Consider the following 144179-nt stretch of genomic DNA (forward strand, 5'->3'; position numbering starts at 1 on the left):
TACTTCTGGCAATCTGTATTTCCAGGGCCAGGCTTCACCCATCTCTGATGACCTACTGCACAGGCATTTTGGGGGGCCAGAAGGGGTTGGGATGGGGACACAATCTGCTTTGAAAGCCAGGGGCCTGTTAATTACTGCGTTGAAGTTCAAAGTGTCCAAGGGGTATGTGTGGCACATCCTCTGTCCTCCCTCACCCAGCTCTGTGACCTGGACCCAGACCCAGGTTTCCTATCACCTAATGCAAGGTTGATGCCACAGGGCCCCAGTGTTCTTGTTTGTTTGTTTGTTTGTTAATTTATTTTATTGATTTATTTTTGGCTGTGTTGGGTCTTCTTTGCTGCGCGTGGGCATTTTCTGGTTGCAGCGAGCGGGGGCTACTCTTTGTTGCGGTGCGCGGGCTTCTCATTGCGGTGGCTTCTCTTGTTGCGCAGCCTGGGCTGTAGGCGCTCTGGCTCAGTAGTTGTGGCACACGGGCTTAGTTGCCCCACAGCATGTGGGATCTTCCCAGACCAGGGATCGAACCTGTCTCCTGCATTGGCAGGCGGATTCTTAACCACTGAGCCACCAGGGAAGCCCCAGCCCCAGTGTTTTTCAGGAATTCTGGGTGTATTATTTTTCTATTGCTGTGTAACAAATCACCACAAATTAAGTGACTTAAAACAACACACGTTATATCTCACAGGTTCCAGGTCAGGAGCACTGGGACTGCTTAGCTGAGCCCTTTGCTTAGTCTCAGAAGGCTGCATGCTCATGTGGGGACTCAACTGGGGAAGAAAATATCTGCAAACCCACTCAGGCTTTGTGGGCAGAACTTATTTCCTTGTGACTGTCTGACTGAGGGCCTGGCTGTCACCCAGAGGCCTCCCTGAGGTTTCAGAGGCCATCTGCAGTTCCTTGAGGTTACCACAGTTCCTTGCCACGTGGGCTTCTACAACATGGCCTCTTACTTCATCAAGCCCACAAGGAGAATCTCTAGCCCCAGTCTGCTAACACAGGGTTTTACATAACGTAACATATATGTAATGGGAGTGGCAGCCCAACACCTTCACCATATTTTGTAGGTTAGAAGCAAATCACAGGTCCCACTTGAATTCAAGAGGATCACACAAAAGTGTGAATACCAGCAGGCAGGAATCACTGAGGTTCACCTTAGGGTCTGTCCACCGCACTGGGGTTACTGGAAAACCTAAGGAAAAGTATAGGAAAAGAGAGAGCTGGAGACTAGGATAGGAGAGAGTAAGAAGTCAGAATACACGATGCAGAGGGGTAGAAAGACAGCAACAATGACCTCAAGGTTCTGTAAATTTTACACATGACAAAGGCCACAGAACCATGCCCTTGGTGCCAAAGATTCTGGATTTGATGAGCCCCACCTTGGAATGAACCATATTGTGGACTTCCTCCCCTCTTGCTCTTTGGCTGTGCAACAAATCCACAAAACTGGACATACTGGTTCAAATACAGATTCCTGTCCCACCTCCACTGGATCTTCTTGCAACCCTAATTCTTGCTCCTTGTCACTTTATAGAAACCAAAACTATCCTGCTTGACTGTTAGCTACCCTCCTCTCGACCTCATAATTTCTCTCTATTTGTATCAATCCTTTCCTCTCATCTTAAAGATTCTGTCCATGGCCAACCCTCCACTCATGTCCTATCTCTCTTCCTGTTCTCTGAGACTACAAATGCATCTCAATTCTCCTCTATCAATTAAAATGCAAAACTAAACTAAAAAACCAACAACAGAAACTGCTTTCCGTGTTTGGCTACCTCCTCACTCTAGCTTCAGGTTTATCTTTTTCTCTCTCATTAGCCACTCATATTAAAAAGTAGCTACCACTTCCCTGTCAGTTAATCATTTCTTAACTTTTTACAACTTGGCCTCTGTCTACGTCACTCCCCTAAGAATTCTATCTTAAATGTTACTAGTGACCCATTTAGTGTGACATACACTACCCATTCTCACCAAAATCCACAATTCCCAGCCTCTCTTACAGAGAGGTACTGAATCCTGGCTAATGGAATGTGAGTGGAAGTGACAGACTGTCCCATAAAACTCTCAAGTGCTGATCTCCGCTCTCCTTTCCATCTGCTGGCGGAATGGAGGAGACTCTGAGAACCTAGAAGAGAGTCAAACCACATGTCTCCATTCCAAGTTTTAGGGTCCCACTTCTTCTCAATCACAGGAAAGGCTTAGTCAGACTGAATTCAACTGATGAAATTCTACAACATGCACCATATTTTTGTTTTATTTTTAGCAAATAAGGCTGGTGGCTACAAGAAGTAAGAGATTCTTTTATGACTATCATAGAAGCTCTGTGACTCTCTGACCATGTCTTGAGCCGAGAGTTTAAAGACCCAAGCTTGGGACTTCCGTGGCAGCCCAGTGGTTAAGACTTCGCCTTCCAATGCAAGGGGTGTGGGTTTGATCCCTGGTCAGGGAGCTAAGATCCCGCATGCCTCGCAGCCAAAAAAACCCGAAACATAAAACAGAAGCAATATTGTAACAAATTCAATAAAGACTTTAAAAAAATTGTCCACATCAAAAAAATCTAAAGACCCAAGCTTGTCATTTTCTTTCTGCAAGGACTCTGATGCACTCAGAAGAATTCTTCCCATACAAAGTCCCTGTAGTCATCATCACTGCCATAACAGTCAAGTGCAACAACCACTTGAGCCCCCAAGGCACTTGCTTTAGTTGGCACTTCATCACAAATAACCACAGGTGATAATTTAATTAATCATGTCGCCACGGCATGCTGTGGATTAGCAGCATCACGTTTCTCATTGACAAGCAGCTTTAGCACATTCAAACCCAATGACACAACCAGACAAGTTCCCTAATCCCACCTTTTGAGGTCTGTTTCCTAGGACCCCTCCTAGCACCAATTTCTGTCTCAGTCAGTGTCCCGCCAATGAGACAGAAACCACACCAGTCATTGGAGAAAATTTAACATAAAGAATGGTTAGAATGGTTAACTAGGTATAAAGTTGTTAACTAGACAACTGAAAGGATGAAAAGAAAACTGAGATACCATGGAGGCAGCAACAACAGGAAGCATCTATAACTCCTAGGGCTAGGAGAACAAAGGAAGGAGTTTGGAATTACTAAAACTTAGAAACTTAGAAGACGGGCCCGGGACTTCCCTGGCAGTCCAGTGGTTAAGACTCTGCTTCCACTGCAGGGATTGCAGGTTTGATTCCTGGTTGGGGAACTAAGATCCCGCATGCTGTGTGGCGCGGCCAAAAAAAAAAAGAAGAGGGGCCCTACAGAGCTGAAACTCAGACCTCTAAGTCTAGTGCTGGCGTCTGGTGTCTCTGAACTTAGAGGAGGGACCAACACTTCTGAGAAAGAGGTGCTATCCAGATGGTGCTGGTGTCTCTGACTGGGACACCATGAAGCTGGGTTTGTAGTTTCTGGAAAAAACTGCAAAGTGGATTCAGCTGTTGTTATAGGAAGGCACTGCAGCTGCTGGGGTGAAGGAGCATTGCTAGGGTGACCTCACACGAACAGGAAGCAGAAGAAAGGAGTCCTTTCTTCCTCCTGTGACCTCACTATCTCCCTCTAGTGGCCCTTATTGGCAGAGCCAAAAGTAGAGTCAGCTGACAGCAGAAAAGTGATTTGCAGAGTCCCAGCTCCACTATCCCATAGTAGAAAGTAGAAGGGTGGATTTGGAGCTGAGACAGTAACTTAATAACTAGCACAAATGTCTTTATAAAGTATTAGAAGAAAGAGGTGAAATTAGGTGAAAATTAGCTGATTTTCAAGCAGAGGTGAAAGGGAAATGGAGAAAGTCCAAAAATGATGGGCCTTTCAGGGTCAGAAAAGATGACTGCTTCTGACTACAAATTGTATAAGATCGAAAAAGGTCTTGAACAACATGAGGTGAAAGATGTGATCACCTCTAAGGCAAATATCAGGTGAAGAGTGTGGCCTTTCCACTTACTTCATATGACTTCAATATAGCCACCATTACGCTGAAAGTGAGGCAAGGGGGTGATGAGGATATAAATATATCAGCTTGAGAATTCTATCTAGGAAAGAACTTGAGTGTGATTAGTGTCACATGGATCTGACTAGAAGCAAATAGAGCAGAAATCTGTTGTGTTAATTTTGTGTGTCAACTTGGCTAGGCCATAGTACACAGATATTTGGTCAAATAATCTAGATGTTTCTGTGAAGGTTTTTCTTCAGATGAGAGTAACATTTAAAACAGTAGACTTGAGTAAAAGCAGATTATCCTCCATAAATTGAGTGGGTCTCATGCAATCAGTTGAAGGTCTTAATAGAAAAAAGACTGACTTTCCCTGAGAAAGAGGTAATTCTGCAAGTAGACCTCCTTCAGACTCAAATTATAACATCAGCTCTTCCATTGGGTCTCCAGCTGCTGGCCTACCCAGCAGATTGTGGACTTGCCAGCCTCCACAATCATATGAGCCAATTCATTAAAAATCTCTCTCCCTTTGTATGTATATAGATACATATACATATAGATACAGATACACACACACATACATCCTATTGGTTATGTTTCTCTGGAGAATTCTGACTTATATACCAAAAAATATATATATTTTTAAAGCTTGTGTCTCATTACTTCTTTTTTTTTTAAATGTAATGTTTATTTTTTATCCATTTATTTATTTGTTTTTGGCTGCATTGGGTCTTTGTTGCTGCACATGGGCTTTCTCTAGTTGCGGCGAGCGGGGGCTACTCTTTGTTGCAGTGTGTGGGCTTCTCATTGTGGTGGCTTCTCTTGTTGCGGAGCTCGGACTCTAGGTGCGTGGGCTTCAGTAGATGTGGCACGCAGGCTCAGTAGTTGTGGCTCACGGGCTCCAGAGCACAGGCTCAGTAGTTGTGGCGCATGGGCTTAGTTGCTCCGTGGCATGTGGGATCTTCCTGGTTCAGGGCTTGAATCCGTATCCCCTGCACTGGCAGGCGGATTCTTAACCACTGCACCACCAGGGAAGTCCCTAATGTTTATTTTTTATTGGAGTAAAGTTCATTTACAATGTTGTCTCTTTTTAAAAAATATTTTTATTATTTATTTATTTATTTGGTTGTGCCGGGTCTTAGTTGCAGCAGGGGAGCTCCTTAGTTGTGGCTCAAGGGTTCCTTAGTTGCAGCTTGACAGGTCCCTAGTTGCGGCATGTGGGCTCCTTAGTTGCAGCACGTGGGCTCCTTAGTTGTGGCATGCGAACTCTTAGTTGTGGCACGCCTGTGGGATCTAGTGCCCTGACCAGGGATCGAACCCGAGCCCTCTGCATTGGGAGTGCAGAGTCTGAACCACTGCTCCACCAGGCAAGTCCCTCTAAAAATATTTTTTTGTTGTTTTTTGTTTGTTTGTTTTTTTGTTTGTTTGTTTGCGGTACGCGGGCCTCTCACTGTTGTGGCCTCTCCTGTTGCGGAGCACAGGCTCCGAATGCGCAGGCTCAGCGGCCATGGCTCATGGGCCCAGCCGCTCTGCGGCATGTGGGATCTTCCCGGACCGGGGCACGAACCCGTGTCCCCTGCATCGGCAGGCGGACTCTCAACCACTGCGCCACCAGGGAAGCCCCAAAAATATTTTGAGGTAATCGTATGGCCAAAGAAATTATGAGCCCAAGATAAAAAAGAAAAAAGCTTTGACTACCTAAATTTAATATGATATCTCAAGGGACCCTGAATAGCCAAAACAGTTTTGTACAAGAAGAATCAAATTGGAGGTCTCATACCTCCTGTTTTCAAAACTTACTACAAATCTACAGTAATCAAAACAGTGTGGTACTGGCATAAAGAAAGACATATAGATCAATGGAATAGAATAGAGAGCCTAGAAATAAACCCTTGCACATACAGTCAAAAGATTCTGACAAGACCTCCAAGACCTTTCAATGGGAAAGGACAGTCTTTTCAATAAATGGTGCTGGGAAAACTGGATATTCACATGTGTAAGAATGTTAGACCTGGGCTTCCCTGGTGGCACAGTGGTTAAGAATCCACCTGCCAATGCGGGGGACATGGGTTCGAGCCCTGGTCCGGGAAGATCCCACATGCTGCAGAGCAACTAAGCCTGTGCGCCACAACTACTGAGCCTGTGTTCTAGGGCCCGCGAGCCACAACTGCTGAGCCCATGTGCCACAACTACTGAAGCCCGGGCACCTAGAGCCATGCTCCGCAACAAGAGAAGCCACCACAATGAGAAGCCCGTGCACAGCAACAAAGACCCAGTGCAGCCAAAAATAGATAAATAAAATAAATAAATTTTTAAAAATAAAAAATAAATAATAATAAAGAATGTTAGACCTTTACCTTACACCACATAGAAAATTTACCCCAAATGGATAAAGACATGAACATAAGAGCTAAAACTATAAAACTCTTGGAAGAAAACATAAGGCAAAATCTTCATGATTGGATTTGGTGATGATTTCTTGCATATGACACCGAAAGGATAGGCAACAAGAGAAAAATAGATAAATTGGACTTCAAAATTAAAAACTTTTGTGCGTTGAAGGGCACTATCAACAGAGTGAAAAGACAACACATGAAATGGGAGAAAATACCTGTAAATCATATATCTGATTAATATCCAAAATACATAAAGAACTCCAACAATTCAACAACAAACAAACAACCCAATTTAAAAATGGGCAGGGGGCTTCCCTGGTGGTGCAGTGGTTGAGAGTCTGCCTGCCAATGCAGGGGACACGGGTTCGTGCCCCAGTCCGGGAAGATCGCACATGCCGCGGAGCAGCTGGGCCCGTGAGCCATGGCCGCTGAGCCTGCGCATCTGGAGCCTGTGCCCCGCAACAGGAGAGGCCACAACAGTGAGAGGCCCGCGTACCGCAAAAAAAAAAAAATAAATAAATAAATAAATAAAATAAAAATGGGCAGGGACTTCCCTGGTGGCACAGTGGTTAAGAATCCACCTGCCAATGCAGGGGACACGGGTTCGAGCCCTGGTCTGGGAAGATCACACATGCCACAGAGCAACTAAGCCCGTGCACCACAACTACTGAGCCTGCGCCCTAGAGCCCCAGAGCCACAACTACTGAGCCCATGAGCCACAACTACTGAGCCCGCATGCCACAGTTACTGAAGCCCAAGTGCCTAGAGCCCACGCTCTGCAACAGGAGAAGCCCGCGCACCGCAGTGAAGACTAGCCCCTGCTTACCACAACTAGAGAAAGCCTGCGTGCAGCAATGAAGACCCAAAGCAGCCAAAAAAAACAAAAAGGGCAAAGGGGGACTTCCCTGGCAGTCCAGTGGTTAAGATTCTGTGCTTCCACTGCAGGGAGCGCAGGTTCATCCCCGGCCAGGGAACTAAGATCCTGCATGCCACGTGGTGCAGCCAAAATAAATAAATAAATAAAGGGCAAAGGATCTGAATAGACATTTCTCCAAGGTATACAAATGGCCAATAAGCACATAAAAAGATGCTCAACAGGGCTTCCCTGGTGGCGCAATGGTTGAGAATCTGCCTGCCAACGCGGGGGAAACGGATTCGAGCCCTGGTCTGGGGGGATCCCACATGCTGCGGAGCGGCTGGGCCCGTGAGCCACAGCTGCTGAGCCTGCGCGTCTGGAGCCTGTGCTCCACAACGGGAGAGGCCACAACAGTGAGAGGCCCGTGCAATAAAAAAAAAAAAAAAAGATGCTCAACATCACTAATCATTAGGGAAATGCAAATCAAAACCACAGTGAGATACAACTTCACACCCACTAGGATGGCTAGTATTTTAAAAAAGAGAAGAAGGAAAAAAAAAGGAAAATAAGTGTTGGTGAGGATGTAGAGAAATTTGGATCCTTGTGCATTGCTACTGGGAATACAAAATGATGCAAATGCTGTGGAAAACAATATAGCAGTTCCTAAAAAACAACAACAACATAGAATTAACATATGATGCAACAATATATACTTCTGGGTATATACCCCCAAAGAATTGAAAACAGGGACTTGAACAGGTATTTGTACACCAATGTTCATAGCAGCATTATTCGCAATAGCCAGAAGGTGGAGCTATCCAAGTATATCCCTCAACAGATGAATGGATAAACAAACTGTGGTATATACATACAATGGAATATTATTCAGCCTTAGAAAGAAAGGCAATTAAACAAAAATTTTTTTAATTGAAGTATAGTTGATTTACAATGTTGTGCACAGCAGATAATATTTGTTTCTGGTTTTTTAATGACAACGACGATAACAATGATGACGATGATGATGATAAGAAATAGCTACCATTCATTAAGTTCTTACTATGTGCTACGTGCTATGCTAGTGCTTTATCTCATTTAATCTTCATAACTACTGTGTGGTAAGTGATGTCACCCCCATTTTAGAGATGAGAAAACAGGTTTAGAGAAGTTGAGTCACTTCCCCAAGGTTTTACAGGCCCTCCTTCTCTCTCTACATTTTTTTCTTTTTGACAATCTCATCCAATATCGTGGCTGCTATAATTATCATGTCTGTGTGGATGGCTCCCTGACCCCTCTCCTTGTCTCCTGGTCCACATTTCCTGGCATATGAATGTGCTGATGGCATTGTAAACTCAACATGTCCAAAACGCAGCTATTCTTTTGTTAGTACTGTTCTAAACATTTTTCATTTAACTCACATAACTGAGATAGATAATATTATTATTCATATCTATAAGGTAGGTAGTATTATCCATGTTTTACAGATGAGTAAACAGAGGCCTAGAGATTCAGCGTGTGGCTCACCTTCACACAGCTAGTACACAGTGGAGCTGGGCTTGGGGCTGACTTCAAATGCTTAGACCACAATAATGACAATACCTCAGTTCCACTCAAACTGAGCTCTCCCTGTCCTGTTCTGTTTCCTGCTTCCTATATTCATTCTCTGCCCTTAACTTCAAATCCTACTGTCCTTCAAAGTCCAACTCAAAGGCCATTCCCTACAAAGTCTTTTCAAGTATTCCAAGCTGGGAGGGATCTCCATCTTGTGTGAATTTACAGAGAACTTACTCTGTACCACACTTACCTTTTCCCAAGCATACAAGTAAAATTTTAACTCGTCCTCACCATTGAAAGTTCAAGTAGAGAATATTGAGCAAGAAGTTTAAGTATCTCTTCATTCCCCAGAATTTATTAGGTTTTTCCTTGATTAATGTTCCTGTGTTTCTGCTAGAAACTCTATCAGGCAGCTATTTGAGGACAGGAGGCAGGGTGAGTCTTCTTTACTCCCCTAAAACAGGCAATAATAAACATTGCTGAAAGAATCAATCAGTTGCAAATCCCATGAGCCTGCACACAATACATTTTTTGGATGAGGGTGAGAGGGTCTGTTCAAGAAAAGTGATGTTTTTTTTCAGGGGGACTGGTAAAGCCATGTCAAACGCTCCCTCTCCTCCCACCTTCATTAAAGAACAAAAAAAGCATCTACTTCTAGGTACATAAAGCGTCTGGTTTCTGTTTTAGCTGGGTCTCAGAAGGAAATGACTTTTCTCTGAAATTGTAGACGCCCAACCCAGCTGCAGCATTGTTAGACCTCAGGGTAAACAGGAAGCTTCCCGCCTTGAGCCCTTCATATCCCTCTCGCAGGCTATTAAAGACTGTTAATAGGATAGTAAAAGGACAGCTGCTGGCCATAAAATCAGCCCATTCCTTAGATCCTTAGAGAACTAGATCCCTCCAAGGTCAGAGAGAAAACTGTGTCCATCTCCAGGTCACACCAGGTACGTCCACCTAGCTGGGGTCCTCACTTAACTCCTCTATGATCGGCTGTAACCAGAATGGTCTTTGCAAAATACCAGAGTGATTTAGTTCCTTGGTATTAGTTGAGAAATGAGAGGTTCGCATTTATAGGGTTTCTGGTCCTTGAAATCACTTGTTTCTGGGGGTGACGAGGTCTAGTGTGAACGTTAAGCTGAGACTGCCAAAGCAGTGAAATCACCCCCTACCCTGCGGAGTTTGAGTCACCTCTTCCAGTAGGGAAACAATCATTTCTGATTATCCCCCCAAGAGAGGCAAAGAGGTCAATCCATGCAAGCAAACAATCTAGTACTCCTACCTCTGCAATAAAGAGCTGAATCAGGCCCTCAACTCTTCCTGCACACAGGGTGGAAGTCCCCAGATTTGCAGCTGTGGGTGAGGAGGGAGGGAACAGTTTCTGCCAGCTGGAGGGACACTAGGGCAGGGGTGATCATCTTTTGCCAAGAAGGGCACTCGGGTGTCTTGGCAGAAGGCAGAGGGCTGTCCCGATCTGTGTGTACATTTTCAGAAGCATTTGACTCTGGACCAAATTCTCTCAGCTGTGCTAAAGCTGGGGCGATGGATGGGAAATGCTTACTGGCCAGGCTGACTAGGAGCTCCAACAGAGGGTGCTGGGGCTCAGCCAGGAGCTTCCCTTCAGCTGGCAAGTTTAGCTTTCAGTCATGGTCAGAGGGAGCGTGTCAATCCATCTATTTCGAAGTTTCTGCTTGTTGGAATTTTTGGCTCAAACAGGGAAAGAGTGGTGATGATGCAGAGCCTCTGCAGGGGTCAAGATTTTACTACAATTATAGAATCAAGCCCATTACCAAATGGGGGCCAGGAAGATACCATTTCATTCAACCCTGGACTTACCTACAATTTATCAATTCCTGCTGCTGTGTTGGCTCATCTGACCCTTACCTACCAGTCAGGAAAGCACAGGCACTCGGGCAGGGCAGGAAAACCAGTCGCTGCTCACACATTGAACATTTAGTTGCCCCTGGGCAGGCTTACTTACACAGGACAGGGAGCCTTATTTGCCAAGTGTCACTGCTCTCCCTCCTTCAAAGGAAACATCACTGAAATTACTCCTCAGAGTGCTGAGAAGAGAACTGGATATTTTTTCCAGTAGGATAATGTAATTTTCCCCTAGTTTCAGAAGAGGTAACTAAGGCTCTGAAAACTCTCCCAAAGTCACACAGTTTGTAAGTGGGGCTTTACTGAGAGGACCAGAATCCAGGGCTCCTGGCTCCTCATGCAATGTTCTTCTTACCATGACTTTTTTCCCCCAAGTAACTTGTATTAATTTTTTTTGCATCAACTGACCTTTAATATCCAAATGAAGTGTGGATGCAGAGTATGTGGCAGGGTCTCAGCCCTTAATTTGTATTATTTTTTTAAAAAGGTAATTTATGGGAATTCACTGGTGGTCCAGCTCGGTGCTTTCACTGCTGTGGACTGGGTTTTAATCCCTGGTCAGGGAACTAAGCTCCCGCAAGCCGCGCAGCCAATAAAATAAAATAAAATAATTAAAAAAATAAAAAGGTAATTAATTGCAGATATAATCAAAAGTTGTTTAATTTGCGTATCTTTGTATGGTTTTTCATATAAATAAGTGAACAAATCATGAAAAAAAATCATCAGAAACAATGTCCCATTTAGAAAAGATGGTCCCATTTTACTTAGGCTACACTGTCCAGGCCTCCACCATCACTGTGTGGACTATGACCAGCTTGTCAGCTAGAGCCTTTGATGAAATTCACATTTAAATAATTTACATTTAAATTTACGTGTGGGTAGGAGGTAAGTTTAAGACTATCTCTGCTATGGTTGATTGACAAGACAGATCCAGGTATGCTTCAGACCTGGAATAAGATTTCTTCATTTACAGAGAAAATAGTTACCACCCTAAAATCTGCCACAGCCAGGACCAGAGGTGCTCTCTAGAGGCTCACACTTCTCCCATTCCTAACCAACCTTCAAGGAGAGAGAGGTTCTAACGGGGAGAGTAAGGGTTCCAGGGCAGCACAGGCAGCCCCAGCATGTATTTGTACTTTCAGACCCTGGTTAAGTCTGCTTCAAGCCTGTCCCCTAAAAGTCTCCAGGTCATGTCCAAGGTAGAAAGTTGCAATGCAGGAGTAGTCCCAGGAGCCAGTAAGTCAGGAAGTAGCCTAGAATGCATCGTGTGACCAGAGAACAAGTTTTCCAGTTGTACAAGAGTCCCATGATAGAGTTTCTGGGGACCTTTTGTCCTGGTGGGGAGTCCCCTGAAAGAGGCTTCCAAGGCACAGTCTCTAGGGACCTCAGCAGCGGTTCTTGATCCTGAAGCAAGTGAGCTGAGAACCAGTACACAATAGGAGTGGAGGAGCATAACAGCCTGGTGAGAACCTGGAAATCATAAGAGGGGGAAACCCACACATTTACCGGAGTGCCACTGCCTCCAACTGGATGAGCCTGGGACTTCCCTGCTGCTGGGTGAGCTATAGCTCTAAGACTAGAAATGTATTACACTGGAAAAGGTATTCATTCAGCAGAGCTTAGGATCTGCCTTATAAAGCTGTGCGTGACACCAGCCAGGTGACTGCAATGTCACAAATAAACATGGCTACACACTAATTACCACAATAATGGGCCAACTGATACTAAAAATTCTATGGGGGGGTTGGTCAGGGGACTTCCCTGGCAGTCCAGTGGTTAAGATTCCGCGCTTCCAACGCAGGGGGCGTGGATTCGATCCCTGGTTGGGGAACTAAGATCCCACGTGCCACGTGGCATGGCCAAAAAAAAAAAAAAAAAAAAGTCTGTGGGGTCCACTTTTAGCCCAGGGCCAGGACTCTGATCCCCTGCCCCCTGAAACGGTTCCCTCATCCCACGGGGATGGCAAAGCAGAGAGAAAGGGGGCAGGGGATCCTGTGGTTCAACACTGTCCCTCTAGGGAAGTTCAGAGCCAGGTCTCCAAATGGCCTCCCTCATCTATCCTTGAAACTCTAAGCTTCGCTGGCATTCACTCTAGTAGCTCATCCAGCTACAAACACAAGAGTGCTCCTTTCTATTTCCCCTGTGCCTCTTAGTCTCATAGCTCAGAGAACTTTACAAACAGCCAATGTGCGCCTCCAAGAGGCAGAAACTGCTGAGGAGTGGCCAGCATGGAGACAAAAAGACATCCTCAGGGTTTATGGTGGACCTGGAGCCACAACCAGGAACCAAAAAAAATCGAATGTATGATCAAACCCTTCCCATCCCTCTCTATCCTCCCCACCAACCGAACAGTGCACAAGATAGCTTCTCTGAAAACAGAGCGCCTGCCAGAGCTCAGAGTACCTCAGGAAGTTGACATTCAAGCAGATATTCTGGGTACAGTTGTATGTTAGGGGAAGGTCCCAGAGATACCCTCTGTGCTATTCCTATAACTCAGTCAGATCAGGTCCTTTCACAACTCTCGTTGTCTTCGCACATGCCCTTCCATTTGTCCAAAATGTTCTTCCTCTGCTTCTTAAATGGAATTTCTTCTTACTCTTCAGGACCCAGCCTAAATATGATGCCCTCCTCACCTCCTTCAGCCAGTTAGCTACTTTTTCCTCTGTGCTTCCACAATACTTTACCTCAAAAATATCTCCAATTCCATCCCACTATACTATAAGTTGTTAAATGTCCGTCTCTCCATTTTGACCACAAGACCTACTAGGGCAGCAATCTTAACTTATTTATGTTCTAACCTCAGTGATCTGACCCAGGGACTCACACTAAAAACACCCCCAAATAGTTGTTGAATGAATAAATTAGGTACAGGTCACTCAAATGGGAGAAGTTAAATGTCCTCCCTGTCCCTGACTAAGGGGTTTGGCCTGTGTTCCCACCTTTTCCCAGCCAGGAGTCCACCTCACCTGAACATGCATGCACAGACTGCCAAACAGCAGCAGCACTGCAGCATGGACGAGGTACACAAACACCCGAGGACTGAGGAATCCAGGATCAGGCTTCTCTGGGGTCTCTTTGTTCTTGCTCCTTTGCATCCCAAGTGTAAGGCAGAGCCAAGGATGGGTGGTCACATATGTCCAAGTTGCCCAGGCAACCAGTATAGTCACTGGTGCAGCCAGTAGAAAATTGGGCACCTGCTTGAGTTCATAGTATCTCAAAAAGCCAACATTCCAATAGATATCCTGGATGTAGCTGTATATTAGGGGAAGTTCCCAGGAGCACCAAGGTGGCTCATTTCCCTGTACGATTCGGTAGCCCTTGTCCACAGCTAACTGCAGCAAGGGCTTAGGAATGGGGTAGGCTGAGCCTGGCAGACAGAACTGGGTATAGGCGTAATATTGAAAGAGGGCAAAGGGAAGGCTAAGTGTGAGCACTGACAGGAACACAGAGCCCATCAGCTTCAAAAGCTGTCTCAGAGGATTCCGCACCATGAGAGAAGAGAAAAAGCCTCGGCACTGAGAATGCACGAGGAAGCCAACGTTGACCAGCCCGTTGGAGCGCACACCAGTGGCAAGGGCAAAGAGGAGTCCACTAGTCCAGCTTCGGCCCCTTTCCAGCTTCCCCAGGGCGCTGAATGTCAGGAGGGCAAACAAAGCTTCTGAGTAGCCAGCCGCCAGGAAGACATTGGCGGGGCTGAGGCAGAAGAGCAGCGCTCCATAAAAAGCCTGGCGGGGACAGCGCAAAACCAGACAGCCCAGGTCATGAAGCGCAAGTGCGGCCAGCACGGAGAACAAGGAATTGAGCAATGCCACTGAGATTAGCAGGCAACTCCGTAGGCTCAGTAACCCCCACAGGGGTCTCAGCAATTCAGTCCCCACCAACAGGACCAGGGGGAAACCAGGGAAGAAGGCGAAGTTGTGCTCATACAGGTAGCCATGCTCAGCAATGAACAGGAAGTGTTCAGCATCCCAGTGAGATAGGCCGCCCAGGAGACTTTCCACAAGTCGGTCCACAGAGCCGGAGGGGGCGAGGCGAGGAGGAGAGAAGGCTTCTGCGTGATGGTCTGGGATGATGGCATTGAAGAGAGCCTGTGGGATGAAGGAGAACTAGGATTTTGGTTGAGCCAGTGGAAGAATTACCATTTAATAAAATGAGGAGGAACAGACATGTTGGGGAAGAATCACAAGTTAAGTGTGAGATGGACATTCCAGTGCAGAGGTCAACGAGACAGTGAGATATATTGAGTCTGAGGGCCAGGAGAGCAATCAGGGCTAGAGATATAAATTTGGGAGTCATAAGTGTATGGATGATATTAAAAGGTGTGAGACTGAATGAGATCACCCAGGGAAGAAGTGCAGATAGAGAGAAGAAGAGATCTGAGGACTGGGCCTCAGACATGTCAACATTTAGAGGCTCGAAAGAGAGTGAAGATCTAGCAATAAAGGTAAAGAAGGAAGGTCCGTGAGGTAGGGAGGAAACCAGGAGAGCATGGTGTCATAGAACCAAGTAAAGCAAAGGAGTGATCGGCTCTTAAATGTTGCTGATAGGTCAAGTAAGATGGGGACTGAAAACTGACCACTGGCTTTAGCAATGGGAATGTCACTGGTGACTTTGACAAGAGCTACTTCAGTGGAGTGGAGGAGAGAGAAGACTGCTTGGACTGGGTTCAGCAGATAAAGGGGAGAAGTCAGACAGCAGATACAGACAACTGTTTGGAGGAGTTTTCCTGTAAAGGGAAGCAGAGAAATGGGGTGGTAGGTGAATGACATTGTAGGGTCAAGAGAAATCTTGTTGTTTTTTTCCCAAACGTGGGAGGTAAGTATTTGTTTGCCAATGGGAATATCCAGTGGAAAGGAAACCACTGAGTATGCAGGCGAGAAAGGGAAGAATTGCTGGAGCAGGCAAAAGGGGATGGAATCTGCTATGGAGGTGGAACTGGCCTTAGAGAGGAGACAGACAGTTCATCCACCCTTCAGTAGTGAAGGCACAGAGGTGCAGATGTAGGTATGCTGATGGCTGTGGTGGAAGTATTCAGAAGGTTACTTCTTATTGCTTCTACTTTTCTGAATTTTCACTCAGGAAAACAAGCTGGGGAAAAGGTGCTAGAGACTTGAGAAAAGAGGAAAATGTGTAAAATAAGTCACCTATGACCCTAGTTCTCAAAATAGGCTGTGCACTGGAATCGCCCAAGGAGTTTCAAAAATACTGATGCCTGGGTTTCCCTCCTGCCACTACATTGATGACTTAACCAATATGGGGTACAGCCTGGGTGTTTAGATTGTTTTTAGCTCTCCCAGCTGATTCTGATGTGCAGAAAAATTTGAGAGAATGGGTGAGCGACTGGACCAGGGAAATACACTAAGATTGCCAGGTAGCACTAAGGACTCACTTGGGTTAATGATATTGCATACAAAGAGACTAGTTAACACAGTTGTATGCTTTTCTCTGGGCAGATGCATGCGTGGAGTAGGCACAGAATTGAATTTAACCAAGGCTGGGCTTTTGTCTTGTGATTAAGACATAGGGAGAAGGGAGCGAGTGAGTTGTACGTGTATGCATGGTGGGCCATGGAATCTAAGCTGGGTAAGAAGTGGAGCTGAAGCCATGAGGTAGGTGAGGGACAGTGAAACCGTGGTAGAATCAATGGATAAGTCCTGAGGGAGTGGAAGAATCGTTAGAACTGGGGTAGTGGAGGGAGTGAACTGGAAAGATAGGAGATAGTGGTTAGATGTATCAGCTTTATTAATGTTGAAATCACCAAGAAGTATACAGTAGTGCTGGAAAGAGCAACAGTGAATCAGGAGCTAAAACCTTCAAGGCATGAGGAGGAATGAGTTGTCGCTAACAGAGATGACACCAACAACAAAGGGTAACTGGGGTATAACCTGATGGCGTGAGCTTTAGAGCTGGAAGGGGGGGAGGGGAGGATAATGAAATAGCATTATTATTAAATGTCTTTTTGCCCCGTTAGATTTGGTCAGCTACTTAAGGGAAAAGAGATCGTGACTTTTTATACTCCCACCTAGCATAGTTCTTTGACCAGGGCAGGAACTTGAATAAAATTTGGTGGTTGAGCGAACAGTATAGAGGAAACATACTTGTTTCCAAATCACCATCTGAATTAGAACCCAGCTGTCCTGGTACCCTATCCCAGATGCCGAGTCGCAGTATTGCTCCCTTAGTTCTGTCAATCATTCAGCTGATGCTGGTTCAAAGTTTTCCAGCCTAGCAACAGGAGTACAACCTCATTTTTAAGGCTCTTTCCTTTTTCGGTCAGTTTCTTTATCAGGCCACTTCAAACAGTGAAAACAAGTGGGACAGGAGTGACAGTCACAGGTAACAGCCCTAGTCTCCAAGCTGAAGACACGTCTAACTAAACCTGGGACCCAGCAGAGGCTGTTATGCCTCATATAGTGGGGGAGGAGAGAAAAAAGGAGTTTTCCACAAAGGAACCACCGATGAGCCTCAGAGAGAATGTGCCTGTGATGAAAGGCACATATAATATGCTAATAGAACATCCTTAGGGTGTTGACATACATTCAACAGTAACAGATACTGAAGACCTACTAAGCACTGGGCACTGTGCTAGGCACCATACATAGTTCATATATACCTGAAATTTGATTAAAATATGTATCAAGAGCAGCCTTGGAGGGGAAAGGGAATTGCAAAATGCATTCTGGGGGTTGTGTGTGGGTGAGACAGCAAGGGGACACAGCTGGGGGAAGAGGAGGAGACACTGCTGACTAAACAAATATACACAGAGGGTCTCAGGACAGTGCCACCTCTCTCCCACTCAACTGACTGATGCAACGCTCAGTCTCCCGGTCAGGGGACCCGGGGCAACGCTTTGAGCTGTCACACCCTAAACCAGAACACACCTGCTCTGGTTACAGAACATCATGGTCTGCTGGAAAGACCACTAGCCCAAGAGTAAGGAAACCTGGGGTCTGATTCTGGTCCTTCTCTAACTTGCCTTGTGACTTTAAGGAAGCCATTTATCCTTTCTGGGCCTCAGCTACTTCATGTGTAAAATAAGAAATTAATAGGTCAAAATAAATAAATAAATAAATAAATAAATAAAAAATAAGAGATTAATAGGTCATATCTAAGAGTCCTGCCCACTTTTCAGCTATGTGGTCTAGGTCTCTACAGTTCTAACCACATGGTCGGGGGGCGCATCTGGGAAAGGGAAAGATGAGGCCTATTCTTAACGTCTAGCCCAGTCATGTGGCAATGGCATGTTCAGGACAAAAGATCAGAGACTGACCTGCAGCACCAGAGTCAGGACACGGCAGCTGACTGCAAACCCCAGGACCTCTTTCCGGGATGTGTCCAGGGGCCACATCCTCTCACCACCAGGAATTCAGGGGGGCTGCTGCCAGGGCTGAACTCCCTCAGGCTTCTAAACTCCAAAACCCAAGGAGGAAATGTCACACATGGGCAGAAAGTAAATTCTTGAAAGCATTCTTCATGAAAACATCACCCCTGCTTCAGGACTACTATGGCAAACTTAACCACCTTACTTTCCAGATGAGGGAAAAGCATCTTAAAGGCAGATGGAACCTCTTGGTGTACTCTGAAGCACTGTATTCTTGTAGGGGAAGTTCCACACCGGTAGGCATGAAGCTGGAAAGCTAAGCTCACAGAAAACCTTTAAAAGCCTGTTGAGTGCCCCCTATCCAGGAACTAAAGACCTGGGTTCAAGTCCTGACTTTGTCATTCATAAGTTCTCATTTTGTTCTTCTAAGCCTCAGTTCTCTGTGTATAAAATGAGATCGGGGGACTTTCCTGGTGCCACAGTGGTTAAGAATCCACCTGCCAAGGACACGGGTTCGAGCCCTGGTCCAGGAAGATCCCACATGCCGCAGAGCAACTAAGCCCACGCGCCCTAACTACTGAGCCTGCGCTCTAGAGCCCGTGAGCCACAGCTACTGAGCCCACGTGCCACAACTACTGAAGCCCATGAGCCTAGAGCCCGTGCTCTGCAACATGAGAAGCCACCACAATGAGAAGCCAGCGCACCGCAAAGAGTAGCCCCTGCTCACAGCAACTAAAGCCCGCGCACAGCAACTAAAGCCCGCGTGCAGCAACAAAGACCAGCGCAGCCAAAGATAAATAAATTTATAATAAATAAATAAATAAATTGTAAAAAAATGAGATCGGACTATTTTGCCTGTCTCATGAAACTGTCACAATGGTGAAATGGACTGAAGTGTGAAGAAGCAGTACCAAATCTATACTGTGGTCGCTGTTATTTAGTGTGTGCCCTTTCTCTGTTGCCCAGAATAATAAACTAGGTCCCAAACCAGAGTCCCGAAAGTGGGGCATAGAACTGAACTGGAAGACCATAATGACTACACACTCTAGTTAAGCTCTCTGATGTGTGTTCAGCTGGTCTGTTAAATTAAGTGGAGAAGGAAAAGAAAACCACCACTCAGCAGGACTTCAGCCAGCCTACATTGCTAAAACAAACTTAGGGGGACGACAGAGTCGACTACTAGGGATGGGGAAAACTGTTATTTCCCATCTCTTTGTTGGAATGGCAGCAATGTATAAACAACTGCAAAGCCATTCTGAGGGAAGGAATGCACTTTAAGGCTTTTTTTTTTTTTTTTTTTTTTAACAATTCCTTGTGCTAAAAGAAGTAGCAATGGCTCCTGTGGAACCAGTCGGAAATCAGAAGGAAGGGCAAGAGCATCAGCGGCAGCTCATCAACTTGGGGTGAAGAACTAACCCTAAAGGAAAAAATACTAGAACTGAGAAATTAACAGGGAGGCCTGGAAGACTTTTCTTTCTTCTCCAATCTGGCTAACACCTATCAAACCTTTAGGTTATCACTTGTTTCTGGAATTCTCTGACTCTCACTAGACTATGTGATATGCTCTCATTACACTCTGCCTTGTCGTCTTTATTGCTATTGCTTATTTAGGTTGTTTATGAGGGCAGGGGCTTTGTCTATCTTGCTCCCAACTATATCCCCAGGGCCTAGCACTACAAACAGGCATTTTAAGCCTGTGTTCTAATTGAGTGTAAGTAGTAAGCACTGGATATGGCTTCACCAGTTCATTGGCTCTGGATATAAAATCCCTGCTCCAAGTACTCCTCCCACCATATCTCATGTTGAGAGCAAAACGACCAAGTCACAGAAGCCACAGGAAAATACAATTTCTCCAGAAAACTGGCCATAAGCAACAGTTCTCTTTCCTCTCAGCACAAGGGGGCGCCTGTTGCTTACTCCATCACCAGGAGGCCTGGAGGAAGGGAGGGGCCACAAACGCCACACCGGTTTGCTCATCAAAATTCAGTTCAAAGGCAAGCTTTTGAAATCCCCCCAACACTGCCAACATCTGACTCGCCGAGTCGAGTGGAATCGTAGAAACAAGCACAGCCAACCTTACACGGCCGCTGGTTCTCCATCCTAGGGTGAATTCACTTTTTCCCTTCCTTCATTTCCCACCCACATGCAGAAGAGTTGGGAAAAGAAAAGCACGGAACCCACCTCTGCCTCTTCACCAGGCTTCCATTCTTCCTTTCCTCTCTCCAGAGTCAAGCTCTAGACCCAGCGATCACAGATGACTTGTAGCCTACACTTAGTTCACAGGTAAACCATGTGAAAACAAAAATAAAGCCAGTGAGCTCTCCCTCTCAGCTAATTGCGGGCTTCACTTCCCAACAACCCGTTTACGAAATCACAGACCCTCTGAACTGGCAGGACACTTACAGAGCAACTAGTTTTACTCTATTTTCCCGTAAGATGAATATGCCCCAGAGAGGTGAGTACTAAAACTCTCCAGAGTTTTTACATCAGAGATCTCATTAGACCCTGTGTAATTACCATCGCCATTTTATGGATGTGGAAACTGAGGCTCACTGGGGTCAAGTGGCACTCCCAAGGCTATATTTAAGGAGAATGTCGGGGTTTTTTTTGTCTGAAACATCAATCTTTCCACCAGCCGTCACTCCTGCCAAAGGGGATGCGCTCTTTCAGAGCCAGAATTACAACCAGGGTCTCCCAACTCCCAGCCCAGGACTTGTCCAGTAACAGCGCATGCTCTTGCTGGCTATGCTTAGGGCAGGGAGGGCCCTATCTGAGCAGATAGGAAAACCTGTTGAATCGGAGCCCAGGACTCATATCCTGGGCTGTAAGACTAACATCCTCGGGGGCGGCGGGGGATGGGTGGTGGTGTTCGGACCCAGGGTCCTCAGGACCAGAGGCCTTGCTGGCCGCCGCGGGGCAGGGGCCGCCTTCTGCCAGCCTAGCCGGGTCCGAAGCCCGTTCTAGCCCTTTCCTTTCGGACACAGTCCCAAGCGGGGATTGGGCATCTCCTCTCCCCAAAGGGGCCACGGCTCAGAGGTTACTCCCGAGGGGGCCGGCGAGGCCCAGCCCGGCCTGGGGCCGGAAGGCAGGGGAGGGCGGGAGGCTGTAACGGAAGAGGCGGCCCTGGGAGGCCGCTATGGCGGAGGGGCGGGGCTCCTCGTTTCTCGGCGGCCTCCGCCTCATTTCCCTCGGCCTCCGTTTGACAACTTCCCTCCCCCCAGAACTCCTAGGCTCCCAAGCTGGCGCCGCATCCCCAGCGCCCGCCGGTCTCTACCTCCCAGGCGGGGCCCGTACCATAGCTCCTCCATCCGGGGCCCCGAGCGGCCGCGCCTGCGTACTGGCTCCGCTGATGGCGGCCCCGCCCCGCTCCTGCCGGGACTCGGAGCTGCCCCGCCCCCGGCCGCGGCGGCCATGTTGAGTCCGGGCGAGCCGGGTATGGATGGCGTAACCCGGAGCCTCCGCGCCCCTCCGCCTTGGCACTTTCCCGCTTTGGTGACACCAGGGGTTCCTCAGCCCCTTCCCCCCGCCTTCAGTTAGTCCGCCGTGGCTGCTGTCTCCGAGTCGGTGCTCTTGCCCCAGTTGCAGCCCACAAACATCCACTGAGTTCCCGTGTGGGCCAAGGCCCTCGGAGTTGGGGGCTGCCCCGCGGCCTCTAAACGGAAGGCAGAGCCGCACTTTCCCTGCTGTCAGGCAACAACAGCTCAATACAGGGCCTGGAACACAATAGCTGTTCTCTGAAGGGAAAGAAAAGCCTGCTTGGGGTTTCTGTGGCCAGGAGCGGACCCCTGCGTCCTGGGCGTGAAGAAAGTGGGGGTTCCCCCCGACTTTCCCCTCCTCCGGCTGCTCGGGACCTTCGCTCCCGTTGCACCCCGCAGCCCCACCTCCCGTGACTGACGAGGGCGGTGAAGGAAACTTCAGAGAACGCCCCCCAGGACTCCTTTCTCCTTCCTTACTCAAGCAGTTTCTCTCGTAGAAAGTGGGCCCAAAAAAGCAGAAGAAAGAAAGAAGCTAACTCAACAGAACTGTCTGTTCGGGAGGAGCGGCCGGTTGGGAACCCTGTAACGGAAACTGTTAGAACAACTTTGCACCCTCCTTAAAGGAAATAGATAATAAATCCTTCTCCGTTGGTGGATTTCTCGTTTCTCAGGATTCCAAAGCCGCCTGTGGTTTCAGTTATCTGCCCTCCAAACGAAGCTAGGGTCTGGGTTAGCCTCTGGCCACAGCCCTGGCGGAGGGAGGGCTTTATCTTCCGCAGCAGCTACTACTGTGGGTGGGAACAAAAGAGGTGGTTGCTCTCGCTCCAGGCGAAGACAGCGAGCCCACAGCAGTTCTCTGGGGGCCAGGGTGTGTGCCTTTTGATTCTTTATAGCTCCTTTCAGGCCCTGGGACCTGAACTGCCCTCAGGTATTTGTTGTGTGTAAGGTGGATAAATCACGTTTTAGTTGTGGTGTGTTGAAGGAGAAGGGGAAAAATGGAGTTTAGAACCCCAGGGTTTTCGGTGACACACCCTTGTTCTCAGCTCCGGAGGGATGTGAGTGAATCGGCAGAGCCGTGGGGCACACTCGTGCCTGGGGCCCAAGGTTGTGGCTTGAATCTCTAGAAGTCTGTGAGGCTCCAAGCAGTACTGTGTTTGCAGAGACAAAACTGAGAAATGAACTATCCTTCCTTTGTGAATTCACAAGGGAAAAAGACATGCATTCTTTAGGTTCCCTCTGTTCACACCAAATTCCCTCAAAAATCTGTTCGTGAAAACGACAGGGGTCTCTTTTGACACATCAGAATGTTTTCTAAAAGCTCGACTGTCACCCTTTAGAGGTAGAACTTTGTCCATCTCTTGAGCTCTACTTTCTTGCAATCTCTCCTTCCTTTCCTTCTCTACTACCCACCCCCCTTCTCTTCCGCTCTGTTTCCTGTTTCATTTTCTGGCTGCTACTCCAACTGGAAAACAAGGAAGCTGAATCTTGTGCTCTCAAAGCTCTGGCTTGTCAGAATGGAAGAGGACTAGGTGGGGTGGGAGGGGTTCTGGGCCTTCAAGGCTGTGAGTAAGTAGTGGAGGAGGCAGCTCTCTCCACTCTGCTTTTAGAGTCTGCAGCTAAAATGGAGCCTGCATCTATCTACACAGGGAGCCAGCTGAGCGGCCAGCGCCGTGGGAGAGCTGCAGAGACAGGGACGTATCCCAGGGCTCCCAAAAGATTCTACACCGCCCAGCCACTTCCATAAAGAAGCAAATATGCCACACCACCAAGAAACGGTTTCGTCATACAAATCCCGGACTAAATTAAACAATGTAAGCAGTGCATCGCTGTTTCTAGACTCCTAGAATGTAAGAGACAGCGTTTCTGTTTCTGAACTTGCCTGGCTCTGCTCTTGCTGTTTCCCCTGTTTGAAATGCTTCACTGCCGACGACTCTTTGGCCAACGCACTATACTCAGGTCTCAGCTGAAATGTCACTTCCTTGGAGAAGCTTTCTCTGTCTACCCAGCCACAACTGCCACTCTGTACTATCCCACCACCCTGTTCTGCTTTCATCATAGCACTTATTATCACCTGGTTGTCCTGTCCATGAATTTTACTCATTTCATAGTCTGTTTTCCTCTTAGGGAATGTAAGCTCTATGAGAGCAGGGGCCTTGTTCACCAAAGTGTTACCAGCACTTAGAACGATGCTTTGCACATTGTGTGTACTCAGTAAGGAACTAGTGAATAAATCCGTTTGTTTAACCTGTTACCTGCATTTTATGGATGAGGGAACGAAGGCTCGGAAAGAAGTGACTGGCCTGAAGTTACACAGCTAGGGGCAGAGGTGGGATTTGAATTCAGGTCTTCAGCCTCCCTGGCTGTTTTGTTGTGTTTTGTTTTTTACCACCCCACAGTATTTGAATCTTTCTCAGGTTTACCTCTTTCCCTCTCTTCCTTTTTTTTCCACACAACTAAGAGTCTTTACGGGCTATGCCGAGAAAAGTCTTAACAGCTCCTACCTACTCTTTCCTTCATTAAATTACAGTTTTATCTTTTTGATTTCTTCAGTGAAATAGGAGTGCCTACTATGTGACGGGGATGAGGCTGTAACACTAAGCAAGACAGACACAGTCCTTGTCCTCATGGAGATGATAATATCATCTACCCTATGGATTTTATAGTGCTTGGCACAAAGCTTGATAAACATGAGCTGTTAGGGACTTCCCTGGTGGTCCAGTGGTTAAGAATCCGCCTTCCAATGCAGGGGACACGGGTTGAATCCATGATTGGGGAACTAAGATCCCACATGCCGTGGGGTAACTAAGCCCGCGCACCGCAACTAGAGAACCTGAGTGCCGCAACTACCGAGCCCACATGCTCTGGAGCACGCACGCCACAACTAGAGAGAAGCCCGTGCGCCGCAATGAAACATCCGGCGTGCCACAACTAAGACCTGATGCCGCCAAAAATAAATAAATAAATATTTTATTTTTAAAAAAGATGGGCTGTTCCAACTCCCTGAACGAGAAGGGGAGCAAGTGATTTTCCCACTGAAGCTGTGAAGGAAGTTGGGAGTTCTCATGGAGCCTCCTCTCATGGAGCTCTCACTTCCCGGGAGCCACCTGACGACTCATTTTTCTCTGCAGCTGCCTTGCTCTGCTGCCACATCTGGAGACGGCCTTGGCTATCTCTCAGTAACTCAGTTTCCAGACACCAAACTTTCCGTGGTCCTAATCTTAGGGGAATGACGGAGTAGCTGATCCTGACCTTGGCTTTGAGGCCAGGCCATTATGGGACAAACGTGAGCACACTGGCCTCTGATTCTGTCACTGCCAGCTGTTAGCAGGCAGGGCTAATGCCTGTGATGACAGGCAGCTGTACCTTACCCAAACTTTATGCTACTTCTTTTCGTGGGCATTCGTTGGCAGTTTCCAAGGATGCTGGATGACACTTAAATCCATGCTGAAACTAGGGGTGGCACCAATCAGGTCTTGGACATTTACCAGAAGCATCCTTTTTGGCTCTGGCCATACATATCACTTGAGGATGCCCATCCACCCTGGGACAAGGACCCCACCCTTCCTCCCAATTTCAGGAGCCAAATGCTGATCATTTAAAGGCCACGGATACTAGGTGTTTTTCACCCTTTCTTCAGTGTTTGCCTTTCAGTAGTTAGAAAACCTTGACCCCACCGAGAGGCCCAGTGGGAAGGGCCTTAGCCACTTGGGGGTGGTAGTGGCCGCAAGGCAAAAGAGCCAATGAGGTTGAGAGTATTGTTTAGGCTGGACTTGGCTGCTCTCCAGCCTTGAAAGAAGGTTACGGTCACTTGCGGGGCTGGGGAGGGAGGAGCCTGGGAAAAGAACTACTTACTGGCCACACCCCTGGGTTCTCTACTGGCGAGGTTCTATTTACTTCTCAAAAGCAAATTACTCACAGCTCAGTGGCTAGCAGCTCTTTCGGCCTGCGGTAACTCCAGTCAGAAACTGGACACCAGGCTAGGCTCCTCCTGCATTGCAGGAGAGCAGATGAAAAGAACCCAGGAAACCAAACTCCTAGGCAATGCTCCACACACAGCCCAGAAATGCAGTTTCTTGACTAGAAATTGGAGTTTCAGAAGCCCAGAGCAAAAATAGCCAATAGCAGTATTACTCACCAAAATATAGATATGAAAAGCTTGCCATTTAGTTTTTTCCAGAAGGGTCCTAGGAAAGCATCTTAGTTGACAAAGGTTAGCCAATTGTCTCTATTTCCCCCTCTCTCAATGGAGAAGTATGAATTATTCATTCCTGTCCCTGACCCAAATATTAACAACCACACTTAGTTTGATGAACACTTGACTGAAATTCCTGGGACAATTTTACCTCATGCTAAACACAACAAAAAACGAATCTTGCCTGCTGTGCTCCACAGCTGGGTCGTTACTCCTGGTTGTCCTCCAACCCAGGAAGGAGGTGGAGTGTGGTGTATTAGGAAGAACACGGGCCTTGGAGTCAGGGGGACCTTTGTGTGAGAGCTCAAACAAGCTGCTTTCCTCAGCTGTAAAATGGGAGCCAGAATACTGACCTCACAGGCATGGGACTGTTGTGGAATTATTTGATGTACTATGTCTGGTACACAAGTAGGTACTCAATAGAAACCTTTTGTTTTGTTTTGCTTCTAAGTGTCCACAATAATAGCATTTTCTCTGTTACTGCTTCTGGTTTCTCCATTGTCTCCCTAAGGAAGGAGATGAATGGAGAAGCTACATATTGCAACATTAGCCTTATAAATGTAACTGCATCTGGCCAACATCTACCATTTCATTCAGCAGCTACTTAGTAAGTGGCTACTATGTGCCAGGCTGTTCTGTAGGACAGGGATATAGCAATGAACCAAATAAACCCCCTGCCCTCAGAGAACTTACATTAATTACAGTGGAAGACAGTAGGTAAGTACAATATACAGTAAGCCAGATGGTAAAAAGTGCTATAAAGAAAAATCAAGCAGAGAAGGGAAATGAGGCAGGGGAACAGATTGCTATTTTATTTTATTTTTTTTGGCTGCACCACGCGGCATGCAAAGCTTCCCCAACCAGGGATCGGACCTGTGCCCCCTGCAGTGGAAGCACAGAGTCTCAACCACTGGACCACCAGGGAAGTCCCAGATTGCTATTTTAAATAAGGTGGCCAGGGAAAGATTCACTGAGCTGATGTTTGAGCAAAGACCTGAAGGAGATGAGGACTTGAGCCATGCCGTTGTCTGGTGAAAGAGTATTCTGGACAGAGGGAACAATAAGTGCAAAGGTCTCAAGGTGGAAACAGCTCTGTATGGTGGAACAAGCAATGGGGAAGAGAGAAGACCAAAGAGGTAACAGTAAGATAGATAACTGAGGGACATGTAGGTCATTACAAAGATCTGGACTTTTACTCAGAGTAAGGCTGAAGCACTGAAGGATTCTGATCTTAGGTTTTAAAGGGAGCATTCTGGTTGCTATGTTGAAAATAGGTTCAAACACCAGGAAAAGCAGAAGCAGGGAGGCCAGTTTGGAGGATATTTTGAGTTCAAGAAAGATATGATGGTGTCTTGAACTACAGTGGTAGTAGCTGGACTGAGGATTATTTTTTGAAGAGAGCTAACAGACTGGATGTGGAAATGAAAGGAGTCAAGGATGTTTTTGGCCAAGCGATGGAGTTGCCATTTCCTGAGAAAACTATGGGAGAAGCAGGTTTCTAGGGGAAGACAGGGCATCTTAGGCATATTCAAATTAAACTTTCAAGCAAAGATGTCAAGAAGGCATCTGAGGGCTACCCTGGTGGCACAGTGGCTAGGAATCCGCCTGCCAATGCAGGGGACACGAATTCGAGCCCTAGTCCGGGAAGATCCCACATGCCGTGGAGCAACTCGGCCCACACGCCACAACTACTGGGCCTGTGCTCTAGAGCCCATGAGCCATAACTACTGAAGCCTGTGCACCTACAGCCCATGCTTTGCAACAAGAGAAGTCACCGCAGTGAGAAGCCCGCGCACCACAATGAATAGTGGCCCCTGCTCGCCGCAACTAGGGAAAGCCCACGCGCAGCAACAGACCCAACGCAGCCATAAACGGATAGATAGATTAAAGATTTTTTTTAAAAGGCAGCTGAATGCTCTGATCTGGAATCAGGGAAGAGAGCTGGTCTGGCGAAATAAATGGTTAAGTTGGAGGCTGACTCCAGATAATGGTCTTTTTAAATATCTCTAAGAAAAACGGAGATCCTCCCTTTGCCAACTATTTCCAAAAGTTTTTTCCTAGAGTATCATCAATTTCTTTGGCTACTTAAACCCACTTTACTTCAAGAGGCTAACAAGCTTTTTATGCCTAGAACTTCTTCTGCAGGTAAAATCATCTCTAGAGCTTTCTTAAAGTCAGACTTAGACTGTGGAAGGTCAAGTGAATATGGTGCAGAAATGACAGGGTCCAGGATGCCACCATTTAGGGAGAGAGTATACCAAGGGGGACTCGCAAGAACAGGACTAGCTCCCCAACACTCCCAAAAGGGTCAAGATTTTAAACAGTTTAAAAATAAAAAGCTTCACAAACGTCTTACCAAGATTTAATGTACATTTATTCTTAACACGTGGAACATATAGTATAAAGATTTCATACTGAATAAATGATATTCATTAAGCCAAAAAAGGAAAAAAGGAGGAATTTACATCAAGTTTTAGCTACATTGTTTGAAATACAAATATGCAGATTTTATCACTGAAAAAATCTCAATTGTGTTTCTTCATCAGGAACTTCAACTGAACCTAGAACTTTTTCACACCTCGATTAGAAAGAAAACAAAACAAAACAAAAACCCAGAAAAAAATAAACTATAAGTTGATTGGCTGCTGAGACAGCAAGGACTTTTTACAGAGACCTGTACAGCATCGCACCAAGAGGTGCGATGTCTGGCAAGAGATTAAATAGCTGTGTCTCGCTTTGTGCAGGTCACCAACTTGTTAACTCGTCATACTATAAAGGGGTAGCTGGGAGGGGGACCAAACTGTGGGGATCCAAGGGTATGTGCAATGTACAACGTCATATATATACACACGTGGCAGCGCAGCCGCTGCAGCTAAAGGTTAAAACCAGTTCTAAGAGGTGATCTCAGGGTTATTCATACAATCAAGGAGGAGAGAAAGAGGTCAGGGTGTTGTAGGTTCACACATGATACTTTGGGGGAAAAGCCTTTTTTTTTTTTTTCTCCTCAACGTTTAACTAAAAACATTTTTAAAAACTACAGCTTGCTGCTGACCCAGCGTTTTCTCTTGTTTCCATGTGAGACATTATTATTACAGTATGTTTACAGTATCAGGTGTACAGTACAGTACATGAAAGGGTCTACACTCTACTGCACAGGCCTCTCCAGTGAACAGGGTTTGTCCACAACTGCGAACTTCTCGGTTCCTGCAAGATTGTGAATGTACAACAATAAACCATACACAGTTCAGCAGTCACCATTTTTGTCCTTCAGGGTTTTTTTTTGTTTTTTTTTTCCTTTTTTTTTTTGTTTTTTTTTTTGTTTTTTTTAACCATTAAAAACATTATGAAATGTGGCATCCCCTTGATGCAAGGACTGGGAAAGCCATTTTTATTTTATTTTTTTTCCCCAAACTCACTGTAAACGACAGTAACTTTGGTTAAAATAAAAAAAGTCTTCTATGTAGGCAGAGCTTTGTCTTTTCAAATAGGGCAGGGTCCTGAGGGGAGTAAAGTGAGGACAGGGAATAGAAAGATCGGGAGGAAGAAGGGGCGAGAAGGAAGAGGAAAGAGAAATAGGAGAGACTTTTTTTCCAAGGGAGAAGCTGGACAGCACAGGGTAAACTGGATTCTGAGGTGGTTTTGCATAAATAAAGGGCAACAGTCAGTTTCTAAGTTCTCCACACACGCACACGCACACAGGGAGGGAGGTGTCCCACGGCTGTCATGACTGGCCAATCAAAAACAGTACATCGCAAATGACTTGTGAAACCAATGAGTTCATCAACGGTGATACCGAGATGTCCAACAGCCGTGACTCATACAGCGTGAACTCCGAGTGGTTCTCGTCCACCTTGGCCAGGGCCAGCAGCGCACGGGCAGCCCGTCGCATCATGTCCACACTAGTTGGCTCAAAGGGCGGGTTCTGCATGTGGAGCAGGCTGGCCTGGCTCTGCTGGAACTGTGTGGCAGCAAGGCTATCCTCCAGGAAGCCCAGGAGGTTGCCGATGCTGCCTTTCTGCACTGCAATGGCACGGGCTGCCAGGCTGTCCCCCTGTGCCAGGTTGGCTAGCAGTACTACAGCCATCTCCCGGCACACCGGGTTCTTTCGGTCACTGAGGAAGCGCACCATGGTGCTGTACAACTTCTCCAGGCGGCTGAAGGGGGGTGTGGCCAGGATCAGGTCCACATTGTTGTCCTGGATGCTGAGTTTGCTGAGGGTTTCCAAGACCAGTCTCTGCGGGGAGAGGACGGCGTTGGGGCCCAGGGTGGAGAAGGGGTCCTGGGCTTCAGCTGAAGGGCAGACTGCCCAGTGTAGGAGTCCATCCAGGACAGGCAGGCAAATGCTTTCGGGGTATGGGGAGAGGTCCAACTGCCCCGAAATGTTGGCGAGTGTGACCAAGGTGTTTTCCCGAAGCATCTCCAAGCAGTCCCACCACCACTCCACTTTGTTGCAGCTCACCCCTTGGTCCTGCTCCTCCTCCTTCTCGTAAGTCAGTGGCGCCTGCTTCCGTTCCGGGTGCTTGTGGTGCAGAAGGATCAGCTTGCCCAGGATCAGCAGCAGCCCCGGGTGCTTGGACATCTCAAAGTCGTTGCCTGGCACAAATGACAGACTTCGGATGGTATTGGAGACACAGACGCAGCGTTTGGCAAGGGAATCCTGCCAGTCCAGAAGGGTACACAGTGGGGTCTCATCTTTACTGTGGGGTTCATCCTCTAGGATCTTGATGTTCCGATGGCTCTGTGCTGGGCTGATGCCAAATGGAAACTTGCTGCTTTCCTTGGTGGCCTCTACACTCTTAGCTCCCTCCTCGGTCAATGTGCTAGACCGGGTGGACAACATGTCATCCATAGTGGCTGTGATCCGTTTTTCTGGAGGGCCATCAGTCGGGGGGCCCTCCTGCTCTGTTGTCCCTGGTGTACCCTCTACTGCTGTGACATACTTCCGAGTGACTGGTGGGCAGGGTACATGAGGCCGGGAAGGCAGCAGCTCTGTTTTGCTCTCAAAGTGGGTCTGGATATGCTCAGTGGTGTCCCCCCCACCAATCCGCCAGTGCAGCAAGCCACTGTCAAACTCCTGCACGCGCCCAAGCTTATCTGAGCAGTCCACCACAAACGGGTCATTCTTTTGCACGATCTTTACTGGAAGCCTGTCAAACTTACTAATCAGTTTCTCCTCACTATTCTCTGAGGCGGCTTTGTCCTTGCCCGCAAAGGCCATCTCCTCATCATTTTCAATTACTTCCTCCTCTTCTTCCTCCTCTAGTTTAGGACCTAGAAGATCTTCCTCCTCCTCCCCCTCCACAGGAGCTGGACTAGACGCTTTGCTGAATCTCCCAGGGTCCAGTAGTGTTCTCTGTCCTGGGTCACCCACCTCATACTCCTTTAAAATGCCAAAGATCTCAATCAGGCAACGTCGGAAATATTCCACAAGGAGCTCTAGCAACCCTGGGAGCTAGAAGAGAAAGAAAAGGAAATAAATTAAGGGAGAAAAGTGGGCTAAGAAGAGAATCCTTGACTTGAGAGGCCTGCCAAGGTCTTCTATCTAATCTCCCCTCTTCCCTTCTAGGTCAGGTGTCTTTATCACTGGGAGAGTCAGAGTTCTCCTTTCCCAAAGGCTCTCCACAAAGCAAGTCATTTGAACTCTCCTCTGCTTAGCACAAAATTCTCCCTTCTGCCCAAACAATCTTCACACAAGCCTGCCTCAGCAGATGGATCACTGACCAGCAACTCTGCACCTCACCTACCAGTGCCACCCACCTCTCACCCTCACCTTTCTCAACTAATTTCTGCTTCTCTTCACCAGGCCCAGTTTCCTACCCGTTGGTCACTGCCATTGTCCCTCTTAGGACACTCTCTACATTCCACTGCCAAGTGGAGCCCAAGGCTAGGCGTGGTGGGATAACACCTTCCAACGCAATGCAGGGTGGACAGATGTTCATTCGCTCTCTTCCCCAAGCTCCCCAACTTTTCCAGGAGGCTGGACCTCTGTGCATCATGTAACATAATGAGTGGGATGACGCTTATATTCTCTAAACACTGTTCCAAGCTGGTGCTAGACAGACCCAGATGTCAGCTTAGATCCTGTACAGGCCATTTACTACTCCTAGCAGAAAACATTAATCTCCAGTCAGATTAATCTCTGGCTAAAAAGTATAGCAGAAAGGAAAAAAATAGGGCTTTAGACTTAAAAAAAGATCCAGGTTCGCATTCTGGCTTTTCCAGGAACTATCTGTATGATTTAAACTCTCTGAGCTGTAGCTTTCCTATCTTTCCACTGAAAATGATGCACATTCCTAAACTTTACAGGGTTGTTCTAACGTCTAAATGGAATATGTCAAGTGCCTGGCTTATGGAAATTGCTCAATCAATATTTGTTCCTTTTCCTTCTCATGGGAAGCAGGCTTTGGATTCAGAAAGACTGCTAACAGCTGTGTGAACCTGGGCAAAGATAAGACTCTGAGCCTATTTACTCATCTCTAAGAGGCCACATCTGCCTCAGAAGGCTGCAGTGAGGATGACACAAAAGAAAATATGAAGTACCTAGCACAAAGTGAGGGCACAGTAAATGGGAACTATTAATAACAATGCCCCCCTAGTCAACTCCTTAACAGATGGGCTCGTAGGTGCTGAGGATGATCAAAAGAAAGAGTAGGATAGTGCAGCAGAAAGTCTTCCCAGCTGAGAAAACTCCAGGTGCGTGTCTATGGAGAAAAGGTCTGGAAAACCACCTCTGCATTAACTGCCCCCCCCAGCCCCCGCCCAGCAGCGTGCACTTCTTTACACTTCCCATTCTACACCTTAGGAAAAATGGGATCAAGAAAGACCTCTTCTATTCGGAGTGGATGAAGAAAGAAAGGGAAAATAAAGAAATTGCTCTACTCACTGACAGAGACCACAGGTTCTTCTTGGTCTAAAAAATATGGTGTCCTCACTGACATCAACAGAATCTGCGTTTCTTACCAATACCAACAAGTTTCCCCCTTTGAAGTCAATCCTGATTGACTAAATTACACAATTATTGTTCTCAGTATTCTAGGCCCATGGCTGGTGGCAAAGTACTGGCATAGAAGGTATCAGACAGCAAGTGAGAGAAAGGAGACCATGTTGGCCAGGAATGGCTTAATTCCCTGGTCACTTAGCATCATCTACTTCAAGAAGATCCCAGGCCCTCCCAATCTTCCCCAGGCACCTGTACTCACCTGACTGAGGTTGAAAGTCATGATGCTGTTGTCATCATACAGCAGGATGTTAATGGTGTCTAATGCCCACGTGCTCTCTGCCAGCAGCCCAGACTTGAGGGACATCATTACCCGCCATGCCTCCGGTGTTCCTGAAATAAACCTCCACGTCGTCCATCCACCAAGCCCAGGTTGGCAGGAGGCGCCCCCCACCCCAGAGCTGGCTCATCAGTCAGGCTACTCTGAAGAGAACGCATGGTGAGAGGCAGTTCCAATCTAGGAGATGACACACATCTGCCCCTCACGGCTTCTAGGCTCTCTTAGGACATCACTGTGTGGCAATTCCTTTAGTAAAGCCTGACATCAGCTGATTTCTTCCTTACCCAAAGTTCTTTGGTTCTACTTTAGTCAACACGGGACCAGATTTTAATTCATCCAGAGCATCGGGATGGAGAGAGAACAATGAGCAAGATGTAAAGAGGCAGATTAAGCAACCCAATCAAGGAGGTCTCCTTACCGATGTCTTTCATCGTGAGCCGCCTCCTCTGCTTCAACACAGGCTGTGTGGCTTCAACAGAGCCAGGTGGGAAGGTGATGTCCCGCCGGATCATAGGGGGCTGCGCAGGGGCAGGTGCTATGTGTGAGGCAGGTACTGGGGGACCTGCCTTCTGCATCTTCATCCCGGAGTGCAGGAATGGAGACTTGCTAGGAGAGGTGCGGTTCTCCATTGGCCGGGGCAGGGGAGCAGGGCTGGATACCTGAGGAATGTGATTCTGCATGCTTGGTGGGGGCTGGTAGTTGGATGGAGGGGGCCTTGTCATGGGGGGCACGGGGGCAGAAGGACCATATGGGGGCTGGCGTGTGCCATGGGAAGGCCATGGGCCTTCATGGTTGGCTCTCTGATCCGTGTGCAGCATTTCATCTGTTCGGTTCACGCCATGATAGGCAGCGCCTTGCGGGGCAGAGCCCGTGCTCTGCCTGTTGGCGTAACTGTAGGTCATATCATTACGCCCCTGCCACATGGTGCCTTGCTGAGCAACCTCAGCCGATGCCTGTATGGGGCCGCCCATCATCTGCGGTGGCATGTTCTGCTGGGCACTGGAGCCAGGGGGTGCTGAGACACGGTCTCGGCCAAACTGGAATGGAAACTGGTTCTGGGGGCCGCCTGCTGGTCGGCGCTCAGTAGCAGCAGAGGCAGGATAGGCATTGCCATACTGGTTGTACACATCTTGCTGAGGGGAAGGCTGAGCAGCTTGTTGCTGGCTGGCAGGCTGGGGTTGGGCTGGGGGCAGCTGCTGCTGCTGGGGCTGCCCCTGCCCCGTGCTGTAGGGCACACTGTACATCTCCCCTTCGTGCCGCTTGGCAGGAGGGCCGTATGTGCCATCCATCGGCCGCTTGTAATTCTAAGACGGGGACAAGCAGAGGAAAGGTTAATACTCTGCCCTCAGGGACACAAGCCCCACAGCTGCCCAGATGCTACACCAGACACCTGCTGGGCTTACTTCTGCCCCTCTGGAAGGGAGGACACAGACTCCAAGGGAACAAAGGAATCACCTTTATGAGTTATCTTTTGAAGTTGTTTCTGAAAGCAAGAATCACTCTCTATTCCCTCTGGCTCTCCCTTACTCTAAGTAGAAAAATGTGGAAAAGTTCAAAAATCAAAATAAGGCCTGTTTCTAACCCTTTTGGAGAACTAGAGACGGGACTAGACTCCAAACAGGGAAGAGACTGAGGGCCTGGCTCTTCAGACAGAACCGGCCATCGGGGTGGGAGAGGAACACCAAAGAATCTAAAGTGGGCTTCACAGACTGCACGACTTAGCCTTCTAACTGGCTCTCGGGGGAACCTGTGTGTCAGCTCACCCGCTACCCTCCTCACCTGCTGCTGCTGCTGATACATCGTGGTCTGCTGGCTGGGGAAGGGGCTGCTGGAAGGGGTGCCTTGAGCGGAGAACTGATTGCCATAGGAATCATGTCTGCAGGAAGGAGAGAAACAGAGGATCAGGGTGGGAAGTGGGGAAGCCTGAGCCACCGTGGCACTGAGACCAGGCTTTACTTACCGTTGCGGCTGCGGCTGCGGTTGCGGCTGCGGCTGCGCGGGGTAACGGCTAGGAGAATACATCCCCGAGTCTGGGTTGGAAGGCATGAGATTCGGCTGTGGGGCTGCAGTGCCCATGTTTCCCTCGGGTCCTATTCCGGGCTCCGTCCTAAACAATATTGGAGAAGCAGGTTGAGTCCGTGACAGCTGTGGGGTGCTGGTGCGGGACGGCGGGTGGGAGGTGGGGCGTGCTTACCTCACTCTGTCATAAGGACCTCCATAGGGGTAGTGCTGTCGCGGTCCCATTGCCACATTTCCCAGCCCAGGGCCGGCAGCTCGACTGTAGGGGTCCCCCATCCCGCCGTTAGGGCCCTGACCTGAGGACATGAAGGGATCACTTCCCGGAGCTAAGAGCAAAAGGGAAGACGGTGAGCAAACTGGTTGGTCAGGAGGCCTAGCAGCCTACACCTTGCCTGCCCCAAAGACCCAGGCCCTCTTCAGAGCTCAGGTTTGTTCCAACTAACAGGTCTTTAACAGAGATCTAAAATGGCCCCAACCAGCAAAGAAGACATACTTATAAAGGGATGACAAGGTGAGGCCAGGGAGAGGGAGACAAGAAGGGAGGATGGCTTGACAAGAAACCTTCAATCACTCTCAAGACTATCCCCCGCCCCTGCAATTCCCCTGTCTTCAAGGACGTAAGGCCAACAGCAGTTGGTCACCTTTCCTCATGCTGCCATAAGGATCCTTATTTGGCTCGTAGGACATGCGCCCCATCATGTCAGAGGTATTCATACTGGGCTGGTACCCAGGGTTTGGAGTCATGGAATTCCGCTTTTGGAATGTGGGGTCACTTCCATCAGGAAAGGCATCCTGGATCCCGACCGAATTGCTCCTGCTCCAGAGTGAGGAAAGCCAATTAGACCCCAAATAAAGAAATTCCTCCGATAATGCAAGGCACATGGGAGTCACTGGTTGGACAGGCAGAGCAGGGACCGCCCTGGGCTGCATTGGAGCTCATGCACTTCTGTCCAGGATCCCCCAAACCACCTGTCCCTGCTCCAGGCCTTACCTCATGCCTGGCAAGGGGGGGATCTGGCTGTGTGGTGTGGATGCTGGAGTTGGTGGCTTCAGGTCTCCCCCTTCTGCCATGGAACTGCTGGTTGACTGAGGTGTCTGTGGCCCCTGCATTGACCCTGATCCCGCTGTGGACAGAGATGCAGGGTGAGCAGGAAAGTGTTTAACTCTCACAGCAACACACAAATGCCCTAGGATCTCTTTGAAGCAGATCGTTATAAGGCTAGAACTAGGATTCTTTAAGACCTAAATAACCCTTCTCAAGAGAGGATCTGCAAGGCCAGTAATAAAGAAGGAAATCTGAGAGCGCTATCGCTTTTTGCTGCTGTTCACATTTGGAGACCAGGAGTGGTGTGGCAATGCCATCAACATGCTGGTGATTCCTTGAGTCTGTCCGCTTCCCTGACTACTTTTCTTTACTTCCCCCAAGGACCCTACCTAACCTATTACACCTTGTAATGCTGGTACAGAAGCTCCCAGTAAGAGGCCCTGGAATGCTGGGTGGGGAGGTTCCATCTTGCCCCAAACCTGGAGAACACTGCAGGAGCCTAGGAACTCCTATTCTCAAGCATCTAACCAGTGTCACTGTGCAGTTTCTAATGTTCCCTTAAGCTGATGAGCACAGAACTTCCCATAATTAATGTTTCCATTAGCTACCATTCCCAGCAGCAGATATCCCACGGATTAGGCCTCCCCAGCTGATGAGTCATCTCAGGCACTCACTATACCCTCAGAGGTCAACACCAGGGCGCATGTGTTTACACCCACCTTCTAGGAGCCCTGGCCTTCGTCCCTCCCCATGCCTGTCCAGGCCCGGTCCTCCTCTCAGAAAGGAGGGTGGGCAGAGGCACTCCCAGCAGAGAGCTCCATTCATGTTCCCTCCCCACCCCCTCCTTCCCATTCATTACCATCTCAGCTCCCCAGGGAATTCAGGGCTCTAGTCTGAGCTGCATTCTAAGGCGCTGACATCAGTGAGCCAAAGCTCCCAGATGGCCCTGCCTCACTGCTAGTTGTCAGATTTCCCGACTCCTCTGGTGTCCCTCCCACTCACTAGTTTACAAACACTTGGCAAGATGCCAGGTGCACAATGAAAATTAAAACTTAGGGGCTGCTGCAAACTATCTCCCAAGGGAGTCGCCACTGCCCGCTCTTTAGTCTGCCAACCTGTTAAGCTCTGTGGTAGGACAGGGCAAAGCACATCCTTGGTGGCAGGCACTGGTGAAGAAGGAACCTGGACCCTTGAATGCTACCCTTTTATTTTTTTTCATTTTTTTTAAACATCTTTATTGGAGTATAATTGCTTTACCATGTTGTGTTAGTTGCTGCTGTATAACAAAGTGAATCAGCGATACATACACCTATATCCCCATATCTCTTCCCTCCCACCCTCCCTCTCCCACCCTCCCTCTCCCACCCCTCTAGGTACACACGAAGCACCGAGCTGATCTCCCTGTGCCGTGCGGCTGCTTCCCGCCAGCTAGCTCTTTTACGTTTGCTCGTGTATATACGTCCGTGCCACTCTCTCACTTCGTCCCGGCTTACCCTTCCCCCTCCCCGTGTCAAGTCCATTGAATGCCACCCTTGAAGGGTGAGCCTTGGTGAGGCTGCCCCCCCGATCCTTACCAGGAGAGGGAGGCTGGATCTTGGGCTGGGACTTCTTGGAATCAGCAGCTGCAAAGATGTCTGGGGGAGGGTCTTCTCCCCGTTCGATCTTGCACTCAAAGGCATAGAGACACTGGATGTACTGCTTTTTCAAGGAGCTGGCGGCACTGCTCGAGGTGCCGACATTGAGGTTGGTCGCAAGCTCCCGCCACTTTTTGTTCTTGTTGACCTGTACAACCAACCAGAGGAGTTGGGGGCATATCGTCCATCTGGTCTTCCTGCCCACCTCCCCCAGACCCCATCAGGCGACCAGGTACTCATCTTGTGATATCACAGTTCTCAGTTAACCGCAAAAGTTAACCTTGCTTGGCGGAGAGTCCACAATAAACATTAAATCCATGGCTGCCCTCTACCCTGGGCAGGTTTTATCCACACATCACTGCAACTGTCAGACAGTGCTTATTCAAAATAGGGCAAACTTTACACCACTATTAGAGAGAATGGAATTCAGAAGGTACGGGCTTTGCTTTACACAGCTGTACTGCTGAGAAATGATGTGCAAATCACCACCAGATCCAAATCATACTTTAAATGCACTGATAAAAACTAACATTTTATAAAATGAAGACGTGTGGCAATATCAACGACCACCCTGCTTGACTTTTACTTTGTCAAACTGGAGGTTTTCATATCTGATTTTTTTTTCTCAGTGTGGGGCTCCTTCCAAATTTGATATTCTACGTCACTGCTCCCTGCATCTCAATGACATATAACTACAAGCCCCTTTCCCTCAGCAGTTACTGTCTTGATTGTCCGGGAGATGCTTCAGACCCTATGACTTCTTTGCCCCTTCCCAGCAGCCGGCCTACAGTTCTGCCTCCTCTCCTCAGCCTCAGCACACACTGATCAAGACCAGTCCCCCAGTCCCTACACTTGGTCTGTCTGCTTTAGCCAGGCAGGTCTCCTTCTTCACGTATTCCTTTTTTTTGGCTGCGCTGCGTGGCACGCGGGATCTTAGTTCCCCAACCAGGGATGGATCCCATGACCCCTGCAGTGGAAGCGCAGAGTCTTAACCACTGGACCGCCAGGGAAGTCCCCTTCTTGTATTATGTTTATTCATCCACCATGTGATAAGCCTGTCTCTCAAGGCTAGAAACACTGGCTTTCCAGTCCCAATCCACAAGGAGTTCAATATGTTTTGATACCTGCTGGTCTGGTACCTGTGACACCAGAGAAGAGTGATAAGGAAGCAAAGAAAGGAACAACCTCGATGAACACTTCCTAGAGCAGGGAATATCTGAGCAGATTCTTGAAGGCTGGAGGTGGCACTGGTAGGGTATACTCCAGACTCTTTCCCATCAGCATGCCATCTGGGCCAGTCAACTGGAATGCCCGCCCCCCCCCCACCGCCCTCTACCCTAAACCCTACTAATCCTTCAGAAAAGCTCAGGACTCATCTTTTTCCTTCTTGGAGCCTTCACAAACTAACTTGTAACAGCACTCTTTCTCCTCTGAACTCTGTCTTTAGAGTTCAATCACATCACTGCATCTAAAAGGTTGGCAACCTTTTGCAAACTAGAAGACAGACCCAGGCTTTGGGATTCCCTCTATACCTCATCTTAGGTCCAGTGAGTCCCAATCAACAGTTTGCCAAACCTAACCCAATGCCCCCTTTCCCTACAGGTACAAGAGCCCTGACTACGAGAGCTCAATACCAGGGAGAATGGCAGGAATGAACCCAGGGTCACCTCAGAAGCCTGCTGTGGCTCGGCTTCCCACGCTCGTTATGTGGTGGTGTGCACGTGTCTTGTTTTATTTTGTTTTCCTTTTGTGGGGGAGGGGAACAAAGCCTGAGGGAGAAGGAATTCATAACTGACTGTTGGTTGGCTTCATTCCAATCATTTTCTTTTCTGCTGGTGACAGCTGTTTTCTCTTCTGATTTAGAAGGTTTGGAATACACCCCTCCCTACGACGCCTCCCCCTGAGCTCAGCCACACACTCAGATCCAATAGCAGGCTCCTGGTATGATGACTACAGAATATACATAGGAGGAAAGTTTGCAAGGCACAGTGGGCTGTCTGCCAGCGTTGCCTCACCTGTTTGACTCCTGGGCTGAGTGTAAAACAAAGATATAACTTATTAGGGCAGGCGCAAGGCTCAGGGTGGTGCTCAGTTCAGAGGTTTCCAGTGGAGATTAACCCAATCACTTAAGTCTCCCATACAGAGTGACTAAACACAATTTCCCACCTACTTCTTCCTTCATAAACTATTTCTATTTAATAGCTCCTGAAATCTCATCTCCATTGGGAAGCTTCCTAGAATGAAAGGATCAACAACTACTCTGGCTTTCTTTGTACCACCTTGTAGACCAATTTATGTGGCAGAAATCTTGCTGAAAGCTTTGTTTATCCCCAGCTTTCGATAGTCTTAACAGGATACACACTGTCCCTACATTACAAATGAGCAAAACGAGGGCTCAGAGTAGTTATACACCTTGATTAAGGTCACATATATCATAAGTGGCTAAGAAAGAATTCAAAACCAGACCCATCTCTGAACCTTGCCCTTGTCTACTACTCCAATGCCATGGAATCAGAATGCCCACAGACTTGCCCGATTTTTGCAACCCAGGGGGACTCTGGACACATGGTAAGTTAATGCTAATACTTTACACTACCCACGGAGGTCTCAGCCTCCTCCCTTTGCCTTATCTTCTGGAAGGCCCGAGCTCCCTGGTCTGTCAGTATGTGACTCAGAGAGCAGCAGGAGAGGGTGATGTGCCTGTGGGATGCATGGCACCAGTGATGCCACTGAGCACCTAGAGAGAGGCTTGTTGAAACCACAGGGGAAGCCAAGTGCCAGGCACTCACCTGAGTCAATCCACCAATTTCCTTCACAGACACATAGAGGCGGTACAGGTCCAGAGGTTTCCTACCCACAGCAGGCAGATTTGTCATGCCCATGGCCTTCTCCTCCGTGAAGGCCAGATAACGGTCTACCCACATCTTCCTCTCAGGCTCGCCACCCAGCTCATACAACTTGGTGATCTTCTCATTGGTTGTAGTAGAAGAACTGGATTTCTGAAAGGGGCAGGTCAAGATTCTTAGGAACTGGTCAGATTCAAAGCCTATGCTAGGGGTCTTAGAAATCCCTTTGATTAGGGCAGTGGTAAAGCTTCTCATTCTGGGGTGGTCACTAACATCTGCACTGCCTTCACAAAACACAAAAGGGAGCTAGACGTTCCTGTAAAGAAAGAAAGCTAACACTGCCTATGTGTTATGTATTGAGTGCTGTGCTAGAGGCCTTGGCACATTAAGTATCATAAATTATCCTTCTCTTAAAAGATAAGGTAGCAGGCACAAGGAGGCCATGCCTAAGATCTCACAGCTTTTAAGCAGCAGGACTGAGAGTCAAACCCTGTCCACCTGACATCAATGTCACTACTCCCATACTACTGCCCAGGAGCCTGGACACACTTTTACAGACTGTTTCAGAGAACTCAAGAAACACAAAACATGACCTTGAGACAACTGACTAAAATGAAAACCAACTCTTCCTCCTCTCAAGAAAGGAAGGGTCCTGGGCCTCCCTGGTGGCGCAGTGGTTGAGAGTCCGCCTGCCGATGCAGGGGATACGGGTTTGTGCCCCGGTCTGGGAGGATCCCATATGTCGCGGAGCGGCTGGGCCCGTGAGCCATGGCCTCTGGGCCTGCGCGTCCGGAGCCTGTGCTCCGCAACGGGAGAGGCCACAACAGTGAGAGGCCCGCATACCGCAAAAAGAAAAAAAAAAAAAAAAAAAAAAAAAAGAAAGGAAGGGTCCTGCCTGAATGGCTTTGGATATCCTATCCAAGACATGAGGATGACTAAAAGGGTCTGGAAGCCACAGGTGAACGTCCACAAGAGGTGGCAGCTATGATTTTTATTTCCCCTACTTTATAAGATAGGGAAAATGAGGTATGACAAAGGGCCGAAATATTTTAAATGACTTGAATACTGAGCAGGTCCCCAGAATGCCACACAGCCCAACCAATAGCACACTCAGGACCAAGCTAAGAGAGGCCAAGGACCCAAAACCCCACCTGCCTCGTCTCCCACTTTATAGAACGTAGGGCACCAACCATTCCTGCTGTTCTGAGTAAGGTCCAGGAAGAGAAGAACTAGTCCCCCATGGCATACACCATCTATCAATGCATAAGGACAGGGGTCACAGTTTCAGAGAGAGCAGTGCAGAGAATTCTACTCTGCAGGTCTGGCATTTCCTCCATATCAGGCAGCTGTGAGAACATGTTACTTACGTTAGGACCCCTTAGGCTAACTCAAACCCAATTCAGTGATGAACTATTATCCCGGGACCCTTCATGGTAAGAAGAGGCGACAGAACCCTTTTCCAAGATTATCTAGTTGGTGTCATAAAAGGCTGGAATCTAATCACCCTCTCTTCTTTTTCTTCCTATCACTGAAAGGATGGGACAGAAAGTTGAGGGGTCAAGATATAAATCATTACCTTGGATTTAGATTCCGTCTTGGGTGTCCCATCTGCCTTGTTGTTCATTTTGGTGGCTGGAGTTAACTTGACATCCCCAAGACCCATCATCTCTGGGCTGGCTGCCATCCCTATAAAAGAGAAAAAAGTCCAATAGGTTTGCGACATGAAGATCACTTTGGAAGAAATCCCTGGGCTGAACGATGACTAGGACTTACCTGCTGAATTGTTAGCCATGGTTCCACCCATGGGATATGGGGGTCCCTGAGGGTTGATCATGCCAGCCATACTATTAATCCCTTGCCCATAGGGAGGTCCAGTTCCCATTATGCCCCCTTGATTCATATTGGGGTAGCCTGGTGGCCTGAGAAAGAAGATGCAAAGTGTGAGACAGAGACAAGAGTTAGAGACACTAAGCTTTCAGATTGGGACTTGAGCTAAATAGGGCTGTGTGAGCCAAGATCATCTAGTTAGGCTTACAAGGAAAAAGTTTATGGCTCCTGCAAACCACAACCATGCACAGAGATATTCTTATCTTCTACCACCCACAAACGGTTCTAAGAGGGTGCAAGCTCCCAAAAGGAAATCATAGCTCAACTTTAAAGGATACACTCCTTGAAGAATGGAGTCTTACAGTGTCTCTTAAATACTGCCTCCTTTTAAGGCATCTCCAAAGTCAAGCTGTGTTTCCATTTAAGGGCCCTCACTATGGCAAAAGGCCTAGATTAAATGCTCAATTTTATTACTCTAGCATGGCACCTGGAGGGGCTTTGCATTCTTTTTATTTTATTTTATTTTTAAAATTATACCCCAAAAAACACTTATTTATTTATTTTTTGGCTGCATTGCACGGCTTGCAGGATCTCAGTTCCCTGACCAGGGACTGAACCACGGCCATGGCGGTGAAAGCCCAGAATCCTAAACACTAGGCCACCAGGGAACTCCCCTTTGCATTCTTTCTTGATGGGTCTACTGCAAACTTTGTGCTTCCCTCATTCTGAAGTACTACCAAATCCACCTCTTTATAGTCAATCACCCTATTCTACCGTGGTTCATCAACATCCCAGTAAGAGTCACTTTAAGAACTGTAGGCACCAACAATGGGGTACACAGACAGTCTTCAAAAACAGTAGAATCACAGTCACTGAAGTCAGTGGCCAAGGAAGAAGAGATGAATCTTGAAGTCATTAAACCAAATCACATGAGCCTTCTGCACTTTTGCACCAGAGTCAAATACACAGGACCACACAGTAGAGTAGGAGAAATGGCAAACCATAACCTCACCACCCTCCATTTCTTACATCGTAGATCCAAATCATGTGAATCATTAAAAATCCTTTTGGAGGGCTTCCCTGGTGGCGCAGTGGTTAAGAATCCGCCTGCCAGTGCAGGGGGCACGGGTTCGAGCCCTGATCTGGGAAGATCCCACGTGTTGCGGAGCAACTAAGCCCGTGTATCACAACTACTGAGCCTGCACTCTAGAGCCCGCAAGCCACAACTACTGAGCCCACGTGCCACAACTACTGAAGCCCGCGTGCCTAGAGCCCATGCTCTGCAACAAGAGAAGTCACTACAGTGAGAAGCCCGGGCACTGCAATGAAGAGTAGCCCCCATTTGTCACAATTAGAGAAAGCCCACGGGCAGCAACAAAGACCCAATGCAGCCAAAAATAAATAAACAAATAAATAAAATTGCATTAAAAAAAATCCTTTTGGAAACCAAGAAGCTAGACTGGCAGAAGAAATAAACTCTGAAGACTTACTTTACTAATCAAAATAATGTATACTTTATAAGTTCTTTACATATGATATCTGGTCATGTGAAATTTGATACCAATCTCAGATGCTTACAAACCAGCATTTCTGCTGTATTTTTCACTGTAAAGAAACCTGGTTTTCTAAAGAGCTCTCAATAAAATGCATATTTACCAAGATAACATGATTTAGGTCCAGAAGTATCTCAACAGCCTAAATGACTCTACAACGAGTTTCCTAGCACTGATACCCTCCCTCTTCACTTCCCAGGCCTTACCTGTTCTGGATAGAGTTGGCAGCAACGTGCATGGCGACAGCAGTTTCTTGAGTTTTCCGGTTCATGCCCCCTGGTGGGGGACACATCCCTGACCCAACCTGAGGTGGCATATTGGCCATGTTAGGGCCATAAGGCCGGTTGCCCATGGAGGCATGACTCATTCTCCCTGGAGGGAGTGTGCCATAAGGTGGGATGCCAGGCTGCCCATGCATCTGACCTCCAGCACCCATAGGGTTCATGCTTCCAGCCATGCCTGCACTGGGGTAGTTAGCATTGGGCAAGGCATTATAGTTTGGCTGCCTGGGGTAGCCTCCTGGAAGGGGAAGGAGAGAAGATGCAGAGACTTGGTTAGTGACTCACTAGCAACTCACTAATAACACTCAACTCTAAAACTCCAAAGATAACAAACAATGGGAATCGTTCAATATTTGGTCTGGAAAGAGACCAATTTCATGGTCTCTTTAAACAACAACAACAAAACTTCATGATCCATTTAAAAACAAAAAAAGTGGGGGGTGGGGGGGAGGGGCCAGGAGTATTTAAAGGCAGGCCTCAGTCGTCCCCTCATCTTAAGGACAGCACAGCACAGAGCAAGGCTGTCTGGCAGGCAAGGCTGGCTATGCTGCCATCCAGGCCCTTAAACTCCCAGAATTCTTTCCTTTCTACATACTCATCTTCCATGCTCTGTTTAAGAAATTCAGCTTTAGATCCATCTAGGGCTGATTTTGAGCAAAGATCTACTCTAGTAGGACTAATTTACTCAAAAAAGTTTAATAACCAATAATGACCATTTACTAAGTGTCTGTGCTCAGTCTTGGGCTAAATACCTTATCCCCATTTTAGAGATGAAACAGAGGCTCAGAGATATTCAAGGACTTTCCCATGATGGCAGTTCTGCCCTACTTTAGGGCCTGGCCTTGGTGGACTTAAGGCAAAGGACAGTTCTACTCTAATAACCCAGAGAGCAGCATATCAAACAAGGAACTCTTATCTCGTCTCACCTCCATGTACTCCTACGGTAGTATACTCACCCTGTGGGCCGTACTGACTTCCCTGGGGACCATAGCTCCCCATGGAGTTCTGCTGGTAGGAGCCCATGCCTGTATGCATCTGTCCTCCAGAAGGCTGACGTGGAGATAAGGCCGACCCGGGCTGGGGGGAACTGTACTGGGGCATCTGGGGGTTCCTCTGCATGTAACCTATTTGTGGGTAGTGTCCATACAGTTAGTACCTCAATACAATGGGAACAAATGCTCTCCCTTACCCTAGGACTTCACTATCTACGTTTTCTTTAGCAAATACTTGCACGGGGGCTCTTATTTGCTGTGTAATTATGTGCTCTTTTAGGCACACTCAAAAGTGACACAGCCATTAACCAGGGCATGCCAACTGTTTCTACTAAATGGAGGTTTGAAAAAACAAACAGCAATGACCCCCCTCTCCCCCCAAAAAGAGGTAGGATTTAAAGGGTAAAGATTCAATGCTGAGTTTTTAGTATTTGCTGACCAAATTAGGCACAATGTAGGGGGGAAATCCATCAAAACACATGACCAACAAAGAATGACTGTGGGGGAACATTAATTCTGGAGACACCAAGGTGGCCAAGCCCATCCTAACTTCACAACCTGCTGCTGAGATTGTCCTAAGCTTCATGGTCATATAGCTCTCCAAAAGCTGTTGCACAGATAATCAATCAAAGGTCTGCCTCTGCCCTGCTCCCCCCTCCCTTGAAGCCCAGCCTCTCACCTCGATCTTGGGCAATGCTTGATTGGTTCATAGAAGGATGCATGATGCTGTCCGACTGGCCACTGGGTGGCCGAGGTGGCATCTGGTTGCCTGCTCCAGACAGAGAAAGAAGTAAGCCAACTATGGCTAAGCCTGGAAATTCTAGCCAGAAGGTCAAGTTAGAACTGGAAATGACTTCTGAGAAGGCCAAGAACCTCCCAGTATCCCATTCACAAAAGGATCCAGCAAAGGGGCTCCCATCTCCCTTCTTCAAATGCTGAAGGGAAACTCTCTGCCAGTGGAAGGCTGGGGCTCCCTAATATTGCTGGGGGCCAGTCCTCTTTCCCTTTCCCCAAAGGTCAGCACTCAAGGGTACCTGGCACTGCAGCAGGCGAGAGTGGTCCTGAGCGAGACTGAGCAACACTGGCAGGAGAGCCAACTGGGGACGGGGAGGGGCCTCGGATGCCAGGCAGGTGAGGGGAGGTATGGGGAGAAAAAGGAGACTGAGCTGGATTACTCTGCTCCCCTTGGCTGCTTGAAATCCCTGATGTGCTCACTCCAGGGCTCAGAGCTCCTTCTGTCCCCATGGGGAGATCGTCTATTGAACCAGACAGATCCTGGAACATACACACAAGGACATGCATTAGCAGTATTAGGCAGAAAGATTCTTTTTTCAACAATCCTACTATATGATCAACATTCTTCTTAAACAACCCAAAGTAAATATACTGCACACATTTATGCAGTCGTGATACTATAGCTTACATACAGCAAACTCTCTATTAAGGGCCAGAGAGAAAATACTTTAGACTCTAAAGGCCACATAGTCTTTGTCACAACTATTCAACTCTGCCACCAGAGTGCAGAAGCAGTCACAAACAACACATAAACAAATGGATGTGACTGTGTTCTAACAAAATGTTATTTATAAAAACAAGTAACTAGGGACTTCCCTGGTGGCGCAGTGGTTAAGAATCCGCCCACCACCAATGCAGGGGACACGGGTTCGAGCCCTGGTCTGGGAAGATCCCACATGCCGCGGAGCAACTGAGCCCGTGCGCCACAACTACTGAGCCTGCGCTCTAGAGCCCGCGAGCCACAACTGCTGAGCCCGTGAGTCACAACTACTGAAGCCCACGCGCCTAGAGCCCGTGCTCCGCAACAAGAGAAGCCACCGCAGTGAGAAGCCCGCGCACCGCAACGAGAGTAGCCCCCGCTCGCCACAACTAGAGAAAGCCCACGCGCAGCAACAAAGACCCAACGCAGCCATTAATTAATTAATTTTTAAAAATAACTAGCCCACAAGCTATAGTTTGCTGACCCCTGGTCTATCTACCAGAAGCACATCTAGTATTTTCCTCTTCTTTCCCAGCCCCAACTTCTACAGTCATAAGAGAGCAGCTCTTTCAGTGAGCCTTTAGTTCTTTTCCAACGGGGAAACTTAACAAAACACTGCCAGGACAGCATCAGGAGCTATAAGAAAATGTTAACAAGTTTGGGCAACGTTCACAGATCCCCTCTCCATCAAATTATTATAACCTACATTTACCAAGAACTCACTCCAAGTTACCATACTTTAAAACATAAGGGGTAGGAGGTAAGAAAGGGATATATTGCACAGACAATTCTTTAACTGCCAAGAGGGTCTGGGACTACATTCCTAACACCTGGCCAACAACAGGGATGAACAAACGTTTGCCAACTGAACAAACCCAGTTTTTTCCCCTAGTTTTAAGTTTTTCAATAAGAATTTGCTATTTATTTGGAGGTTGTGCTTATCTTGAATTAATCGGTAAAGAGTTCACTCTAGGTCAGTAAACCCTAAGATTAGCAATCAGGAGCTCAATACGAAAAATATTTAAGAAAAGAAAAAGGGACTTCCCTGACAGTCCAGTGGTTAAGATTCCGCAGCACTTCCACTGCAGGGGGCGTGGGTTCGATCCCTGGTAGGGAACTAAGATCCCCCATGCCGCGTGGCACGGCAAAAAAATAAAAAGAAAAATATTCACCCCAGGAAATGCACCCCCAACCCACCCCCAGCCCCAAGTTCACTCTCTAGCAATATCATGGGCTCAACATCACACATTAACTTCAGGCTGGGAACTAACTGTACCTTGAAGAAAGAATGAAAGCTTTGGGTACGGGCTCAGGTCTGTGAAAACCCTAATACTCAAATAGTTAAGAAAAGAGTTCTCTTAAAGAGACACAGCTGAAGAGGAAGGAAATCCAAAATGGCCTGATTTGAGTCTATTCCTATTCCCACAACAAGCTCACCTTGGAGAGATCAGTTCGAGGTGATTCTGACCCTGGAGTTGGACAGTAACATTGGAGGTCAAAGAGCACATCTTAGGCTTTCCCCTAAGTATCCAGGTTGGTTGGACCTTTGCAAACCAGTTGGTTACTTCACTAGGCTGGGAGTATTTCTGCTGAGTTCTGTGGGAACAAAGCTTGCCTTGAAGGCAAGGCAGGTAGGTAGGTGTGCATTTGTGTCTGTCTTCAGCTCTCAGTGTTAGCTGAGAAGTCAGAAAATGCTAGCTTTCCTACAAGAAGCAGACCCAGTACACCATAGCATGCTTTCAAACTGCAACTAGAATTAGTCCCAGCATGGAAGAGAATTCAAGAAGCCCTCCTCTAGGTAACACCAAAGGGCCTCTTTCCTCTCAAAGGACTAAAGTACCTGGAGCTATGAAGAGCCCTAGGTTCATCCCAAGAGAGGAGGATTCCTTCCCCACGTTGAGGGCTAAGCTGTACCAGGAACACCTAGCTTCTGAACCAAGGAGAGTAAACTCAAAGAGGCAGCAAGATGACAAGAGGAGCCAACTGTGTAGGCCAGAAAAGGCCTTGAAAGCCACTTGTTAAAAGCCCTGGTTTATAACAGAAACCACAGCCCAGTGCTCTGTTTTAGGGACCAGTAGCTTTCCTCAGCATTCCCTCCTATTGTCTCCATTCCTCACCAAACCAGCAGCTTCTAGTAATAAGAGCTACTTGCTTAGAGGAAAAATAAATCAGCATATTTCGGAACAAAACAGGAATTGAAGGTCTATCCTTAAGACAAGAGCTCTTCAAATGGCCTTGAAAAATTAAGTGTTTTAAACATTTCTGTCTTTGATTAAACAAGTAAAACATGAACATTCTCATGGTAAAAACAGTTGAGATAGTATAGGTAAACTTAAAGTCCCCTTTGCTCTCTTTCTGCTGCCTTCAATAGAGGAACCCCTATTCCATCTGGTGTATATCCTTGGAGACCTTCTGAGGAACTGAGGAGGAAAAAAAGAGGATGTTCAACATCACTAACCATCAGGACAATGCAATTCAAAACCACAATAAGCCTCACGTCTGTTAGGATGGCTATTAACAAAAAGACGAAAAGAGACAAGTATTGGCAAGGATGTGGAAAAAAGGGAACCCTTACGCACTGCTGGTGGGAATATAAACTGGTGCGGCCACTATGGAAAACAGTATGGAGGTCCCTCAAAAAAAAAAAAAAAAAAAGGAACTACCACATGATCCAGCAATTCCACATCTGGGTATTTATCCAAAGAAAACCAAAACACTAACTCGAAAAGATACATGCACCCCCATGTTCACTGCAGCATTATTTATGATAGCCAAGGCATGAAAGCAACCTAAATGTCCACCGGCAGATGAATGGATAAACAAAATGTGGTGTACACACACACACACACACACACAGGAATAGTATTATTCAGTCATAAAAAAGAATGAAATCTTATCATTTGTGACAGCATGGATGAACCGTGAGTGCACTATGCTAAGTGAAATAAGTCAAACAGAGAAAGATAAGTACTGTGATCTCACTTACATGTGGAATCTAAAACAAAACAGAACAAAAACCAAGCTCACAGAGAAGATTGGTGGTGGCCAGAGGTGGTGGGGGAGAAATCAGAGAAGGGGGTTAAAAGGTACAAACTTCCTGTTATAAAATAAATAAGCCATGGGGGTGTAATGTACAGTATGGTGACTAAAGTTAGTAAAACTGTATAACTGAAATCTTTAAAAAGTTCTCATCACAAGAAAAAAATATTCTGTAACTATACAGGTGACGATGTTAACTAGACTCATTGTGTTACTCATTTCGCAACATATACAAATACTGAATTGTTATACTGTACACCTGAAACTAATATAATATTGTATATCAAATATATATCAAAAAAAAATAAAAAGGAAAAAACCCCACTAACCCACCAACCACTGCTATGGGGTCAGAGCAGGGCCTACAGATGCTCTTTCAGTTACACGTCTGTTAAAAACCAGGCTCTCCATAGATAAACAAGCAAATGTCCTAGCCCACCTGAGGGATCCCAGGAGCCTCAAAAAAACCACTGGCAGCCCCTGGGATTGGGCTCTCAGGACCCTGGAGGCACCGGTGGTGGCAATGTGGTGGCTTCCTTCATTCACAGAGGCATTCTGAGGAGAGCTGTCAGTTTTGGTAAAGTGCCCTGAGGGTCGTAGAGAAAAAGTACTAAGTAAACCACTGTCAACAGCAGTCCACGTGGGCTGGGATGCCTGGGCACAGAGTAACCACAGGGGAAGAATCAGCATTAATCTTCTTATCTCTCTCATTTGGTTGGTTTGAAGCCAGTCTCTCAAACTGTCATTTTCATCAGATGGCAACTGGTCAGCATGGGGGGGAGTTGATTTAAAAAAATATTAAGAACCAGAATGTTAGCATAGGAAGGAACAGATCATTTATATTAATACTAACAATAACTATCATTTGAGCATCTACAATGTGTCAGGCATTTTATGGAGTTACTTAATTTTCTACAATTCTTGGAAGTAGGTACTACCACCACTAACATGTTGAAAAGGAGCAAGCGGATGCTCAGAGACGGGGTTACATGCCCAAGCCATGTGGCAGAAATTAGACTTTGAACCCAGATCTGCTGAACCCCAAAGCCTATGTTCTTTCTCTTTCCACTATGCTGTGATACTATATAGACTGAGGAAAAAGCATCATAACCTTGAGTTAGGAGACCAAAGCCCAGCTCTTGGTACTTATCAGTTGTGACCTTGGGCAAGCTAGCAACAAGCTGGGCTTCAGTTTTCTCACTTATACGACGAAAGGACTGGACAAATCTGAGTCTGTGACAAATCTGAGTCTGGGGCATCTGCAAGAAACTCTACCGGCACCATACAGTCAGGGCCATATGGAAAATGCAATACCAGCAGCAATACCCTGAATGAGAGATACAACTACACACAGCAGTATAAGATGTAAGACATACCCATCAATCTGAGCGGCTAATCACAGTAAATGTTTTTATTGGGAAATGAGAGGGAGTGGTAAAGGCAGAAGACTCCAGAAGAAGTCTCCCTCCTCCATCTACAGGAACAGATATTGCTCTGATCTCCACGTCCTTTTATTGCACAGGACACACCTCTGCTTTCTACCCTACAGAAAGCCAGTTTTTCAGGTCTTTTGTTCCACAAAAAGCCGGATGTCTGGTTGTTGAGTCAGACTTCAATGTGCCTAACAAGTTCGGCTTTCTACACCACACATATCACACAGACAAAGTTCAATCAATCCAAGCCCCTATTCTCTCTCCCTGGTGGGGTGACCTTCAGCATTTCAGGACTCAGGTTCTCAGTTCTCCCAAAAGAGCCCACCCTAACAGGTGTCTTCTAGGAGGACTGCTGAAAGAATTGTAGCAATGCTCTGTAAGTGGAAAGATCTCTTTTCCCGGGCTTGCATTCCTCCAAGCATAATCCTGCTGAGAGATAGGAGGTGAGGATCAGCCCACTCAGTGCCCTGCCAGTTCCAAGGAAGCAGCAGGGCCAGGGAGAATTTCCTCACGTGTTTCCAACGTGTTTCATGCATTTTATTGCTCATCTACCATGCAGATCAAAAGCGCTGGAGCAGGTCCAACTATTTCACACAGAATCTCACACTCCAGGCTGGCTACAGCCCCGAAAGCCTTCGTTTCTTCACTTGAAATACTGCCCAATGTTATTTTGGGATGTGACCTGATAGAGGAAGCCCATAGGGATTCCATGACGATAACTGTTCCAGCTGTGATTGGTTGCCCAGCCCCAGCGAGTGCCAGCATGGGTCTGTCAGGCTCTGCTGACAAACAGAACTCAGCAGCTAACACCTCTTCACACCACAACAAAACCATGCCCGAAATCACACAGTCCATACCTCACTGGGGTGGGGGGTGGGGGGGGCGGGGCGTGGTGTTTGCAGTGCTCTCACAGGAAGAGCTACAAATTCTAACATGAACTGGCTGCCTGATTAAGTACATTTTCAAGCAGGAAGATACCAGATCAGGGTTACGGGGTGGGGGTGGGGGGCTTAAACAATCTTCCGACACAGAGTCACAAGGATGACATCAGCTCATTTTGCTGAACAGATTAAGCAACATCAATAAGGAAGTCTAAAGAACAAGCTCATAGCAATGCTCAGATTCAGGGTTTTCTCATAAATTTGGCTGAATCCTCGAGAAACAGAGCTTTTGTTAACCCCCAGATGGAGTCCTCATATTCTTTCAGTTGTGAAGAGCTTCTGCCAAGTTGTGCTGACTACTGGCAGGGAAACCATCCGCCCCAGGTAAATTCTACACACATACTTGCCTAGCCTAACAGACCCACGGTCCCTGTGGGAGGCTGCTCCCAGGCTGGAGAATGGGAGGAAATCCTGAAGAACACAGAAGAGGTTGGGAAACTTAACCTTTGATGAAAGGCAGATGGTAGGAAAGGAGGCAACAGTTTTAACAAACTTCAAGGAAAAAGACAAACTTAGTTACTTCAGAACTACTTAAGGCAAATACATTTTGGGGAGAGCTGATTTTTCATAAAGCCTTCTTTAAGCAACATATTTGTCAAGGGTCAGGAGAGGAAGAGCTACCTCTATCAAACACTCACAAAAAATATTCAGTACAATAATTCTCTCTTTTTTCTCCTCAGTCTTTGCTAAATGGAAAGATGGGCGATCTGACCCACCCAGGGTAGAAGGGACTCCAGAGTTACAGGACTGCTGCTCTGCTGTTCTAATAAGTGGTCTTAGTCCAAGAGACTAAATGCCATCTCTCCCTTGAGAGCAGGCTAGCGGTAGCGGTGCTGGCGGAAATGCCAAGAACGAATCAACACACAGAAGAGGCTGCCTCTTACTTCCAAGTCAGGATTTAAGCAGGTGGTAAGGAAGGGGAAAGAAAAGACACAGAGGCTGGCAACTATCCTTGCAGCTTAGGACCAAGCACCATCTCCTGCCTGGACTGTACTCACTGTGTGGAACAGAAGAAACTGCTCTGGGAAAGGCTCAGAGAACTCTTATTTCTTAACCCCCACCCCAAGTTCCCAAAAACCCCTCACCAAACTCCCACTTCTTTTTTTCTACAAGCTTTTATTTTGGCGATAATGAATCATTTCTTCTTGGTACCTTCTGGCTGCCTGGTGGGAAATGCACAGTAGAGAAAGGTCAGACTCTTCTTGTCTCCAGAATGCTTTTCAGGGGCCCACTTCCAAGACGAAATCCCCTACATATACTCAACAAATTTCATAAAGAAAGCTCTGGGAGACCAAATCTCCAAATTCAAAGGATGTTGGAAAGAGGAATAAAGCAAGTCCCTTCGTGTCTCCCTCTTTAAGGGACTCAGAACTGACACGAATATGTGACTATCATGTGTTCAACCCTAAGGTACGTGGCTGTCTCACGTTTCATTCTCACAATCTTCTGAGGTAGGTATCATCCCCATTTTAACAAAGCAGCAAGAGGCTCAGAAGTTAAATGACTTACCCAAGGAGAGAAAGCTATTAAACAGAAGAACTGGGTCTAAACCCATATTTTTGATTCCAAAGCCTGCCCTCTTTCCACCATGAGGTGGAAGTTTGCCACTATCAAAGGCTAGGCTCCATGCTCCAGACAAGGGGAGGCAACAAGAGTCTGTCGCCAGACACACCAGGTGATTAGCTACATGACTCTAAGAGGCTAACCTCACTAGGCATCACCTAGTTCTTCTGCAGAAGGAAAGAATAAAACTAGATAATCCAACTCGACCAGTCTTCAATGCTATGCGTTCCTCTCTTTCCTAGCCACTCTTCCTTATAAATCACTCTTCCTTTCTAAACTTTCTTTCATGGTTATTTCAAGTCAGCCCTGTCACCTATAACTCACTTAATTTAAACCTACTTTTTCTATACTAAAGGGTATAGTACTTTTCCTCTCCTCTGGGTCCTTAGAAGGATACTTAATGTACAGGGGTGAGGACGGAGGAGAGAGTGACTTAGAATCTAGGGAGATAAGCAGGAAGTTAAGTCCCACGAAAGTAGGTGTCTGATCTCTCTCTGCTGGTACTCCTGTGCCTTAATCCTATTACCAAGCATAAGGGTGTGGCCCACAGAGAGAAGTCAAAACGCTCCTAGCCTCATCTCGGATAATTTCACACGTTCTTCCTCACCCAGCCCTGCAGCCACCGTTGCAAACTGCAGGACAATTGGGTCTTGTTTAGGAGCCCCAGCTCCCAAACTACTCCTTTCTGGGGGCATGAGCCAAGCAAGCTTCAACCCCCTGCCCGCAGCCATGCTCCAACAATGGGGCAACAGAGCTCTCCTCTAAGGCAACAGGGTAGCCCATTTCCCAGCCATCAAAGAGAACTGGTTGGGAAGAACAGTTGCTTGAAGTTGCACTATAGGTGTAGCAACTATAGACTAAAATTGTTTTCTGCCTTGGGATCTTCAAAGATGAGAACAGCTTTGTGGGGGCAAAGCCGCCACAATCACAGTATAACTACCCTGACCCCTCACCCTCGCTCCGCTGGCAGAGCCCAGAGTCCCTTCAAGATCCTCTAGACCCAATGTTCAGGACTGATGGTACTGTGCTGAATCTGCCTTTTTCCTCATTAGCCTTAGGAGTTATATTCTCCTATGTTATTAGTGACCAGAAAAATGCCAGGCACACAAAAGACTATAAATGCTTGATAAATGTTACTCAAAGGCATCCTCTTTAGACCCAATCTCTGTTAGTCTCTTTCCTTTAATGGTCATTCCCCCACCTAACCCTGCACACCTCCACTCTAGACCTCCACAATGAAGGAGGGACTCTTGGGTGTTGTCATCAAGGGAACTGACTCTCCTGCCTAAAACTGAGAAGTGCAATCCTGAAAGGGCCTCAGCCACTTGATAAGAGCTCTTGATAGAACTGCAGTGCAGGGAAGGAACGTCCAGCAAGGAGGCTGTCGGGAGGCGGGGCTCTGTGTCACTGGAGAAATTTCAATCTAATTACAAAAAACAAGAACCTGCTGTTCTAATCCACCTCAGCAAAATCTCTTGAGGTAGGTCTGACCCTTTGGGTGGAGGCTGAGAGCGCCGCTGAGGTAAAAAGAGGGGAGAAGAAAGAGTGTTGGGCTACCGGCATTCCTGCAGTGGGCGCCCCTTCAAACAGCAGCTCGGCCACTGCAGCAGTCATTGATTTTCCAGGGGTCGATATATTCTGCTCCCACATATCTGCTCGGCTAGAGGTTTAATCACATTGAGTGCTTCTGCTCAACATCTCCCCTGCACGTCCCCCTCCCCAAGCCAATAAAACAAACACCAAAAACACAATAAGAGTTGGCAACAGATAGATGGTGTTTCCCACAGCTGGCCCCTAAACCCAGAAAAATTGTAAGCACCAGCTCAAGGGAACCAAAGCTACATGGGCAATCCACAAGGAGCTGCAGGGGCAGACCCACAGGCCCCGGAGAACCTTTTAATCCATTGCCCAAGCATCCCCATGAGACCTTTCTAATAATTCAGATGTTTTACATAAAAAAATCCAGGTTCCCAACTTGTGAAAAGAATAGATCTGAGAACTCCCAGAGGCGCTGATCGATTGAGACCTTGCTTTCTAGTTTGTCACAGACCCCACCACGTCTGTATAATACCCATGTTACCTACCTGACCAGCCTTCTGACACATACCCCTCCCCTGCCAAGGTTTCTCACTTAGGCATTTCTCATTAGAGAACGTCTCATCTAGTCAGAAACCACCTCTTGGCCAAAAGTGTACAGCGTGTTGTAAGGGTCACTAGCTGCTAAGACTCAAATCTGAAAAAAAATGAAACTAGGTCAGAGCTGGGCCTGAGTTAGAGCAGTCAAGATCAGTGCATATTTATGGAATAGGGCTATTCTAATCCCAGCAGGAAATGAGCACTGTAAAGCTAGAGAAGACAAAGAAGTTGAGAACCCCCTACTTTCTCCAAGCTTGCACTCCCTGTCAGGAAGGCCAACCACACAGACCATGTTCCATCATGATCATCAGCTTGGATCCTAGAACTTGAGTAAGGAGAATAGGAAAAAGGGCAGGGGAAAGGAACACAGAAAAGACAGCAGAATTCTAGATCTGAGAAGTGTAAGGGGGAGGGGTACTGCCTTAGGCCTCACCTCATTTGGCTGCTCCTCAGAAATACAGCAACCAGAAAGCGAGGACGTAATGTGCACAAGTAGGGAAGGTAAAGTTGGCACTGTGCTGAACACAGCGTAGACCAAGGTCTAGGGGGCTGGATGGCCTCCTTGGTTTGATATTTAAAGCCCTAAATTTATATTTGCCAGTGGTCTTCCCTACCATGACCTACGGGTCTAGATAAAATCCAAAGATTTGGGGGGAGGGGGTGGAACAAACAAATCTGAGAGTGGGGAATGGATAGAATCCTAAACCAGAAAAGACAGCCCTGAAGGCCTTTAAAACCAAAAAACAACAACAAAAAACAACTCTGTACATAGGGAAAGACATAGTCAAGTCCTAAAAGCAAAAGACAAGGAGGGAAAAAAATGAATATTCTTGATGACAGTTCCTCTGTCATCAGTGAATTTATCTGGAACTTGGTTTCTCTCCTACCCTCCCTCAAATATCAGGAAATTACCTTCACTCACCTCAGTAAACAACAGTCAGTATTCCTCCCACAACAAAGCCGGCCTTAAGGGACAGATCTGCTCTCAGTCTGAACCTTCAACCTCTAGTTCCCACCTTCAACAAGGCATGGCTTCTTGGCTCCCTTGGGAAAAGCCAAGGGGAAGCAAGCTAACAGCTTGGAGATGAGCTCCGCCTCAGAGCAATGAGATTGTCACAATACCAGCCAATTCCATGCTGACACCAGGTGGGGAAGAGAACTAGGTTCTGGCCACAGAAGTAGATGGAGCAAGAGATCAAGCACTGGCCCCCAAAGGGACAGCACTAGATCACATACCAGTTTCATCACAACTTTCAGATAGAACACCAAATATCTTAGAAATATGAGAAAAAGACAACAGAGCTGATTCCATGCTTGATTTATCAGGTATGTTAACATAGTTCACACCTATGGGCCCTCCTCTCTGGACCAAGATTCTCACTCTGGTGCAGGGGGGCCCTAGTGGTTTCTGTAAATATAGCATTTCTAGGAGGACTTCGTTCAAAAAGCCCAAGCTACCCCTCACCCACCTTCCCCGGACAGACAAGAAACCGTTTCGCAATCCCAGATCTAGGGGCTAGCTTTTGGATTTTGTTTGGTCTCCTTGCAGAAGGACAATGGCAGAACCAGGGCACTTCACCAAGGTAGTCTCCCAGACAGCTCTGCAGGTTATAAAAGCACCAACAAGAGAGGAGGAGAAGGGGGGACAGATGGAGGAAAGCTACTGTCACCTAGGCAGCTGAGTTCATTCATAGGCTGACTCAGGAAGTTCAAGAAATTCCCGTTGTATTTTATTTATTTATTTATTTTGCAGTACGCGGGCCTCTCAATGCTATGGCCTCTCCCGTTGCGGAGCACAGGCTCCGGACGCGCAGGCCCAGCGGCCATGGCTCACGGGCCCAGCCACACTGTGGCATGTGGGATCGTCCCGGACTGGGGCACGAACCCACGTCCCCTGCATCAGCAGGTGGACTCTCAACCACTGCGCCACCAGGGAAGCCCGAAATTCTAGTTTTTGAGGTTTCTTTCTTCCAGAGTAAATGCTTCCTACATCTTCCTATGGAGGAGACCCAAATCCAGAAGCTACGGTATCACTACCTTTGCCTAGAAGTCGCAACCCCACATCTCTCCATACCTCCTCCTTCCCTTTCCCCAAAGAGAAGAGAATATGGAAGACAAAGTCTGTTTTCTCTTTTTTTCTTTAATTATTTATTTATTTATTTATTATTATTATTATTTTTTTTGGCTGCGTTGGGTCTTCATTGCTGTGCGTGGGCTTTCTCTAGTTGCGGCGAGCGGGGGCTACTCTTTGTTGCGGTGTGCAGGCTTCTCATTGCAGTGGCTTCTCTTTGTTGCGGAGCACAGGCTCTAGGTACGTGGGCTGCAGTAGCTGTGGCACGCGGGCTCAGTAGTTGTGGCTCACGGGCTCTAGAGCACAGGGTCAGTAGTTGTGGCGCACGGGCTTAGTTGCTCCGCGGCATGTGGGATCTTCCCAGACCAGGGCTCGCACCCGTGCCCCTGCATTGGCAGGCAGATTCTTAACCACTGTGCCACGAGGGAAGTCCCCAAAGTCTGTTTTCTGAATATGGCACTCTTCCTTTCCTTAAAGGAGCTTTTTACTCACCCTTTATAGGAGTTTGTCCTAATTGTAAAAGCAATGGGCTTTCACTATTAGGGAAGCCCACGTTCTCATTTACTGAATGACCTTGGGCCAGTCCTTTAACCTTGTTGGGTCTTGGATTCCTCATATATGTAAAGAGTGGGGTGAGAGGGGATGGTGGTGTTTGTGTTAAGTGTGGTGAATATTCTGTGGAGTAGCTCATGCTAACTTCCTTCTACCCTTTTCCTGATTGCAGAGGTTAAAAAGCTAAAAACGACATTTCCCAGAATCCCTGCAGATAGGTTTTGGCTATAATTCAGGTTCTGCTAATTAGAATCAGACTCAAGATTAGATCAAAGTATGGCAGTGATCATACTTCTGTCTCCTTCACTTGTTTCTACAGGAGCATTTTGGTTTCATCTTCCAGTTAACTGGGTGTTGGTTCTGGTAGCAGCAGCTGCTGCTTCTTGATTCCAGCTTACTGATCCCTAGATAGCAGATTTAGACTCAATCTGATAGTGACTCAAAAGCAGGAGTTCCCTTGGTGGGTCAAATCTAGGTCTAGATCCCGATTCCTGGAGGACGAGCCTAGAGCAAGCTCCCTCAATCCTCCTAACAATTTTTAAGTCCAATTCCCTATATTAAATCCTTCTCTATTAAACATACCTAGGGTTTAGCATGGCCTAGGTTCAGTGTAGAAACCACTCTATCTGACACAGTACTGTCAGACGATCCCAAGAGAGTAGTTGTGAAGGAGAAAGAAGAGAATTATTCACAAAGCATATTCCCTGAGTCAGAGTCTTCTGGGGAAAAATGGGCAAGATGGGGAGGCCTAGAACTTTAAAATACATTTGCCCAAGACAACCTCCTTCACTTCTTCCCTTTTTACAACCTTCCTGTACTTTCTCCCTCCCACTCTAAGCTCTGAGGGGTGTTGAACTGCTCACATAAGTTGGAAGGTTGAGTCAGCACATGCTTTCCTTTCCATCCCTATATTCTCTGTAAGCTTTTACTCTGCGGAGGATAGCATTACCTGCCCAAGCCCAAAGAAGTATTCTCTGGGCTTGGGCTAGAAAGGGTACCAACTGTCTTCCTCAGCAGCAGGAAATATGTTTTACATACTCCAGGTGGTAAAGAACCAGGGCACAACAGTCCTGACAGCCCTGCACTGCTAATGACTGAAGATACATCTGGCCTACAAGATCCCAGTTTATCTTCTTATACCAATTTCTGGTTGAAGTAACGAACCACCAGCTTCCTGTAGCAGGATTGGGGACAAACTGAAAAACACGGTCAAATCCAAGTGATATGCTTGGTGGGGATGGGGCACTTCCCACCAGTCCTCAGTAACGCTGAGCCCAGGAGCCACCACACTAGACGTAAGGCTCAGTTAGTTTTCAGAATGAAGTTGTTCCGAAGAAAACAAAAGGTTCCAGCAAGAGGAATCTGTGTGAGACACACAGGCAGGAAGCAGAGCTGAGCCACCAGCAACTAGAATAGAAACAGGAAACGGGCCCAGGAACAAGCATACAGTAATCTGCTGCAAGCAGCACAGGCTCCAGCAGGCGCCAGGCAGTATCAGGGCCAAAGCAGCGTGACTAAGATGGAGAAGCAGATTGGCTAGTCCTGCCAGAGAACCGGTGTTCTAGAGAAGGGATAGCTACTCACACAGGGTACATGCTGCTCTGAGCAGTCTGGGCAGATATGTGAGAGGGGGTGGGGATTTACTTTCTGAGACTTTCTAAGAGCACCTGGATTACCATTCAAGGGGAGCAAGCATAGATACACAGTCAGATATAAAGAAAACAGGTCACCAACCTCAGAATGGCCCAGCTTCTCTGGGTACCAAAATTGCTAGTGACATTTCTGTTATCCCTTTAAAAATAAGCCATCAAAAACCTAGGCAAAAACCGTTGGTCCTGCCTCCTTTTACCACGAAATGTGATGAAAGGAAACACTAACAGTGTGAAATTAAAATCCTTCAAACATTCCAGTTTTTTAAGCCTTTAGAGAATTTCTGTCACCCCCCAGCCCCTCACCAATAAACCTAGACAACAAAAAGCTGGTCCCCAAGATCAGGTAGGTAGCAAGAACCTAGGGGCTAGTCAACAAAGGTTTACTAAGTATTTGCCTAACACAGGTATTAGACACAGGCCTGAGTACTCAAGCAGAAGTACCAGCATAATGCTACGTCAACATGAAGAAAATGGGAAGAAGTCCCAGAGAAGGTATTTCACAGCTAGGTTCTGAAGCCAAAGTAGAAGTTTGCTGGGCATTAAAAAAAAAAAAAAAAAGGTGGGGGTGGGTGGGGGGTGGGAAGCAGAGATCACACACACACCTTAAGCAAAAGGACAATGGCAGGAAGGACCACGGCTTGTGAGGAGCTTAAGGCACACGCGAGTGGCCAGAGATGAGGTTGCAGAGGTATGCTGGGAGCTGTAGATGGCCCCATAATGGCATCTGGACTGTAGGCACAGGGAGTCAGGGCCCCCAGAGCACCCACAAAACAACTGGTTTACTAGACACGGTAAAATTTATTGTATTCCAAAGTCTCTGGCATGATATTTTATTTGAAAATATTACTCTCAGCTTTCAGGGTCTAACTCCTCCTTGCTTCAGAACCATAAGACACATGAATCACCTGGAGATCTTGTTAACAGTGTTGGATTCAATAAAGTTAGTGTGGGGCCCAAGTATCTGCATTTCTTGCAAGCTCCCAGGTGATAACTGTACTGCTAGATAATAGACCACATTTTCCCCAGTACCAAGGACCTAACTGATTAAAGTTTTAGCATTTTTAGCATTAATCAGGACACTGCTTTAAAAAAAAGGCACAAGGACTTCCCTGGTGGTGCAGTGGTTAAGAATCTACCTGCCAATGCAGGGGACACGGGTTCTATCCCTATTCCGGGAAGATCCCACATGCCGTGGAGCAACTAAGCCCATGAACCACAACTACTGAGCCTGCGCTCTAGAGCCCGTGAACCACAACTACTGAGCCTGCGTGCCTCAACTACTTGAAGCCCACGTGCCTAGAGCCCGTGCTCTGCAACAAGAGAAGCCACCGCAATGAGAAGCCCACGCACCACAATGAAGAGTAGCCCCCGCTGGCCGCAGCTAGAGAAAGCCCGTGCATAGCAACGAAGACCCAACGCAGGCAAATAAATAAATAAATAAATATTTTAAAAAATAGATTAAAAAAAATTTTTTAAAGGCACAGAACAGGCTCCCACACAACACAAGGAAACCAAAGAACCACTTTTGTCAACTTTTCACTGTTTGCGGTGATTCCCTAGTTGGTCAGCTCCTCCAGCAGGCCTGACCTATAGATTTGGCCATCGTCCCTCTCCCACTCCTCCCTGTGCCTTCAGTTCCCAACTCATCTATGCCTCCATCACAGGCAGGTCTGGGCAAAAAAGGGAAATGGAGATACATTTATACTCTTCTTTTAGGGCAAATCTAGTAAATGTTAAATGACAAAGGGTTCAGGCTTTTGGCTAAACATTAAGAGAGAATCAGATTGTCCATGAATTTCCTCTGCTGGGTGGGATGCTAAAGGAAATATTTCATCTAAAATATCAGAGAAAACTGGATTCAAATCCCAATTCCGAGCCTTAGTTTCTTCTTATGTAAAATAGAAGTGATTACTCAACTTAATACATTTCAATTCCTGCCTTTCCAGGAAGATTCGTTTTGGCTGTAGATCCTTTCCTGGCTTCACTCCTGCCCTCTAAGATTCAGATTCTACAAGAGTTCCCTCCCATTTCCTCTTTCCAGATCACTATAACCCAAGCTCTCAAGATTTGAGTAGTAAAGCATGAGTGCTAATAGCTACTTTGTTATTAAGTAGAAATCTAAAGAAGGGCTTGGAAACCCAAGCGATACAATGTCTTTAGATAATTTAACAGACATTAAAAATCCTACTGCTGGGCTTCCCTGGTGGTGCAGTCGTTGAGAGTCCGCCTGCTGATGCAGGGGACACGGGTTTGTGCTCCGGTCCGGGAAGATCCCACATGCGGCTAGGCCCGTGAGCCATGGCCACTGAGCCTGTGCGTCCGGAGCCTGTGCTCTGCAACGGGAGAGGCCACAACAGTGAGAGGCCCGCGTATCGGGGTGGGGGGAAAAAATCCTACTCCTGTTCACCTCACTCCTGGCATCAACAACTTCCACTCCTATCTAACCAGAGCAAACAAATATGGTTGAGATCTTGAATGGCAGTCTCCGAGACATTTTCAGTCAAGGATATATAGTGTCCCTTTTAAGCTAACCCAGTGTCCCTGATTCCCTTCTCTCACAACTCCTGAAAGATGTGCCTGTTTATACGTTCCTAATGTTCTGCCAGCAACTTCACCGTTCTGTATCTCTCTGCTTTGTACACATGTGGGTCTTGAGATGAAGCTAAGGAATTCAGGCCGATTCAGCTGCCTCCTCCCCTTCCATGCCTTTCAAGAGGGCTCGTTACCCTTACACCTTTCCCTTGCTCATTTCCTTCCCTCCAGCCCTCAGAAATTAGGTCTTCTCCCTACCTCCGAAGGATCCCAATAACCTGCTTCATGACAAATCTAACTTTATATTCCCTGAAAATACTTTAGATGCACACCATCTTTGTCCCTTCCTTGGCTTCCAGAAACATGGAAATATGACACAATCCTGGTCCCCCTCCAATCTCTCCAGCTACGTGTTGGGTGCTTCTACTCAGTGACCGCAGGCATTGTCCAGGGCTCCATCTGGCTCCTCTCTCCATGCTGCATGGTCTGGGAGGTTTAACTATTCCATGGTTTAACTTCATTCCATGGTTTAACTATTAACCACTATGCAGACAACTCTCAAGTTCTATCCAGACTCAGCTCTTACCCAAGTTTCAGTCTCCTATCTCCAACTAGTAACTAAGCATTTGTTTTTCAATATCTCACTATATGGAACTTAACTTCTCCTCAAAAATGAGTTTTCCTATTAACCTTTCTATTTCCGTCAATGAGATCCCCCCACCCCTGCCCCAACCCAGTATACAATATTGTTAAATTTTCCAGCCAGTAGAATGCACTTATTCTCAGTTCTATAGATCCTTTCCTGTGCATCTCACAACTAAGACTAGGTGGTTACGTAAATGAGACAGAGGGGTAGAATTCCACTGAACACCAGAACTATTTCAACGGTTTAACTTATCCCCTTGCTTGCAGACTATCCCCTTTTCAAACTATACTACACACCAATGGATCATTTTTGTAAAACATTAATTTCATCATGTTATTGCCCTAATTACGTATCTGCAGGCCTATGAGATCAGATCCAAATGGCTCACTTATCCCACCAGAGCTCCAGCCCCTGTGATCTAGCTTTCCATCCTGTTTGTTACTCCCCACCCCGGCAAGCCTGATCCTGACCAGCCCTCCTAAGTGTCATCCACACTGCATCCTACCCCCGCCTAGCCTCTGCTCAGGCTGTACTTTCCTTTCCAACCACCCCAATACATCCATACCTACTGCATTCTAACTAAACTTCTGCCATGATGTCTTCCCTCTATTATTTAGACATAAATGGATCACTGAGTTCACCAAGCCCTGATAGCATTCACTGTAACATTCAGGCACACATTCTTCCATCTATTTTACTAATTAAACAGAGGAGGATCCTTGAGGGTTGCAACCATGTCATATTCAGAATCACCAACTTAAGAGTTTAGGTTACCTCAGAAGTCATCAAAGTTCAACCCTTGTCTAATGAGTATTCTGCCTCCTATATGACCACCACAGCAAACAGGGTGCCAGGTTTTACAGGTAAGACAGGGAACTTACCTACTTTTCTTTTCCTTTTTAAAATATCCTCAATCCTCCAGATCACAAAGGAACTTGTATGTCACACTTAGGCTTAAACCTACAGGCAGCAAGTACCCAGAGGTTTTAGAACAATAGTGTAACTTGCCAAGTTTGATTTTTTAAGATGATCACTCTGGTGATTATGTTGAGGACAGACTTGGAAGGAAAAGAAACAGGTCAGGACTCTGTAGCAAAACACCTGGTGAGAGATAATGGGGGCCTGAAAGAAAGGCAATGAGGAAGGACAAGGGATTTAAAAGCCATTTCTGAGGTAGACTAGGATTTGGTGAACAACTTATACAAGGGATCTAGCAATCAGTGCCACAGAGCTGAGAGCTCCCAGGCTGTGCTGGCAACGCAAGGGCTGCCCTAACCTCGGAATAAACTGCAGGGGGCACAGCTGCAGGCAGTCTGTCTCTCCCAAGGTCTCCCCTCCTTCATTTTCAACCCACAGTCTTCCCTCCAGATCATCAAGAGTCAAAGGACAGTGTAAGTCACCACTATTGTTCAAGTTGCCGCTGTGGCTTCCTAGTCTAGTCATTTTTTTCTTCCCTTTTCAAAGGACTACCAAAGCTCATTGTTATTCAAGTATGGTCTTTAGATCTACAGCACCACCTGAGAGCTTCTTAGAAATGCAAATTCTTGGGTCCTACCCCACAACTACTGAATCAGAATCTCTCTGGGTAGAGGTCAGTAATCTTGTTCTAATTGATCTCCAGATGATTCCTAATGCATGCTGAAGTTTGAGAAGCAGTGATATAGCTAACCTCTACCAGATCAAGGCTTTTAATCCTATATCCATTTTGCACCACTGAATGGAAACTCTATCCCAGGTACACTTTCAAGACTAACATGTAAATTTACAAATGCGCTGCAGTAAGAAAAATTTGGGAAGCAATCATTACTCCAAGGAAACCACATACACTTGAATGAATCACTTAAATAGAAGCTTTTCAAGATGCAACTCCAAGTCATTCTCAAAAATGACTATAATCAAAAGTCAGAAACCAATTTACAGATGACTCCCTTACAGATTTTGACCCAAAATAAAGAAAACTGAAGACTTAATGAAACACCTAGAGATTTGCTCACCCACCCCTTACAAGAACCTTCTTTCTTTCTTTCTTTCTTTCTTTTTTTTGGCTGCACTGTGTGGCATGCAGGATCTTATTTCCCCTGACCGGGGATTGAACCGTGCCCCCTGCAATGGAAGCACAGAGTCTTGACCACTGGACCGCCAGCAGGGAAGTCCCAAGAACCTTCTTAACATAAGGTGAAGTGGTAGCTATAAGATAATGACAAACCCCAACCCCACTTCTTCCTAAGGCCACTGTCAGGAAGCACAAATAAATTAATCTATCCTCTAAAATGAAATCTGGGCATTCCCATAACAGTCTGTGATAACCGCCTTGCACTAGCAGTGAAAACAACAATCTGGTAATATGGTCACGCTGTCCCCTGTCAGCCATACACTTTTTGGATGATCAGTGAATCTGCTCAGGTTTATTTGTTCAATGAGTTGGAACCTACTATATGCCAGGCACTATGATGGCATTGAGCAAGACAAAGCAAGTCTACCCTCACTAAGCTTGGAATAAGTAATTGAAATTACCCTTGAGATAAGCACTGACAAGAAGCATGGGCACTAAGATGGTCTATTACAGTAAAGGAACCTGACATAGTTTGGACTAGTGGATCTCTACAGGGGCTGTAAATCAGAATCACCCAGGACAGCTTCTAAGCATACCAAAGCCCAAGCCTCACCCCATATCAAACAAATCAGAACTCTGTGAACCCTGGCCATTGGTTTTAAAAATCATTTGCTTCCCAGGTAATTCTAACATGCAGCCAAGGTAGAAAACCACTGGTTTTGGGTATAATGCAATACGTGTTATAGGCACAGAGGTCAATAATACAATGCCTACCCTCCAGGAGCTTTCTGTCTAGTGGAAAAGACCCAACAATGTAGAAGTATCAGCAAAATACTCTAGCAAGATGGAGCAAAAAACCCTCAGATACAGGATAGTGCTTCTCTGGGCACAAGGCTAGGGAAGTGATCCCATTGGGCTATATAAGGTGCTTTTACCTGTGTCAGCAAGGTTTGGTTTCTAAAGATGGGTACTCAGGCAACTAATTATTTTTTATACCTTTTTGTATACCTTAAATATTGCAGGCTTTTAAAAAAAATAATAAAAACTACCTTTAGGGACTTCACTGGTGGCACAGTGGTTAAGACTCTGTGGTCCCAATGCAGGGGGTCCAGATTCGATCCCTGGTCAGGGAACTAGATCTCACACGCATGCTGCAACTAAGAGTTCACATGCCACAACGAAGGAGCCTGCCTGCCGCAACTAAGACCCAGCACAACCTAATTAATTAATTAATTGATTGATTTAAAAAACTGTCTTTAGTCAGTGAAGGCATCATAGAAGTTATTTAAGCTGAGTTTTGAAGCTTGATTAGGAAGGAGTTTTCTGAGGAAATGATCTTGAAGATGTAGTCTGAAATATGAATGGGAAAAGTTAGGAGGAAAAGTGTATTAGGCAAAGGGAAGACTGTGTGCAAGGGGCTGGAAGCAGAAAAGGCATGGGGCCTTACAGAAACCGAGAGAGGGCAGAGAGTAAAAAAGGATGAAGCAGAGGTTCTCAAAGTGCAATCCTTGGTCTAGCAGCATCAAGAATTTGTTAGAAATGCAAATTATGAGACCTCACTCCAGACCTACTAAATCAGAAAGGGAGGGCGGGGAGGGGGGCGGAGAATAGCCTTCGTAATAATAAGGATTTTGGATTTTATTCTAAGATTAATGAAAAATAATTGAGAGGTTTTAATAGAGGGATAACATAATCAGGATAATAGTAGCTAAATGGTTTGGCATTAATAGCTGAGCAAAAACTCCTCAGAATCTAATTTTTATAATAATCAGGATCAGAAACCATACTGAGCCTTTAAGTCAAGGGTCACAATTGTAATGCCTTTAGGGCTAAGCCGGAAAGGCGAATGGTTGAAAAGAGGGATGTGGAACACTAATGGGGCTGCCCTCCAGTCAGCACAGCATCTGCTCTGGAGCCAAACAAACACGTGCTGAGTGGAGGGATTCACAGGCGAACTTCAGGTTCCCTTAACACTCCTGCTTAAGAAAGGAGTGGGCCCCTTGCAGGGAATCCAGCCTTTTCCCTTCTTCAGATGTGACTATTTCCCCAGCCTGGCTAGGCAAATCTGGCATTAAACCAAAATTTTGAAGAGTAAACCACCTTTTGTTTCTTTGTCCAAGTAGCAGAGGGATAAAAAGCAATTCAACAAACAAGATGCCAATAACCCAGCCTGCTCACCTCTCACATGGAGCTTCTACTACAAAGCAAATGACCCATTTGTATGAATCTACAGTAGAAGCCTGAACTTGGGAATGCTCCTTGTGATAGGCTAACCCAGGAACAACCCTCTCCTGGGCCCAAGAGGCTACCAGTGTCTTCACTTCAGAAGGTCAAATCAAGCTCTTGGATTCAACAGTATAAGGCTCTCAACCCTTAAAAGACACACTACATGTTTGTATGCTAGGTTTCTCAGGACTAAAAACTATCAAATACAGGCCAATCAAAAGGTCACTAGAAACAAGCAGAAACTTTTTGATGAGGAGCAACTTACAGCACTGGTAGAAATCCACCAATTTGGATTCTTGCCACAATAGTACCTCACCCAGATTTAGCCACAGACCATAGATGATGAGGGAGTGGTTACACAGTTCTGACTGAATCAGGTTAAAAAGCACATTCCAGTGAAGTTCAGGATGCAGAAAAGGATTGCAACAGACATTAATGAGAAGGGAACAAAGAGTGATTGCCTTATTCAGACATTTCCTCCCCCAGTTCCTCAGCTGAGAAAGCCAACAGTCTCAGAAGTCCCATCTGACAATAGCTATTCATCCTGGCCTGGGAAGCCTGAATTACAGGTGCTGAGGGACTCCACAGACCTTGCCCTGCTAAGGTTATGGCTCAGAGATCTTCAGGGGAAGCCATGGAGGCTTCATGATGAAGTGAGCTCCTGCCTCCCACCTATTCCTTAAAGATCCCAAAACCATTTTCTCCAAAGTCAGAATAAATGAAGAGACAAGCTTCAAATCCAAGTAGAATCAAAATTTCAAAAGAATCTTATTTGCACCTGTGGCTGAATTTCCATTTCCTAAACTGAAGCCACATTTGTAATGAAGGGTTTGCTACCTGCAGTCTTACTAGATTTCAGAACACCCCATTTTACTCCTGTGCCCAGCCTAAGTGACTTGCCTACGTGTAGTGGCAGAGCTAAGACCAAAGGTAAATGTTCCCAGAACCAGCCTACTATTTAATAGTTGGTGTTAACTGCCTTTGAGTATCAAGTATAGTCCCTCTAAGATGATGATGATAACAGCTGACATTTATGGAGCACCTACAAGCACCAGGACTCTCTTTATATTAACTTATTTAATATTAACCTCTCCATGAAGTGGGTACTTAAGAGTTTCATTTTACAGATGCAAAAACTAAGGCATGGAGAGGTTAAGTGACTTGCTCAAGGATCCAGAGTTAGCGGCAGAGTCAAAATGCAGACCCAGGAACTCTGAGTGTAGAGCCCATGCTCTTAATCAGCAGACCACACTGTCTTTCTCAGGATACTGTCAGTCCATTCTATAAACACTAATCAAGCATCTGGGCACCAAAAACTCTACTAGACAAAAGCACCTATTCACACAAAACAACAACTAGAAAATCTGCTTTTACTCGGCCATGCTCAATGTGGCAATCCATGCTGAATGCACCCCAGATCCTACCTCCTAGCTTACCGCTCAGACAAACACCTAAAAGTTAAGCCCTCAAAAGTAAGATGAACAAACAAAAAAACTTTAAAAGTGTTTAGATCTCTAAACAGAGATCACACACATATTCCTCCCTGGGCAGGCAACCAAAACAGACATTCTATAAGGTCAGTCCATAAATTCCTATTCAGAATTTTGAGTCTGAATTCAAGGAATAGCTCATCATTCATTTAGCTCAATACCACCAAAACATCCAATCAGAAACTGGTTTTCTTTGTTTTTCTCTCTGCCCGCATCACCTTTTAGAGGATGGCAGAAATACTCACAGGCAAGCTTGAAGGTCTTGACTGAAGACTCAGGTTCATATCTTCTTGCCCTCCCTTACTGGAGGTCATTGAGGGGGCTGAGGATGCCTGAGACCCAAATGAATCTTGAGATAACTCCTAAAACAAGAAAAACAAAAGCTGTGAGAGCTTGGTATTGATAAACCAGGCAAGCTTGCTTCATGATGAAAGGCCTGAGACTCTCTTCAACAGGGGAAGCTAGGTGTGAGAGACTGCCCATCACACACAATATTATCCAAAGGCAGAAAAAAACAAGTTGTGGCTCTTAAGAATGTCAACAGTGGGGCTTCCCTGGTGGCGCAGTGGTTCAGAGGCCGCCTGCCCATGCAGAGGACACGGGTTCGTACCCCGGTCTAGGAGGATCCCACATACCGTGGGGCAGCTGGGCCCGTGAGCCATGGCCACTGAGCCTACGCATCCGGAGCCTGTGCTCTGCAATGGGAGAGGCCACAACAGTGAGAGGCCCGCGTACAGAAGAAAAAAAAAAAAAAAAGAATGTCAACAGTGGACCTAAGACTCTCTGATGGCACTCTTGACCATTTATCACCACCCACAGAAAGCTGTTACTTGGGGATAAATGCTAAAGTCTAGCTAACTACAAGTTATATCTATCAAGGAGTGAGACCACCTGATTCAAAAACACCAACAAAAAACTCATGCTAGGACCTCTGCATTAAAATGAGTACTGCTTCCTTTAAAGATATTTATTCCAACAATGCCACCAATGCACAAAATCTTTAATGGACCTGTCATCACTCAGTCATTCTCCTCTTTTTGCTCCTTAAAGAATAAAGCCCAAATTGTTATTTTTAGACTTTATCACCTACCTTGTTCATAGACATGGCTACAGATGAATTTTAGCTATTTCCCAAAATCAAATCCACTCTCAAAAAAATAAGAGATTTACTAACACTGAGACTATTCTAAAGAATGTGATGTCAGCTCTGACAGCAACTTCAAATGAAGGGCTCCAAAATATTTTGAGCAATAGCAGAATGGAATGGCAGTTGGATGAATGTACAGTACAGCCTCCCAAAGCGACTGTTTTAACAAAGACCAAACTAACTTGGATGCTCAAGTTCTGAATTCTGAGTTAAAAAAAAAAAGAAAAAAAAAATCAGTCCCATTATCTTTATTTCTTTTCTGCCTATGCAACTTTCCATTGCCCTATTTCATGAGTATGGAGAGCTACAGGTTTTTATGCAGGTATATCTTTATTAGTTTCAATTAGAGAACCAATTTTGTATGGCCAAGTTCTCATGACACCAGCCCCCAAAGTCTGCGGTCACACGTAGGGAAGGGCATGAGGAAGGGGCCTCTTACCTGTGGTGGAGGGAAGCGCTGCTGAGAATAGGCAGTTTGCTGTGACTGCTGAGACTGGGGCTGAGGGTACGCAGCCTGCTGGGAAAGCGTCGAGGATGCTGGCTGCTGAGGTGGCGGCTGCTGGTAAGGAGACTGTGCCTGCGGCTGTGAGTAGGGGGGCTGGCTCTGGGGGTGCTGCTGGGTGGTGGACTGCTGGGTGGGGTACGGGGTTGGGGACTGCTGATGGGGAGGCTGGGATGGCTGCTGGGAATACGGAGGCTGAGAGGACTGGAGCTGCGGTGGCTGAGACTGAGGCTGCTGCTGATATGAAGGCTGGGCGTGAGGGGTCTGGGATGGCGGCTGCTGGGAGTAGGGCTGCTGCTGCTGCTGGGGGTGAGGGCTTTGCTGGTTGTAATATGGAGCCTGGCCCTGCTGACCATACCCGCTGGGGCCTGGCTGTCCATAAGGTGGAATCTGTAAAAGGAAAGGATACTTTTAGCACTGACCCTTCTGGATGAAGAAAGGTGATTATGTCAGAAGCCATGCCCTGAAGATGGGTATAAAAAGCCGGCAAGCCAAGCCTCACATTTAGAAGGCCCAGGGTTTTCCTACCAACCCTGTTAAACTGAGCCAGGAAGGACAGCCAGGCTGGGTTCCTAGTTGGTTTGTTCTTAAGTGGACTACATTCATTCGCAGAAAATTTACACTATTTAATAAAAATCTGGTCAACTTACAAGAGTTCAAGAACAGCTGTTTTCACCAATGAGTCTACTCTTTTTATCATGGCCTAGACTGTTTTTATAAGTACTAGGAATCTGTATCCTAGCCACAACCAAGAGTCAAGAGCAGCCTGGCTCAGCCGACTGAAAACCTAGGGTTTAGTAATCCAGATGGTATGCCAATCACTAAACTACACTGGTTCTCTTTTTCATTTAGTCTTCATTCAAAAAGTATCTGACAGCCTACTTGCTTACTTGTACCAGGCACTACTCTAGGCACCAGGGACACATCTGGCAAAAAGGAGGGGAAAAAAAAGACCAATAATATCCTTCCCAACTCTCCTCCATCTTCTCATTGAAAAAAAAAAGTGATTTTATATAAGGGCATACTTTGCTTTCAAGTCTTAGAAGTAAAGTTACGTCTTATATTCTAACCCTCACCATTTTCAGTATGAGTATCACTCACATATAAATGGTAGAAAATGCTGTCAAAACAAAAAATGGCAATAAAAAGATGATGGTGCGGATGGTCAGATAAAAGGAGATGAGTAAAATCTTAACATGTGCAATAGCACTGTTAGCATCTTTACTGTTCAATCTTCCCTTTTCCTGCTACTCCCAGTCCCTCCTAAACATTCACTTTAAACCAGACAGCTGTATGTTGAAGGCCTTGAGAACATGAAGGGCCTCCTCTCTCCCCAGGGCACATGGTATGAGTGGTTTTTCTTGGTAGCAGTGGATTGGTGCTCAGCCACTGCCGTTTTCTTTCTTCCCACTTCCTTCAGAGATCACCATTCAGTGGGTACAAGCAGGCCAGCCAGGTCAAAGAAGACAGATACGTATAGCAGGTGGCCAGGGAGCAGTTTTCCTTCAAGCATACATGCGATGGTGACCACAACCTTGGCCTTGTACGTAGCACAGTGAAACTAACTGAGTCAGTTGGCCTATGTTCCTTTCAAGAGGTTTGGAAGCCAAAGACACATTCTGATTCTATAGCTGAAGACCAGATCTTGGACAGCAACAAGGATTAAGGTAATCGGAGTCAACATCTACCTGCTGTGCATAAGAGAGGCCGCCCATGGTACTCTGCGCTCGGCCCTGCATGGTCATCGGGTACCGCTGCGGGGTCTGGGACCCATATGGCTGCCCTGGGTACCCATGTCCTTGCTGCGGTCCTGATGGAGGTCCCTGTTGTTGCGAGTATGGGTTAGTCCCGCCATATGGCTGAGGTCTCATCTTGCCCATCTGATCCATTGGACTGGATGGCTACAAAATAAAGAGCATTTCATTAACCTGAAGCTTTGATGTCCTCTAGCCAAAATGAACACAAAACTTGGCAAACAGGTCTGTATACCACAGAGGAAAACAGTTACTATGAAATAAAGTAATGGTATAGACCCGGTAACTCTTGAGCAAGTCATTTAACCTTCCTCAGAACCTTGATTTTGTCATATGTAAAATGGAAACACCACCAGTTTGTGAAAGCATCTTCTAAGCTATATACTACTTTATAAGTGTGGTACTACTTGAGATCCAAGGAACGGGCCAGGTGTGGAGCAATGAATACACGTACTCTATGGTACAGAAAAATGAGAACAAAGGCCCTTCAGCTGGGAGGGGATGGTGCTGCTATACTCTGCCGTGATCCTGTTCAATAACACCAAAACTGATGCTTTAATACTGTGGTAGGGAATTCAAATACACAAGCATCTAGATGTTTTTATTCTTTAAATAGTGGAAACTTATTTCCTTGCACATCCAGAGCCCATTTGTGCTATGGCACGAGGACTTAAATTTATGCTTTCTTCCAACTGGGTATCATAGCTAAGTTACAATTGTTGAGGGAATTGTGACCCTGAATTTACTTAGAGCCTTGTACAACTCAACTGAAAAGTTCACCTCCTTTAATATTCAAGAGCTTGAGGGTGTAAAGCAGGTAGAGATTATGTCTCTCTAAAAAACAAGATGCAGAGGTACCAATAATGGAACCTCAAAGCTCATAGGTATTTGGCTACAAACATAACTTCCAGCTCTTTGTGGTGCAACAGGATCAGTCAACTCATTCACTTTCTGACATAATTTTATCTTATTGGAGCTACGCAGAACAGAGGCCCAGCACACTTTCCCCTCCCAGAGATGCCTACCTATATCTATTGGTGGTGAGAAGGGAAGGAGGGAGTACCTCTAAGCACTTAAATAGATACACCCAAGTTGCCGAGTAGGCCTGCACCTGACGTAAAACTTGAAAACTGAATCTTAAATTGGGGATGGGGAGTAGATATTAAGGAATTCAGTGGTTCTCAAACTTCAGAATGCATCAGAATCACCCGGAGGGCTTGTTAAAACGCACACTGCTGGGACCCATCCCCAGAGTATGATTCTGTAGGCTGAGGGGTGGGCCTAAGATATGCGTTTATAGCAGTTCCCAGGTGATATTGATGCTGCTGGTCCAGGGACCACCATACTTTAAGAACCACTGGCCTGGATTACACCTGGGGTCCCTTCTGGTTCTATTATTCTATAATTAATAAATTATTCTAACCTTAAAAAAACAACAACACAAACTCCTCCAAAATAAGGGGAGGGGAACACTCAAACAATTGGTTCTCTGTACATATATATATATATATATATATACACACACACACACACACTTTTTTTTTTTTTTTTGCAGCACACTACCTAAGTGTTTTATAATAATGAGGAAGTCGAGCTGCCATGAGGAAAATGGATAAGATAAAAAGCCACAGAGACTATTCTTCTAAATACTAACCGAAAAAAAGCAGAAACAAAGAAACAAAGTTCTCTCTTAGGCTGCAGCTGAAATCTCACCTTAAAAGGTTAACAATGAAACCTCCCAAGTTTCTAAGCTACGAGAATCATAGTAAAACCGTGTCCCAAATCACTACTACATGTCAATATTATTAAAGTGCTATTTCCAACAATCATAACAAAACAATTTTTGCCCAGACCTGCCTCTGTATCAGAAGCTCCAATAACGTTCCCGATCATAACTTAGGAGCCACGTGGATTCTTTTGGGCCTGTTTAGGAAGTTCAAATTCAACAACCGAACTAGTGAGTAAGAAATAGCATGTGGTCTTCTCCAGATACACCTGGCAATGGAGCCAAAACATCGCCATTCTCTCCTACAAAGAGCTCAGGGGCTTACACAGCCACGTCATGCCGCAAATAACAAGGAGATCCTCATCTTATCCTAGACTGCAGCTGCTGTCCATGTGGCCCCCAGGTGAAGAGACTACATTTGATGAACAGAGACCAGCCCACTCTGGGCATCTCTGTCAGTCTAGATCTCCTCAACACACAAGGGACAGTCATTACCATGGTTACTATGGAGCTTCTAGAGCAGCAGCTATTAACTACAGATCAGATGTGAGAAGCTTCACGAATGCCTGGGCCTCTCCCTAGAGATTCCAATTTAGTGGGTCTAGAAAGGCTTGGGCTCCCTCCCCCTAAATCCCTTAAGATCCTTGGATGATTGGCGGGGTGGGGGGGTGCAATGCATAGCTTGCGGGATCTTAGTTCTTAGTTCCCCAACCAGGGATTGAACCCAGGCCACGGCAGTGAAAGCGCCGAGTCCCAACCACTGGACTGCCAGGAAATTCCCTAGTTCTAATGTATATTACTAGCTGAGAACCAGTGATCTAGAGAAACACTGCCCAATAAAATTTTCTGTGTTGTGTGACTATTAAGTACTTGAAATATGCCTAGTGTGACTGAGGAACTGAATTCTTTTTATTTACTTTTAATTAAATTCAAATAACCACATGTAGCTGGTGGTTATATTGGATTGCACAGTTCTAGAGCAACACTCACAGATCATTTTCACCTCTCCCTGCTCAACAACAGCCCCAAACTTCCTACCTACTACATCATGTACAGTATCAAACAGAAAGAGCAAAGAAAGTAATAAATCGACAGACTTGGGTTCAAATCCTAACTCTTATCACTGTCTGACCTTGAGCACATCAATTCTTTAACTAAAATGCACATAACTGGGGCTTCTCAGGGGACGCAGTGGTTAAGAATCCACCTGCCAATGCAGGGGACACGGGTTCAAGCCCTGGTCCAGGAAGATCCCACATGCTGCGGAGCAACTAAGCCCGTGCGTCACAACTACTGAGCCTGTGCTCTAGAGCCCACGTGCCACAACTACTGAAGCCCGTGCGCCTAGAGCCCGTGCTCCGCAACAAGAGAAGCCCGCGCACCGCGACGAAGAGTAGCCCCCGCTCACTGCAACTAGAGAAAGCCCACGAGCACCATGAAAGACCCAACACAGCCAAAAAACAAAAACAAAAACAAAAAACATAAAATGCACATAACACACTTCACACAGTGCCTGGTACTTAAACGCCCAATGAATAGTAGCTATTATCAATAACGATAAATAATGCTTCTGCCTGGCTCTAAAGTGTGCCACAGTGCTCCGGTTCTACGCATTTTTCAGCCTCATGCCAGACTTCCCATATGTCCAGCTCTACGCAATAGTACCCTGCCCTGCCCTCCTGTCCACAATGGCTTCCACCAGCAGAAACCCAACCCTTCAACATGAAGCCACTTCCCACTTCTTTAGCACATTCTGTTCTTTCACACTTCTAAATGTCCTATTGTAAAAGCAGTCAGAATCATAGGTTTAGCACTTAGTTGTCCAGCTAACTGACTGCATCTCTCGAGACTAAGTTCTCGGAAATCGGAGATCAGGTATTTCATCTTCAAAGTCCCCCCAAAGACCCCAAGTGCAGAACTAGGGCTCAGGAACTTCACTGTGCCCGGCTGCCCTACTTTAAGAAGTGGGTAGGGGATACTATGGGAAGAAAGCCTAGATTAAACCACCTATCCAAAGGGCCAGGGACACCCCTAAACCCTAAACCAGGTTATGACTTTGAGGGCAGAAAAAAATGGGGACTGAACTGAAAAAGCAAAGGGGAGGGTAGAACAAACAGTCGCAGAAGAATGAGCACACCTCTGAGGAGACTCTTAAGTGCCATCCTCAAGTGCCTCTCTCCTATAACCAGAGAGGTCTTCAAACCACACAGGCATCCACAAACACACTGCTTAGAAACAAAAGGCTAAAGGCAAGTTATTGCCCCCTACCCGCCACCCCCGCCCCATCTCTCACATCAGGGTGCCTGCACTCCCAATTGAGGACAGCTACTAAAGGGTTCAAGTTAACTTTAGAAATTCCTTGCAGACTAAAAATAAATGCAAGTTAAAAAAATTCTTATTCTAAAAAATGAAATTAAGACATTTCCCTTTCCTGGACATCAGATTTCTGACCCCTTCCCTTCACTAAAGGGTTATAATAAACGGAATACACAGCTTAGCAAGTAAAATACATTCAGTTCAACCAGATTACTCTGGTCTCATGTCAAAGTTAAACATCTGCTCATATCAGAAGGGGAGGTAGGCAGGGACTGAACTCACACTTCTGACATTTAAAACCATTGTGAAAGATTTGTAATTTGCAGTTATAGATGAAATGTCATCTTCCAATCTTTCATAACAGAGAAGGGGCCTTAAATCTTCACTAATCAGTTTTTTGGGAAAGTAGCAATTTCAGACCAGAAAAAGCCCTACTACATACAAGATAGAAAAGCCAGTATCAGCAGTCTGCAGGCACCAAGGAAAAGGCAGAGGATGGGAAACACCAAAGAGCCAGAGATTCCACTCTGGGAAAGACAGAGAGGAAATCCCTTCAATGGGAAACCACAGGAGTAGATTACTGTGATTACACTTCAAAAGCAAAGGCTCTGCCACAAAGACACATAATTGAGAGGAAAATGCTGCCCCCTTGATCAGGGAAGTCAGGCCCCCTGCTATATACTCTCCTGCATTCATAAAAAATAAAAATAAAAAAGAGGAAAAGAGCCATAAGAAAACCCCCATCTCTATTCACCACTTATCTCTTTCCAGATCACTGGACGTGTTACAAACTGCCTGCCAAATGAAATGCATCAAAAGTTGCAGTTTCCCTAGGCATCAAAGGCAACGATGCCTAGCAGGCTGGTCCCTTTGAATATATTCAGAACAAACAGCTTACAGACTAACCACTTGCACAGAGTTTCCCTGCTCTAAGCAAATGGAATTAAAAGCCCCTCCAGATCAGAGGGCTAATGGAATCCCTTACAACTTCTTATTGCACCAAGGAAAGCCATAACGACCTAAGGGGTTGCTGAGATATAACACACTGGACTTCAAATTCTCCAACTTCTGATCACAACTGATTGAGAAGAGAGCAGAGAAGGCGGGGCCAGGGACTCCAACTTCAAAGTGAGAGATACTGTTCACCGAAATGCACCACACCACATGCAGTGGCACCAGGAAAGAGAAACTTCTTAATTTTCTTGAAATAAAAGTCCAACTGAGGAAAGTTCCAGGCTTCAGTCCCAATCCAAAGATGCAGAAAGGAAGTGACCGTGTGGCAAACCAAAGGAGCAAGATTTGGTACCCAAGGACCAGCAAGAACATGACTGGAGAGAGATGGACTGGGCTGCCAAAAATGTGTCCATCAGAAAGCAGAAGTATTGACTACCACTTGTCCTGTCACCCTAAATGCCAACTAGTTGAGGCCAGTAGAAACCTAGAATATTATTTCTTACTCATTGCGCTTTCAATTTATTCCTGGCCAGATTTGTTGTATGACTTTTAATAATAACAATAAAAAAAAGCATCCCAGGCTCTTTAACCAAAAGAACCACCTAATTGATTCCCACAGTAATTAACCTGCATTTTACCTCAGAGAGCGGTAGTTAAGGAAGTCGGCACTGCTATTTATAACTCATCTCAAATTGAGGGCAGACTGCCTAAAATCTAACACATCCCAGCTGTACTCCTGTTTGAACTGGGGCCAAGGGAATTTTTTAAAGCAATCTTGGCACCGAATGAATGACACCAACAGTATGAGAGCTCGAGCGGTTGTGTTGTGGTGACGTAGCACTGGAGGTGGAATGGGAGGGGGCCAGTGTACTGTGATCCCTCTCGTGCACGCCTGCTGCTTGCTGAGTCCCAGTACAGTAAGCAGGGAACCGCCCACTGAGAGCCAAACACAGGAAAAGGCTTTTCCTGTGGAACGCCTTGAAGTGAGAAACACATGGCTAATCTGCATAAACGCGAAGCCACACCACCCCTGCCAGGAAGGTTAGTGCTCGTAATCTCTGGCCATGAAGCTGGCTGCCTGGGAGGACTTGGACTGGCGCCTGATAACCCAGAAAGAGCCGAAAGAACAGATGGGTAAGGACCCCGGCAGAAAACAGCCCCAGGTCACGTGACTCGCCACATGGCCCCGCCAGCACAAACTATTGTCTGGCTGTGGAGCTCCCATACAAAGGCACCCAGCCTTGGCTTCCTGTGATTACAGGGACAGGCGGCAGCTGTTGATCCAGTTCCCCTATGGGACGCTCCCCTACTGAGGAGCATTCCAGGGAGGGATAAATACAAAAGTTAAGGCCTCTCCCAACCAACGTGCTCTCAGCTTTCCACAAGCTCCACGTGGCCCCACACTCAGATCTGAGGAAGGACAGAGTAGATTCCATAGAGAGAACCACCCTTTGCACCCCGATACACGTGAGCTGACCAGCATAAATCATTCTCATAGTGCCCCCCTCCCCAGCCACACAGACATCTGTATCCTCGTCCTGTTTCTTCTCACTCCTCCAGTACACTGCATGGCTTTGAAGACTGGTCCAGGGGCACAACCCCAATCAAGGAAAAACCGCCCAGAAACCTGTGTTTAGTTCTATCCCCAGACCCTGCCTCCTAAAATAAGGAGATTCCTGGGCTTCCCTGGTGGCGCAGTGGTTGAGAGTCCGCCTGCCGATGCAGGGGACACGGGTTCACGCCCAGGTCCCGGAAGATCCCACATGCCGCGGAGCGGCTGGGCCCGTAAGCCATGGCCGCTGAGCCTGCGCATCCGGAGCCTGTGCTCCGCAATGGGAGAGGCCGCAACGGTGAGAGGCCCGCGTACCCCCCCCCACCACCAAAAAAGGAGATTCCTTCCTTTCATTTTGTTTTGCATTTAAACAGTCATGTGCCCACTGTTTATGTGACCCAGAATAATAAGAGATTCTTCACTTCCTATTTGGCCTCATCAGAGAAATCACTAACGATTTCCTGAAGCTATACTGATGATAAGAAAATAAAAATCTCTCATCAGATATACCAACACCTGACCCAGGAGATCAACTCACTCAGCCTATGTTTCTTATCATTCATAACCTGAGAATCACACCCCATTTTTCTACTTCACAAGAGACTGAAAACAATTCTTTCATTTTAGTTCTAGTTCATTCCAGTTCTCAACAACCTGGTCACATGCCTATGGTGAGAGAAGAATTACCAACAACTAGTTTACAACTACCACCCGAAAGAGACAGTTTTTTAAAAAATTCTTTCAAAGTTCCGTAAGTGGAGGGCTTCCCTGGTGGCGCAGTTGTTGAGAGTCCGCCTGCCGATGCAGGGGACACGGGTTTGTGCCCCGGTCCGGGAAGACCCCACATGCCGCGGAGCAGCTGGGCCTGTGAGCCATGGCCACTGAGCCTGTGCATCTGGAGCCTGTGCTCTGCAACGGGAGAGGCCACAACAGTGAGAGGCCCGCGTACCGCAAAAAAAAAAAAAGTTCCGTAAGTGTCCAAGTTGAATATAAATAAAAAACCCAAAGTCAATTAAAAGTTCTATCTACCCCATTCTGTTTACAGAAATGATTCTTGAAGATCAGGGCACATTCCCCTTTGCAGCCTTAAGAAAGAGCCCATTTCAAAGACATGACCTGAAGCACCAAGCTGACCGAACTCCTAGGAGGGGCTGCAACCTGACAGCAGACTCAGGACCTTCCAACCCACACTGTCTCTAAAGTGATAGAGAACAAGACAAGATGCCTGGCTCTCTCCCTAGCTCAGAGATACTTAGGCTACTGTGCTCCATCCTTCCAGACCAGAAAATCAGAAAAAAACTCACTAAGGGTACAAAAAAGAGACCAAAGGGGGAAAAGTCACTGAATCTTCCACAAAACTCAAACAAATTATGAGAGCCAACCGTAATAACCACCTCGCAGCTGTCCACCCAGAAGAGGCGTGACAGAAAAACCACAACCAGGTGGCTGGCATTTCTTTATTTCTTCGTTGGGTCCTGAAAGAGCTCTTCAAATAAAGCAAGTAGAGCATTAAAGTAATAAATTCCCCAACAAATGATAAAGTTCTTCTCATCCAGAGCATTTTCATTAGCCACCTTTCAAAGAGAAAGTGCTCTTCCAAAAATGATCACTTTTTCGGAAGACCAAACTTAGCTAACCAATTTCTCCCAATTTCCAATGAATTACAAAAGCCTCTAAGAAAGACACATACCTTCCTGAGAAAGAATTCTTCAGGTACTACTTAAAACCAAGGTATATAATATATAAAACAGTAAGGCCCCAAGACAATGATTAAACAAGAATGAAATGCCATTTGATAAAATTAAACATCCCCTTGTTTACAACTTTTTAATCTCAAGAGCAAGGCAGCATTACAACACGGTGAAAAGAGTACACTAGACTGAGAGAATGCCTGAGTTTCAATCCCAGTTCTCTGACCAACTGGGGAGAGTGGGGCAGGCACTAATCAGGCTGTACCTAACCTCCTCAGCTACACACTTGAATCCCGCCCTCTAGATTCTGAATCAGCAGCTCTGGGATGGGGCCAGGAATCTCCTCAGGCAATTCTCGTGTCCAGTCTGGGAGCATTTGGGCTGCATGGCCTCCCTCCAAATCTCCTCCCATCTCCAGCACAGAATGACTCTAGAACTCAGATGCACGTTCAGCTTCCTTAGCCAACCTATGGTCTGAAGAGGGCAGTGCCTGGCCAATAGAGAAAACCCAGGAATGGACCTCAGATTCCCAAATAAGCAGCATTCTCAAAGCCAAGATTTCCCAAATTCTTATACTTAATCCCCGACTGTCTTGTTCACCTGACCACCTATTACTAACAATACTATATGCTTTACTTATTTACCTTGTTCACTGTCTGTATCCTAGACTAGAACATAAACTCCGGGAAGGTAGACATCCCAAACTTTCCTACTTTAAAAGAGGAAAAGAAAGGGGACTGTGAAAGAGAAAGTGGAATTCTAGAGGTCTTGGCAATTCCTCACCTCTTTCCTGCTGAGAGGAAATGCTTTGGTTCAACACAGTAAGTCCTAAGAGCTCTGCCTCCACAATGCCTTCAACTTCTCTGTCCCTCAGTTTCTACATCAACAGAATAGAGAGGGCAGTAGTAGCACCCTCAGGGTTGAATGAAATAAATTAATACATTAAAACGAAACATTGTTTTTCAAACCAGCTGGACATGCTCCAGCCTCAGAGTCATTGTATTCACTCATCTCTCCACCTGGAATACTCTTTCTTCTCTCAGGTGTTAGTATAGCTCTCTCACATCAAATATCACATTTTGGCCTCCCCTGGTGTACCCATTTAAGATTTCAATCCTGCACACTTCTTATAGTTGATCCCTGATTAACTTTGCTCCTGAGCACATATCACTAAGCATACTATATGCTAAACTTTACTTATTTATCTTGTTTAAAGTCTATATCCTACATTAGAATATATAAGCTACAAGGCTAGAATACAAGGTATGTGTCTGTTTGATTGCTATATCCTCCAGCACCCAAAATGTTAGCTATTATCATCCTACACAAGTCCCAAATTTCTAAGCAATAACGCTTAGAAACCAGACCCAGGTCTGGTCCCACACACTCAAGACCAGAAACCCAAAATGGTCAACTAGAAGTTAACTAACAATCAAATAAATTACTTCCCTCTCTCCATACTCAACAGGAGAAAAAGCAGAATGGAGCTGAACGCAGTTTCAAAATACCCACTTAAAAAACAAGAATACTACAGGACTTCCCTGGTGGCGCAGTGGTTAAGAATCCGCCTGCCGGGCTTCCCTGGTGGCGCAGTGGTTGAGAGTCCGCCTGCCGATGCAGGGGACACGGGTTCGTGCCCGGGAAGATCCCACATGCCATGGAGCGGCTGGGCCCGTGAGCCATGGCCGCTGAGCCTGCACGTCCGGAGCCTGTGCTCCACAACGGGAGAGGCCACAACAGTGAGAGGCCCGCGTACCGCAGGAAAAAAAAAAAAAAAAGAATCTGCCTGCCAATGCAGGGGACGTGGGTTCAAGCCCTGATCCAGGAAGATCCCACATGCCGTGGAGCAACTAAGCCTGTGTGCCACAACTACTGAGCCCATGTACCTAGAGCCTGTGCTCTGCAACAAAGAGAAGCCACCGCAATGAGAAGACCGTGCACTGCAACGAAGAGTAGCCCCCATGTACAGCAATGAAGACCCAACACAGCCAAAAATAAATAAATATTTTTTAAAAATAAGACTTAAACACACACACACACACAAGTTAGACACCAAAAGGGTTGACCAGTCCAGTTCTCAAGCTCTACCTACTTTCAGTCTATTCTCCCAAAGGAATTTGTTCAATAGCTCCTTCCAAGAATCCTGACAGTAAAGCCCAACGATTTTCAACCTTGGCAATACTAGCCCCTGAGAAGCGTTTGGAAACAAATGTACGAAAGTGCCTTTTTGGTTATCACAGCGATTCTGTGGTATTACTGGCATTTATTACCTGGGGAGCAGGATGTCAAATGTCCTGCAATGCATCTCCACACAAAGAAGAGCCTCACTGAGAAACAATGGACTCTAGCCCATTACAAGTCCAATATGAGATGGAGAATTTCCTGTAACACTTGACCCTGGAGCAGTGATGGGAAAGGGAATCAGAAGTGACTGGTACCTATCCCAAGAGCCCAACAGTACAAAGTCACCCACTAGCCAAGGTAATCATAAATAAAAATTCACTTTATGAAATAGTTGGAAAATAATTTACTGAAGGCGGTACTTCCCCAGTGCATTAATTACAATTATATAGTTATTTGTAATTATTTATTTATATCTTTCCCTACTAGAAAGTACTCCATGGCATTATGAATCCTGTTGCCTGATACATTGTAGAAGCTCATTAAGTAGCTGTTACATTACTGTAAGCAACTGCCAAATGGTAGGTAGGTACTCACAGGTTTTTCAAAAAAAGTTTTGCCACAAGACTTCTTACACTGGCAAGTCCCAACTATTGTATGCTTTAAATTAGACAATATTTCAGTAACAGGGCTGGACAATTACGTGAGCTAAAAAAAAGTTCTTATCCTGAAAATTCTTGAGAAATGGGGCAAATGATCAAAGTCCAAGAAAACCTGATGGTATACAAGGAAAATAGGCTGGTATACTGCCTTCCAGTATATGCTTAATAATTAAAAACTTAACAATATACAGACCTGACTACCCACACGAGGTGTTATGGGTTGACATCAGAAAAAAGTATTTCCTCCCACAAACCATCCTTTGGTGCTTCTACTAGGGAAAGGACCTTATTGTGGATGGACCACAGCCCAACTGAGTAGATTAAGAATGAAGCACTAAGTAGGTTTAGACATTTTCTTCCCTACCTATTTGTCATTTATCAGAAATTGATATGGTACACTTAAGGGATACATGGAGAGGCAAGGGTCACATAGCCTTTCAAACAGAGCTTTACCCAAGAGAGTATATATCAACTTTTCAGTAAAGACAACACTTCTAAATCACACCTAGTTCTTTTGACCTAGTTTCTAAAATACTACTCCCTCTTCCATATGTTAAATTGCTTTACAGATAACTGCTCAAAAATAGACAAAAAAGGCAAAGGCAAAAACTGCTTCTAGCCAAAAAACTTTAAGGCCTCCGTGCCTTCTCCTTTAAAAAGCTCTCTTTTCCCCCATTCCTTTTACTTTATCTATAACTACAAACTTGGTCCGGCATGGGTCATATAAAAAGGTTCTAAATTTCTCTAAGTGCACAGTTTTACATTCTGCCAGTTTTTCCTTCTATACTGAAAAAGGTTTCTGTGACATCACTTAGCTGAAGGAACTTGATTTACATGCAGTAGGGGAATCTGTTTGCCATCATGCTTTGATTGTAATCAATCCAATCAAGTACTATATTTTGATAAAGACACTGAGAAGCAGCAGCCATGGCACTTTCATTAATTCCTAGGGCTGCCCTGGACCACTTCCCAAAAATGCCAGCCTTTCCCTTGGTCCCCCTATGTCCACTATAACAGGCACAATAAAATAAGTTAAAGAATGGCCAAGGGCACAGCCAACCTTATTAAGATTATAGATGCTTCCAAATCCTCAGGTTTTTTTAAGGTCAGCAGTTCCCTGAATGAAAAGCCATAGAGTACTACAGATTCTCCTATCCTTTTCAGAGCTCCAAAAGTACATTGGTACCAACCTCCTCTACACCACTGTCCACACAAATGCGTACAGAAGAGCCTGGCTTCATCATTTATACCAGAAATGCATGAGACTAGACCAAAGTTACCAGCTGTCTTTCCTGCTATCTCTGGCCAGTATAATCAAATTGGGATGAATACTTGGCATGCTAAGCTACGGAAATCTAGCTAATATTTATCCGTACCCCCTCCCAGTCTGTTTTGGCTCATACACTCTTTTGAGATTGCTGTGTTCACTCACCCAGACACATTTACCAAAGGGAAATTCTGTGTGCCTTGAATAAGGCAATCTCAATCTCATTTTATTTTAACCCAAAATACCATAATGAGACCACATATTGGTCACTTGAGGTTTTATGTAGGGGTTTTAAAGAAGCCAATTCAAAGCTGCACTGGGAAAGCAGAAAATTCAAATCACAGACTAGAAAGAAAAACAAGAATGTTACAAATCTTAGACCAACAGAACCCCCAAAACAGATTAAGGAGGGCTAAGAAAGTCTCCAGACCAAAGGCAATAAGGTGAGAAAAGAGAAGAGGGAGAGATCAACTAGGAAACTTGTTTCTTAGTTTATTAGACAAAGACACGTCCTGCCTCTAGTTAGCCAGGCCATTCCAACAGAGGTAAGCAGATACCAGGAATCTTCACCGAAATGATGTTGATCTGAAAGTGGTATAAATTGCCTCTCCGGTTCTCCTAAGACATTTTATCAGCTCTGGTGTGTTAAAGTTACTGAGGTCTCCATGTGCTTTGCATTCTACTAACAGAGTGAGAAACCAAAGGAAAGACTGAAAAAGGGAAAAAAACAAGAACAGAGAGAAAATAAAGCTGAATGGCAGAGGGATGATAAAGTGAGCCTAGGACACAAAAACACACACACGGAACATATGACTACCAGAGTATTGTCTGTACATACAAATATCAAATCACAGATCAAACTGTCAGCATACTGCCTCCTGGAAGCCTCTGCCTTCATCGCAGCCAGGTCACAGTGATCACAGCTTCCCTTCTCAGGCAGGAGGGAAAAGAGGTCTGGTACAGGAAACATGTTTTTAATGGGAAGGATTCAGAAACCACATCAGGTTTTCAGAAAGCCCCCATGAACTACAACACTGGTTCTCCACTTGGTCTTTGCATTATTAATGTTTATTATCTGACCATTTCTGTAACTTCCATTTCTGTGCCAAGCACAATCCTTATTAAGTCATACAACTAGGGACAGGTTTTGGCTCAAATGTCCATTCCTCAAAGAGACCTCATCCACTTCAGAGATGGGGTAACTTGTCAGAAGTCTTCTTAGAGGGTTTATTTACTAGGACTTCACAACAAGGGACACAAGGAAAGGAATCACAGCAAAACTCAAGGTGACCACTGGGGCACTGAGGGGTGGGGGATGAGAGATAGAGGGAAGTCATTAAGAATGGTCTACTCGGAGACCACCAGATTCTCAGATCAGCTGGCCATCAACGAACAGAAAGGATATCATGGCATTTAATTAAGGTTTCAAATACTAGCCTCTGAGGAGCATTTTCAAGAACGACTTTTTGGGCAGTTTTCTCAACTGGTCATACTTGGAGGCCACCATGGGCCACCACCCTAAAATGAGCTTTTCCCCCTTCATCAAACCAGAACCATCCTCATGCTACGCCACCAAAGAGCTAAAAGAGAAGTGGAGGGCAGGGAGTCCCCAGGTCCTATAAACAAACAGAGTTTGTCATTACTGTATAGAAGATCCATCTCAAAAGTATTTTCTTTCTTCTCCCCCAACCCCTAGCACTTTTAACCTTTTCTCCAACCAATAACACACTTTCAACATCATGGGAAGGGCAGATACATCTGAAAATTAGCCTTTGGTATAATTTGGAAGAAGCCCCTCAGGTATTTCAGATATATTCTGTAGCCTAGTTGAGCATAAATCCAGTAGTTGTCAAACTTGAGTGTGCATTATAGTGGCCTGGAAGTCTTGTCAAAACATACTGCCAGAGTTTTGGATTCAGTAGGTCTGGATGAGTATTTGCATTTCTAAACAGGGCCCAGGTAAAAATGCTATGGGTCCAGGTAAAAACTATGGGATAGCTTTTAATTCAGCACAGACTAATGCTGTCTGTCTTTAACCACTCAATTCTAACCCCCTCTCAAGCAGAGGCCTCTACCAACTAGGAGCTGTGTTCAAATTTTATTGGATAACAAGTAATACTTACATATATGTTATTTAACGTTTACTACAGCTGCAAGTAGATATTTTTCCTTATCATAAAGTTGAGGATACAGATTCAGAGAAGTGACTTGCCTGAAGTCACACAGCCTAAGGGAACTTTAAACCTCGCTTTTAGAGCTGACTCTGACATGAAACTGTGTGAGGCACTTAACCTTTACGTGTTCACTTCCCTGAAGTGGAAAATTAAGACAATAATCCTCATCTCTCCAGTGAGTGCTCCAAGTTCTAGAAAGTAAAATCACTCTGCAAATATTTTCATAATGCAAGTTACTCTCATTTAGGTCAAAGTGAAGGGCTCTATCTTTGAGCCTGAATCCTACCTCTATCCCCACTCTCAAAGAGAAAAGGGCCTAAGGACCAAATCCTGCCAATTCTTACCATCGGGATCATACAGACATTCATCAAAAACCTAAATAAAATTCTAAATGGAAGAGATGGATGGGACAGAAATCTAGGCATAATGTCAAACTGTAACTAAAGGCTTTTCAGTCTTTCACCCCATTTAAGAGTTCTAGGGACTTCCTTCGTGGTCCAGTGGCTAAGAATCTGAGCTCCCAGTGCAGGGGGCCCGGGTTCCATCCCTGGTCGGGGAACTAGATCCCACATGCACGCTGCAACTAAAGATCTCGCATGCCGCAATGAAGACCTGGCACAGCCTAAATAAATAAATAGTTAAAAAAAAAAAAAAAAGAGTTCTAGATTATTGCAAAAAATAATGTCCCAACGAGGTCTAGTGCTTGAATAATTTATTCTGGAGAAGCAAACTTAGTATTTTATAGTGTTACACAGCTCTGGAGAATCAGACAAACCTTGATTCAAATCTGAACTCTACCTTTTACTAGTTTTTTGTCCTAGGGCGAATTTCTCATTCTTACTCTACTTCCCCATCTGTAAAGTGGGAGGAATAACTCTAGAACCCACCTCTCATGATTGTGAAGATTAAATAAAGAAATTCATGGACAGACCCAAGCATAGTGCTTGGCATGTAGCAAGTACTCAACTACATGGTAATTATCATTAATATTCACCCCCAACACACCATCACTTGAAAACAGGGAACTCAGTGAGGTCCTTGGCCTACCCCTGGCCCAGGACAAAGTTGTGGACAAACTACCTATAGAATTGATCCCCAAATCCTTATTAATATCTTTGGCAGCCCAGATTCCTAAACAGGTAAAAAGTTAGAAGTCTGGAAACAAAAGGCAGGTTATCCAAATCTGAATCAAGAGTTTCACACTCCTAAACTAATGCCATGAAGCTCCATCACCTTCCAACCAGAACAGAATCTTGTCCAAAAGGCAAGAGAAAAAGCCATCTGTATTCACCAGAAAAGATGTAGTAACAAAGAGCAACCAATTCCCAGCATTCTGCTCAGGTGATTTGTTCTCTAACAACAACAGAAAGCTGTAATAAGGTCTACCCGAGAGAGAGGGGAAATCACTGGGCAAGAAGAGCCCAAAGACATATCTGTTTCCTCTAAAAGGAAGCACCCAGCACGATGTAGCCTTTAATCCTCTACCACGTGGCTGAACTCACACTCTTCTTAAAGTTAAAGTACACCAGGCACCAGTCAGTTGAGAATAAACAGCTGGACCCAGATGCACTCATGCAAGTTGTGACCTCAAGGAAAACAGGAGGCAAAATAAAAACACTAAGCACACAGCAAATGGGTTTTCAAATATCACACCAATCCCTAAACTCCCCTGCTGCCGTCATGCTGGTGCTAGATCTTGAGGGGGGAGTTCCTTTTAACAGAGACGTCTATAAACAAGCAAGCTGAAAGCTAACAAGTTTAAGAGGGAAAAGCATACAAAAATCTTGGCTGCTGGTGATGAGCCACAAAAAAATCATGAACATGCCAGTGCCAAGGGAGGAGGAAGTCTAATACCTAACATTGCAGACTTAAGAACCCAGAAGCAATGAAGCCATAAGGAAGCCCAAATGCAAAAGAGAAAAAAAAAAAAAGCACATGGCACATTTCCTCTTCGTATTCAAGCAGCACTCTGGGCCTGCAGAGCACATAGCCCAGTGCCCAAAGCCCCTTAGTATTTCATACCAACATTAACTTCCTGGAGGACGACAAAAATCTGTCCTGGATTACTGAGTGATTTCTAATATGTACCATAACCAACACTAAGTCAACATTTTAGGGATCAAATTTCCTACTCTGCAGCATGTTGGAATGCATTCTTGGCATTAGACTTCTTCCCACTGCAGTCCACCCTTAGAAAATGCAGAAGCCACTGGGAAATACAGACTCAACCTGTCCCAAGACCATCTTCTAGTATGCACAAATGACTAACAAAAATAAAAGTTCACTCAGATGTCCCTTTAAATTCAATAAATACTAATGCCATCCATTTAAATAGGGGGAAGAGCAAGTTCAGGGAAGAATACTCAAGGCAGTTAAGTCAACATTCACCCCAACTTGGATCCTTAAAACCTGGACTGACTAAGGAGTTCATCTCAAGCCTCTACACACCTGCTGGTGAACCACTGTGCCCAATTCTGAGTTACTGGAAACTCACTTTCGCAAAATGCCAGAATGGCAAGGTAAAGATGGCAGAAGAGGTATTTCCAAACTATCTGTATTCAAGACTCCATATCTTTATACTGGAACAGTGTAACCCACCCTCCTCTTCCAGGTGGAAGCACTGTAGTAGCCTGGTACTGGACACTCCATGCATCTTCAGCTGTTAAGCATCCACTTACCATTTGAAAAGTGCCAGAAATCACATGTGATCCAATCACACATGGACTAGCAGGTAAAGAGAAACCAAAATCACTACATTTCAGAGGCTCCCATAAGGAATAAGCATGTGTTTGCAGCATTTATGAGCTTCTTGGCCACAGCCAACCTCATCAAAAACAATATTAAAGGCCATTTCTGTGAACAGATGGGCAAACTGCATATGTGCAGGCTTACCCACCCAACAACCCTCAATATAAGGTCTGATCCAAGCAACTCAGCTTGAGCACAGCTCCCAAACCTTCAGAAACAGCAGCAGCCTGAGTCCAGACAGGTACTTCATGGCTCCTGTTTTAAGAAAGGTCATTAACTTTGCCGAAAAAGAAAAAACTCAGACTCTCTCACCAAAGTTGAACGACTGTCACTGTAGAGCTGTCCAGGGCACACAACTCTGAAGGTGACACAAACTTCCAAACCCAAAATTACTACAAAAGAGCCTCTGAACTAGCCAAGAACTTGGCAGCTTGTACTAAAGGCCCCACATAACCACAGGAACCACTAAGACCCTGAAACCACTCTCTTTCATGGAACTGGTTACAGTCCAAATTCTCAAAGTCACCAGAATGAGACAACTACAGGTCTGGGGATGGATGTGTAATTTGAATTCTGTAAAACCCATGAAACTCAGAGTAGCATTATGAAAAAGCAAATTAATATTTTAACTTTCCCCTTCTTGGACATTTAACTTCACAAATCACTGCCTCTGGAAAGCTGTCCCAGGTTTACTCTGCCCAAATGTGATTGCTCCTTATTCTCAGATTCCTTCAGCCCATACACTTAGTTTGGTCTGTATCCATTTGTAAAACCCTGCTTTGCAAGTTTTCCAAATGTGTACACATAAGCATGCTTCCCAAGAAAACTAAATTCCTCTGAAGCAGATATTGCCTCTATCTTTTAAGTGCCTCCCTAGTATCTAGTAGGTATCTTCACAAAGAGCTACATCCGACCCCCATTTGAATCTCCAGATCCCCAAGCTAGAAATCATGCTCTCAGCAACAAGCCTGAAGTTCTAATACCCTCCCTACCACCATACTGGGGAAAGGCCTGGGCAATCAATGTCAGTGTCAACCCAAGTTTTTGTATCTTGTTTTAAAACAAGCTGATAGCCTTTGGTAAGTTAGCTGAACCTAACTAAAAATTATGGTCAGGGCCATAATTACATTCGTACTCCCTACTACTATGCTGAGTCAAAAAGGCACTTCCAGGACTGGTCTAAAAAACACTTCTTGTGAAGAACACTGGTGTCAGAGTCAGTGGATTACGTTTAAAAAGAGACTTTGAGAAAGTAAATCCGGTCATCTCACAAGGCTACCAAGGGAGAGTACGATAGGCAGACAGATAAAACACTTCTAAAATACCTCCTCCTCCATAAAAAGAATGTTTCACCAGAAGAACCAGAAACGTTTTTAATCCTAAAGTGGCAATTTTAAAAACAAAGATTGAATCTACCCACATAACCCTTCAGGCAGGACTTAGCGAGTCCGCAAACACTGTACTGACCCAGGAACCTGGGGCATTAATTTTAATATAAAAATAAGTGATGCACAGGAGTCCAGTAAAAGCTATATAAATTAAACCCAGCCCGGGCTTCCCTGGTGGCACAGTGGTTAAAAATCGCCTGCCAAGGCAGGAGGGGACACGGGTTCGAGCCCTGGTCCAGGAAGATCCCACTAAGCCCGAAGCAACTAAGCCCGTGAGCCACAACTACTGAGCCCACGTGCCACAACTACTGAAGCCCGTGCGCCTAGAGCCCGTGCTCCCTAACAAGAGAAGTCACCACAATGAGAAGCCTGCGCACCACAATGAAGAGTAGCCCCCTCTCACCACAACTAGAGAAAGCCCGCATGCAGCAACGGAGACCCAATGCAGCCAAAAATAAATAAATTAATTAATTTAAAAAAATTAAACCTGGCCCTTGGAGGAGTGGGCTTATAATCCTGAGAGCCAAAGCAGAACAGAGGCTGAGGACAGCACTGAAGTTGTAGTATTTTTTTTTTCCTTTTTGGTATTCCAAAAATGCAAACCCAACCCTAAAAACATCTCACCAAACTACAGAAACGTTCTGAAAGAACAATGCTTTAAATTTAAAACTCACAGTCTCATAAACCAAGCTTTAGGAGCACACTTACTTCACTAACTGAAACTTAGGACCTTCTCTCCAAACTTCTGTTTATTTTCACTCTGAAACTGCAACCGATTTTAAACAGGGCTCCACGTGCCCTGAACTCAGCATGAGCCAGAACCAGGGAGGTTTCTCTTCCAGGGCATCATCTTTTCACTTCAAACCTCTTTTAGATAATCTCTTCTCATCTCCATGCTCTCCACCCCCACCTCTACCCCCCAGCATTACCCTCTCTTCCCTACCCCCAAGTCTTTTTCTCCAATGCTATTTTATTCCACCACGTGAGAAGAAACGAGCATTATCTTTGCTTGAAAACTGTTTATTAATTTGCCTGTCAAACATTCTATAGAGCCGTTTACATCTTACTATAGAAACCTCCTGGGTACATATTGACAGCTCAGCAAGTATTTACACAAAGCTCTGAAACACTTGGTTCCTTCAGAGAGAAGCTGCTGCTGTGTCAAGCAAAGAATTATCAAACACCTTTCCCTCTACCTTTTTCCCTCTTTCATAAAGGGAAGCTTCCTTCTAGCACACCTCTAAGATGCCTAAATTACACTTTTTAACTACTAAACCAGGAGGAGAAAAATTGGAAATTCTGGTATACTGGAGAACAGCCGAAAGAACAGTATTTCCAGGACCAACTGCAAACCACACAACATAATTTTAAAAAAACAACAGGGGTCTGAGAAATGGCAATACACCTATGAAGTTGACCCTGAGACGCTTTGCTTTTCCTGTTCCTGTTCCAGTCTCAGGAACTTTTGCTCCTCTCTCAGCAAAACTTACAGGGCAAGTTCAGGCACTCAGATTACAACCAACTGCCCAAACCAGACCTAGACCTGCCCAAACACCAGAAGAGTCTGAAGAGCTTAATACTACCTCTCCCCGCCTTCCTATCCACCCCCCACCAAAGAAACAGTGTTAATGTTGAATTTATGAATATCCACTCCTCACCCCATCCCTAATCTACCCAAAATCCCCTCATGGAGATTCTGAAGGAACTATTTTCCAAGTCTTGCTCTAATGAAGTCTAATTTTTCAATTACTGTTTAGTGTATTAATACCACCAGCCAGGTGGAATAACTAATGACAAACAGATTAACAGTCCCAAAGCAAAACAATCTGGTAGGGCTTTTTCTGTGAAGGGCCACAGACCACAGTGGCACCCAACTATTTAGAGCTTGTTCCTGTAAATCCTCAAGAGAAAACAGCCTTGAGTTCCTTGAGCCCAGGGAAAGAAAGATGGTCTCAGGATCCCTATCAAAAAAGGTACAGGAAAAAGCTGCCCTCCTAACAAGCCAGATATGGAAGCACAGACAGATGTATAGCATCAGAGAAGGTTATGCAGTTCACCAGCTTCACTTTACCAGAGAAGAGAAAATGTAACAGAGAAGGCAAATGCCCTGCCCAAAGTCACACAGCTTAATCCAGAGCTGCACGTGGAACCAAAGCTCCTCTTCCTTCTGAGTCCTGTGCTCTTTACTGCTCACACACAACTCGGTGCACATCAGTAATGACAATGACCAATCTAAACAGGGAAAAACCCAGAAATGAAAGCCAAGGGAATCAGGACTCCATTTCAGAGACCAAGTTTATCATCCCATCTCACTGGCAGGAAAGAACTATTCAGTGCCAATTTATTTTGAATACCATATTTTAGCCATATTTGCATGCTTCAGTTGCTTCTAGAATTTTGGGATTTGAAGCCAATCAATACAAACTTTGGGGGGATGGGAATGGGAAAAGACCCTGACCATTACTTTGTTAGCTTATTTCCGCATCTTAAAAAAGGTTCACTGGAACTTCCCTGGGGCGCAGTGGTTAAGAATCCGCCTGCCGATGCAGGAGACATGGCTTCAATCCCTGGTCCAGGAAGATCCCACATGCCATGGGGCAACTATGCCTGTGAGCCAGAACTACCGAGCCTGCGCTCTAGAGCCCGCGTGATGCAACTACTGAAGCCCGAGCACCTAGAGCGTGTGCTCCACACCAAGAGAAGCCACCGAAATGAGAAGCCCACGCACCGCAAGGCAGTGTAGTCCCTGCTTGCCGCAACTAGAGAAAGCCCGCACGCAGATCAACGCAGCCATAAATACATACATACATACATACATACAATAAGGTTCGCTAACTTTGCAAAAGGGTGACTGTAGACTTCACACCCTACAGGAGTCAATCTAACATATGAATATTTAATACAATCCAAATCATCTTGTTACAGCAGGTGCCACTTGTCATGGTTACTCTGTCACACACAAGGGAAGGAACCTTAAAACGTCCCCACAGGGCCCAATACAAAGAAGCCAGCCTTGGTCCTGACTGCTTTCTCTCTTCTCTCACCATCATCCCAACCTTCATCAGCCCAGTTCTCTCATGGAAAGCAGAGAAACATGAAGCCCTCACAACTAGTGCCGTCTCAGTGTGGTTTTCCTGATCCCTCCTACTTGAGAGAGCTCCAAGAGTCCTGTGTTTCAGCCAGCCCAGAATTTCTGCCAGTAGGCATTCCCATAAGCCCAGGATTCCTGTATTTGTTTCCCAGGAGTCGGAAATATCATTTGATATTTCCATAGCAGGAACTAACAGCCAAGCTTCTACAATCAAATCCACCTTGATCCTGGACTACATATTCTATCGGATTTTTTACTTTGATGAGCGTAGTCTACCAGCTCAAGGTACTACAGCTAAAAAAAAATGCTTTACACGAGGTTCAAGAACATAGGTGACTGAAAAGTATTTCATCAGTAGCAGGATTTAACACCTTGAGATACAATACTACTTATGGAAAGGCATAAAGGAAAAGTTTGTTTGATGGGATCCAACCAGCTCCTGTGAAAAAGACAGAGCCACAATACACACACATACCTAATCTTTATTCCATAAAGATTCAGAGTCAAATGAACATTACCACCTTAGCTGTGTTAATCAAGTCCCTGCAAAAAACTTTTTTTTAACATCTTTATTAGAGTATAATTGCTTTACAATGTTGTGTTAGTTTCTGCTTTGTAACAAAGTGAATCACTTGCAAAAAACTCTTAATTCAAGACTGAGTTAGGGAAGGAAGAGGACAAACCAAGATCTTATTATTTAAGAATGCTTAAGAATAGGGCATCATGGTCTGACAAGTAGTTTATCCTTAAGTAGCAAAAAGGAATTCAAAATGAAATCCACCCACCTACAACCTTCATCTAGATGACACGCCTGAAGCAACCCACAAAACTGGAAGTTGCACTGTCTCTTCTACAAGTGAATGCTCACCAGCCCATGCTCTGGGTCTCAGGAGAACAGGCAACTGAACTGAAATCCGACAGGAATCTATGTTGTGTGAAGTGCTAGGCCTGTTAATGTTAAAAGGGAATAAGAAAATTCGCACAAAGGTAGCACAGACAAGCTTCCAAACAGGGACTGTATCTACTTTCCTACCATTTATCCAGCACAGAACATAGTGCCTAGTACATAGAAAGTGCTCAAATATTTGTTTAATGACTGAAAAACAGAAATTACTATACAGCAAAAATTGGTTTTACCAAAAAAAAAATTTGCTTGAATATCCCCAAGCTGAAAGAATTCAAATTAATTTTTGTTTTTAAATGAGCCTTGACTTACCCCAAATTATTTCATCTAATGGTTTAAGAAAAGTAAATTTCTTAGCCTCCTTTCCCCCTCACCCCCAAAAGGGAAAAAATGAGGGGAAAGAGGTAAACTATAGAATGACCCAGAGAGAAGAAGATGTTCTAAGACAAAATTTGTCCTCCAGACACTAGGAATCTAATTTAAAATTCCCCTATTTCTTGCCCAGATGTAGAACATCATGGAAGACATGGAGTCAAGGCACAGACCTCTAAACCTGCTACCTGACATAAATATTTTCAAAATTCCCAGCTCAACATAAGAGTAGAAAAGCAGTTCTAAGATGGGGAGGGAATACATCTAATTAGGCCGCCGAAGTGAACAAAATGTGAACAAAATCTCATAGGACAAAGGTACAACTGGGTACTGCTGGGAGAGGGGCAGACATGAAGGAAGACTTTTTCCTGCTTTGAAAAGACAGATTACTCCAAAGAATACCCAATATTCTTGACCAAAGCACTGACGACAGAACATGATGAAGAGGAAGAGCAAAATAAAATAGAATGCATAAAAACACACCTAAAAGTTGTAATTTCTAAGCAAGTCTTAAGTATCATTGTAGGTCATATCTTTGTTATCTTGGAAGATAGAAATAAATGGAACTTAAAATGCAAAGAAAAAAACTGGTTGACCTCTATTTCAAAGCTGTAAATGAATGATGACAAAATAGAAAACTAGGCTTTTTGATATTTCCAGGAACAAATGATAAATTTCACCAAGCCAAGCCTTTAAGAGACAGTCCCTCTCAAGATCAAAAAACATGTCCTTCCCTTTAAATTGAGCTGCTCTCCCGAAGTTCAATTAACAAAAGAAAGTGTTAACATGTAAACAAAGAATGAAGCCAGCCTTCCTTAAAACAGAACATCTAAATATGAAATTCTCTTTCAGAAAGCTTCCAGTTCTCAGAAAGTTTTTTCCTACCCCCTCTGATAAAGATCCCACATTTGCCACTCAATAAAACGGTCAGTAAAATAATTTCAATTCTGCAAAGCGAACAGGGTCAAAATACTCAAGACAAACGCATCTTCAGAGCCATCAAAGAAGTCATTTATACCATCAGGAAAGTCACAAAACCAAAACAAACAGCAAACCCATTGTAGAGAAAAACTCAGCTACTGTTCTGACAACACAGAATCTATTCCAGTCTGCATAAAACATAACAAGCAAAATAAATCCAAGGTACAAGCAAAATGCCACTGCCTCCTCTTTTGTTTCGGGCACAATGTAACAAGGGCAGCCTGTCTGGGACTCTGCTCCTGCTGATACAGTATTGCTGCTTAAACCTCCCTCCTCAAGGTCACAGCCAATTTCAGCTCTGGAATAAAAGGCAGATAGTGGCAGCGATGGTTTGGGTTATCACTGGCAGAAAAGCAGAGTGTAAAAGTTTATGAGCTCATCAGGATTGTTGTACCATTACATCAGAGGCAATTATAAATGGCCAAGAGCAGGAGATGGGGAGCCAATCAGATCACAGATAGGATGTCAACCTAAGACCAACTGTCTCCTGGCTTTGACAGAAGGATTTTACCTCCATAATTCAAATCCCAAACCAAAGCAATCTGCACTTACTACTCCAATCACTCAGCTGTTTACCAGCACTTCCAGGGAGAAGCCCAGGCCACTGGGCCGACGGAGACTAAGACAGGAGACGGCCCGGGCTGCCCTGGGTGGACCGCAGCCGGCCTCTAGCTGCTCCCAAGCAGGCCCCTGCCCTCCCTCGAGGTCCCCCCGAGCCCGAGGGGCCCCTCCTTGAAAACACAGATGGGGACCGGCCTAGAAGAAGGTGGGCGGTGGGGGGTGGAGCAGAGAGGAGCTGCAGGTGAGCAAAGAACTGTTCACTCAACTCCAGACCTCCTAGCACTGCCTATACCCCTAACCTGACCCCCCAGCACCCCGTCACCCCGGGCCGGGCCCTTTCCCGCACACTCTGCTCCGCACCCCCTGGAAGACTCCCAGAGCTGGAAGGGACCAGGGTAGAGGGAGAAGGGGAGCAGACACCTCAGGGAAAGCCCCACACAAAGGCTGAAGGAGGGAAAGAGAGGAAGGCAGACAGGCAGCCATTTTAAGAGGGAAGAGCGAGACAATGGCAGCTCCCCAGCAGTGGGGGCCCCGGACTGGGGGTAGCCCACGGCTGTGGCCTGCTCCCCGCCGCCGCCCCCCACTCCCAGGACCCCGCTCGCCCCAGCCCCCTCCCCACTCAGCCGTGTACCTGCGGGGTCCGGGCGAGCGGCTGACCCCCGCCGCCGCTGCTCCCGGGGCTCATGGGCGCGTGGTGGCTCCTTTGTTGGGCTCCTCCCGAGGCGGCCGCCGCCGCCGCAGCAGCAGCAGCAGCAGCCCCCCAGCACTGCGAGGCCATGTCCGCCGGGCCCTTGCTGGCGCCCCCGTCCTGGGGCCCGCCGCCGTAGTCGCCCCCGGGGTAGCCCTGGTAGCCCCGGGCCGAGCTGGGCGACGTGAGCAGTTGGTTGAGGGTAGGGGTGGCGGTGGGCTGGGGGGTTCCCCCTCCGGCCGCTGTGGGGCCGCCTCCCCCCATGGCCCCGAAGCGCTGCTGAGCGAAGGACGAAGACGACGAGGAGGCGGAGGCGCTGGAGGAGGGAGGCGGCTTGGAGCCGGCGGCCGCCGCCGCGCCGGACCCCGGAGTGCCACCTCTCGGGGAGCTCAGCGCGTAGGCCTGGGGGGGCGGGGGGTAGGCGCTGCGGTTGGGGTAGTAGGAGTTGTACTGGTGGTTGGGGAAGCCGTGGTCGTGCGAGTTCTGCTGGGGCCCCGCGTAGGGCTCCAGGCCCCCGCCGCCGCCGCCGCTCTGCAGCGCTGCCAGGCCAGGGCTTTGTTGTCCGCCATGTTGTTGGTGGAAGACGGCGGCCGCCGCGGCGGCGACGGCAGACGGGCTCCGGCCGTAGGGTTGCCCGAAGCCGTAGGCTGGGGGCGGCAAGGCGGCCGCGGCTGAGTGAGGAGGCGCCCCCACCCCGTCGCTGCTGCCGCCACCACCGCCGCCGGGCGGCTCCGTGAGGTTATTGTTCAGGGCGGGCCTAGGGCCCGCGTTCCCGTTCGAGTTCTTCAGGTCCGGCTCCGCGCCGGGCCCGCCACCGCCGCCGGCTCCGCCGCCGCCGCCACCCCCATTGCTCTCAGCCCCGTCCTGCAGCTCCTTTCCCAGTGGCTGCGGCGGCCCCACGGCGGGGCCCTCGCCTTCCTGCCCGGCGGCTGCCTTCATTTCCCCGCGCTCGGCCGCTACCGCCGCCGCCTCGCCCCCCGCCTCCTCCCGCTGCTGCTGCTCCGCTTTCTTCAGCTCCGAGGGCGGCGGCGGCGGGTTGCCCAGGCTGCTGGCGGCGGCGGGGGCGACCTGCGCGGCCATGATCCCCGCTGTCTCGTCCGCGGAGAGACCCGGCCCTGTCTTCGTCTTCTTTCCCCCTCCCACCCCGCCCCGGGGCCGAATCCCCCGGGCTGCCCTCCCCACTCGCCCGGGCGGGCCTCGCGGGGCTCCGCTGCTGCGCTGCGCTCGCTCGCTCCTCTCCCCCCCGCCCCGCCGGCTCAGGCTCCGGGCTGGCGGCGGCGGAGGAGGAGGAGGCGGCGGCGGCCGAGGCGCCGGCGGCTCAGCTGCTCCCGGCTCTGTAGGCTCGGGACCCGGCTCTCCCGGCTCATTCCCCCCAAGCCCTTGCCTGGGAATGAGGGGGGCGGTGGAGGCTCCGCTCCCCAGGGCCTGGCCCCGCTGTGACTCTCCGCTTTCTGCTGCCGGAGAAAGGAGGAGGGAGGGAGGGAGGGAGGCAGGCGAGGGGGAGGGGGCGGGGAGGGAGGGAGGGAGGGAACGGGGGGAGGGGGACCCGGGACGGGCGGGCTGGAGGGCGCGCGGCAGCAGCCCAGGCGCCGGGAGGTAGAGTCGGAGCGTAGGCCGGGCCGGGCGCCCTGCCTCCCCTCCCCGGCCGCGGCGCGGGCTGAGGTTGCTGCGCGGCAGCGGGCGGGCGAGCGGGCGGGCGGCCGGACTGAGCGGCTAGAGCGCCCCACTCTCCTCCGAGTCCCCCTCACTCCGACACGAGGCTCAGCACTGCCATTTTACCCAGCGCCGTCGCGGCCGCCTGGCAAACCCGGAGCGGAACGCGGAGCGGGCGCAGGCCGTGGAACGGACTCGCTCCCGTCCCTTCACAAAGGAGGAGGGGAGAGAACCAGCCGCGGCGGCGGCAGGCCCTCTGCCGCTTTCGCTCGGCAGCGCCGCCACCGAAGGCTTCGGGGAAAACCCGGCCCGGAGCTCGCGCCTCTCCGGAGCCTGCGCCGCCTCCCTCCTGGCGTTCCTATCCAGGTCGGTCCCCTCCAGGCCGCGCGTAGGGGAGCGGGCAACCGTGAAGTTTACTCGGGGCTGCAAAATTGGCCTGAGCCCGAGACCGCGGCCGCCTCGGCCCAGGCCTGACCCCCTGGCAGCGGGCCTGGTCTCTTGGCTGCTACTTAGCACCTCTACAGCACTTTTCTTCTTCAAAACCTTTTACAAACCCGCTCCAAAGAACCAGCTGAGCCTTACAGTTTATCCCCTTTGCAAGCTGCATGGAATGACAGATCATTGTTTTAGACTTTCCGTTTTCCCACTCCTCTGCCCTCATTAGCCAGTCCTCACAAGACCCTGGGGGCATGAGGTCTATTATCTCCATTTTACAGAATCAAGACAGAGTGTAGGGGACTGCCCTGTCACTTAAAGTCAGAGCAGAGGAGGGTGGCTTTAAAAAGCAGCAGACTCCCCACAGCTGCCCCTAACTACTTAGCATTAAAAATAAACAAAAAACTGTGGTCAAGGGCTTCCCTGGTGGCACAGTGGTTAAGAATCGGCCTGCCAATGCAGGGAACACAGGTTTGAGCCCTGGCCCGGGAAGATCCTACATGCCGCGGAGCAACTACGCCCGTGAGCCACAACTACTGAAGCCCGCGTGCCTAGAACCCGTGCTCCACAACAGGAGAAGCCACAGCAATGAGAAGCCCGCGCACCGCAACAAAGAGTAGCCCCCACTCACGGCAACTAGAGAAAGCCCGCGCACAGCAACGAAGACCCAATGCAGACAAAAAAATTTTAATTAATTAATTAATTAAAAAAAAAAAACAGTCGTCAAGTTGTGCCATATTCAACAATGTGATCAGAACATCAGAATGGGTTTGAGATCAAAGCTGGTCATCTCAACACTGACTTAAAATAGTCACCACTGAAGCTACTTTGAGGGCATATGACAGCCTTCTAGCGGGAGAACACAAGCCCCACCTTTGCCCACGATGACCAAGAGCCCCCCGTCTCCAAAGACAGTACCTGTAAGACTGTAAACAGATCACAGAAGAGGCTTCAGGGACTGGAGGAACCTAAGTGTTCAAAGAAACCACTGCAGAAGAGGGATGACCAAATGGAGGAAACTATTTTCTCCTTAAAGAGAGAAAAGGTGCAGTCTAACAGGTCACTTAGAAAACAGATACAACCCAAATTTGTTTTCTGTCCTACACTGTAAAGAATCATCAAAGTTTACCATTACATTCTAAGAGATGCTGATTGAGCTGGAGGCATACATAGAAAATTCTAGATCCACAGGCCCCACCAAATCCCAGAAGCAGCCTTTTCCTCCTCTGGCTGACTTGGAATGCTCTGACATGACAGGCTACAAAAGCCAGAGGGGATTCCAGCTCCTCACCAAGCCCAAGGCTGCCTTGGGAGAGGCCAAGCCAGCTAGTCACTAGACACCAGGGCCTTTTTCCCACTTAGATTCTGTAAATGGAGACTTCATGGCCACAGAGCCATTACCTTAGAACTCGCAGAATCTGCAGGCCCCTGGAGTTTTGGCCATGCCACTGGTCACTGTGAATAATTCCGAAAACCTGAACTCATTCTTACCCCCAAGGAAACCTAAGAGCATCTTACACTAAAAAAGCAAAAACTTCCTACTGGTGTTTTCTTTCCCCCCAAGCCAAGAACCAAACGGGCCTACCAGGATCTGACTGACTGGAATGGACCAGTGCCCTCCTTTCACTCACAGTCCTCAGGGGCAACAACTCGCCTGGTGCATTAGGTCCTAGAAACCAGATTATAGGCTGCCTCTTAAATGGAGCTTGGCTAGTTAATCAACTGCCTCTGAGCTGGCAAACAGTCCTGAGTCCTGCACACAAATGAGGAATTTTTTACATGCAATTACCCTGCCATTTCCCTCAGAGGTGGAGTATAATGAGAAACCTGGAGCCCAGTGAAAATCTGAAAGCCAGAATGAATTTGTCTCCAGAGGAAGCCCTCATCCCCTTTCTTCAATGGCTGTGAAATTTGGAAAGTGCCAAAATCCCTGTCCGACACGTGGGCAGGCTGTTTTGAAAACAGCCACCATTTTTGTCTAGCAATAAAGTGCGCAAAAAAATCTCTCCACCTGGATTGGAGGAGGTAGTAATGTCGGATTTCTCCTTTCCCACTTTTTTTTTTTTTTAATCTCAAATCCTTTAGGGTCCTCTTCCACCCCTACCCTTAGAGCCCCACATCACTATCCCGAGTTGACGGGAACTTTCTTAGAAACTGGCCCATCAGCTTTCCCTAGGGGTAATGGCTGCGGGAAAGGGGGGAGGGGAGGAACTGGGCACGTGGCTGGCCCGAGCTCCGAGACCCGGGTTTGGGGCTGTGGGTCCTCCCGTTGGAGTTTTCTCCCCCACGGCCCCTGCCATTTAACCCCACACCTAGGCAGCTCAGGAATCCCGGCGCCGATTGGAGAACTAGGACTAGGACAGCGCTACCCGCACGAAAAGCTCCTTTGCCACCAACAGCCTGATGGCAAATATGGACTGAATCGTTGACATGGAAACCGGACTAAAGTCTCGCTCGCTCCGTCACAAGAGAGTTCTTATCTCCGTCCCCGACCGCACGGCACTTGGCAAACGTGGACTGGATCTCCAGCCCGGAGAATCAGGCCGAGTTTTCTGCGCGCAGCATTAACTCCCGCAGCTGCCGCAGCCAAGGAAGGGGGCAGGGCTGCCAGGACAAACCGACTGAAAATGGCAGAAAATGGGCTCTCATTTTATCTGGCTACACAGTGTGCATGGATTGGGCCCGAGAGTAAGGGAACAGCCTATTAAAATCCACGCAGTCAACTGCAAAATGTGGAACCGAGGCCTGGAGGGTTTGCTAAGAGAGGGAAACGTTTGCAGGGAGGACAGCCCTTCCTCTCCGGCAATTTGCTTCCCAAGTGTCCGAAATACAAAATTCAACAAACAAACAAAAGATCGGGCCCGGCTCCTTCCTTTCCCCACTCTTTTTGAAGGAAGACGTTTAAGCCCAGGGACCCAAGTGAAGGTTTGCCTCGGTTCTGAACTAAGGCGCGGCGAGATAGGTGGAGCGCCGGCTTGTAGCCTCACACGCGTCCCCGCCGCGCCGAAGCAAGCAGATACCCATCGGAGCTCTCCCGAGTGCGAACTGGAGCTGCGAGTTTGAGCAAAAGGGCAACTATGTCAGTTGACGGAAGCCAGAAGCAGAGCTCAAAGCCTGGCGTGGATTTCCGTCTGGAGCTGTCTGTTTCTTAAAGTTTGTAACTCCGTGTTCTGAAACAGCCCCAGCGGAGGCTTTGGGAGCAGTGTGAAAGTCTAGCAGTACCATCTGACAGCGAGCTGCAAAACTTTGGACTGCATATTAAGCGAGGAAAGTGGATTGAAGCAAGAGTCAAGGCAATTCATTACATTACCGGCTTCCAGGCAGGAGCTGTAAGATACGAACTGGATCGCCACGGAGAAAAATGGAACGGAGTCCGAATGGCGCTCAACAGCCCTGGTAAAATTGCGCTTGCCCAGCACCTAGAATTCCAAAGGAGCAACCCCAGAGGTATCAAGCATGGTGGGCGCTCAACAACTCCTTGTCTAGATCCTTCTTCCATTCATCTCAGAGTTTTAAAATAAACAATTTGAAGGAATTTACATTTCAGAATAATAAGGAACACATTTTGAGAAATGTTAATTTCTGAATGAGGCTTTTTCTTTTTTTTTTCTTCACCAGAAGAGTAGCTCTGCAAAAAAACCCTTAGGTATAAGTCAACTTGCTTTTTTTGTACCAATATAAGAATTACCCTCACCATCACCTACCCCAAAACAGAAATCTAAAATAAAATTCAATAAATAAAGGTCCAGGCTAGTTTGGTTTGTGGTGGCTTTCAAACAAAGCAAGCACCCAGAGTCAATCTAACATGAGGGAAAAGGCACAAACTCTCTCACACTCTAATATATACATTTTCCTTAACCACTTATCTCATTGGTGAGCTTGTTGATTCTTTTGTAAAAGATAGAGTAAAACTATTAATAATATTTTAAAGACAAACAAACCAACCCAGACTGGAGTTTTATAAAACCACTGGGCAGATCAGGAATTTGGGCATTTCTACTGAGCCTCACTGAAGGTTTGTGTTCACCAACTGACACAAAAATAGTGCAGATATGAAAAACCTACTTACAAAGAAGCTTGAAAGCCACTTTACAGTCCATCAGAAGAGACACGACAATTTTGTGTTTGGTACTTATTACACAAAGCTGTTTTTAGATTTGGAGAGCTAAACACTAACAACACTACCAAGGAAAGATAAGGTCAGCAATCTTAATACTGAAGGTATTGCTCACAGGAACAGTAAGAGTCTGTTTTCTTTGACTTCCCATATTAAACCAATATAGGCTGCTTTTGTTCTGCTTTATTCTTTAAAACCAATCTAGAAAATTTCACACATGTAAAATGATTGTAGGGGAAATTTTTGAAAGTTGAGAGTAGGGAAGAAAATCAGAAGGAAAATCAAATATTCTAGGTGGGTATTTCTTTCAGCCCTGATTGCATAGAGCTTTCTTACACTGCCATTTTACTAAGATAGGAAAAAAAGTCAGAGAGTGGGGAAGTTTCTCATAGTAACTCTGGAATGGATCTGGAATGGAGTCTTTTGCTCCAACACAAGTCTGTAGAAGAGAGGTGGAAAGAGAAGGAAAAACCCAGTGAGCACTGACAAAATGGAGGAAGGTAGGCATGCAGTCCTGTGAAACAGGATAGGAGCCTAAAACAGCAAGTGTGCAACACAGCCACCTCAAGAGAATACTCCAGCATGATCATCCCAGGCTTTTTATGTAAGCATCAAGGAAAATCCAAAGGAACTTATTAAGCATAAGGCAGGAAGTGAATGACCCTTAAGGGAAAGCATTCTGACTAGCTTTAATAGAGTGTAAATCCGTCTATCCCTACTGAAAAACGGCTTCTTCCAAAGATAAAAGTGGACCAAATGAAAAAGTCTGCTGCGGGGTACTGTAGTAGTAGTGGTGCAATACTCCAGTGAAATGCAGAACTTACCAATGACACCAAGGGAAAGCTGCCAGGAAAAATTACAGTGGGTTTTGGCACTTTTCCAAATTATCACTTTCTGCCCTGAAATTTAACAACACTGAAACTGGATTCAGAAGCTACCAGAGTGGCTGGGGGTGGGGACCAGCAGGTTGGTTCTAATTGGCCTACCCTTCCAAAGAGACTACTGGAGGCCTGGGTATAAGTGTGTTGTTCTTCCAGTCTTACTGCGGAGGGAGAGAACAGGAGACAAAGGCGAAATAACCTAACACATTTCATCAAGCCTACCCAACAGGCCATTTAAAAACAGCACTGAAACACACACACACACACACATTCCTCTCCACCACAGTGTGTTTTCATTAATAGAGTCCATCTACAAACTATGTTCAAACAAAAGAATACACAATATCACACAACATTAGGTACTATTTTTGCCCCAAACACCAAGATCAGGATATAGAATACACATTTTTTAATGCGGTCCCTTTTGACCTCAGAACAAAGTCCAAGAGCCCATTTAAGTATTTTTTTTCCCATAGTCAGTCACGTTTACTTAAAAATATGGCACTCTGTCCAGAAAAACCTGGAGTTCATGGCTGATGTTGTTCCACTTTAGCCCAGCTAAAGTTGGAAGTCCAAAGTATCTAGAAAAGAAGGATTCTAGTTGACTCCGCACGTACTCTCTGGTTTTTTATGAACTAGCAGCCAGTGTTTCCAAGATGCAATCATAGGAGAATTGAGATACTACATAGCCTTCATAAGATATTCTCTAGGAAGATGCTTAGAGGTAAGGAGGTCGCAACCTGATTGGCTACTGAGGATTTTTAGTAATCCATTATTAGCACAATTGATAACTATTACAGAGAGTTTAGGCAGAAACTGTTTTATAAACTTAACCAAGGGTGCACAGTCTCCACGTTGAATATTCACCTTTCATGATGAAGCAACTTTATGCACCTGCCCTTCTTCAGCAATCCTTGAGCTGCATGTGCTGTTCTAACCCAAATTCCACCAAAATGAGTCTTCTACTTAGGCTCGGTACTCCTGTGAGCATGTTATTCTTTCAATTAGAAATTAATAGTATGACTATTGCCAATAAGATCAATCCAAAACCATATTTATAAACTTCATTAAGAAACTTGTTCCTTGCTCTAACTGTCAACTGGAATACTTATTAATGCTATCCTTGGCAGTAGACATTTCTAAAGTCCCACAATAAAATTCATAGGAGAGCCCTGCAGTAGAATAGTGCTAGGGGTAAATACAGGAGCAAACAGAAGCAGTCATGCTGAGCCATAACCATTCACTGACATCACCTCTTGACTGCCAGTGAGTGATTCATATCCTCAGTGTTCTGCTAATTGAAGATTAATTAAATTTAGTAAATTCTTCACCACTGCACACATTGTACTATCTAACTGTCTTTCCCTCACCTCTATCTGGTCCTCCCCCACACACACACCTCTGACATCATGTTTTGGTGTGTGATGCCAAAATATGAGAAATGCTTAACAGGAACAATACAAGAAACATTTTCTTTTTTGTATTTTTAATTTATTTATCTATTTTTGGCTGCATTGGGTCTTCGTTGCCGTGCGCGGGCTTTCTCTGGTTGCTGCGAGTGGGGACTACTCTTCGTTGCAGTGTGCGGGCTTCACATTGCAGTGGCTTCTCTTGTTGTGGAGCACGGGCTCTAGGTGTGTGGGCTTCAGTAGTTATGGCTCACGGGCTCTAGAATGCAGACTCAGTAGTTGTGGTGCATGGGCTTAGTTGCTCCACAGCATGTGGGATCTTCCCGGACCAGGGATCGAACCCATGTCCCCTGAATTGTCAGGCCATTCTTAACCACTGCACCACGAGGGAAGCCCTCTATTTTATTTAAAGTTTTTACTTCTAGGGAATTCCCTGGTGGTCCAGTGGTTAGGACTCTGTGCTTCCACTGCAGGGGGCAAAGGTTTGGTCCCTGGTCAGGGAGCTAAGATCCTTCATGCTGCACGGTGTGGCCTAAATAAATAAATAAATAAAGTTTGTAGTTCTATACTTTCAACCACAGAACACACACACTCGTGTGTATATATATATACATTATATATATATATATATATATATATATATATATATATATATTTAAGGGATGAAAAATGCTGGCCAGGACTAGGGTTATACCAAACATATTCTACACTGTCATTTTCCAAACTACATGAAACAACAAAAACATGGAGAAGAAGGAATTTACAGGAATGAAGTACTACAAAGACTCTGAAAACTCTGTTAGAGATGTTCTTCTTGGGAGTGGTTGGGGGTGGAGGACGAAGAAACGGAAGACAAGAGTTAAAGGAGGATAACCTACCTAATATTCAAGGCAAAGAGCCTACAATTGGATAGTATCTCAACATCTGAGACAAAGGTCCAGGCTTTCATTCTAAGTCAGACTTCCAAAAGGCTATATCCATTTATAGACTGTAATGATCAAGATTTCAGACCTACAAAATCTAATCATATGGACTATGTATGCTCTGAAGCATCAGAGCAGAGGTTCTCCATGAGTCAAATGACTGTCCTTTCACTGTGATGCTTTGAAACCAGTCTAGAAGTTTCCACTTTTTGATTTTGGATGTCAATCCTCTCATTCAGTTTACTGTAAATGGAAGGTTCTCTGACAATTACCCTGCTGTGATGTACAACATTGTAATATACACTACTTTTGTACCTCCTATAAAGTACAGTGTAGGATGATGTCTAACTAACAGGAAAGATAGGCCTTTTTCCTTCAAAATTGATAAGTTCCTAACTCTCAGGGCAAGATCCCTCATTTTCCAAGAAAGTTGATGAATAAAGAGGAAAGAGGAACCGGGGAAAACTTAAGACATGGCAATTCCCATTCTATGGGACCTTAAAGAGATTTTGGTGAGTACAAAGAAAATAATGATGTTAAAAATACTTGAGGGCTTCCCTGGTGCTGGTGCCATGGTTGGGAATCCGCCTGCCAGTGCAGGGGACACGGGTTCAAGTCCTGGTCCGGGAAGATCCCACGTGCTGCGGAACAGCTGAGCCCGTGCGCCACAACTACTGAGCCTGCGCTCTGGAGCCCACGAGCCACAACTACTGAGCCTGTGTGCTGCAGCTACTGAAGCCCGCAAGCCTGGAGCCTGTGCTCCACAATAAGAGAAGCCACCGCAGTGAGAAGCCCACAGTGAGAAGCCCGTGCACCACAACAAAGAGTGGCCCCCACTCGCCACAACCAGAGAGAGCCCGCACGCAGCAACGAAGACCCAATGCAGCCAAAAATAAATTAATTAATTAATTTTTTTAAAAAAGTACTTTGAGATCACTGGCCTAATTATCAAAGATATTATTATTAATATTACTAATGCTCTTACACTCAGGTTATATTTTAGTCATTTCCCCCCCTTGGGGAGAATAGAATTAAGATAAGTGCTCTCCTCCTGTTCACCTTCTCCTACTCTCTTTCTGTTTGTGTCACATAGGCTCTCACGATGGGTAATTGTACTTGGACTAAATGGCACAAAAATGTCCACAGGGCACAATCTATGCCACACTGGCTGCTCTCTAAGCTCAGGCTTCTGTACATAACAGTGCTCATGCCAGGGATTCCTGCATAGACTAGAACCCAGTCCTCCTAAGGCAGCTATGTGGAATTATGAGATATTTGTTTTACCTATTTGGCTGACTCTGGGTTTAGAATGGTCTTTGGTCTTTATAACAAGAGAAACAACTGTCCACCAAAATGAATGGCTAAGATGCACCAAATGAAATAATGTCCTTAATTGGTCGGATAAGAAAGGAAAGAACAAGCCGACTTAGAGTCCACTTCATTGCAACTCTTCACCAGAATCCTGGTGCTAGATGAGGAAACAGGATACAGCCTTCCAACATTTTGATCCTTGCTGTTGAAGAGAAGAATTTGATCTTTAAGATCAGTGTTTAGGGGGTTTTTCAAAATTAGTGACCTGGGAAGTCCCCAGCCAGCAGCTAGCACTTCCTCACTCCATGAACACGTGACTGTCCCTTTCAGGGGCCTGGTGTTTCCAGTCCAGCCTTTCTGAGGCCCTCATGCAGTATTGACACAAAACAGAACAGTTAACAGAAGAAATCCTAAATATTCAAAGCTGCACTGAAGACATAGAACCTCTTGTTTCCTTCTTCAAATTTCAAAATATGTCTTCAACACAATTCTCCATAAAACAAAATTTTTGATTTGTTTTTGCATCTTCAAAACCAGTTTTCTACTACAGTGTTTACAAAAGTTAGAGTGATGTTTACCTTAAATTCTAAACATTTACCAGCTGACAGCATTAGAGTCTTCTATAATTTAAAAAAACAAATAGAGAAGAAAACAAGTTCTTAAGTCTCCATACTGCTTAGGCCTTCATATAGCTAATGCTGAGTACACAGTGATAGAAAGGTGTTGGCAAGGGGTTAAATTTACAAAAGTGTTTTAAAAAAATTTTTAAAAACACAAGAATGATTTAACAAGAAGGAAGAAATGAATTTCACTAATGCTGTATGCCAGGAACTTGCCAGTGACAATTAGTATTTGCTACATATTCTTCCAGAAACTAGGAAAATCAAAGAGATAAAGTCAGCCTAAAAGTCGAAAGAATATAAAAACAAAAGGAAGCAAATACGTTGGGCAGCCCCTTGCAAGTCTACGACATTCAGACTGTAGCCCAAGTATAACATGGAGGAACAAGCACCTGGGTGCTTGCCTAATACTGTAGTCCGTGGACCTCCCAGGTCAGAGCACCACAAGAAGGAAGAAGCAGCAGTCCTCACTCTAGTCCAAGCTGTGTGCCTCTGATGTCTTGTCATTTGTGGCAGGAATCCCTCTTCCATGGGGAGCTACTGAGGAGCAGCTCTGTTCCAAAACAGGGTTTTCCGAATTGCCTCTCTCTGTAGGCTTCCCTGAGGGCCAGGCATTAGAAGAACTTGCCTGCTGTACCCATAAAGGAAAAGGAAAATAGCAGAGGCCCTAAAGTGAAATTGAGTAACTCAGTTTGAAAATTTTTTTAAACAAAAATAAGTCATTGATGTTGAATTATTCCAGCTTAACACTAGAGAATCAGGGAGACCAAAATTCCTTATTAAACATCCTGAACTTTTTCTTCGAATCTCTTAATAATAGAACAAACCCTCCCACAAAAAGAAAGCACACATCTACGTATTAAAAATTATATTCCGTATGGATTTTACTAGAGCTCCAAACAACGCCTTCTTTAGGCAGATAAAGAAAAATAATCTTAGAGAAGCATCTCCCACACAACCAAAATTTCAAGATTTAGGAGGTTTTAAAGAAAATATGGAGTGATGCAGATGCGAGAAGGAAAGTGTGGTAGCTCTCCCACCTCACACAAATATGATGACAATAATAGCAGTTATCTCAAGAGTGAGTATAATGTGTGTGCCATAGTCTCCAGCACTCACAAAAATCCTCTGAGATAGGTATTAGTATCTCCATTCTATACACAAAGAAACTGAAACTCAGATAGTCCAAGGCCATGACACTGGTTAATGGTAGAGCCAGGATTCAAACCCAGTTCTCTTACAATTCCAAATCCTGAACTTTTCAATAAAAATGGATAATAAATCCCATAATGTTAGTAATGTACTTTTTCAATATACCTGTATTAACTGTTGTTAGAAGCATCATATATATGTTATGCCACTAGCAAGTCAAAATAAAAATATTTACTTGGCATTTTAACTTCAGTACAGAGCTGACATAATACTAATCCCAATCAAAGAACAAATATAATTTCAATGAGTCCCTTAGAATCTCTCTGTTCAAAGTGTAATTCTAGGACCAGCAGCTTCAAGATCACCTAGGAGCTTCTTAGAAATGCACAGTCTTAGGCTCCACTTCAGACCTTCTGAAACAGATTCTGCATTTTGACAAGATCCACAGGTGATCTGCATGCAAATTAAAGCTTAAGAGGCACTGGCTTAGAGATGGGTGATTCCAGGAAAAGGCATGCCTCTCATCCCTATTGGAACCATAGGTATTCAAAGGACCAGGGAGGGAGAGAAGGGTTAAGAATGCACTCACGTTATAACCTTTCCTCTCTGGTTTTAACTAAATATTCATTTTCTTTAAAGTAACAACTTTATTGAGGTTTCATTACAATTCCTCCATTAAAGTGCAAAATTCAATGGTTTTTAGCTTATTCAGAGTTGTGCAACCATCACCACAATCAATTTTAGAACATTTCATCAACCTAAAGAGAAACCCCATACCTTTTAGCAGTCACCCCCTCTTTGTCCCCAGTCTCAGGCCCTACGCAATCACTCACCTACGTTCTGTCTCTATAGATTTGCCTGTGCTGGACATTTCACATAAGCAGAATTGTACAGTACACATCTTTTGTGATTGGCTTCTTTCACTTACCATGTTTTCAAGATTCATCCATGTTGTTCATCAGTCCATCTTAATCCTTCCTCATAAGTGGCAGTTATTCTTTTAACAGACGTATGGGTGCCAGGCAATGTGACCTCATCACCCATTCCTCCCAGTGGAGCACCTGGTGCCACTGCCCCCAGGAGAAGCCTTTTTCCTTCCATCACTAACTACCCTAATAAGGAAGTTTTTAGCAGAGTTCCCCTTTTCCATCTTTTCCCTGGGACTTAGCAGCTCAAGTACAGCTGGCCCTTGGCCAAGTCTCTCTCCACAACACCTGCAGGCACTACCAGTGCTGCCACCTTATGCCCATTTCTTGAAGTAGTGGACACTGGGTCAGGCACTGTCTTCCTCCCCGAGAGCCCAGCTCTTTGCTGTTCCCACAGCACTCAAGGTTGTGACTCATGACAGAGTGTGACCAGGAGAGGTCGAGGGTGTGCCATGTGGCAACGCATGCCTGGCACCTCCAAACAACCAAAAGGCAGAGAAACAGGCAAATGCAAATGCACTTGGGGCTAAAGGGGGCATGTTTTGCAATCTCTCTTCCTGATTCTTGGCTGTTTCTTCAGCTCCCATTTCTCTTCCTCTCCTCAGTTCACTTTCATTTCCCTACGTTACTCTTCACAGAACAGGGAACCTAAACATCTTTTCCTGTTCATTTCTACCTGGATTGTTTTCTCTTGCCACTTCCAACAGCATAACAGTTGTGTACTTAGACATTTGGGTATGCTAAGTTACTTTTGTAAAAAAGAGAGTCGGTCTAAACATTCTGCCCTACTGAACAGCAAAACAAGGAAAACGGTTTTCTTTTCTCCAAAATCATGATGTTCTTCTTTAATAAATGAAGCTGCCCAAAACCAAATTTCTGTTATGAAACATAAATGATCAGTCCCAAAGAAAAACTAGCATGGTAACAAAAACATTTTCCCTAGATGCCTGTGCCTGGATTTGGGACCTTGTCTGAGTTCATTTGGGGGCATATAGTTCCATTACAGATTGCTGTACACTGCGCTGTACTCCTTGAGTAGTTTATATATCCCCAGGTCATGCCCTTATGCCTGAGAAATGCTTTCCAAATTCAGGCTCCAGTTACCTCAAGTTCTCATTGCCACTCTATCATGTTCATTTAGGAAATGGTTGAATACTACTACATGGCAGCCCTGTGCTGTACGCTGTACGTAAGACAGACAAGGTTCAGCTCTCATGGGGTTTTGCCCTGGAGGGGATGGGAGGGAAGATATATAATGGTAGACTGCAGCCCTAACCAACCTGTCACATGCTTGGCTGATTCTCTCAGTGTGTCTTGAAGAGTCCTGCTCTTCCTGAGTGAATCAGACAAGAAAGACCCTGCTGTCTTGGACAGTAAGGAAGAAAAGCAGATAGATTCATGTGTTCCTGGCTGGTAGTCCTGCAGAACCTTCTGCTTTCAACTTACTTAGACCCTTGAATAACAGATAACCCCCTAAGAGCCACAGAGGTATCTCAAAAGGTGAGAACAATAGCATTAATGGACTTCAAGATATTACTGGAAGATATTACTTAATTATCTTTAATGGACTTCAAGATATTGCTTAATTCTTTTTTTTTTTTTTTTTTTTTTTTGCGGTACGTGGGCCTCTCACTGTTGTGGTCTCTCCCGTTGCGGAGCACAGGCTCCGGATGCGCAGGCTCAGCGGCCATGGCTCACGGGCCTAGATGCTCCACGGCATGTGGGATCTTCCCGGACCGGGGAACGAACCCGTGTCCCCTGCATTGGCAGGCGGACTCTCAACCACTGCACCACCAGGGAAGCCCTATTATTGGGTTCTTAAACAATAGCTTATATGTATTAGGAATTGCTTAGAAATTGTTCTTATATATAATCTTTGTTAATTTATATAGTTTCATATTATTCAACAGTATAAATAATTTACATTGTGGGTTTGTTCATATGATCATCCTTTAATCCTTGGGAAGTCAGAACAAGGTGTTACATACCTTTCTTATTTTCTACTCTTTTTCTCTTCCACAGGTCTGGGCATACCAATGGGAACTTGTTACACTTTTACGGTTAGTCAGCTTATAGAGGAATGCATTATTTATTCTCTCTTGCTTGGGGGTCAAAGCAACCAACCAGATCTAAAGACACATTGAGAAGACTTGTCAACATAAACAGGTGTGTATTTATTCTGACTTTGCTATTATAATTTAGAAAATCTTCATTTATCTAACACCTTTGAAGAACATAAAAATTCTGAATTAATTTTCTAATTAATTTAAACTAATCCCCTTAAGTATAAGATGTTTAAAAATCTGCCTTTAATGAAATATTATTTTAGGGACTTCCCTAGTGGTCCGATGGTTAAGACTCCACGCTTCCAGTGCAGGGAACATGGGTTTGATCCTTGGTCAGGGAAATAGGATTCCACATGCCATGCAGCGTGGCCCCCCCCCAAAAAAAATTATTTTAAATAAAATTGATCCCTGCCTTCTTGAAACATATAGCAAATATACTTTAAGCTCTTCTTATTTTCTTGGTCATTGTTAGCATTAAGAAATAGAGTGCAAAGTAATGCATTTTGGGAAATATTAAAATATACTAGGGACTTGCCTGGTGGAGCAGTGGTTAAGAATCAGCCTGCCAATGCAGGGGACATGAGTTCGAGCCCTGGTCCAGGAAGATCCCACATGCCGGGGAGCAACTAAGCCCGTGTGCCACAACTACTGAGCCTGCGCTTTAGAGGCCACGAGCCACAACTACTGAAGCCTGCATGCCTAGAGCCCATGCTCCATCATGAGAAGCCACCGCAATGAGAAGCCCGCGCACCACAATGAAGAGTAGTCCCTGCTCAATGCAACTAGAGAAAGCCCGTGTGAAGCAACAAAGACCCAATGCAGCCAAAAATAAATTAAAAAATTAAGTTTTAAAGTAAAAAATAAATAAATAAATAAAAATAGAGTGTCCACTATACTCCAGGTGTACATATTTTCTTTCCTATACCTTGAACAGTGCTGTGAAATATATAACAACCTTTTACTTTACACCTATGGAAAACTGAAGCTAATAGATATTAAAGGAACTTAACTGGGTCACAGGAGTGTTAAGTTTAAGAGCTGATATTCGAATCCAACCCTTAATCAAGAGTCTGTATTCTGACTAATAAGAGCCTCCTGTATAAAAATAAAATAAAATTCAAAAAAAAAAAAGGAATCTGTACTCTTTTATTCTTTTTAAAAATGAGAAAACAGAAGTTTATTTCTCAAATAACAGTCTGGAAGATGCTGAGCAGCAGGTAGCTCTGCTGCACCTGGTCAATCAGAGACTTCGGTTCCTTTCATATTGTTGCTTTGCCCTCTCTTAGGATTTCACCTCAATTGCATGGTCAAAACTCAGTCACATGCACATCTGGTCCAGCTTGCTCTGGAATGGCAGAGGTCAGACTGGAGTGGGTAAGGGACCCTTCAAGTCCTGTGTATTGAGGGAAAGGAGAGATAGGGAATCTGGGTGCTCCTGGGTAAATAAGGAGGGTTAAAGACTAGGGGTGCCCATCTCTCCACCTCCACTCACCTCCCTCTCTCTGGTTCCCAGACCTAGAAAGCTACTCTCAGACTCTGCATCCTTTCTATTAAGTCAGGTTGTCTTCCTTATACTGTTGCTAAGAGGTAATAATAGAGTATTCAGCATGTATTCAGCAGGGTAATTGAGGCCAACTTGACCGTGGACCTACTGGTAATAAATGTAACCAACCAGCTGTGTTTGTAATCTTCAGTTATCATTAGAAGATAAAGTGGAAGTGGTCCTTCCCAGTTGCTAGAATCTCCCTCTGAGGGAGGGGTCAGGAGACTTAGACTAGCCTAGCTGGGACCAAAGGCCAACTTGTTTAAAGGCCAGGGTTGGGTTCCATAGAGCAGATCTAAAGCCACCTGATGGGGGACTTCCCTGGTGGTCCACTGGGTAAGACTCTGGGCTCCCAATGCAGGGGGGCCGGGTTTGAACCCTAGTCGGGGAACTAGATCCTGCATGCATGCCATGCAACTAAGAGTCGGAGAGCCACAACTAAGATCCCTGGTGCTGCAACTATGACCTGGTGCCCCAGCCTAAATAAATAAATAAATTTTTAAAAGCCACCTGATAAAAACCAAATGGCCAAATATTAGGCAGTTAGGGATATGAACACCCCATCCAGAGTGCAAAGGCAAATGTTGAACTGATATAGTACAGCGTTGAGACTTTGGTGAGAACAAGTACAAGCGTAGTTCAATAAGAGGAAATCTTAGGCAATTTCCTAAAACAACTGGTATTGAAAGATAGGTAGAGGGGTCGACCTTGCTTAAAGGGGACAAGATCTTCTGTGATGATACTAAGAGATGATTTGAACCGTAGGAGCCATTTACAAGCTTTGTTAGTCAGTGAGTGGCATAGTCCATAATGAATGAATGACAATGAGAAATGTGCTTTTCTGAGTTCTTATTTAATATTTACAGCAACTTTTAAAGTCTTTAATTCTTTAATTTTTCTTCCTTTTTTCCTTTTAATTGTGACAAACACCAATTCTAGTGTGCCTCAATTAATTCATGGTCTTTCTTTCATTTTCTGTTTCTGCTTTAGGTTAGTTTTATGCTATAATTAGTTATCCATCAATATATATCTATATCTACTGTATTAGAGTTTCTGCCCAAACTGCTTCTACCCAGTTGGCTATGCCATTCCCTGATTCTCTGGCCAACTCCATCCTTGGGTGGGTTTTTTTACTACATTGGGGTCTTCTGAAAAGTCTGATTTCAGCAAGCTTGCATTTGAAGATTCATACATGTGGTAGTCAGCCTCCAAGATGGCCTTCAATGGTCCTTACCTCCTGGTATTCGTGCTCCCTCTCATGCTGATAGGGATGACCTCTGGAACCAGTAGGGTAGTGTGGAAATAAAGATATACAATTTCTTTTTTTTTTAATATTAATTAATTAATTAATTAACTTATTTGGCTGCACCGGGTCTTAGTTGTGGCGTGGGGGATCTTTGTTGCCACGCGTGGGATCTTCGTTGCGCATGAGGAATCTTTAGTTGCAGCTTGCAAACTCTTAGTTGCAGCATGTGGGATCTAGTTCCCTAACCAGGTATCAAACCCTGGCCCCCTGCATTGGGAGTGCAAAGTCTTAACCACTGGACCACCAGGGAAGTCCCAGGTATATGATTTCTGAGGCAATTCATAAAAGACTTGTGGCTTCTGCGCTACTCTCTCAGATCACTCTCTCTAGAGGAAACTAGTGGCTATGCCTTGAAGACAAGCAACCCTATAAAGTAGTCAATGAGGCAAAGAACTGAGGCCTCCTGCCAACAGCCAGGTGAATAAGCCATCTTGGAATTGGCTCTTTCTGCCTCAGTTAAGTCTCAGATGACCGCAGTCCCAACCGACACTTTGACTACAAAACTCATGAAAGTCTCAGAACCACAACACTTAGACATTCCTGAACTCCTGACCCGTAGAACCTATATGGAATAATAAATGTTTATTGTTGTCTGAAGCTTCTAATTTTGGAAATTATTTGTTATATAGCAATAGATAACATACAATATGCTTGGTGGCTTTCCTTCTTTTTTAAAAAATATTTATTTATTTATTTATTTATTTATTTATTTATTTATTTGGCTGTGCCAGGTCTTAGTTGCAGCATGAAGGATCTTTAGTTTTGGCATGTGGGATCTAGTTCCCTAACCACGTACCAAACCTGGGCCCCCTGCATTGCAAGGATGAAGTCTTAGCCACTGGACCACCAGGGAAGTCCCGTTAGTGGCTTTCCTTCTATCTAAATTCCTTGTAGTTTTGCAGGACACCTTGAACTTCGCTTCTTAGCTTTGAAAATATCGAATTCTACATTTTAAAATGTCTGTCTATCTCCTTCATTGGGGCAGAGACCACATGTAATTTTTCATCAAGCACAACTCCCAGCATACAGAAGGCATTAAAATATGTTTTAGTAAATATCTAATAACAAACAAAATAAGGAATCCTAAACCCAAGAATGATTTGTTCCCAATATTTTGTATCCCTAAAATATATTATAGTGGTCTTTCCCAAAATCATTTTTCCCATAATATTAAAACATTTATGTGCCTCTACTGTAGCATTATCACACATAGTAATAGTTGGCAGTCTGTGAGCTCCATGAGGGCAAGGATCTTAGCTTATTGCCTTTGTATTTCCAGTATTTGCAAGTGCCCGCCACAAGGGTGTTCAATAAATGCTATTGAGTGATAAATTAAGAGAAGTGATTGGGGACTTCCCTGGTGGCGCAGTGGTTAAGAATCCGCCTGCCATTGCAGGGAACACGGGTTCAAGCCCTGGTCCGGGAAGATCCCACATGCCGCGGAGCAACTAAGCCCGTGCACCACAACTATTGAGCCCATGCGCTACAACTACTGAAGCCCACGCACCTAGAGCCCATGCTTCGCAATGAGAGAAGCCACCGCAATGAGAAGCCTGTGCATCACAACGAAGAGTAGCCCCCGCTCACCGCAACTAGAGAAAGCCCGCGCGCAGCAACGAAAAACCAACACTGCCAAAAATAAATAAAAATAAAATAACTAAATTTTTTAAAAATTAAAAAAAAAAGAGGTGATCAAACTGTGGAATGACTAAAGATGGACTTCCCATGATACTATTCAAGATTTGAAGGTATGCCATCTCACTCAATATTGCAGTTTTGGGGATTCTTTGCTTTGTTGTGGAATCATCAATTATACTGAATTTTTTCAAAAGCCTTATTAAAAAAAAAAAGCCTTCTAATAATGCCCCTTGACCAAACCAAATTTAAGTAAGAGGTTCTATTCAGAGAGACAGTAAATCAGAGGAAGGATAATAACATCTTCTGGTCCAAACACTGCTCCAGTTTGGCAGATGGCGAACACAGGAAATACACATTCCATAAGACATGTGGATCCATAGACTAATCAATTCGTGTTCATGCTGAACCAGCAAATCCAAGGATACTAGGCACAGATTCTGCAATTAGAAGGGCTCCCATGAGAGAGATTGCCATTCAAAATACTAGAAAGTCCAAGCGATAACCAAGGAGTTGGATGATTCATGATACATGGAATAGTAAAGCCCAGAGCAAAATGCCTTGAAACTGTATAGTATTTACAATAATACTCATAAACAGCTGTGGGTGCAAATACCATTATTATGGTGTCGACAAGTCAGCAGACACTTTTAAAACTAATTTTTATTTTATGTTACTGTGGAAATTTACAGTAGAACTGTTAAAGTCATTCTCAGTGGAAAAAGTACATCTAGGGCTTCCCTGGTGGCGCAGTGGCTAAGAATCCGCCTGCCATTGCAGGGGACACGGGTTCGAGCCCTGGTCCGAGAAGATCCCACATGCCACAGAGAAACTATGCCCGTGCACCACAACTACTGAGCCCACATGCCACAACTACTGAAGCCCGTGCGCCTAGAGCCCGTGCTCCGCAACAAGAGAAGCCACGGCAATGAGAAGAGCACCACAATGAAGAGCAGCCCCGCTCGCCTCCACTAGAGAAAGCCCATGCACAGCAATGAAGACCCAACACAGCCAACTAAATAAATAAAATTAATTAATTAATTTTTTAAAAACCAAAGCCATTAAGAAAAGTTTAAAAAAAAAAGTACATCTAACGTATCATGTTAGGGACTTCCCTGGGGGTCCAGTAGCTAAGACTCCGTGCTCCCAACACAGGGGGGCCTGGGTTCGATCTCTGGTCAGGGAACTAGATCCCGCATGCCACAACTAAGAGTTCGCAAGCCCCAACTAAAGATTCCACATGCCGCAACAAAGATCCCGCACACCACAACTAAGACCCAGCACAGCCAAATAAATATAAAGAAAGAAAGAAAGAAAGAAAGAAAGAAAGGAAGAAAGAAAGAAAGAAAGAAAGAAAGAAAAATAAAGTATAATGTTATACTAGAACATATCAAACATGATCTGTCCTGACTGCAACCACAGTTGCTTATACAAATTATATAAAAAGTGTACTCACTAATTAAAACTAGCAAGAGTATCAGTTGATTTAGGGATGACTGAGAGTTGATTTTCTTCTGTTACTTACAGTTCCTATTGCAATGACTACTAATATAACTTATTCATACTAATGTATCCATGTAGAGTTCTCATCAAAATAATGAGGTCATGTTTTTTCACTAGTGGTCTTTCTTACTATTGATGACCTTCTCATCCCATATACAAAGAATTGCCATAAAGCAATAACAAAAACAAATCTATAATCCTCTTTTGCAACCCAGAACTCATTGTTCAGCATGAGTTGTTTTTTTTTTTTTTGCGGTATGCGGGCCTCAGTATGAGTTTTGATACAGATAAGAAGGAACATGAGGACTCCCATGAGGGCTTCCCTGGTGGCGCAGTGGTTGAGAGTCCGCCTGCCAATGCAGGGGAGACGGGTTCGTGCCCCGGTGCGGGAAGATCCCACGTGCCACAGAGCGGCTGGGCCCGTGAGCCATGGCCGCTGAGCCTGAGCATCCAGAGCCTGTGCTCCACAACGGGAGAGGCCACAACAGGGAGAGGCCCGCATGCCGCAAAAAAAAAAAAAAAGAAGGAACATGATACCTAAGAGAGTCAAATGACGGGGGTGTATTGATAAACATAAAGATTGCTTCCAGGACTATAGAGCTAATAATTTCCCTCATATCTTAAGCTTTTAAATTATCAGCTGTATTGATTTAGTACTCTAATTTTAATGTTGACATGAAACAAAGATGGCTTCTTTTTTTAGGCTTTTATCTTGAACACAATGTCTGGATAATTTTAAAAGGTATTGGCATATCCCAATGATCTGTACTGTTCTAGGGTGTGATGGCTTAGGAGTGAATACAATTTGAACCTAATACATTTTTAGAGGGTGTCAAATTCAGAACCAGGCAGATCCATCTCCTGACCCTAAACATGGTCCTAAAGTAAATCGCTTGAGGAAATTGGATCCCAAAGATTACAGGTGGGGAATTTTGAAGTGTGTCCATATTTCATTGGAGATCAAAGAAGCCTAACTAAAAGAACTGTGGGCTGACTCACATGATAACTTCTTTTTGAAAGGGCTATTTTATCTTGAAGATTATGAGTTTGGAGGAACTAAGGTGATTGGCAGTGGAAAGATTCAGAACGTGTGAAATTCCTTAAAAATGTATTGACTTAAATAACTTTGTGTTACACATAATAACCAAAAAAAACCTTTACACTTAAAAAAACAAACAAACAAATAAATCTATCTTATATTGCCAAAGTATAATGACCAGCATGAAACACAGTTAAAAAAAAAAAAAGCAAAGATAACATTTAAGCTGGTACTCCCATATTTAAACATTTTCGTTTAGATCATACTGTATTTAGCAAAAAGAGAAGACCATAGTAATGCCAGCAATGGATCACACAACTTTGAAGAGGATCTCTCAGCAAAGTCAAAGGAGCCACCAATGTACACATGGTGTTTAATGAAACATAAAAGCACAATGTTCTAGCACTGGGCTATGTTTACACGGTGTTGATATAAAAACCATCTCAGCTCCAATTATGGCTTGCTCACCAAGAGTCTTTCATTGCACCGGTCATGAGGGAAGGAATTTTGTTAGCTGATAAAACTGACAAAGCTGTTAATTAACAGTTCCTAAGAGGTAGGAAACATGAAGGCCTAAATTCTAACTTTCACAGAAGTAGCCAATTTGATAATATCCCAATTTAATATATCTAATTTCATTATATAGTCTCAAACTACAATGGCAATCATTCATTCATATATTTTTAAGAAGCCTATAATTTGCCTGGCACTATTTTAGGTATTAGGGAAACAGAGGTGAACAAAGTGGACAAAAGTCTCTACCCTTACAAACTTACATTTTAGTGATGGGAGCTAGACAATAAAAAATAATTAAAATATAGGTATAATATGCCAGATGATTTACTGGAGAAAAATAAAGCAGGAAAGGGGGAAAGAGAATGCCAGGGTTAGGCAGGGTTGCAACTTTAAATAGGATAGAGAGGAAATACCTCAGTGAGAAGGGAACATCTGAGCAAAAACCTGAAAGTGGAGTGTGTTAGTCAATTCAGGTTGCCAAAACAAAATACCATAGGCTGGGTGGCTTAAACAATAGACATTCATTTTCTCAGAGTTCTGGAGGCTGGAAATCAGACATCAGGTAGTCAGCATGGTCCAGTTCTGAGGAGAGCTCTTCCTGGCTTCCAGAGGTAGCCTTCTTGTTCTGCGTGTACATGGAGACAGAGGAGAGAGAGAAGGAGGTGGGGAGAGGGAGGAAGAGAGCTCTCAGGTATCTCTTCTCACATGGACATTAATCCTGTTAGATCAGGTCCTACCTTCATGACCTCATTCAACCTTAATTACCTTCAATAAGGCCCTATCTCCAAATAGTTATACTGGGGGTTAGAGCTTCAACATATAAATGGGGGTGGGGGTGGGGTGGGAACAAAACAATTCAGTCCATAGCAGATCATTAGTAATACATATATCTGGGGGAAGAATGTTTTAGGCAGAGAGTTTGGGCCAGAGATACAACCTAGGGAGTTGTCAGCATATAGATGATATTTGAAGCCCTCAGGATGGATGAAATCACCACTAGAGTAAAAGTAGAGAAGGGAAACAAAGCCAAGGGCTGAATCCTAGACTGAAAGGAGCAACCAGTGAGTGAGTGAGTTAGGAGAAAATTAAGAGGGTGTAGTGCCCTGGAAGCCTAGTGGATAAAGCATAGATTTTCAAGAAGGAGGAGGTAAGAGCTCTGTCAAATAAGAATGAAGGCTGAGTCTTGACGGTTGGATTTAACAACATGGAGGTCACAGGTGACCATACCAAACGCAATTTTGGTGGAGTGGTAAGGGTAAAAGCCCGGCTGGAGTAGGTTCAAGAGAGACTGAGAGAGGGACTTCCCTGTTTGGCCCAGGGCTCGACTCAACGCTCCCAATGCAGGGGGCACATGTTTGATCCCTGGTCAGGGAACTAAGATCCCACATGCTGCATGGCGTGGCCAAAAAAAAGAGAGAGAGAGAGAGAGACTGAGAGGAGAGGAATTCAAAACATTGAGTAGACAAGCAACAAAAGAAAAAAATAGATAAATTGGACTATATCACAATTAAAAATCTTTTGCTACAAATGATACCATCAAGAAAATGAAAAGACAACCTACCATATGGGAGAAAAATTTTTACAAATCTGATAAGAGACTTGTAACCAGAATATATTTTTTTTAAATTTTGTAACTCAACAATATAAAACCAAATGACCCAAATGACCCATTCAAATGGGCAAAGGACTTGAATAAACATTTCTCCCAGGAAGATATGTAAATGGTCAATAAGGACATGAAAAGGAGCTCAGTATCATTAGCCATTAGAGAACTGCAAATCAAAACCACAATGAGATACCACTTCATACCTACTAGGATGCCTATAATAAAAAAGACAGATAATGTTGGTGAGGTTGCAGAGAAATTGGAACTCTCATGTATTACAGGTAGGAATATAAAATGGTCCAGCATTTTGGAAAACAGTTTGGCAGTTCCTCAAAAAGTTAAACATAGGATTACTCTATGACCTAGCAATTCCACTTCCAGATATATATCCAAGAGAAATAAAAATATATGTCCACACAAAAACTTGTATGCAAAAAGATGTACATGAATGTTCACAGCAGCATTATTCATAATAGCCAAAAAGTGGAAACAATCCAAATGTTCATCAACTGATGAGATCAATGAAAGTGGTATATTCAAACAATGGAATTATTATTGAGCAATCAAAAGGACTCAAGTACTGATACATGCTACAACTTGGATGAACTTCAAAACATTGTGCTAAATGCAAGGATGCAGTTAAAAAAGATCGTGTAGTATAATTCCTTTATATGAAAAGTCCAGAATAGGCAAGTCCATAAAGACAAAAAGATTAGTGTTTGTGTAGGGTTTTATAGGATAGGAGTGATTAATGGATGGGGGGTTCTTTTTGAAATTATGAAAATATTCCAAAATTGATTGTTGTTGCACAACTCTGTGAATATGTTAAAATCATTAAATTGTACACTTTAAATGAGTAAATTTTGCAGTATGTGAATTACATCCCCATGAAGATGTGGTGGTTTTGTTTTTTTTTTAATGGCATAGTGACGACTTCAGGAACAGAGAAATACAACTCTAGTAGAGGGCTTCCCTGGTGGCACAGTGGTTGAGAGTCCACCTGCCGATGCAGAGGACACGGGTTCGTGCCCCGGTCTGGGAAGATCCCACATGCCGCGGCGCGGCTGGGCCCGTGAGCCATGGCCGCTGAGCCTGAGCGTCCGGAGGCTGTGCTCCGCAATGGGAGAGGCCACAACAGTGAGAGGCCCACATACCGCAAAACAAAACAAAAAAACTCTAGTAGATACTTAGCATCACCATTTGGGATCCAATTCTAAGTGTATCTGACTCCAAAGACTGTGTGTTCTTAACCACTCTGCTATACTGCAGATAACCTAAGGGTTATTTCCTTAGGTTAGATTCCCAGAAGCAGAATTAATTACTGAGACAAAGGATCTGAACAATTTATTGTAAGGGCTGAAGGAGTCCATGCAGCCATGGGCTTGCCAGGTACATGGACCCCTTCTAGGCAAAGTGATCCAAACTATTCTTTCCTGAGCAGTTGTATGACCCAAACAACCTGTTTTGAATGAAATAAACCCTGCTATCACAGCTGATTAACCAGTGGCTAAGACACAAGCCAAAGGCAACTACATACAGGCTAGTCAGCTGCCACTGAGGAAGTAGCAGTAGCTTAGAAGCTTAGTAGCTTAGTTCAAAAGCAGCACTTGGGACTTCCCTGGTGGTCCAGTGGTTAAGAATCCGCCTGCCAATTCCGGGAGCGTGGGCTCAATCCCTGGTAGGGGAACTAAGATCCCACATGCCTCAGGGCAATTAAGCCCCCAAGCCACAACTACCGAGCCCACTTGCCACAACCAGAGAGAAGCCCAGAGGCCACAACGAAAGATCCCGCATGCCGCAACTAAGACCCAATGCAGCCAAATAAATAAAGAAATATTAAAAACAAACAAACAAAAGCAGCACTCAATACTGAGTAATAGCAAATCAACCCAATCAAATTATCTCTGTAGGCATGTGCCAGGTGAACAAAGAGAAGGCAAATAACTCAAGCCCAAGGTGTTAAGCTTTTAGCAGCTGTGTGCTAAGTATAGAAAATGAATTATTTGTGGAGAGTTTTCAGTTGTTGTCCAAAGAGTAAGCCCAAACACCTCTTGAAGAGAATCTTACCCCACTAGGAACCCAAGCAAAGCACATTGATACCAAGTTAATTTTACTAATATAATTATATGAAGCATTTTCTCAGGATAAAGGAGTTTTCAAAGGGAAACAAAGTCATTCCATCAGATTGAATCACTATATCAATAAGAATTTTAAATAAATTATCTTTTGTTCCAAGGTGGGGAAAATGAACATAAGCTAGAACATCTAATCCAACAAGGCCTCTAAACTTTCTATATCTTCATCTGTCCTCAAACCTTAACACCCCTTTCTGCCCTGCACTCAGCTAATAAGTTTGCCTTTATGCCACTGGGAAAATATAGGCAACCAGGTAAGACTTTCTCACCCTCTCACCACCAAATCCACCAACCTATCTGCATCAGCACGCATATTCTCTGTTTTCTCTCCCATGACAGAGGGAGGAGTGTCCCTGTTCTTATTAAAGGCCAATTATCCCATTTAGGCTTTGTATCCCATTCCCTCTAGCCTAGTCATAGACTTTGCTCCTAAAATTTCCTTCATAGCTCCTGCATCAACAATTCCTCCCTTTCTATTGAAAACATGCAAACACGCTCTAGTATCTCCTACCCCAATACTTTAAAAACTCTCCTGGGAAATTTTTTAAAAAACAACAAAGAAAAACTTTTGGAGTGGGGACAGTTTTCAAAGCATGACACAAAACTCAGAAAAATTCAACTATGTAAAACTTTTTAAATTTCTGCAGAGAAAAATCAACATAAAGTGAAAAGACACATTTGCAATTCATATCACAAAGTGAAGCCTAATGTGCCTGATATATTAAAAGCTCCTACAAATCAATAAGAAAAAGACCAGTAACACATTAGAAGGAGGAACAAAAGGTAAGAAGAGACAATTCGAAGAAAAAGAAATACAAATAGCTTTTAAACTTTTGAGAATATATTCAACCTCACTGGAAGTAAAAGAAATAAATGAAAATTTAAAATACACCAAGAGGGGGACTTCCCTGGTGGTGTAGTAGTTAAGAATCCACCTGCCAATGCAGGGGACACGGGTTCGAGCCCTGGTCCAGGAAGACCCCACATGTCGCGGAGCAACTAAGCCCGAGCGCCACAACTACTGATCCCGGGCGCTTAGAGCCTCTGCTCTGCAACAAGAGACGCCACCACAATGAGAAGCCCATGCACTGCTACAAAGAGTAGCCCCCACTCGCTGCAACTAGAGAAAGCCCGAGCGCAGCAACGAAGACCCAACGCAGCCATAAATAAATAAGTTTATATTAAAAAAAATTACACCAAGAGGGGGACTTCCCTGGTGGTGCAGTGGTTAAGAACCAGGACACGGGTTCAAGCCCTGGTCCAGGAAGATCCCACATGCCACAGAGCAACTAAGCCCGTGCGCCACAACTACTGAGCCTGTGCTCTAGAGCCCATGAGCCACAACTACTGAAACCCGCGTGCCTAGAGCCCATGCTCCGCAACAAGAGAAGCCACCGCAATGAGAAGCCTGTTCACCTCAACGAAGAGTAGCCCCCACTTGCCGCAACTAGAGAAAGCCCACGCGCAGCACTGAAGACCCAATGCAGCCAAAAAAAACACCAAGAAACCATTTTTCACTTACTAGATTGGCAAACATAAAAAAAAAATTAATAACATGATATGGGGAAACAGGTCTTCTCATCATTGCTGGTGGGAGAGAAGATATTGGTACAAATTATATTGACGCATTCTGGAACCATATCTATCAAACTCATAAATGTACTTACCCTTTGACTTAACAATTAATAATTTTACCCTACAGATATGTTACCACACATGTGAAAAGACTTATGTATAAAATTATTCATTGCAGCTTTGTTTGTAAAAGCAAAAGATTGAAAACAACCTAATATTCATCAACAGAAATCACTAGGGGGTTGAATAAATAAATTATGGTATAACAACACAATGCAGCCATCAATAAACTGGAAGACCTTTTTGTATACCTATATGGAACAATCTCCAAAATATGTTGATAGTAGAAAAGTAGGGGGCAGAAACAGTGTGTACAATGAGCTACCATTTGTGTATTTGTTTAAAAGGAGGGAAAGTGGAAGAATATATATATATTTGTTTGTACATACACAGAGTATTTCCAGAAGGATTCTTAAGAGACTGGAATGAGGGAGAAAAACACTGTGACTGGGGGAAAGGTGTGGGAGTGAGACTTTTCACTATATACCTTTACAATTTTGTACCATGTAATGTAACCTATTCAGAATTTGCTTCTATTTAAAAAAAAAAAAACTTTTAAAAAGTTTTCCCTGGGCTTCCCTGGTGGCGCAGTGGTTGAGAGTCTGCCTGCCGATGCAGGGAACAAGGGTTCATGCCCCGGTCTGGGCAGATCCCACATGCCGCGGAGCGGCTGGGCCCGTGAGCCATGGCCGCTGAGCCTGCGCGTCCGGAGCCTGTGCTCCGCAACGGGAGAGGCCACAACAGGGAGAGGCCCACGTACCGCAAAAAAAAAAAAAAGTTTTCCCTGACCTACCTCCCCTCCCAACTATCATCCTAATTCTTTACAGAACCACTCAAAGTGTTTGTCTATATTTGCTGTCTCTACTTTCTCATCTTTATTCTCTCTTCAATCCATTCAAACCTAGGTTTTGTCCCAACCATTCTACTGAAATTGCCTTCTTCAGGGCATTATAACCTCCATCTCTGATAGAGGCTAAGACCTTCATCTTAGCCTCTCAACAGTATTCAACACTGTTGACTACTCCCTGCTTGAAGTAATTTCTATTTATCTATTTATTTTTATTTATTTTTAAATTTATTTATTTATTTTTAATTTGGCTATGCCGGGTCTTAGTTGCAGCACGCGGAATCTTCATTGCCACGTGTGGGGTCTTTTGGGATTGTGGTATGTGGGATCTTTATTTTATTTTATTTTATTGTGGTTGTGCTCTGTATAGGGTTTTTTTTTAACATCTTTATTGGAGTATAACTGCTTTACAATGTTGTGTTAGTTTCTGCTGTGTAACAAAGTGGATCAGCTATATGCATACGTATATCCCCATATCCCCTCCCTCTTGCATCTCCCTCTCACCCTCCCTATCCCACCCCTCTAGGTGGTCACAAAGCACCGAGTTGATCTCCCTATGCTATGCAGCTGCTTCCCACTAGCTATCTATTTTACTTTTGGTAGTGTATATATGTCAGTGCTACTCTCACTTTGTCCCAGCTTACCCTTCCCCCTCCCTGTGTCCTCAAGTCCATTCTCTATGTCTGTGTCTTTATTCCCATCCTGCCCCTAGGTTCGTCAGAACCTTTTTTTTTTTTTTTTAGATTCCATATATATGTGTTAGCATACAGTATTTGTTTTTCTCTTTCTGACTTACTCCACTCTGTATGACAGTCTCTAGGTCCATCCACCTCACTACAAATAACTCAATTTCGTTTCTTTTTATGGCTGAGTAATATTCCATTGTATATATGTGCCACATCTTCTTTATCCATTCATCTGTCGATGGACACCTAGGTTGCTTCCATGTCCTGGCTATTGTAAATAGTGCTGCAATGAACATTGTGGTACATGCGGGATCTTTAGTTGAGGCATGCAGGATCTTTTTTAGTTGGGGTACGTGTAATCTTTAGTTGCTGAAGTAATTTCTTTTCTTGGCTTCTAGGACACTTCTTTCTCCTAGTTTTCTTCTTGCTTCCTTGGCCACCCCTCAGTCATCTTGGTGGGATCCTCCTCTTCCTCTATCTAATTTCTAAAGATTGGTTCTCTCTTTGGCTCTTTTCTTTCTTTTTTTGAATTTTTGAATTTAATTTAATTTATTTTTTTATACAGCAGTTTCTTATTAGTTATCCATTTTATACATATTAGTGTATTCATGTCAATCCCAAACTCCCAGTTCATCCCTCCACCCCCCCATCCCCACCACTTTCCCCCCTTGGTGTCCATCTGTTCTCTTTGGCTATTTTCTACTCCATCCACAGTCTGCCCTAAGTGATCCCATCCAGTCCAATAGCTTTAAATACTACTATTGACCACCTAATTTATAATCCAGTCTCGCCTGTCTCCCTGAGCTCCCAGGCTCATATATTAAATATACACTTGAAAATTCACTGGAATGTCTAGTAGACATCTCAAGCTTAACATATGGGAATTCCCTGCTGATCCAGTTGTTAGGACTTGACGCATTCATTGCTGGGGCTGGGTTCGATCCGATATTGCAAGTTGCATGGTGTGGCCAAAAGAAAAAAAAAATAGGACTTTACTCCCTCAAACCTCTGTCTACTCAGTCTCCTCCAGCTCAGTAAAAGTCTCTTGTGGATATTCACAGTTACTCAGATCCAAAACCTAGAATCATCTTTGATTCCTCTTTCCCTGATGCCTATATCCAATCATCAATAAGTTCTTTCAGTTTTACCTTTAAAACATAACCCAAATTCACTCACTTCTTATGTCTACAGCATCCTAGCCTGAGGCACCATCATCTTCCTAGTGTGTTACTCATCTTTTTGCTACTATTGGTAATTTAACATTTCTACCTCCTCAAATACAGTATAAGCCTCTCAAAAGTAGGACCCACATCTTAGTTATTTTGTATTCTGTTATAATGCAGTGCTTGGTACATTATAGCTGCTTAATAAACGTTTGTTGAATGAATAAATAGATGACTGGAGGAACTAATGAGTGAATGGTGACAAGTAAACCATGACTCAGGTAACTAACAACACCGACATCTAGTGCCTCCTGTCATTTCCTTGCAGTTCTTTGCTGGAAAGGCCACATCTTTATAAAATTTCATATAGTAGGCATCCATTAGGTTTTCTGTCCAGCATCATATTTTCTGTGAACTGCTTTCCCCACCTCCACAGCACTAAATTCACCTTATAATGGTAGTGGGCCCTTGGTACCATTTTGTGCGATCTTTATACACCAAAAGACACCATAAACTAAATCAAATGGAAGAAAAACCACTGTAGACAAAAGGCTAATACTATTAGTGTAAAGAGAACTCATATAAACTAATAACAAAATGATAAACAACCCAGCAGGAAAAATACTGGGCAAAGAATAAGAACAGGCAATTTATTAAAGATGAAATACAAACGGCAAAAAACAAAACAAACATACAAAAAAACCCAGAAGATGCTCAACTTTACTCATAGTCAGGGAAATACAAAATAGATTTATTTTATTTGTTTTATTTTTTTAAATTATTATTATTATTATTTTGGCCATGCTGAGCAGCTTGCGGGATCTTAGTTCCCCAGCCAGGGATTGAACCTGGGCCAGGGCAGTGAAAGTGCCGAGTCCTAATCACTGGACCACCAGGGAGTTCTCCCAAATAGATTTATTTTAATTGTGGTAAAATATACATAACATAAAACTCATCATTTTAACCATTTTTAAGTGTACAATTCAGTGGCATTAAGTACAAGTACAATCACATTGTTGTGCAACCATCCCCACTATCCATCTCCAGAACTTTTTCAACATCCCAAACTGAAACTCCCAAACCCTTTAAGCAGTAACTCCTAATTCCCCCTGCCCCAAACCCCTAGTAGCCACTCTTCTACCTTCTGTCTCTATGAATTTGACTATTCTAGATACCTCATATAAGTGGAATCATAAAATATTTGTTCTTTTGCATCTCGTTTATTCACTTAGCACAGCATTTCAAGGTTCATTGTGTTGTAGCATGTGTCAATAGTTTATTCCTTTTTAAGGCTGAATAACATTCTACTGTATGCATATACTACATTTGGTTTATCCATTCATTTGTCAGTGGATACTTGGGTTACTTTCCACCTTTGGCTATTGTGAATAATGCTGCTACAAACATTGGTATACAAATAGCTGTTCAAGTCCTTGCTTTCAATTATTTTAGGTATAATATACCCAGAAGTGGGATTGCTGGATCATATGGTAATTCAATTTTTAATTTTTTTGAGGAACCACAAAACTGTTTTCTAAAACACTGTAACATCTTACATTCTCACCAGCAATATACAATGGTTCTAATTTCTCCACATTCTCACCAACACTTGTTTTTATCTGTCTTTTTGATTGTAGCCATCCTAGTGGAAATGAAGTGATATTCCATTGTGGTTTTAATTTGCATCTCCCTATTGATTAGTGATGCTAAGCATCATCCATATTCTTATCAGCCATCTGTATATCTTCTTTGGGGAAATATCTAATCAAGTCCTTGCCCATTTTTTAATTGGGCTGTTTGTTTTTTGTCATTGTTGAGTTGTAGGGTTTGTTTTTTTTTTAACATATTCTTTTTATTAATCCCTTATCAGATATATGATTTGCAAATAGTTTCTCTCATTCCATAAGTTACCTTTTTACTCTGTTGATAGTGTCCTTTGATGCACAAAAGTTTTAACTTTTGATGAAATTCAATTTATTTTTCTTTTGTTGCCTGTGCTTTTGGTATCATATCCAAGATATCATTGCCAAATCCAATGACATGAAGCTTTTCCTCTATTTTTTCTTCTAAGAATTTTATAGTTTTAGTTCTTACATTTAGGTCTTGTATCCATTTTGAGTTAATTTTTGTATATGGTATAAGGTAAGTTCTTTTACATGAGGATATCCAGTATATGAGGATATCCCAATACTATTTGTTGAAAAGACTGTCCTTTCCCCATTGAAAGGTCTTGACATCCTTATTGAAAATCATTTGAACATCTATGCAGAGGTTTATTTCTGGACTCTATTCTATTCCATTGGTCATGTTTTTCTTTATGAAAAATACACTTTTAATATACCATTTCTAACTCCTCAGATTGGCAATATATCAAAACATTGATAACATTCAGTACTGGAAAGAATATGGGGGATGAGAACTCTCATACATTGCTGGGGGAAATGATAAGTGCTATGACCATTTGGGAAAGTAATGTGGCAGTATCTTTTAAAATGTAGTATACCCTTTTTTTTTTTTTGGCTGCACCGTGTGGCATGCGGGATCTTAGTTCCCTGATCAGGGATCGAACCTGTGCTCCCTGCATTGGGAGTGCAGAGTCTTAACCATTGGACTGCCAGGAAAGTCCCTAAAATGTAACATACCCTTTTAATGCAGTATATGGGATCTTTTCTCTAGAAATAAAAATACCAGTACATAAGCATACGTGTACAAAGATATTTATTGTGGCATCAGTTGTAGTGGGAAAAGGCTGAATTGGAAAATAGCCAGGTAGCTTTCTCTCCATTCATCTTTCTTCCCTGGGATCACATGCTTTCTCATCTCTCTTTCTCTCTGTATTTCTTCCTGGACTTACAGATGGACCAACAAGCTCACCAGACTTGAATCTCTGATCCTACAAATTTCAGTGCTCACCATGTCTCAGTCTAGAGTTTCTATTTTGTTCATTTACAAAGCTGCTATTTGTTTTTTAATGTCACTTTTTATAGTATCCAGTTCTCTGCCAAATTTTTCAAGTTTAGCTTTTATCTCCTGGAACATAGTAAACCGTTATTTTATAGTCTGTGTCCAGTTATTGTATCATCAGAGTCCCTATGGGTCTGTTTCTATTATCTGTTATTTCTCTCCTTCCTCATGGTATCTTGTCTCCTTATGTGCCTGGTTATCTTTGTGCTGGACACTGTATTTGAAAAAAAAAAAAAACAGGAATTCCCTGGCAGTCCAGTGGTTAGGACTCTGTACTTCCACTGCAGGGGGCAGGGGCAGGGGCACAGGTTTTATCCTACAATCCCACATGCCACATGGCAAAAAAATTATATAAATAGTTTGATGCCAACGATGATGATATTTTCCCCCAAAGAGGATTTTTATTTGCTCTTGCCACTAGCAATTAGGGACAGTTTAATACAAGTTCAGGCTTTTAGATTTTTCTGGGCCACTTAAGAAGATATGAAGTCAGCCTGCAGTCTGTATGAGGGTTAGTTAACTTCCAGTGCTCCCTTATACCTACAGTGCAGTGTTTTAAAGTCCTGAGCCAAAGCACAGGGTGGTATATTAGGGTTACCACCTTTTATGGCTCCTAGACTCCAAATTTTGTTTCCATAAACTCTCAAGACTGCCAAAAGTACACTTTAACTTCCCAGTCACTTCTGAATCAGTAAATGTCTCCAGACAAAAGGAGCATGAGTGTCAGGCTCATCACTCCACATTCCTTACCTATTGAGAATTTTGGCCGAGTAATTCCTCACTGTCTTGTTATTTTATGAGATGTTTCTAGAAGACGCTTTTTAGGTTTCATCCAGGTTGTTTAGCTGCCTTCAGTAGGAGGGTTGACTTGAATTATATAGTCTACCATTACTAACAGTGAAAGTCTATTCAGTTTACCTTATTCCTGCAAGAGAAAATTTCATTAGTTCCAGTCAAGGGCTGATTCCTGGTGATGTGGCCAAGGGTATAGGGTCATTCAATATATAGAGTATTCAATATATATTAGCCTTGAGAAGGGCAGATTCCTAAGAAGAGGATGTGAGCATAGGAGAAATGATTGGCATCTCTAATATACCTCATTACTTGCTGTTCTCTAAATATACTCTCCAATGTCATATTCCTGTACCTTTTCATATGCTATCTCCTCAGCCAGCATTTCATCCCCTCCTGTTCACTAGACAAACTACCATTTCTTTTCAAGTATTGATACCTCATCTCAAAAACAAGCAAACAAACAAATAAACAAAAAGGCAAAGACAGACATCCCTTCCTCTGTATGCTCTTTGTAATGTGCAAAACTTTTTCATAACAATTTTTCTATCCTTCAGGATAGGAATTATTTTTTCACCTATGTGACCTGACATTGTATCAGGCACATTCAACAAATATTTGTTTAATAAATGAATGACTGTGAGTAAAGAACAACTCTTTTTAAGTTCCCTCAGATCTTATGTTCCATGATTCTATAAAATTCCAACTCCAAACAATAACTTACTTCAGTGGTTTGTCATTCACAGGACCTTAACACTTACCAAGCCCTTTTTCTCCTTTCTTCTAAGAATACAGGTATGTTTTGAGAAAGAGTAGATAATGATATCATTTTAGGGACTTCCCTGGTGTTCCAGTGGTTAAGAGTCCACCTTCCAATGCAGGGAACATGGGTTCGATCCCTGGTCGGGGAACTGGTATCCCACATGCCAGGGGGCAACTGGGCCTGTGCGCCACAACTGGAGAGCCCTCACACCACAACTAGAGAGAAGCCCACATCCCACAACGAAGATTCTGCGTGCTGCAACTAAGACCCAAAGCAGCCACAAAAAAAAAAAAAAGAAAAGAAAAGAAAGGAAAAGATATCATTTTAGAGGCAATTTCTTAACTACTTTTACCCTACTAGATTTGGTTCTCTAGATTCTTAATCTTTTTCCTTATTTTCATGCCTGAATGACAAGGCTTCAAACTCATTAGCTGGCTTTATGACTAATAATTCACACTTTACCCACCTCCCTCTCCATTCCCACAAAATCCTATTTTTTTTCCTTCCACATTTTCATCCCTTCTCCCTTCTAACATTTCATTCCTTCTTCCATACAAGGACCATTCACCATCACACTACTGGTCAAACGCAGCAAAAGAAACACACAACTTTATATCTACACAGTTCTGTAACTTCTATGAAAATCAGAGAATAAGGAATCAAAGCAATTACTAACAAATTTAGAGCATTCCTCAGGGACCTGTATCAACCAGTTCTAACAATTGCACTCCAAGGGAGAAATGGCAATATATTTGTGAGTACTAAGAAGCCACCTTTTGAAGATTTCTTTTTTTTTTTTCGCCACACATTGTGGCATGGAGAACTTCCCCTCCCAGGGATCGAACCCGCACCCCCTGCAGTGGAAGCGTGGAGTCATAACCACTTGACCACCAGGGAAGCCCCTGAAGATATTTTCGAGAAAGATAAGGAGAGCAGTGTGACCAAACAGCCCACCCATTAGCAATCACCTTCACCAGGACAAGGAAAACAGAAAGCATCCGTTCAACCATACTCCGCAAAAAGAACAGACTAGGAAGAAAACAGACAGAAAACTAATAGTAGCTCTTTGAGAAGGAACAAAAACAGAGGTTGACGTATAACCGATTATACAAAGCAGGAAGGATGCAAGAAAACAATACCATTAAGAAGTTGCTTTGGAGGCTTCCCTGGTGGCGCATTGGTTAAGAATCGCCTGCCAGTGCAGGGGACATGGGTTCAAGCCCTGGTCTGGGAAGATCCCACATACCTTGGAGCAACTAAGCCCATGTGCCACAACTACTGAGCCTGTGCTCTAGAGCTCACGAGCCAGAACTACTGAGCCCGCGGGCCACAACTACTGAAGCCTGCATGCCTAGAGTCCGTGCTCCACAACAAGAGAAGCCACGGCAATGAGAAGCCCACGCACCGCAACAGAGTAGCCCCCACTCGCCACGACTAGAGAAAGCCCACGTGCAGCAACGAAGACCCAATGCAGCCAGAAATAAAAAAATAAAATAATTTTTTTAAAAGCCATAAATTATGAGGACAATTGGGAAAATTTAACTATGGATCATATATTAGGTAATCTGTGTATCTGTGTTAAATTTCTTGAGGATGACAATTGTATTGTGGTTGTGTAGGTGTATTGGAAAGAATGGTAGCCCCCAGAGAGATATACCCATGTCCTAATCCCCAGAACCTTTGAATGTTATTTGGAAAAAGGGTCTTTGTAGATGTAGAGTCTTGAGGGTCTTGAGATGAGGAGATCATCCTGGGTTATCTGTGTGGTAACTAAATCCAATGAGAAGGATTCCTATAAGAGATGCACAGAGGAGACAGAGAAGAAAAAGAGGTAACATCACCACAGAAGCAGAGACTGGAGTGATGTGGCCACAAGTCAAGGAATACCAACAGCCACCAGAAGCTGGATGAGGCAAAGAGGATTCTCCTGTAGAGTCTCCAGAGGGAATGTGGCTCTGCAAACACTCTGATTTTAGAATTCTGGCCTCCAGAACTGAGAAATAATACATTTCTGTTGTTTTAAGTCACCAAGTTTGTCGTAATTTGTTACGGCAGCCACAGGAAACTAAAACAGTAGAGAATGTATTTTTTCTTAAGCAATGTATGCTAAAATATTTAGCATATTTAAGAAATGCCATGATGTCTACAACTTGTAACTTACTTTTGAAAGGATCATAAAATAATATTTTTAAAGTATGTATGTATATATTTTTAAGATATATATACACACACACACATATGTAGTAAATAAGACAAAATATTAATGCTATCAACTGATAAATGGATGTTGTACTATTCTTTTTTTTTTTTTTTTTTGGCTGCGTTGGGTCTTCGTTGCTGCACATGGTCTTTCTCTAGTTGTGGCGAGTGGGGGCTACTCTTTGTTGTGGTGCACAGGCTTCTCATTGGGATGGCTTCTGATGTTGTGGAGCATAGGCTCTAGGCGCACAGCTTTCAGTAGCTGTGGCACACGGGCTCAGTTGTTGTGGCTCATGGGCTTAGTTGCTCTGTGGTATGTGGAATCTTCCCGGACCAGGGCTCGAACCCACGCTCCTGCATTGGCAGGCAGATTCTGGACCACTGCACCACCAGGGAGGTCCCCTGTTGTACTATTCTTTCCATTTTTATGTAGAATTGAAATTTGTAAAAAAAAAAAAAAAAAATAGAAGTTTGGAAAAAATAATAAGAGTACTTCTCTAGCTAAGTAAGAAAAAAAAAAGAGATTTACTGGCCATGGGGCTGTCAGTTCTTAAAAGCAGCATCCACAGGTAGAAGGACAGTTATTTCAGAAAGCTTCTTGGAAATCTCAAATCAAAACCAGCAAAATCTGATGCCTTATACCCTCCACCCAACCCTCAAGATGGAAGGGCTATGGAAACTATCTAATGCTTCTGAATGGCAGAGCTAAGCAGGCTCCATATCGTACTTATAAACTGGGGTGACAAGGAAAAGGTAGAGTGGCCAGTTTAAGTAAAACGAGAAAGAACTTAGCAAATGAATTTGTTTCTCATCTTCCCTGTCTTCAGATTCATGATATGAAGAAATAATTCCACCTGCACATATGGGTTCCTCCACATCCTGCCTTCATGGTGCTAAGTATGGAGTCCGTTAACTTGAATGGTGCTAATATGATTAAAGCCCTCTGAGGAGGAAACAAACCCAAGGTAATTGTTTTTTAAAATAATGTAAATATTATAAGCAGTAATCAGACAAAACAAATTCAGAGACCCAGTTAAACTCTTTGCTCTCAAAGGTGAAATTTAATGAGAGCAATTTTTACAAGTAAATCAGGAAAATAAATACTGTGGAAACGAGGAGAACATGGACTAACCAGCTTAACTCTGTAATGGTATATGACCAAACGGTACCTGTACAAGTGACAGATCACAAAATAAACCAACAAAAGTGAAAATAATCTTTGAATATAATATACTTTTTAGTTGCAAAGATGTTGATCTGCACTCATGCTAATTGAGTGCATTACTAATTTAAGGAAAGAACTAAGCAACTGTCTTTCTGGAGCTTAAAGAGAAAAATATTATCAATTATTTCAATTTAATTTTCCACTCATTCATTCAAATATTTTTTGAGCACCTGCTATGTGTGAGGCACTGGGGTTGGTGGTGGGTGGTTGTTGAAAATACAAAGCAGAAGATGACCACAAAGCTACTTTCTGTCTCTATGGTTTTGCTTATTCTGGACATTTCATATAAATGGAATCATGCAACATGTAGCCTTTTGTGACTGGCTTCTTACACCTAGCATAATGTTTTCAGGTTTTATCCCTGTTGTAGCAAGTACCGGTACGTCATTCTTTTTCTATTTCTGAATAGTATTCCACTGTATGGATATACACATTTTGTTTATCCATTCATTACCTGACAGATACTTAGGTTGTTTCCACTTTTTGGCTATTATGAATATTGCTACTATGAACATTCGTGTACAAGTTTTTGTGTGAACAAAGTTAATACAGAACGATTAATTATGTACTAATTATGTATTAACTAATACAGAAGTAATGGAATGTGGTAAGCATCATGTAGTGGATTTTTATTGGTTTTGGCTGCCCAGCATCTATTCCTCCTTCCCCTTAGAAACAGTACCCATATTCTCTTACGTATAATCACAAAAGGAAGCTTCCAAGGAAGCTGACTTCACACCCAAAACCAGGATAGACCCTATTTGGCTTAAGCAGAGCACATCCTATCTCCATGGACATTGATTAGTTCAGTGATGGACAAGTGATCTTTTTTCTTATAAATTTATTTATTTATTTATTTCATTTATTATTTTTGGCTGCTTTGGGTCTTTGTTTCTGTGTGCAGGCTTTCTCTAGTTGCACCGAGCAGGGGCTACTCTTCCTTGCGGTGCGTGCGGCCTTCTCACTGCAGTGGCTTCTCTTGTTGCGGAGCATGGGCTCTAGGCGTGCAGGCTTCAGTAGTTGTGGCGCATGGGCTTAGTTGCTTCCCAGTGTGTGGGATCTTCCCGTACCAGGGCTCGAACCCGTGTCCCCTGCATTGGCAGGTGGATTCTTAAACACTGTGCCACCAGGGAAGCCCCTGGACAAGTGATCTTACTTCAGGACAATGGGATATGAAAAGACCTTTGCTGGGGCTTCTGGAAAAAATGCTTCCTTGTTATTCTGAAATAGCTTCCTTGAGAGATGTTCTCTTCCCACTAGAGATGAGGGAAGCACATGCAGCCCTCCTAGAAACTGCTACAGCCATACCGAGATCATGAAGGAGGAAACTTTAGAAAAACAAATATTTTAGAAGATGAAATGGAAAGAAACCAGGTCTTTAGTAGTATCATTGAGCCTCAACACTGAGGACCAAACTTTGAGTTTTCAGTTGATAACTAGTAAATTCCCTTAATTAAGTTTGAGATGAGTTTTCTGTTGCTAACAATCAAAAGATTACATCATAATATGAACAGGAACTAAATTTTTATAGCACTTATATAGTGTAACTTCAAGTTGTGTGAATTCAGTGGTGGACACATTGGCTACTGCCTGTGGGAGTCGTGAAAGGCTTCATGTGGAATGTAACATTTGAATTACAACTTGCAATTAACAAAGTATTTACTGAGTACAATGGGCTAAACAAAGTTAAGCAGATTTCTTTCACTGCAGATGTTCTCAGAGACTTTAATATTCATTCATAATTATTCATAACATGAATCATAAATATCTCCAAGAGAAGGATATAATATACAGTGTTTACTAAATTTATTTCACCCGGAACACCTAGTAATATTTCAAGGAATTGGCCGGCTTGGGAAACACTGGTATGTTTAATGTGTTAATGGATGGCTAGAAGTGAAGAACAAGAGCATCTTGGCCACCTTATTAGGAAGTTTTTATGAAGATGAGGGCATTTGAAACAAATTTTAAGAGATTGATAAGTCCTGACCAAGTAGAATGGATTTAGGTAGCTTCTTGACTAAGTCAAGTTCATCAGCAAAGCTCTTTAGTCAAGAAGAAATCTGAAAGGTTAGCCAACGGTGAGTCACTTTAAAATTTATCAGTGACACTCTTTTTTTCTGGAGTCCTGCAGCAAATTCAACAAATAAAAGATAATAACTATTACCAAAAAAAAAAAAGCTAAAGTGAAAATTTTTTTAATGTATTGGCCACTGTATTTATAGGAAATACTTGCAGAACACAGGCATGAGTAACAAGCAACTGATTCTTTTATATTTGATAAGGGACCTGGTAATGCGTTTGTCACATTCAGCTTCACTATATAATTGTGAATGTACCCTGAAATAAATACTACATCTTTTCAGCTCTGCTATCCAACAGCAACAATTGATAGTTGGAGAAAACTCTGCAAGTTCACAGGGATAAAATTAGAGAATTAGGGTTGTTACTTTATTAAGACAGAATCATTAAGTTTCTAAAACTCACAGTTTTTTTTAACATCTTTACTGCAGTATAATTGCTTTACAATGGTGTGTTAGTTTCTGCTTTATAACAAAGTGAATCAGCTATACATATACATATATCCCCATATCTCCTCCCTCTTACGTCTCCCTCCCACCCTCCCTATCCCACCCCTCTAGGTGGTCACAAAGCACTGAGCTGATCTCCCTGTGCTATGTGGCTGCTTCCCACTAGCTATCTATTTTACATTTAGTAGTGTATATATGTCCATGCCACTCTCGCACTTCATCCAGCTTACCCTTCCCCCTCCCCGTGTCCTCAAGTCCATTCTCTACGTCTGCGTCTTTATTCCTGTCCTGCCCCTAGGTTCTTCAGAACCTTTTTTTTTTTTTAAGATTCCATATATATGTGTTAGCATACAGTATTTGTTTTTCTCTTTCTGACATACTTCACTCTGTATGACAGACTCTAGGTTCATTCACCTCACTACAAATAGCTCAATTTCGTTTCTTTTTATGGCTGAGTAATATTCCATTGTATATATGTGCCACACTTCTTTATCCATTCATCTGTCGATGGACACTTAGGTTGCTTCCATGTCCTGACTATTGTAAATAGAGCTGCAATGAACATTGTGGTACATGACTCTTTTTGAGTTATGGTTTTCTCAGGGTATATGCCTCTCACAATTATTGATGGTAACTCCATTAATTCCAGATGAAGAGGTCTTTCTCTTCTACATTTTTCCAAATCACATCTATGAATAGCAGGCCAATTAAAGCTTGAAAGGAAAAGAGACCATTAATATATATCCATCCTTTATTTTCCAAAGAAAATTGTACAATTTTGGGCTTCCCTGGTGGCACAGTGGTTAAGAATCTGCCTGCCAATGCAGGGGACACAGGTTTGTGCCCTGGTCTGGGAAGATCCCACATGCTGCGGAGCAACTAAGCCCGTGCCCCACAACTACAGAGCCTGTGCTCTAGAGCCCACAATCCACAACTACTGAAGACTGCTTTCCTAAAGCCCATGCTCTGCAACAAGAGAAGCTACTGCAATAAGAAGCCTGTGCACTGCAGCGAAGAGTAGCCCCCGCTCGCCGCAACTAGAGAAAGCCCGCATGCAGCAATGAAGACCCAACGCAGCCAAAAATAAAATAAAATAAATAAATTTTAAAAAAATTGTACAATTTTGCCATAAATTGCTTTCAACAAAGGCTTAGTTTACACATAAAAAGATGGTAGGGAGGTGAGCATGGGGGTGGGTTGGGGGTGGGAATACAGCGATTAACTAATAAAAGAAACCCAAAGACTATTTCTAGAAAAGCTACATGGCAGAGGAAAGAAAATATAAACACTGACCTTTCTTTTTAAGAGTAAAGCTTCCACTGACTTCTTACATCCATCAGTCAGTGTTTATCCAAACTCCAGGCTGAAGTATTATCTCATATAAGGCTCACCTACCAATAGAAGGCCAATTTGTCCCAAAGTAGGTAAGGCACCCAAAACCAAATTTCTGGGCTGCAAGATGCAAATGCTGACTAAATAAGGTGTTTACAGTGTACTTCTTATCAATAGCTAAGTCTTTAAAGGTAGAGAAGGAACTGCCCCTGGTGGTCCAGTGGGTAAGACTCCGTGCTCCCAGTGCAGGGGGCCTGGGTTCAATCCCTGGTCCAGGAACTAGATCCCGCATGCATGCCGCAACTAAGAAGCCCACATGCCGCAACTAAAAGATGCCGCATGCCACAGCAGAGATCCCATGTGCTGCAATTAAGACCCGGAACAGCCTAAATAAAGAAATAAATATTTTAAAAATAAAAATAATAATAATAATAAAATAAAGGTAGAGAAAACCTGAGATACTCCTCAATGTACCAGATTCACACACCAAACATTCACTCTGAAGTTTTTCTACTTATTGGCTGAGTCTCTAGCTGAACTGTCTTAAAAATACATAAGTTATAAAAAAGCAATTGCCTCTGCTCTGCCCTTTAAAAATTGTTACAGCATTCCTAGGACCCAAAGACTTGTCCATTACCCTAAAATCTTCTGCTTCCCTCATACTAAGTAATTTTTTCTTGATATTTTACTCTGCTCCCCTGAACATGATTCCCAAAGGTCTTTTCAAATAAACAATTCAGTATTTTAGGAATAAAGAGAGGGTGTATTTTCAGCAGAGTCAAAAGGTAATTCAAACTCTACTTTGTGAGGTTTAACAAAACATCACTCATTCACTAAAAAAAAAAATTCTAATTCCGATTCCTTTCCATTGTTTCCATTGGGCTATGGTAGTTTTTATTGTAAAGACAGATATTATCAATCACTATTTTTTCTTAAATTATTTTCAAAATATTCTGTAAGTATAAAGTAATACACGGGCTTCCCTGGTGGTGAAGTGGTTAAGAATCCGCCTGCCAATGCAGGGGACATGGGTTTGAGCTCTGGTCCAGGAAGATCCCACATGCCGCGGAGCAACTAAGTCCGTGTGCCACAACTACAGAGCCTGTGCTTTAGAGCCCGCGTGCCACAACTACTGAGCCCACGTGCCACAGCTACTGAAGCCCGCACGCCTAGAGCCCGTGCTCCGCAACAAAGAGAAGCCACCACAAGGAGAAGCCCGCACGCTGCAAAGCAGAGTAGCCCCCGTTCGCCGCAACTAGAGAAAGCCTGCGCACCACAGGACCCAACGCAGCCATAAATAAATAAATAAATTTATTTAAAAAAAATAATAGACACACAAATATACAAGGGTATCTTTCATTATCTTAAAATAAAACTATCCCAGCTACTCCCACATGGTTATCACCCCAGGAAGTAAAAATCAGGAAATACAATTTTTTTTCACCATTCATCAATGGCAAAGATGAAAGGAGAAAGAGAGAGGTGCACAAGCTAAAGTTGCTCTTGAATGGTAAAAAGGCAAAAATGAGGAAATAAAGAAGATCCAGGTGACTGACTGACATGAGAGCTAAGAAAAAGATAAGGGGAAGAAAGAGAGAGTGAGATTGACAGATAGACCCAAGTCCATAAATTGGGCTGTAGAAAATATAAGGTAGAACATGGTAGAACATGGATACTGAGATAGAAAGACCACTATCCTGGGAGTCAGGATATTGCATTCATGCCACATCTCTGAGATATCAGCTTTATGATATTAGCCTCTGTTTCCTCATCTGAAGTATAAGGAGACTGAACAAACTGCTTCTGGTATTCCATCTCTAACTTTCTATGAATTGCTGGATGGATCCCAGGTAGCAGAAGCTGATATAAGCCAAGATGGAAATTTGGAGTAATTTGAAGCCTAGAAAGAATCTCACAGAGAGTGACAGGACAGAGGAACAGCCAGGGTAGGAAAAGAAAGTGAGAAGTTGAAGATTCAAGAGCAGATACCACATGATCTGTCTCCATTTTTCTACCAATTCCGTAAGAGAAGAGAAAACACATCACTACCTAATAATACGCTTACTGCTATCAGGTTGAGCCATATGAAATTGCTGACATTTAATTGTTATTTAATATTTTCCATTATCTCACTTGGAGACAAGGCGTCCTCCCACTGATGACAATTAGCTGATTTACACTGATTTACATGGAAAATGACAGATCTAATTTCTTAACTTGTTGATAAAGCTGATTTACTCAGTAACTAGTAAATGGCCCCCACCATCTATAATTGTGGTTAGATTAATCTCCATATTGTAAGACTATAATTCTGAAATGCTATATTCCCTTTTTTTTGGCATATTATGTCTTAATTTTCCACCAATTAAGGAAACTGAGTCATAGAACAACAGAAATGAAAACATACAATTTTATTTAGAATAGATAATATTGAAGAGACCTTGAAATGGAGTGGCCTATGGAAAGAAGTTTAAACAATAATACATCATCACTCTATGGGGGACAGGGTACAAATAATACCACATAAAAGAAGCTGACCATGTACAGAAAAAGACTGGTGATAAGAAAGATGTTAAACCTACAAGAGGAAAGAGATATCCCAACTGTACAGCTCAAAAATTTCAGACTGATCCTTGCCTAATCATGAAGGAACTGAAAGAAGCACTTAGTTATGTTAGTCTGGTTCTCTAGTAGAAGGAACTAGCTCTAAGGAACCAAGAAACTAAAAAGAGAAGTAAAAAAGGGGTGGCTCAACCTTTGCCATCCAAACAGAAATACCAAACAATTCAGTTGGTGTTGTAAAAAGAGGACTGACATCTGGAGATCTGAGTTTTGGCCCTAACCCTGTCACTAACTTTTTGTGTGACCTTGAGCAGTCTTCATCTTCCCAAATCTCAATTTTCACCTCTTCAAAGTGAGGGGGTGGAACAAATGATCTAAAGCAATGTAATTTCAAACTTACAGAAAAATTTCAAGAGTAGCAGAAGGAACTCCCCTAAGTCCTTTATCCAAATTTTAAAATTATTTACATTTTTTCCATTTACTTTATTATTCCCTCTTTACATATAGACTTATATGTGTTTTTTCCTAAACCATCTGAGACTTAGAGACATCATACACTTTTTAACCCTAAATACTTCAGTGTGTTATTTATTAAGAACAAGGCCATTCTCTTATGTAACCACAGTGTGTGTGTGTGTGTGTGTGTGTGCATGTGTGTGCGTGCCTGTGTGTATATACAAATTAGGACATTTAACACTGATACAATATTATTGTCTAACTTACAGTCTATATTAAATTGTGTAAATTATCCTAAAAACATTATATTTTTTCCTAGTTCAGGATCAAATCTAAGGTCACATATATTTTTTCCTATTTCAGGATCAAATCTAAGGTCACACATTGCATTTAGTTGTCATGACTCTTATGTCTCTTTTAATCTGGATCAATTCCTCAGGCTTTCTTTTTTTTTCCTGACCTTGACATTTTTGAAGAGTACAGGCTAGTTATTTTGTAAAATGGCCCTCCATTTGGGTTTGTCTGACATTTCCTCATGATTAGATTCAGTTTGTGCATTTTTGTCAGGATTATCACTGAAGTAATGTTTGGTCCTCAGTGCTTTCTTTTTACATCTTTGCTTTTTATTTACTTGTTTATTTATCGATGCATAGAACTGATTAGCTTTTATTCATGTTACAAAGAGTTCTTTTCTTTACAAAAATTATCTCTTTTTTTTTAACATCTTTATTGAAGTATAATT

General features: G+C 44.7%; 2 protein-coding genes across 12 annotated transcripts; both read right to left on the reverse strand.

Annotated features, from left to right (window-relative positions):
• Positions 1 to 8108: 8108 nt before the first annotated feature.
• Positions 8109 to 21913, reverse strand: PIGV (phosphatidylinositol glycan anchor biosynthesis class V). 10 transcript variants are annotated; one of them, XM_081224142.1, is made up of 5 exons: positions 21890 to 21913; positions 20118 to 20202; positions 17886 to 18020; positions 13582 to 14721; positions 11260 to 12085 (listed from the first exon to the last, which is right to left on the reverse strand). In XM_081224142.1, the coding sequence occupies exons 3-5, from the start codon at positions 17961 to 17963 to the stop codon at positions 11804 to 11806; spliced, it is 1500 nt and encodes a 499-aa protein (XP_081080268.1). In that variant the 5' UTR covers positions 17964 to 18020; positions 20118 to 20202; positions 21890 to 21913; the 3' UTR covers positions 11260 to 11803. The 10 variants fall into 10 exon arrangements, with proteins under 10 accessions (XP_081080261.1, XP_081080268.1, XP_081080260.1 ...); XM_081224134.1 differs by lacking the exon at positions 21890 to 21913 and adding an exon at positions 21211 to 21262 and having other exon boundaries at positions 20118 to 20207; XM_081224139.1 differs by lacking the exon at positions 21890 to 21913 and adding an exon at positions 20772 to 21143.
• A 5991-nt stretch (positions 21914 to 27904) lies between these two features.
• Positions 27905 to 99313, reverse strand: ARID1A (AT-rich interaction domain 1A). 2 transcript variants are annotated; one of them, XM_081217718.1, is made up of 20 exons: positions 97450 to 99313; positions 72245 to 72457; positions 70494 to 70946; positions 69153 to 69269; positions 46113 to 46353; positions 45758 to 45847; positions 45043 to 45210; positions 44012 to 44324; positions 42199 to 42344; positions 42002 to 42111; positions 40369 to 40578; positions 37520 to 37727; positions 35892 to 36024; positions 35542 to 35717; positions 35076 to 35226; positions 34842 to 34988; positions 34661 to 34757; positions 33300 to 34185; positions 32804 to 32934; positions 27905 to 31056 (listed from the first exon to the last, which is right to left on the reverse strand). In XM_081217718.1, exons 1-20 carry the CDS (start codon positions 98584 to 98586, stop codon positions 29326 to 29328), a joined length of 6858 nt encoding a protein of 2285 aa, XP_081073844.1. In that variant the 5' UTR covers positions 98587 to 99313; the 3' UTR covers positions 27905 to 29325. The 2 variants fall into 2 exon arrangements, with proteins under 2 accessions (XP_081073844.1, XP_081073843.1); XM_081217717.1 differs by having other exon boundaries at positions 35542 to 35714; positions 97450 to 99177.
• Positions 99314 to 144179: the final 44866 nt, after the last annotated feature.

The sequence above is a fragment of the Mesoplodon bidens genome (genome assembly GCF_964165515.1).
Source record: "Mesoplodon bidens genome assembly, chromosome: 2".
Lineage (NCBI taxonomy): Eukaryota > Metazoa > Chordata > Mammalia > Artiodactyla > Ziphiidae > Mesoplodon > Mesoplodon bidens.

Coding starts and splice junctions, on each gene's coding strand:
- PIGV (XM_081224142.1), bottom strand. CDS start 17,963: ATGTGGCCCCTGGACACATCCCGGAAAGAGGTCCTGGGGTTTGCAGTC. Junction 14,722..17,885: donor TCCTGACTCTGGTGCTGCAG/GTCAGTCTCTGA, acceptor CCAAAATCCTAG/TTCTCCTTCATCCCACAGGC. Junction 12,086..13,581: donor GTCTGTGCATGCATGTTCAG/GTGAGGTGGACT, acceptor TATGATTTCCAG/GTTCTCACCAGGCTGTTATG.
- ARID1A (XM_081217718.1), bottom strand. CDS start 98,586: ATGGCCGCGCAGGTCGCCCCCGCCGCCGCCAGCAGCCTGGGCAACCCG. Junction 72,458..97,449: donor CGCTCGCCCGGACCCCGCAG/GTACACGGCTGA, acceptor TTTATTTTGTAG/CCATCCAGTCCAATGGATCA. Junction 70,947..72,244: donor GCCTCTCTTATGCACAGCAG/GTAGATGTTGAC, acceptor TTCCTTTTACAG/ATTCCACCTTATGGACAGCC.